Consider the following 117449-nt stretch of genomic DNA (forward strand, 5'->3'; position numbering starts at 1 on the left):
GAATATCTTGAAGCCATCAATGATGGAATCAGTGGATGCAGAATCCATGGATCCATGCCTGTACTGAAGGGTAAGAAATGTCATCTTTCAGAAAAGCAGGCCTAAAGACCCTATTTACCTGAGTCTAAGGCTCACCCTTTTTGCCTAAATTACCTCACCCAAATTAAGTTGCGCATTACATTCACATAATAGGGTCCTCTTAGTGCTGAGCCCAAGCCAAAGGGAAAGCTGCTTCAGGAGCCCCTGGAGCTCCTATTTGAGGGACATCACCTCTAAATTAAAGGGCCCCCTGGTGGTGCAGCGGGTTAAACCACTGAGCTGCTGAACTTGCTGACCAAAAGGTTGGCAGTTTGAATCCAGGGAGTGGGGTGAGCTCCTGCTGTTAGGCCAGCTTCTGCCAACCTAGCAGTTCAAAAACATGCAAATGTGAGTAGATCAATAGGTACCGCTTCTGCAGAAAGGTAACGGCACTCCATGCAATCATGCCAACCACATGACCTTGGAGGTGACTATGGACAACGCTGGTTCTTCACCCTAGAAATGGAGATGAGCAACCCCCCCCCCCCCCCGAGTGAGACACGGACTTAATATCAGGGGAAACCTTTACCTTTATCTATCTCTAAATTATTTGCCCTGGTTCAATGTTATACCATCCTGAGATTTGCAATTTGGAGAGGCATCAGTATCCTTTGGCAGAGAAGGTTCAGAACCTTGTAAAACTACACTCCCATGACTCTATAGCATTGAACTAAGACAATTAAAGTGGATTTGTTCGACAGCACAGATCAGTGGTTCCCAAACTGTGGTCCATGGACCACCAGTGGTCCACAAGAACTAAAATATGGTCTGCGACCTCACCATTACTACACTGTTGCAACAAGAGTGACTGGTCTCGTGAAACTCTTATAGTGCCAAGGCAATGGGGATGTCGGGAGGGAAGAGGCTGACTAGCCACTAAAGATAAGAGGCAATAAGCCTCTTGACTGCTGCTTCTCCTCCTCCTCCCTCCCCCTTAGCGGAGCTATTCCATGTGGCGCCTGGAAGCCTTGGTGTCTTCGTTTTTAGACCTGTTCCTGGAATTATTTGGGATGCTGATTCAGAAAATTGCATTGGATAGGCCACATCAGCTCTAGATTATTAAATATGGTTTTCTATGGGCAAGCAGATGGCAGCTACTCGATGTCATAAGTTCTGTATCAGAAACTAGAGTTGATGTGGTCTATCCAGTGCAATTTTTTTGAATCAGCAACCCAAATAAACAAACCAAATCTAAAGTTAACCAAAAACTGATTCATAACCCTTTTGGTACTAATGTTGGAGAATGGTCCCTGATCAAAGTGGTCCATGGTCAAGTGGCCCCTGGTCAAAAATGGCTGGGAACTACTGGCATAGATGCACCCAAGGTTTTATTTTCTGTTGCTGGAAGCTTTGGTGTTCTCAATTACAAATAGTAGACTTTTGGCCGCTTTTTGCGTATTACATTCGGCAGCGAATCCTTGTGTTTGTTTTAGGTTTCAGGGTTTTGAAAATGGAGGTGTGCCTTAGATTCAATAGTGCATGAGACTCGAATCCATACAGGATCACTAGATAATGGGTCACCTGAGCAAAGTGTCTGGATTCCCAGTTTCCTTGTCTGCCATTGTGGTACCTCAGGAGATTTGCTTCCATGCATCCTCCGTCATATGTGCTGTTCTCCTTCATTTGGGCCAAAGACCTTGTTCCTTTAGTTTAAAAGGGAAGGAAAAAGGAAGAAAAAGGAAGCATGAGATATTCTGTAAGCAGGGGCGGCTCAACCCATTACACAAAGTAAGCATTTGCAGTATAGTTGATTTTGGCCAGGGGCACTCTTGAGGCGCTCTTGGGGAAAAAATAGACCTTGACATATGCGAGTTGTAGTTACTGGGATGTATAGTTCACCTACAGTCAAAGAGCATTCTGAACATCAATGATGGAATTGAACCAAATATGGCACACAGAACTCCCACAACCAACTGAAAATATATATCAGTGATTGGTTGGGAGGGAGGCGCCAAAATACTGTTTGCCTACCGTTGAAAATTACCTAGGGCCACCTCTGTCTGTAAGGGCTACTGACATATTTAAAAAAGAAGGGTTAGGTGATGGGAAAGTCATTATTTTCATTATACTGGCCAACACAGTTTGTTTTAAGTTTTGAAACAACACTTTTATTTAAAAACCAAATAGTTTTAAAACTGGCTGGGTCTTTCATTGCGTCTTTCATTTCAACTGCTAATAAATGATATTGTCTAAGAAGAGATATTTACCCAAATGTTCCCATTTTCTGGTGATATAGGGCCCTTCCACACAGTCATATCCCAGAATATCAAGGCAGAAAATCCACAATGTCTGCTTTGAACTGGGTTGCGTCCACACTGCCATATCATCCAGTTCGATGTGGATTTTATTCAGCCATGTGGAAGGGTCGTTAGTTTTTTTTTTCCTTTTGATAGCTTTTAAATATTTCGTTATGGTTGCATGTGTATCTGTTCAGTTTTCGTGCAAATGTGTGCGTGTGCAACATACACACCCAGTGAAAGACAAAAGAGCCTTTGTGGGGATTGAGAACATCTCCTCAGGGGTGAAATAAGCAAAAAGCGCGCGCGCCTTAACAGCTTGGGAAAAAGTGCACCTGCTCCCCGCGCGCGCTCTCTCTCCAATAAGCTCCGCTCTCTAGTTACCAGAAGCGGAGGCCTTAGTAACGCGGGGGGGGGGGGGGGGCGGAGCGCGCGCGAGGAGAGGGGGCGGAGTCAGAGCCGGCGAGGAGCACAAGAAACCCGCCCGGGTCTCAAAGTCTCGCGAGAGGAGGAGGTGGCGGGTTTTGGCGCCAACAGCAAACGGGTGGTCGCCATGGAGAGTGCCGCCGAGATGGAGGGCCCCTCAGAGCGGACGGTGGCCGCGAGGAGCGCGAACTTGCCTTGGTATAAAGCGGAAGGGACGGGTCTCGTTGGCTAGCATCATGGGGCCTGGTGAATGATTGCCCTCTTGCTTGTTGAAACTACTTCATGGAAGAGGTTTTGTTCTGTTACTCCAGCGCCAAGGGTGTTCTCAACCATGTGCAGAGTGCCCTTCTCACTGCACTTGCCTGTGTGACTCCACGGGGTTGTTCTGGCCACTTGATCCTCTAGGGCAGTGGTTCTCAACCTGGGGTCCCCAGATGTTTTTGGCCTGCAACTCCCAGAAATCCCAGCCAGTTTACCAGCTGTTAGGATTTCTGGGAATTGAAGGCCAAAAACATCTGGGGACCCCAGGTTGAGAACCACTGCTCTAGGGCCTTCCAGACAGCAGAATAAAATCCTGCACTTCTGCTTTGAACTGGAATATATGGCAGTGTGGACTCAGGTAACCCAGTTCAAAGCAGATCTTGTGGGATTTTCTGCCTTAATATTCTGGGGGCCCTTCCACACAGCCCTATATCCCAGAATGTCAAGGCAGGAAATCCCACATTATCTGAGTTTGGATTCAGATAACCCAGTTCAAAGCAGATACTGTGGGATTTTCTGCTTGGGATATAGGGCTGTGTGGAAGGGACCACACAATGGCTGTGTGGTGATTTTTTTGTACTAAAGCAATAACTGGTTGCTACCAAGCTCCCAACCTCTCCTGATCTAGGGAAGGCAAGGTAGTTTCCTAGAATCATAGAATCAAAGAGTTGGAAGATACCTCATGGGCCATCCAGTCCAACCCCCTGCCAAGAAGCAGGAATGTTGCAGGGCCCTTTCACACAGCCCTATATCCCAGAATATCAAGGCAGAAAATCCCACAATATATTCTTTGAACTGGATTATTTGAGTCCACACTCAGATAATGTGGGATTTTCTGCCTTGATATTCTGGGATATAGGGCTTTGTGGAAGGGCTCTCAGAGCCTGACTTTGTGGGTTGCATTTACACTGTAGAATGACGCCACACTTCAATGGCCATGGCTCAATGTTATGCAGTCATTGGGATAGTTGTTTTACAAGCTCTGGGTTATAGGGCAGTGTAGAAGGGCCCCTAGTCTGCTTCCTCAAGGCCCTTCCATACAGTCATATAACCCAGGCCCCTCCTACAACTGAATAATATCCCACATTATCTGTTTTGAATTGGAATATATGGCAGTGTGGACTCAGGCCCCTTCCACACAGTTGAATAAAATTCTACATTTTTCTGTTTTGAACTGGAATATATGGCAGTGTGAACTCATAACCCAGTTCAAAGCAGATCTTGTAGGATTTTATGCCTTGATATTCTGGATTCTGTAGCTGTATGGAAGGGCCCTCAGGTAACCCAGTTCAAAGCAAATCTTGTGAGATTATCAACCTTGATATTCTAGGGGTTTTTTTTTTAGTCTGGAGAGACTTGAGAAATTGCAATTCTGGATTATATGGCTGTATGGAAGGACCCTAGGACAAAATCTGAGGCATGGATACTTTCCTCTGTTCTTTGTGGCAATTACTGCTCAGTATCCTGAGGGAACACCTGTTGTTGTTATTGAATTGTTTTAATGTTAATGATGTTTAATCTTGACATAGTTCATAAAGCAATTGTTTATTAGCAGCTGACATGTCTGTGATGTTAATTGCGATTATTGTCATAGTTGGTCCTGAAAAGGTCTGTTTGTTTGTCACTTCTGGTGTGAGAGAATGAGCTGTCTACAAAGATGTCTGGATATGTTACTATTCTGTGGGGAGGATTTTCTCATGTCCCTCTTGCCATGCCAAGACATCTGCCCTCGTGTTTTGTTGCTCAGTTGCTGAATACCCAATCCCACCACATTAAAACTGGACGTGACTCTTAATGAGACATGTCATATTATCACAAGATGCCTATGCCCAACATCAATGGAGAAATTATAGTATTTGGCTGGTATTGCACCACCTGGTATCCGTTGGAAGTAGCAGCCAGCAATGAAAGGACATCTCTGGCCCACCCATCCTCTGTTTGGATATCAGCCAGCATGCCAACGCCTTAAGTTAAGAAACGGCTTCCTAAGATCTACAGAAGTACTATAATAATAATAATAATACTTTATTTATACCCCGCTACCATCTCCCCAAGGGACTCGGTGCAGCTTACATGAGGCCGAGTCCACAATACATCAAAACAAGCAATACAACCACAATACAAAGCAAAATACAAATACTAATACAAAGCAATTAAAATAAATCTCATACATAAATAGCATAAACATTAGCAGACATTAGAACAATAGCAGAACACACATTTAAAATCTATGGCTGGGCCAAATGTAATTAAAAATAAAAAAATAATGCTGGGCATGAACAAGATAGAGTAGGTGGGGCGATGGTGGAAACGTACAAGCAGTCCTAAATCAGTATAAAGTGCTTTAGAGGACATAATGCTAAGGGTTCATTATTCTGGGAAGGCACACTGGAATAACCACATTTTTAAGCTCCTCCTAAAGACTGCCAGAGTTGGGGCATGCCTGATGTCCTTAGGAAGTGAGTTCCAGAGTTGAGGGGCCACCACCGAGAAGGCCCTCTCTCTCGTCCCCACCAATTGTGCTTGCGATGTAGGTGGGAGCACGAGTAGGGCCTCTCCAGATGATTGAAGAGATTGTGTGGGTTCGTACACAGAAATGCGGTCATGCAGGTAGGCAGGTCCCAAACCGTTCAGAGCTTTGTAGGTAAGAACCTGCACCTTGAATTGGGTCCGGAAAATGAATGGCAGCCAGTGGAGCTCCTTAAACAGGAAGGTTGATCGCTCCCTGTAAGGAGCGCCAGTTAACAACCTGGCCGCTGCCCGTTGGACCAACTGAAATTTCTGAGCCGTTTTCAAGGGTAGCCCCACATAGAGCGCATTACAGTAGTCCAATCTGGAGGTGACTAAGGCATGGACCACCCTGGCCAGATCAGCCTTCATGAGGTATGGTCGCAGTTGGCGCACGAGTCTTAATTGTGCAAAGGCCCTCCCGGCCAACGCCTGAGCCTCAAGTATAAGTGATGAATCCAAGAGGACACCCAAACTGCGAACCTGTGACTTCAGGGGGAGTGCAACCCCATCCAACACAGGTTGCCATCCTATATCCTGATCCGGTTTACGATCAACCAGGAGGACCTCTGTCTTGTCGGGATTTATCTTCAGCTTGTTTGTCCTCATCCAGACAGCCACAACAGCCAGGCACTCGTCCAGCACCCAAGGAGCTTCCTTGGAGTTAGGTGGAAAAGAGTAGTAGAGTTGCGTGTTATCTGTATAGAGATGGCACCCAACTCCAAAACTCTGAATGACCTCTCCCAGTGGTTTCATGTAGATGTTAAAAAGCATGGGAGACAGAATGGAACCTTGCGGGACCCCACAGGTCAAAGGCCAGGGGTCCAAGCAGGTGTCTCCCAGCTTCACCATCTGGGATCGACCCTCCAGGAAGGACCGGAGCCACGACAAGGCCATGCCTCCAAGGCCCATCCCAGAGAGTCGTCCCAGAAGGATACCATGATCAATGGTATCAAAAACCGCTGAGATGTCCAAGAGAACCAACAGGGTCACACTCCCCCTGTCCAGCTCCCTGCGGAGGTCATCCACCAAGGTGACCAAAGCTGTCTCAGTGCCATGGCCAGGTCTGAAGCCAGACTGTGACTGATCCAGATAGTTGATGTCATCCAGGAAACCCTGGAGCTCAGAGACGACCACCTGCTCCAAAACCTTGCCCAAGAAAGGAAGGTTGGAGATTGGTCTATAGTTGTTCAAGACCGTGGAGTCAAGGGAGGTCTTTTTCAAGAGTGGTCTGACCACAGCCTGTTTTAGCCCAGATGGAAAAATCCCTTGCTCCAACGATACATTAATGATCAACACAAACCAATCAATCAAACCACCTTTGGCTGATTTAATTAGCCAAGACGGGCAGGGGTCCAGAGCCGACGTGGTCGCCAGCACAGCCCCAAGGGCCTCCTCCACGTCCTCAGGACGAACAAGTACTTGCAAGAACACCTCAGCAAACAAGAGTGCAAAATAACAGTCTAAAATCCGGAACCTCAATCAGTGGCTGATACAGATGAGAAACTCCCTTCTGGGCACACAGAAGACTGGGCAACTTGGAAGGCTCTGAACAGACTGCGTTCTGGGACCACAAGATACAGAGCTAACTTCAAGAACTGGGGCCACAAAGTGGAGTCCACGATATGAGTGTGGACAAGAGCACGCAACAGACCATTTACTACAATGCGGTCTGAGCCCTGCGACATGCACAACGGAAGACCTTTTACAGCAACACCAGAAACACTTTTAAGTGGCCAGCTTCTGTTCAAAGGAAATATAGTATAATACCAAGTTTTAAACTTTTTGGTTTTGTATACATTATAACTGTATTCTCAATTAGCTTCTGACACGATAAATAAAAATGATGTTTAATACTTTAAAAATAGTTGTATATTGTATATTTTAAGTTGTATTGTAACACTTTAAACTATGAGCCGCTTTGAGTCTCCGTATGGAGAAAGAAGGCGGGATATAAACATCATAATAATAAGAAGAAGAAGAAGAAGAAGAGAAGCAGCAGCAGCTTTGTTTCTACCCTGCCTTTCTCATTGAGACTCAAGGTGGCTAATAATCACACTGCAACACCTGTTTTGTTCCTGCGTAATATAATTTCCTAATTGGTTCTATCATAAAAAAACATGGGAAAAGTTTATTAAACTGTCCAAGCTTTGTTTCTGCAGGAGGGATATCCTGCAGCACATTTTGCATTAGTTTTTCAAGCAATATGTAATCATCGAGTCTCAACCAATTCAACATACTTTGTGGCAGCCACAAAAACAAAGTTTCTGGAGTAGAACAACAACTTTCAAGTAAGGACCTCACACTTTCAAACTAGGAACAGAAATATTTTCAAATTTTGTTACATAGTATAACAACGATACTTTTTGTTTTACCTGCCTAGCAGCAAGGAGTTAAAAGACATATGATAAATCAAATACAGCATGATACTAAAAGTGTTCCTTAAAAAAAGCACACATTAAAATTTATTTCTATTTCTATGGAACAAGAATTGAAAGCACAATCAACATAGAATGTGATTTTAAAATTCATGGTTCTAATAATAATAATAATAATAATAATAATAATAATAATAATAATAATCTTTATTTATACCCTCCACTATCTCCCCAAAGGGGACTTGGGGCGGCTTACATGAGGCCAAGCCCAAAAACTCAATACAATAAATAACATCAAAACGCAAACAATAACAAAATAAATTACATAAGACATTAAACAATATAAAATTAAAATAAAATCATTCGTAACACAGTAACAGTCAGTGGCCCGCATGCACAGAATAAGATACTAAGGCTAAAAACACGGGGTGAGATAGGGGTGGAGCAGATTTGTGTGGGAGAAACTCTTCAGGAATGAGGTTGAGAGGAGTCTTTGTACAGGCAAAGAGGGGGTGTACTCTCAGGACAAACGTTGAGGGGTCATGGCAATATCAGGTTGTGTGGTTAATCACCAAAGGCACAACGAAAGAGCCAGGTTTTAAGATTCGTCTTAAAACTTTCTAGGGTGGGGGCTCCCCTATTCTCGCCAGGTAAAATATTCCACAGTCGGGGGGGGGGGGGGGAGGGCACTGAGGAGAAAGCTCTATTCCTTGTTCCCACCAGGCAGGTCAGCCTGCTGGAAGAGAACCCGCTAACGTTTTAAAACAAGGAAAATTAAAAACATTAAACCAAAAGAGCCCAATTAAATATTTGTGTCATGATGACAAAGTGAAATACAATAAAAATACAATTCAGATGTCATGCAATTGATATTAAATACCACTTGCCTATAGCTTCCCTCATGGTTGGCTTAGGCCCCATGTTTCTAAATCCAGATTGCCTGCTTCAAACTGGATTATTTTGCAGTGTAGACTCATATAATCCAGTTCAAAGCAGATAACATGAAATCAGATACTGCCTGAGGCCGATGAGGCAAGACAGATATACACTAGATCTCTGTCTTGCCTCATCTACTCTGTAGGATCAATGTAGCATCTACACTGTGAATTAATGTAGCCTCACTCCACTTTAGCTGCGAATTCTGTGGAAACCTGGGAGTTGTAATGTGGTGAGGCATCAGTGCTCTTTGGCAGAGAAGGTGAAAGACCATGTCAAACTGCAAGTCATGGCAGTGAAGTCAAACATCATTATTTCTGCAGTGTAGCTGCATCCCTGGTCAGTCAGAAGGCAGATCAATGACTATGGATTCAGCCTTTACTGACACTCATCTGAAATCCTGGGGGTCCTTCCACATAGCCATAGAACCCAGAATATCAAGGCAGAAAATCCCACAATATCTGCTTTCAACTGGGATATCTGAGTCCACACTGCCAGACATTCCAGTTCAAAGCAGATAATGTGGGATATTATTCAGCTGTGTGGCAGGGGCCCAGGATTGCAGCGTGTGTTTTCCAGAATTCAACTCTGAGCCTAAATACCCAGGTTTCGGCTGTGGTCACGAGTGCATTTATACAGCTAAAACTAGGGCACCAGATATACCTCTTCCTTGATACATCAGATCTTGCAGTGGTGACACATGCCTTGGTTTCGTCCTATCTGGACTACTATAACACACTATGTGGAGCTGCCTTTGGAAAATGTTTGGGAGTGCTCTGGTTGGAATGTCAACTAGGGCCAGTCATAGAGTCAACTCTTGTTGAAACAGCTTAACAGGCTACCAGTTTATTTTTGGGCACAATTCAAATAGCTAGCTGTGATCTATAAAGCCCTGTATGGCTCAGGGCCACACTATCTGAAAGAGGGGCCTTCCCCTAGGATTCTGTCTGAACTTTAAGGTCCTCATGGAAAAGATTTATCCTAGTCCCGCATCATGAGAGAGAGTCTTCTCAGGGTCCTTCCACACAGCCATATAACTCAGAGTATCAAGGCAGAAAATCCCACAATATCTGCTTTGAACTGGGTTATCTAAGTCCACACAGCCATAGATACCAGTTCAAAGCAGATAATGTGGGATTTTATTCAGCTGAGTGGAAGGGGGTTTAGTACTCCTCCCAACCTCTGGAGCTCCCTTTTGTGAGAGGCCAGAATGACCCTTTCATGCTTTCCTTTCACTGGCAGGCAAAGTTCTTATTGTTTGAGCATAATAATAGAGGAAGGGAAACTGCTGTGGAAGATAATTGATTATTCCAATTATTTAATGTATGTTACTTTTAATTTCTCTCTCTCTCAGTCTTGTTTGTTAGATTAGGTTGTGACACAGAGGCCCCTTCTACACTGCCATATAATCTAGATAATCAAAGCAAACAATCCAGATTATCTGCTTTGAACTGAATTATATGAGTCCACACTTCCATATAATCCAGTTCAAAGCAGATAATCTGGAATTTTATAGCAGAGTAGAAGGGGCCAGAGTAGCTGGCCGATAGCTATTCATTAAATGTCGAAGCCAGCTGGGGGCACTCAGAGGGAGTACCGGTGTGTTGTGGCTATGGTCTGTTACAGGAGAGTTGTTTTGAGCGGCTAAGCTGTAGATTGCAATGTTCAACTGTAATCTGCTATGAGATAAAAATGTCCCATTATATTACTCTGGCAGTAGGAGTCTGGGCTGGTGATTTTTTTTTATCAGGATTATCCATGCAGAGCCAACATCTCTGCATAAACAGAAATCAGTGAACAGTGAAGGCAGCTCTGTTCATTTAAAGCTTCTTGCAGAACTCTTGAATAAACCCTTCCTGCAAACCCCACAATGCTATGTTCCAAAATTATATTGCCTCTGTCTTCCTCTTTATTCTGCCATATGTGTAGACCTGGACTAAACCACTATAGGAGGGATTCCATAGGAAGCAGCTTTATACTACACTGCGGCATTGGTATATTCAGTTTGCATGTTTTAAAAAATCCCAAATGCATGTGGTTTGCATTTGGGGTAGGAAAATTGCAAGCTACCATGGATTTCAGGGTTTCAAATGGGTCTTTTCTCAGAGTTAGTTGGAGGTGGTAGATATTGAACTGTGGACCGTTATTCCATTCCTGACTGTTGCCCTAAAATTTTTAATAAATACATCCCATATGTATTTATTTTGTGTCAAAAGCATTGCATAACTAAATAAGTTTAAAACTGATAAACCAAGATTATGGCAACCACACTGATTGATAATTGATTGATAACTGGCAAATAGAGAGAGAACACATGGAGGCAGTGACAGACTTTGTTTTTCTAGGTGCAAAGATTAATGCAGGCGCAGACTGCAGCCATGAAATCAGAAGAGGTTTACTTCTTGGGAGGAGAGCAATGACCAATTTCAATAAAATAATGAAGAGTAGAGACATCACACTGGCAACGAAGATCCACATAGTTAAAGCAATGGTATTCCCCATAGTAACCTATAGATGTGAGAGCTGGACCATAGGGAAGGCTGAGCGAAGGAAGATAGATGCTTTTGAACTGTTGTTTAGAGGAAAGTTCTCAGAGTGCCTTGGACCACAAGAAGATCCAACCAGTTCATGCTCCAGGAAATAATGCCTGGCTGCTCAGTGGAGGGAAGGATATTAGAGGCAAAGTTGAAGTCCTTTGGCCACATAATGAGAAGACAGGAAAGCTTGGAGAAGACAATGATGCTAGGGAAAACTGAAGGAAAAAGGAAGAGGGGCTGACCAAGGACAAGATGGATGGAGGTTATCCTTGAAGTGACTAGCTTGACCTTGAAGGAGCTGGGGGTGGTGACGGCTGACAGGGAGCTCTGGCATGAGCTGGTCCATGAGGTGATGAAGAGTCAGAAGTGACTAAATGAATAAACAACAACCAAAATGGATAAAATAAAGGGATCACAAGCAGTTAAATAGTTTTAGACCAAAAACAAACAACAGTGCCTGCATTGTCTGCAGCTTTAAACAGTTCTTCCTCTGTGCATGAGGCAGGGCATGGTGGGCAAGCATACAGATGCTGAGTTGTTTGTTCTTCTCCACAGTTGCACAAGATGGAGGATCCTTCTAGGTCAGTGGTTCCCAACTTTTGGTCCTCCAGTTGTTCTGGACTTCAATTCCCAGCTTACCAGCTGTTAGGAATTGTGGGAGTTGAAGTCCAAAACACCTGGAGTACCAAAGGTTGGGAACCACTGTTCTGTTCTGTGCCATTTTGCCAGGTTGTCTTTTGATCTGCCCACTCCACTTCTGAGTCTGTTCAGGGACTTCCAAGTTGCCCATTCTTGGTTGGCCCATGGAGGAAGACCTTTGTGGGGGGCCATCCAGTTAGAATTACCTGATTTTGTTGCCCACAGAAATATTCTTGCTGTTGTTGGAAGGACATTAAGAGGAGTGGTGGTTCTCATGAAACTTTTCTTTGATTTAAATCTACTGGGAGGAGGCTGATAGCCATGCAGTGGGTGGCTTTCACAGTGTTCAACCTTATTTCTCTCACAGTTGGCAGCAACTTCCCATCACACATTGGGGGTGGGGGGCAATGCCAGCTAGGTTATAGAGTCTATCAACAGGTGTAGGTTTAAGACATCCTGTGATTATTCTACATGTCTCATTCAGATAACATGATGCAAATGCAGGGCTGGACAATCCAGCTTATCTGGTTTTGTTAATACTAATAGGCTGGCTAACAAATATTAAGTCTGTGTATGTTGTTCGCCTAAGAACTGCTGTGAGTGCTTTTGAATATGAAAAGTTTCCAGCACTATGTGACAAGGCTTTTCTCATTAGTTTTGAAATGCATTCCATTGTTTTATCTGTTTAAGTATCTCAAATATAAAAGAGAATATTTGCAAGTACAGAGAGCTGGACTCTTTACTTGCAGAACACATGCCATATTATTTCTTATCCCCAGGGTGGAAAAATACCGGCCTCAGACATTAAATGATCTGATTTCTCATCAGGACATTCTGAGCACCAGTAAGTATTTGAATATTTGCAGCATGTTTTGCTTCATCCTGTTAAAATACTGGCACAGTTGCCTCTTAGAATGTTCCTGATAATGAATATTCCCCAAAGGAAGATGAATGCTGTTTGAGCTTCTCTAAAAGTAGAAAGGACACGAAGAGCTATTTAGCCTATAATACCTGTTGTAATCATAAGATGTGTTTTCAAACAAAGCGAGGGAACAGGACTAAGAGCTATATACAAAGTCAGAGTGACATGGCACAGGAAGCATCCCATTTCCTCTCTGTTATCTGTCAGTACATTATAGTACAGGTGCCCAAAGGGGGTGATTACCTTGGATGTTGTGATAAACCTTTGGCTGTGGTCACAAAACACAATAAATCCAAATTTTTGCTTATTGTGAACAGCTAGGCATGCTGACATATGCTGCTTGATTGCTCCCATTTGGATTGTGTAAGCAAGAGTAGCTAAACAAACCACGGACCTTCTGTCCCTTTCTTGGTTCTTGCAGTGTCTGAATTCAAGCTTCTGTGGGGGAAAACAAGGCAGAACCACAAGCCCTGCTTTGTTTTTGGCTTAGAACTGGCTAGTCTGGGACCTTCTTGCTAGGTATGTCCCAATAAGCAAGTCACAAACAAAAGCAATTAATTGAGCAGCTCTGCTTGCTAGCACATACTAGCACTCTGCCTCATTCATGATCAAGCAGATTTTTATTTCTGTTGGTTTTGACCAATTTCATGTTGACTCATCACCTCTTGGGAGTCTCACCACTTGATCCTTCAGTATCTTTTCTTTGCAACTTTAGCTTGGAAATCCATGCCAAGCAATTAGGCAAGCTGGTGGAGTGATTCTGTGCCAACATAAACCTACAGTCATCCTTCCACATTTGTTACCTGTTCCTCTAGTATTTCTGGAGCAACTAGGGATTTCAAGAAAGAACATGTCTTTGGGAATCTCTATGTACTCCAGTGCGATTCTGTGGCCACCTTCCAGTAGAAGTTGACCATTATGTTGTGCTGGAAGACATCATAAAGAAAAGAGCAATTTCTTTATTTGCGGTTTTTCAGTCTGGCAGGGGCCCTGTGCCCCTAACCCCAGTAACTATAGAGGGTCCTTTTCCCACCCAACATAGAAAAACATTCGGCTACTTTATCCCTCCTTTGCTAGCTCCCACAGGCTAATCGAGCTGTGTGTGTATGTGTGCACACACTGTTGCGGGACTTATTTGTGAAGCTGCCATAAGATATAAGGCTGCCTGCCCTCACTTGGCACCCCCTTGAGCACATCTGGAGGTTGTTGAAATCCGATGTAAGGGTTGATACCTACTTGTTCTCTTCTTCCTTCCTTCTTCATTTTACCTTTTGTATCATGCCTACAGAATTGTAAGCCATTATTTTCAATTGTGAACACTCTTGAGTGCAGAGCCTGGAACATTATTTTCTAAAAGGAGCTCATTTTGTTGTTCATTATAAGCGCTATTGAAAGTAACCTGTTGTTACTGTTGGGAAATTTTTGCTCATTACTTTAAAAAAAGAGGGTGAGGAAAGTCAACTTGCTGCTTTTAAATTGCGTGCCTCTGAATCCTTCCTCCCGCTCTCTCACACACATGTGTGCATGGGCACACATACAGACACGCAATTATAGGGGAATGGCTCCGGCCAGGCCACTTTGAGTGCTCAGGGAACAAGAGCTTCTCCCGCTGCAGGGGTTGGCCAGCCTTGATTGCCAGGCTCCAAACAGCGGGGGTGGGAACAGCATGAACTCGCACCCAAGCACCACAATGGGCTTCTGCTTGGAAGGGAAGAGGCGGAATATGTTATGTGGTCTCTTAGTCAAGGATCCCCCGCCCCCTTATGACTGGTGGAGGAGGGGAAACAAGGGAGCAGGAAAAGTGTGGTGTCAGGCACCACCAGCAGATGATGCTGGCTCAGAGTGGGGTAATTAACCCAGCTAGCTCTTTGCCATTATAAAAGCCGTTCTTTTCCCTATATTACTTACAGCAGTCACCCTCCTGTACCTTGGCTCCACTGATCTGCCAGCACCTGGCATCTCTGTTGTTATCTGTTGCCTTAATCCTGGAGCTCAGCACCTGCATGGGGTGGAGGAAGAAGGCTCATGTGCTTGGCTTTTGGTGTCCCTTAAGCAGACACTTTGATGAGTTCTCGGGCTTCAACTCTTTAGTAACATTAAGGACTTCATCAGATGGAGTGGGGGGGGGGATGGGGGAAAGTGAAGGAACCATCTTACCACGCTCCCTTCTTTCCCTATCTTGTGGGATGGCAAGCCATCTCATGTCTGTATGGCATCGATGCCAGTCTTTCCCTCGCTTTCTCCCAGCTTAGAACTGTTACCCATCTTAAAGCTGTTACCCATCTTAAAGCAGGCAACACTCAACCCCTGAAGATGGGTGTAGGGATCAGTTTTCATTCGCTGGAGAAACAGAACCCCATGGAGTTCCACGGGAAGTTCCCTTACGTCATGTGATAGCTTCTATGGGGTTCCTGTGAGGTTCCATTTCCACAGCACATGGAAATGGAGCTCTACACCCATCTGATGAGGTCCTTAGTAGTGGTCATGACTCAGAGGCTGTACTAGGTAGGGTGGTATAGTGTGGAAGCTACACTGAACCATGTGACATTTCTCCCCCAAGCCATCTCCCCTTAGTGAATAATCAGGAAATCCTCCACTGAGAACCAGTGTGATGTAGTGGTTTGACTGTTGGACTATGACTCTCAAGACCTGGGTTTGAATCCCTATTCAGCTATGAGGTGGCCTTCGGCAAGTCACTCTCTCTCAACCTCAGAGGAAGGCAATGGGAACCCCTGCTCCTGAACTAGTCTTGCACAGAAAAACACATGATGGGTTCCTTTTAAGGCACACAACCTCAGAATCCGCCACTGTTTTGAGAGACAAAACAGTGGCATTTTGTGTTGTTGCTAGAAAAAATATCAAAACTTGCCAATCAACAAGTTGCTTCTGATTTGTTACTTCCAAGCTCTGCTTGTGTTTTCTGGCTAAAATTGTGCAGAAGTGCAATTTCAATTTTCCCACCTTTTCAGTTCAGAAGTTCATCAGCGAAGATCGGTTGCCTCATCTTCTCTTCTATGGGCCTCCAGGGACTGGCAAGACTTCCACCATTTTGGCTTGTGCTAAACAACTTTACAAAGACAAGGAATTCAACTCCATGGTTCTAGAGGTAAATGAAAACATTATTTGCCTTCTCTATACTAGCTTTATTGAATGTATGCCTTGGACTGTAGACATCAACCTCAGCTAGTAAGGTCAGGGCTTTGAGTGGTAGGAATTCTCCTAAAAGGCTGCAAGTTCCCCACCTGAGCTCTGCTCTCTTGCTTATTCTGTACACAGGGAACGTTTTATTGAGCTTATCCTTTATTCCTCATACCCTAATAACCTCTATATCGAACTGCAGTCTTTCTAAACCCGAGGGTTGCATGCTTACTTGCCAGGCTAATGCTTAAATACAAGAGTGATTTAGGGATATCTTTAAATATTTCATTCCTGTTCAACTGCAAATATTTCTTGTATATTTGGTAGAGGAATGCAATAGCCTTTCGGCTTCTGCAGCTGCTCCCCTCATTATTATGTTTATTCTCATATCTGCTCAGAACATATTAATACCACCTGCTTCTCTCTTCAGCTGAATGCTTCAGATGACCGAGGTATCGGCATTGTCAGAGGACCTATCCTGAGCTTTGCCAGCACAAGGACCATTTTTAAGTAAGTGCCCTGAAGAGCCCTCCAGGCTCTTTCCTCCAGAAGATAGTGCAGGTAGAATGTCTCTGTTTTTATTTGTTCTAAACTGTGAAATGCCCAACTGCCTGGCTTCTGATACTAATCTCATGCCTTTAAGGCATCTACGTAGTATGAAGTGGTGGGGCAGAGGGAACAACCCTTTCTCAAGGAAAGCTTGCCTTGGAAGTACCAGTGTATTTTAGGCATTGGAGTTTGTTCCCCGCCCACCTCATTGAATATAGAGCAAGTGGTACGTAGGAATCTAGCTGCAAATCATACCTGGATTTTCAAGTCAGCAGTAAAAACTTTGGACTCCTAATAATTCAACAATAAAATGTTTCTATGCTCTTGCCCACTAGCTTCCACCCCTTAGCCCTCCAGGTGCTGTTGAACTTCACTTCCCAAAAGTCTCAGAGGTAACAATGAATGGAATAAACTAACCTTGTAGGCAGAATAATTATCTGAAAGATGCAGCCAGGTTGATCTATTATTTTCCCCATTGTCACTCAAGTGCCTCAGGGGCCTGTTGCTGGTTTTATTAGGACTGGTCCCAGGTTCAATGCATAGACTTTGTCAGAGGATAGCTTTCCTTGAATTCAGTGATCTCTTTCCTGACTTGGTACCTCTCTTTCTTGCTGCTAGATTGTTTTTGACAATGTTGGGTTTTTAAAGCTCTGTGTGCATTTCAAAGACTTCAGCTCATTTGACTGTTTCTCGTTCTTACTAGGAAAGGCTTTAAACTGGTGATTCTGGATGAAGCAGATGCCATGACACAGGAAGCACAGAATGCCCTCAGGCGGGGTAAGTTTGCCACATGCCACAAGAGCCATGGTGCAGACACACCATAGCTCTGGTGGGCAGCACTTTCCTGGGTTAGTCCTGTTTTGCCACATAATATGGCTGTTTGGTGTCCCAGCTCACCTGTGTTGTTTTGTGGTCCCCGGAGTGTTGGGCATCTTGTTATGTGACACGGCTTTATACCTCCCACAACTTAGCAGCAAGCTTTTTTTTATTATTGTGCTTTAAATTTATTTTTTCAACTGTTTTTAACTTGTGTTTTCTAAACAAAATTGTGGTTTGTTTTAACTTTTATATCAATTATTTTTTTAGTTGTGCTTTGTCTTAAACAGTTGTAAACTGCATGTTCTGTGCTGGGAGAAAGGTGGGATATAAAATATGTGTTCATCCCTTGATTGGAAATGTGGTTCTTTCTACTGTTAGGGTTGAATAAACAAGCCCCTGCTTTGTGAGGAGGCCACAGCTTATTTCCATAGAACGGATCAGTCCTCAGTCCATCTTAGGAAGGGAGAGTGCAGGTTATGAGACTCTAAAGGTTTTTATTTACATGTAATGGGATCTGCTTTGTCATGATGTGTTTTTAGGTCAATGCACTAATCATAATTATGTTTATTTCTAGATAGTTTTATTATTGTTTCTTAAATCTTGATATCTCACCTTATACCCAAGGATCTCAGGGCAGTGTACAGTCAAATGAATGTCGAGTAATCAGGAGCATTTAAGAAAATTAAATCATGCATCTCTTAAAACCAGAATCATTACAACCATTTAAAAAATTACTGACCAGGACACATGAGCAAACTGGATGAAATCATTTAGCCCCCAAATTTAATTTAAAAACCACATTGACCTGGTAGCAGAATTGCATCAATATTGGCATCGGTGGGGCCTCTGAGAAGAGGGCATGTTAGAACTAGGGTGTCCCAGTTGAGAAGACCCATTTTATGTTGTTTGCTGCCTTCCAGATTATATTCAAGGGCTGTCTATCAACTCCTTTAGCACATCTGGTGGTTTTTAAGCAGGGACTGCGTAGCCATTTGTAAGGGGTGCTTGATTGTGCTTTTCCTACATGGCAGAATAGGGTTGGACTAGATGCCCTTGGGGTCTCTTCCAACTTTAGGATTCTAGGTGTGAGCAATTTTGGAGAGAGGTAATTTTTCATAACCCTTTGGGTTGTGTTTTGCTGTATTAAGTAATACCAAATCAGAACATTTATGTGATGCTCTTCACCATATTTCCATGATTGTATTTCATGATTTCCAAAAAGAATAAAGCAATTAAAATGTGAAATGGAAGGAGGAAAGCTAAAATGCACAGAATAATACAAGATGCATGAAACATTTGGAAGACTAAAAGGATGCTTTGAAAGAGAGAAGGTCTATCTCATTGTGAAAAGACAGTTTCCCAAGACTAGGAAATGCACCACCAAGGAAGTTTCGTAGCTGCCCACCTCACTGATGTATCAGTGTGCCCACAGAAAGACCTCTGCTAAAGGTTTTATCTGCATCATGAATGTATTTATCATCACCAGAGAGTGTTCAGTAAGCTGATTCTGCCTTCTGTGTTGCCTTTCCAGTAATAGAAAAATTCACCGAAAATACTCGTTTTTGCCTGATCTGCAACTATCTCTCCAAGATCATCCCGGCCTTACAGTCAAGGTGCACCAGATTCCGCTTCGGTCCTCTGACACCAGAGCTTATGGTTCCCCGATTGAAGCATGTTATTGAGCGTGAGAAGTGAGTAGAAAGACAAAAGAAAGATATTACTGATCTTCTCTTTTCATAGAATCATAGAGTAGGAAGAGACTTCTTGGGCCATCCAGTCCAACCTATTCTGCCAAGAAGCAGGACAATCGCATTCAAAAGACCCCTGACAGATGTCCATCAAGCCTCTGTTTAAAAGCCTCCAAAGAAAGAGCCTCCACCACACGCCGTAGCAGAGAGATTCACTGCTGGACAGCTCTCTCTCACCGTGAGGACGTTCTTCCTCATGTTCAGGTGGAATCTCCTTGCCTGTAGTTTGAAGCCATTTTTCCACGTCCTAGTCTCCAGGGCAGCAGAAAGCAGGCTTGTTCCCTCCTCCGTATGACTTCTCCTCATCCATGGCTCTCATCATGTCTGCTCTCAGCCTTCTCTTCTGCAGGCTAAACAGGCCCAGCTCTAGATGTTGCTCCTCATAGGGATTCATGGTCTCCAAACCTTTAATTATTTTAGTCACCCTCCTCTACACATTCCAGCTTGTCAACATCTTCCTCGAATTGTGGTGCCCAGAATTGGACACAGTGTGATTCCAGTTGTGGTCTGACCAAGGCAGAATAGAGGAATAGCATGACTTCCCTGGATCTAGACACTAGAATCCTATTTATGCAGGCCAAAATCCTATTGGCTTTTTTAGCTGCCGCGTCATATTGTTGGCTCATGTTCACCTTCCTGTCCACAAGGACTCCAAGATCTTTTTCACAGGTACTGCTGTCGAGCCAGGCATTGTCCCCCATTCAGTATCTTTGCATTTCATTTTTTCCATCTAAGTGGAATATCTTGCATTTGTCCCTTGTTGAACTTCATTTTGTTAGTTTTGGCCATTCATCTCTATAATCTGTTAAGATCGTTTTGAATTCTGCTCCTGTCTTCTGTAGTATTGGCTCTCCCTTCCAATTTGGTATCATCTGCAAACTTGATGATCATACTTTCTAATCCTTCATCTAAGTCAGTGGTTCTCAACCTGTGGGTCCCCAGGTGTTTTGGTTTACATTCCCAGAAATTCCAGCCAGTTTACCAGCTGTTAGGATTTCTGGAAGTTGAAGGCCAAAACACCTGAGGACCCCAAATTAAGTCATTAATAAAGATGTGGAACAGGACTGTCCACTCAAGTCAGACATTTTGACTGTCTGGATCCTGTTTCTCATCTCTGTACAAATGCCCTGCCCCCTCTATCCACTTGGTTTGGAGAATTTCAGTCATGCTATGCTTAGTTATAGCCCCACAAGCATATGGTTGGTGGTGCTTTGAGTTTTATGGAATCATTAAGTTTTAAGGAAACTAGACATTACTTGTAGATCAATGGTTCCCAACCTTTGGTCCTCGAGGTGTTTTGGACTTCAACTCCCAGAAATCACCGCCCTCTTACCAGTTGTTAGGAATTGTGGGCACAGAAGTCCAAAACACTTGGAAGACCAAAGGTTGGGAACCACTGCTATAGATGAACCAACTAAAAGATGTTCCAACCGGTCTGGCTTATTTTTTTCATATTCATAATCAAAGTGTATCAATGTGACTCCTCTCCCACCATATGACTGGGATGTCACTGCAAATCTCTCAATTGAAATTTGGTAGAAAACTTGTGGAACGCCTTGAAAAACAAATCCGATGCCATATTCTGGCAGCTGGAAGAGAAGATAGCTTGTGTTGGGTCTAGGGGAGGGATAGCATAGCCCCCAGCGTAGAATAGCTGTATGAAATAATTGTTCCTGGTTGACTATGTAGGCCTGTGTTTTTCTCTTTCAGAGTTGATGTAAGTGATGATGGAATGAAGGCACTGGTGACACTATCAAACGGTGACATGCGCCGGTCTCTGAACATTTTACAGGTGTGTGTATTTTTATTTTTCTACCAGGAATCCTTTCTGTAATACAGGGAACATATGGCTCGCTCAATGTTGTTGGACTGTATCACCCATCATCCCTCACAGTGATCTATGCTTGTTAGGGCTGAAGGGGAGTCGCAGTCTAAGCAGTTGCAAGCCATCTATATAGTCTTCCTCCCTATACTGGCAACTGATTCTAAGTGGGCAAACAATTGACCCAAGGACTGTTCTTCTGTTCCCTTGGCAGAGTACAAACATGGCATTTGGAAAGGTGACCGAGGAGACAGTTTACACCTGTACCGGGCAGCCACTCAAGTCGGACATTGCTAACATCCTTGACTGGATGCTGAACCAAGATTTCACTGCTGCTTATCACAGTATCCTTTGGAGCCCTGTTTTGGAATTAGTCCAGGAAACTGCCAGCATTGGCTCCAAGTAGTTGGCACGTGTTCCTAAGAATCTGTCCTGTGGCTACCTTGTGGCAGCACAGCTTTTAGATTGTTCATAGGTGCATCTAAACTAAAGGAAGCAGCTTCTTGAGATTCATGAGCAGCATTGGTTCACGATGTCAGCAGAGAATGTGGATGAGTTGGACTTGTTGTAGGTTTCACTTCTACATGTCTGTTAGGTGTTCCCTGTCACTGGCACTGTTTGGATATCCTAGTTAGCACTTGGTTACTGGAGAAACAAGTGCATCCAGCAACTTCGTGTTGCAGTTAAATTGCTCCAGCTCTGCCAGTCACCCACTGTCATAGTCCTGTGGCCATTAATGGTATTAAGGCTTGAATCCTATTTAGTCACAGCTAGAGTAAATACATTCACTCAGTAGGGTTTACTTAGCTAATTGAGTCATCACTCAACAATTAATTTAATGGGTGTGCTCTAGGATGGACCAGTAGGCTTCAAAACACAGCTTTAATTGATCAGTTTTCCTTTCAAGTCAGGTGTCACCCATTCTATCTCTGTGCATTTCTTTTTTCCTACCTAAGTGTAGTACTGTGTATTTATTCCTATTGGAATTCATTTGCTTTGGGCCCAGCTCTCTAATCTGTTAAAATCATTTTGGATTATGCTCTAGCATCAGAATTGTCTTTCTCCTTCTCTGCTGTCCTTGATGGCTCTCCTTTATGCCCATTGCCTGAGGCCATTTTGCAGAGGAAGTCTGAGTTTGCGTCCTCAGACAGTAATAGTGATAAGTAGCACTGGTTTAGAAGCATGACCTGTGGTTTCTTGGAATGGGTAGAAAGGTACAGACCATTAGAAACAATACAGAGGTCACCTGTTATTTCCAAGTTGCTATAGCAAGGGGCAGGGAACATATTTTTTATGGGTTTTTGTAGGTTTTTCAGGCTGTGTAGCCATGTTCTAGAAGCATTCTCGCCTGACATTTCGCCTGCATCTGTGGCAGGCATCCTCAGAGGTTGTGAGGTCATATTTTTAATGTGGTATGGAGGCTGAATTCTGACTTGGGAAAGGATCCCAAGCTTTGTTCAGCAGTGGCCGAGGTAAAGGGGAATGGAATAGAGTGAGGATGATCTGATATAATTCTTACTAGTTTAGACTCCTTTTTACCAAAGTGTATAACACTTTTACCAAAGTGTTTTTATTGTGTTATGGTGTAATGTTTTGTTGTTTTTACTGGTATTGCTTTAATGTTTTTGATTTGCTTTGAATTGTATTGTTATGCTATTGTTTTGTTGAGGCCTTGGCCTTTGTAAGCCGCACCGAGTCCTTCGGGAGATGCTAGCGGGGTACAAATAAAGTTAATAATAATAATAAATAATAAACCATAGCTCAATTCTGTGCATTTCTGCTTAAAAGTAAGTCCTGGTGCAACCACTCTCAAATGTGCTGGCATATTGCCGTCTTCTGTAGCTGTACTTTTGAAACAGTGAACACCTCCTTTGTCTTCTGTAACTTGTGTGGTAATTGCCACCAGAACGTTTGCATTCCTCTTTGCCCCTCCTGCCAGCAGTATGAATATGTAAGCTGTTGACAGCCGCTTCTGATGGCAGTTGTTCCTCCTGGTCTCCATGACAGGGAGAGGTGTGGCGGGGAGGTCTGCTCCAGCAGCCCAGCTGGGACTCACTAATACTTGGCTCTTTCTCTCCCAGAACTACCTCTTGCAGTCCTATTATATAATGGCATTATGTAGGACAGTGGTGGTGTCCCTAACACCATCGCTCACCATCCCACTCACTTGCTCACCTGTTTACCCACCCCCTTACTTGCCCATTTGCTTACCGGCTTAGTCACGTTTGCCCACCCCTTGCTCACCATTTGTCTGCTCACCTGCCTGCTCATTTGCTTCCCCCACCCCCCGCTTGCCACCCCCCCCCCCCCGGAGTACCCCCTCCCTCCCCAGTTTGGGCACTCTATTTCTAAGAGTTTCACCATCACTGATGTAAGAGCTTGAAATATATGGTACCTTGAACTTGCTTATATTTTTATCTTTGCTTTGTCCTCCCTTCTATTTTTTATATCTCTCAGATTCTGTTTGGATCATTTCTTTTTGAAATCTATTTTAGACTGCAGATTACCTTGTGTTTTGGCAGAAAGGTGGTCTATAAGTGTTGGAAGAAAGTACATTCTTTGGGGGGGGGGCTTCAGAGCAACTGTTCTCTCTTTCCATCTCTGCCTCTGCAGTTCTTTTCTCCTGCAGATGTGGTGATGGTGGCCTTTGCTTTCAGAACATGCCTTTTCCTTGAAGGCAATACAGGTTACCATGGGCACCCCCTTCCATAAGCTGGGAAAGGCATTCAATTAGTCGCTGTCTGCATTAGCAAGCATCCTGTTGGCGTAGATATCACCTTGATGCTCTGCTCAGATATTATGGAGCTGAAGACATTGAAGGGCTTGGCACTGCATGATATTCTGACAGAAATCCACCTGTTTGTCCACAGAGGTAAACGTGCTTTTGGGTTTGAAGTACACCATTTGCTGTGTTCTGTTGTAGATCATGCCACGTGTTTTGGCTTTTAAGTGTATGAGGAGGGTGCGTGGCTGGAATAGGACCCAAAGTTTTGGTGGTACTGCCGAAATCTACTGCAAAAATACTCGTTGTATTCCAGACATGGAGAGAAACCCATGTCTTGAATTTTGTGGGTAGAGAGGAGAAACAAGAAGTAGTCTTGTTCTATACTATTTAATTCCTTCCCTCTGTGTGCAGTGTTGATTTTCAAGTCACAAAATTCCAAATGGAGGGCTTCGTAGGAGCAAATAAAGGGGGACAGCTCTGATTTGTCAGATAACTTTTAGGAAAGTCTAGTAACCAGGAGAAAGCTTTCTTGAGGTATCACTGCTACAGGGAATAACAGGTAGGAGAACAGGACTAAGGCACAGCTAGGATTTGTGGAATGAAAAAAAATCAGGGCAGGCATGCCTCTCCAGTTAAAAATCAATAGGCGAGGGCTAATTTGTAAAATTACTATATTTATGAAGTTGTTACAGTCCTTTGTCAAGCATTGTTGGTGTTGCCTTTTCTACCCTGCAGTTGACTTTCCACCATCTGTTCGAATCCAGTTGCTGATCAAGATGGCAGATATTGAGTAAGTGTCTTGGGAGATAAGGCTTCTATTTGGAGGCACAGCTTTATCTTCCACCACAGAGCTCTTTTCCCAGACTGAATGTAGCTGCTTCAGAGCTGTGGGACTTTGTATGCATTTTTCTTAGATCTGGAATACCTGATTTTTCATCTTCTTTTAAAATGGAGTATTTAGGGTAATGCAGACATGGTTTGCACCTACTTCCGTTGGTATATTATTTAAGAACTGTCAACTAAAGTTGGAAAAAGGAAAAACGTGGTATTTTTGCTGTAGAGAGTATTGCATTATCTGGAAATAAGTCGAGGCAGGGATGAGTCAAGCAATCAGGGAAGGGATGTACAGAGAATGAGGTTGAACTTCAAGATGTTTTTCTGTGCCACAAAGGCTGCTAAACTGCCTGAAATAAAAAGCAAGATTGGCCTGGCTCTGCAAGTAGGGTCTACATTAGGCATGGGCAAACTCTGGCCCTCCGGGTGTTTTGGACTTCAACTCCCACAATTCCTAACAGCCTCAGGCCCCTTCCTTTTTCCCCTCAGCCGCTAAAAAGGAAAGGGCCTGAGGCTGTTAGAATTGTGGGAGTTGGAGTCCAAAACACTTGGAGGGCTGGAGTTTACCTACGCCTGGTCTACATAGTGAGGTGGCTTGACAAAAATATGTTGCAGAGATACTTTTAGCAGGCTTATCCATCACACCCCTTCCTCCATCCCAGAACTGATTTATCACCTTAGTGGGGTATTCTGGGTATCAGGCAGGGTTTTTTCAATGCAAATATCTCAGCTGTGAGACTCTTCCTCCTCTCTTCTCTTTCAGGCATCGTCTAGCTGCGGGGACAAGTGAGAAGATCCAGCTGGGGGCTCTTGTGGGTGCTTTCCAGGTCACCAGAGATCTCATTGCAGCAGAAGCGTAATCAAGCTCTTTTCAGTGCTTTGCACTTGCCGTAGCAACTGGCGGACTGCAACTCTCAGTACTCTCCTCCACGGGCATTGCTGGTGAGGGCTGTGGCCCGACGGCATCTAGAGGGCTGGAATGCAAGTGCCTGTGGTCTGTGGTGATCGGCAACTTCCCTTTCGGTGCAACTAGTGGACTGAACCGAATGGCAGGCCTGTGTTAACATTGCTTTCCCCAGTCTTCCAGCAGTGATTTGAATGTTTCAGCTCTGTTTGTCAGAATGCAAAATTAAAAACTCTTGCTTCTTTATATATGGCCACTCTCCTACTTCCTTCGTCTCAATTAAGACTTGGATAAGTTGCTTTTTTAGAGCTATAGCTCCTACGCTGTCAGCGTAACATTTTCAACCTCTGCTGTTAGTATTTAGTTAGTAGAAGTCTCTTGATAGTGTGAACAAAACTAAAATGGGTTCCTACCCTGGGGAAAGAGAGCTACTCAGGACTGTCTTTTTAGATTAGACTAGTTTCGGTAGCTAGGAATGCCCACATTAGGGATTATATAAAGAAAAATATTGTCTTTGTTTGGTTTTGAATGTTATGAATGTAAAATGCATAAGGATGTGAGTGAACTATAACTCCCATCATCACCAGTCATTGCCCCCAAACTGCACCAGTATTTCAAAGTTGGCCATGGTGGGTATGTCTGCCAAGCTTGTCGAGATCCATCGCTGGTGGGGTTCACAGTGCTCTATGGATTTGTGTGAACTACAGCTCCCATTACACTGGGTCAGTCCCCACCAAATTCTGCTAGTACTTAAAAGTGGTGGTTTGGAGACCTTACCCAGAGGGAAGTATCTTCCCCTGTGATAACCTAAGATGCAGGAGGCCATGAGATCCATTCTCCAAAGGCCTGTCTTCTTTGCTCAGGCAGAATCCCTCCTATTACCTCATTGGTCATTAGAAAGGAGAACTACAAGTCTCTCAATATTGTCCTCCAAGCCATTAAGTTGGGAGTAGAACACAAAGCCAGATGCCATTTGTGAGCATATACAAAGTGAGGTGTTTTTTTTATCCACTCAACCAAAAAAAGCACATGAATTGTGCTAGCTTTGGCATTTCACAAGCTTCATTGGGTATATATGACTTTTTAACGGAAGCATGAAGAAAACAGTCATGGTCTGCATAGGGCTTTGATATGGAGGGGCAGTGTAAGTAAAAGTAGGCCCTACCCCCAGAGTCCATGACCTAACTGGGTTCAAAGCAGTAAGAAACGAAAGTTGGTTCTTTTGTTGGAAAGTTTGGAGTATTTGTCATGTCTTGGAGGCTGATTGTCAGCCATTGGAGTCTTTCCAGTACTGTACTGTCCCTTTCAAAAACATCTTAATTTTCAAGATCTGGTTGGGAGGGCTCAAAACAATGTGACAATAAAGAGCTGTAGGACAGAGGCTTTGCAATCTATTCCAATATTGGTTTTACTTGACTACAGACTTGTATTGTTCACCAAGTGTTCTTTTTTTTAACTTGATATTTCATTTGAAAATGTGAAATTTGTGTTTCCTCAAAGGCCACTTTTATTGAACTCTACCAGTCCAGAGTGAGAGAAGAGAAAGAACAGCGGAAGTCCAGTCTAAGTACTTCTTTATTACAGAGAGAGACTATTGACGTATATTAAAACAAAACAAACAAAAAAGCAGGGCTGTCACCTCTAAGTCACCTCTAGCTACTATAACCTGAAAAAAAATCAACAGTGAATCATTTGTTTTCAACATAATCAACCAGCACTTTCTGATCCATCTTCAGCAGTGTCATTTCAAAAGTGGCACAAGAGCATCAAGACTAGTTGCACAGCTCACTGAAAGCAAGGACATGGTACAAAGTGAAGAGGTCTGCACTGGGTCACAGTGGTTTTATGCCTGTATTATAAAATAGTAATCAATCATTTCCACCCAATCCCATGGACAGCCAGAGTGGTGTTGGACTAAATGTGCAGGAGACTTGGCATTGAATCCGAACTTGGCCACAGAAACCCTTTGAGTGCCCTTGGTAAGCTCACACTGTCTCAGCCTCAGAGGAAGGCAAGGACAAAAACCCCTTCCAAGAGCATCTGATGATAGGATTGGCATAAATTGGGAACAGCTTGAGGGCATCCTCACACTGCAACCCTCCAGCTGTTTGGGCCCCCAACTCCCAGAAGCTATAACAAGCTTGTTCAATTGTCAGGAATTCTGGGAGTTGAAGACCAAAACAGCTGGGGGGGCACAGTTTGAGGATGCCTGATCTACACCATGTCCATAAAAGTCGGGAATGGAGGCCCAACACCAATGTGGTACCACAAACATGTTTATCTTGGCACCTCAACAGGGAATTACTTTCCGTTTAGGGGTCCTGATGTATGAGGCATATTCAAGTAGGATAGGCTTTCAGTGTTGACTTTCCTGGGTTGTTGGGAGGCATAACACACACAAAATAGTAACACTTCACACCTTCCTGAGACGAGCAGGAAAGCCCTGTGCCTTAAAGCTGACTGATGCTCTAGGGGTGGCCATTTTGCTCAGCCGCTGCTCTTAGAGCCAGGGCACAATGCAAAGTAATCTACATTTTCATCCCTTTTGCCAAGATAGCAAGACCTTGCAAGCTAGTGAAGTAAAATAGTGGGTAAAATAACAAAGGCAGGGATAAGTGGGCAGAAAGAGGGCTTACATTCTAGAAGATGTGACAGAAGACTTTCGGTAAGACAGACACTGTCCCAGTAAAAAGTGGCGATCACTGACAACATTGAAATTCATCTAGCAGAGACCACAAGAATTTGAGAAGGGGACTATTGGCAGACTAGAGGGCAAAAAAAAAAAAAAAAAAGATCCCCTCAAATTTTGTAATGGGAAGGGTGCTCAAAATGGGGTATAGCCCTCTACATGGGCCAATCTTTACTTGAAGGGCATTTTGTTTGGGATCTTCATTGTCTGCCTTTCCTTCCTGCAATACATCACCCTCAAAGCAGATGAGAGAAGTGCTGCAGGGTTAGCTGGCCAACCAGAGCATCTGCAAGTGACGCTGTGACTAACCTGAGAGCCAACTCAAAGATCCTATGCCACACAAAATGGCACAATGCCCTCCAAGCGTGTCGAAATCTGATAAGTTGACACTGATAAGATCAACTTTTCTGGAAGATTGGGGAATGAAAAGCTCAGAGTGGATAGCTTTGTCCACTAGCAAAGGGAGGCCTTCATCTTCTGTGAAAACTACGTGCATAATGTTCAGCTAGAAAGGACAAAGTTTCGTTGAAAGTTTGCTCAAACCAGAAGCCGCTTCTTCCCTCCACACTCATGTACAAGAGTGTGTTAAATGCAGAAAGGTTCTGGAGAAATTTACAACTATGGCAATTCCAAGTGAAATATGCTGAAGAATCCGCTTAGGGCTGGCGAAAATGAGATTTGAGGTTTCCTGTGCCCAACAAGCATAGCTACATCCCTGGGCAAATTAATGTTTCCTTACACACAACTCTCCCACAAAAGAAAATGAGACTTTGGCCCTTACTGTGCTGCAGAGCACAACGTCATTGCACCAGTCTCAAAAAGGCAAGTTGCCATCCTGCTCAAATCAGCCAGTCACCAACAGGATGTCTCCATCAACCCAGTTAGTCTCACAAAGTCCGGTAGGTGAGAAACTCCTTCATTTTCGTTGGAATGGGCAGTGCCGTGACTTGGTGAGTTGTGTAGCATCCCCGGAGCACTTTGCGGCACAGGTGCTTAAGGGAGGACAGGACCTGGGGGGCTGTCCAAAACTGGGTATGGCCATCTCGTGTCCTATAATGAGAAGGAGGGAAAGGGAGAGAAAGAAGCTGAAGGGCTTAGAGCAGAACTAGCCACAGCCATTTGGCTGCCTAAGGTTGGGGTGCTTGGAATCCCTGAAATGGCATTAAAGCGTGGGAAGTACAACTAGTGCAGGCATGGGCAAACTTTCCAACTTGGGGGCCGCATGCTAGGACTCCCTGCTCGGAGGAGTGGCTGCCCGGTGATGGAAGGAAGGAGGAAGGAAAAAGAGAAGGAAGGAAAGAAAAGGGAAGGAAGGAGAAAGGGAGAGAGGTAAGGAAGGACAAAAGGGGGGAAGGGAAGGGAAGAGGGAGGTAGAAAGAGGAAGGCGAGGGAGGGAAGGAGGAAGGAAAGAAAAAAGAAGGAAGGGGGAAGGGAGGTGGGGGGGGAGGAGAAAGAAAAGAAAAGGAAGGAAGGACGGACGAAAGGGTGGAAGGGAAGGGAGGTGAGGGAAGGAGGAAGGAAAGGAAGGGGGGAAGGGAGGGAGGGAGGACAAAAGGGTGGAAGGGAAGAGGGAGGTAAGGAAGGGAGGGAAGGAGGAAGGAAGGAAAGGAAAGGAAAGGAAAGGAAAGGAAAGGAAGGAAGGAAGGAAGGAAGGAAGGAAGGAAGGAAGGGATGGTGAGGAAGAGATGGTGAGGAAGAGATGGTGAAGAAGAGGAGAAAAGAGCCCAAGGGGCTGCATTCGGCCCCCAGGCCTGGGTTTGCCCATACCTGAACTAGAGGGACACAGCCAGGTTCCCCTTCCTCTTCCACCCAATATCTGGGTTGCAGGAAAAAGCCTATTGCTACCAGCAGCACTGGGACAGTGATTCAGAAGGGCTCTCAGGGAGGGAGGCAGGCAGGCAGGGAGGCAGCAGATGCCTTCAGGGCTAAGCACAGGGCTAAAACGCTTTTACCTTGAATTAGTCACTGGGCTGTAGAACATTTTAAAGGCATTCAAAACTCCATGTGTCCTACTCTTTAAGTACCCTTACCCTTTAAATCCAGAGCTTTAGACCTCCTCAGTCCTATACTACAGGGCTTTCAAGTAGTTAAGAGGCAAATCTTTTAGATGATGGATGTTAACTGATGCTGATGGCATGACTAATGTAGTGTTTAACAAAAAGTCACATATGACGAGGATATGGTCTGAGGACATGTGATGTGGCCGCCATCCTTAAAGTGAGCAACACAAGCCAGGGGCCCTTCCCCACAGCCATATAACCAGGAATATCAAAGCAGATAATCCACAGTATCTGCTCTGAACTGGGTTATCTGGGTCCACACTGCCATATAACCCAGTTCAAAGCAGATAATGTGGGATTTTATACAGCTGTGTGGAAGGGGCCTGGGAAGCTAATTGGGAACACTTAAAAGTACCACCTTGGACTCTATAAAATTAGAAAGATGGTATATAGAATCATAGATTTGGAAGAGACCCCATGGGGTCATCCAGTCCAACCTCATTTTGCCATGCAGGAAAAGCACAATCCAAGCATCAGCCTCTGTTTCAAAGCTCCAGAGAAGGAGCTTCTGCCACACTCTGCGGTAGAGAGTTCCACTGCTGAACAGTATTCCTTACAGTCAGGAAGTCCATGCCTTGGTCACCTCTAGATTGGACTACTGTAATGCGCTCTACATGGGGCTGCCCTTGAAAACAGCTCGGAAATTCCAACTGGTCCAACGGTCGGCCAGGCTGTTAACTGGCGCTCCTTACAGAGAGAGGTCAACCTTCCTGTTTAAGGAGTTCCATTGGCTGCCATTCATCTTCCGGTCCCAATTCAAGGTGCAGGTGCTCACCTACAAAGCCCTAAAGGTGGGATGGGGACGAGGGACAGGGCCTTCTCTGTGGTGGCCCCTCGACTCTGGAACTCTCCCCAAGGACATCAGACAAGCCCCAACGTTGGCAATCTTTAGGAAGAGCCTGAAGACCTGGCTGTTCCAGTGTGCCTTTCCAGATTAGGAAACTCCTGGCATCATGTCCCAAATGCACTTTGTTAGAGACTAGGATTGTCTGCACATTGCACCTACCTCCAAAAAACCTCTACATACCTCCTGTCAAGTTCAGCACTTTTAAATTTTGTCCATTACATTTGGCCCACCCTTTTAGATTTTAAATGCATCATGTGTCATTGTTTTTAGTATTTTATTGTCTTTGCTTGATGTTTTATTATTTGCTTATGAGTTTTACTGTTATATTTGTATGTCGTTGTTTGTTGGCGGCCTTGGCCTTTGTAAGCCTCATCGAGTCCTTTGGGAGATTTTGCGGGGTATAAATAAAGTTAATAATAAAAATTTAAATAATTCTTCCTAATGTTCAGATGGGATCTCCTTTCCTGCCATTTGAACCCACAACTCCATTGAGTCCTAGTCTCCAGGGCAGCAGAAAGGAAACCTGCTCCCTCTTCCTTAGGACATCTTTTCACATATTTAAACATGGCAATCATGTCTCCTCTCAAACTTCTCTCCTGCAACTAAGCAGATGCAGCTCTTTAAGTCACTCCGCAGAGGGATTCATGGTTTCCAGACCTTTTAGTCATCCTCCTCTGGACACTTTCCAGCTTGTCAATGTCCCTCTTGAATTGTTTTGCCCAGAACACAGGGTTATTATTCCTGATGAGGTCCGACCAAAGCAGAGTACAGGGGCACCATGACTTCCCTCAATCTAGACACTAGACTTTCATTGTTATTGCCTAAGTGTACTACCCTACATTTCCCCCTGATGAAATTCATTGTTAGTTTGGGCCAATCAGCTCTCTCCTCTGTTAAGGTCATTTTTGGATTCTGATCCTGTGTTCTGTAAAGTTACTCGACTTTCATGTCTTGAAGATTTGCAACAGATCTGTATCCCTAAGGTAACAATAACTGAACTATGGAGACGGATTAAGAAAATCTCTTCCCTTTGGCTAATGAATAACCCTGCTAATAGCCTCCCTCTTCCTAAACACAAGAACTAGACACTGGAAATCTTTTCAAGTGAAAATCCAGCCATCTCAAGCCAGCCCATGCCAGTTTCTTGAATATGTGAGCCCTTCCAGACAGGCCCTATATCTAAGGATCTGAACCTAGGTTTCAGTTTCTTCCAGATTATCTGGCAGTGCGGACTCATAATCCAGTTTAAAGCAGAAAACCTGGGATCAGATCCTGGGAAATAATAATCTATATAAATAAAAATGTAATGTACGTTTGTAGGATTAACATAATTCAAAAACCACTGGACGAACTGACACCAAATGTGGACACTACACCCCTAACAGACCAATGAGTGATCATCACTCATAAACCCCTCCCAAAAAACAGCAGAAAGGACTTAACCCCCCCCCCCCAAAGCCAAATGATGATACAGCACATGCATGAAAATGACAGCTCCCAGCATCCCCTTTAGGAGAGGAGGATGCTCCAAATGCACTGTTTCCAAGCTGCAAGCTTGCTTCTCCTTGGATTTCTTTGAGAACATCCCAATCCGTACATATTTCCTATTTCCTATTCCTGAACTGCAACTCCCAGCAATCCTCCAGATAGATAAGATATATAGATTAGATGGAGATAGATCATAGGTAGATAGGTCAATCAGGAAGACTGCTGGGAGTTACAGTCCAAGAACAGGTAGAGAAGGAAGAACGGAGAGAAAGAAAAAGGGAGGGGAAGAAAGGGAAGAGGTAGAGAAGGAAAGAAGGAAGGAAGGAGAGAAGGAAAGAAAAAAAGGGAAGGAAGGAAAGAGGGAGGAAGGGAAGGATGGAAAGAAAGAAAGAGGGAGGGAAAGTGGCCACAGCAACGCGTGGCAGGTACAGCTAGTAAATAATAAATATTTATATTCCGCCCTATCTCCTCGGAGGGACTCAGGGCGGATTCCAAAAATAAAAGGCAAACATTCAATGCCTGAATACGACAACAATACATCCATGCTAACAAAATTGAACAACCCAACCTATAAACACGAAATATGACTTAACAACTAAAATTAAATTAAAAACGCAGCCTGTTTTAACAGACATATGACAAAACAGAAACATCGAAGAGAAGCAACAATTTCCCAGTTCCTTGGGGCAAATAGATTGATCATTGCTCAAATAGGGCCTGCCTATTTGAGTGGGTGGGGGAGTGAAGGACTGATTCCATGAAGGGAGGGACAAAAAGAGAACCATCTGCAGCACCGCAACGACATGCCCAGAACATACCCAGTGGCAATAATCCCTCCATGTGGATAATAGGTGCAACACAGGCCATTCTTCACCAAGGCAAAGGCAACTGGGCTCCCAAGCTCTAAAGCCCAAATCCTCAGGAGCCTAAAAAAAAGATAAAGAAGGCATTCTTCTTTGGAATGTGAGTTACAGCATTTGGAGAAGTGGCTTTAAAAAAAAACAAAAACCTCATGTTTAGGGATCCCCCAGCCAGCATGAATTACCTGTCATCTGCCACAGTTGCAAGATAGAGGCCTTCGGGGGAGAAACACACAGATCGCAGGGAGTTGGAATGGAAGTCACTGTTGTGGTCGAGAATGGGCTGTAAAGGAAAGTGGCTGGGGAGGGAAAAAGAACCAACAGTGAGATTGGGCCATTCTATTAGGTGTCCTGGCCTTTAAAAAGCCACTTCAGCTAATATATCCAGTCCAATCCAAGCCTTATGCCAGTAGCTAGCAATACCTCTCATGGCAGTGAGCAAAATCCCCAGATCACAAAACACTGGGCAAAATGTCTCACCTAGTCTGTCAATCAGGAAATAACACTGCTCCTCTGCCCCTTTCTTCGCATGTGTCCCCAGTACTTCCAGAAACTGGCCATTGACTATCACTGTTAATGAAAGGGGCAGCAAAACTTGGCTTTTGACCCACTTCCTCCCAAATGTGTATAAATGCAATCATTGTAGCATAAATCTTGTCATCATTTCACTCACCTAATGAGATTTAACAACTTGCTGATTAATCAGAGGACACATGAGTCAATGGGTTTGTTCTAATTGAGACAAAGCAGTAGAATGCTTATCTTTCCTCATGCCCCGCCTTCACTTAACCCAGTGGTTCTCAACTTTTCCAATGCCATGACCCCTTAATACAGTTCCTCATGTTGTGGTGACCCCCAACCATAACATTATTTTCATTGCTACTTCATAACTGTAATTTTGCTACTCTTATGAAGCATCATGTAAATATCTGATATGCAGGTTGTATTTTCATTCACCGGACCAAATTTGGCACAAATACCCAATACGCCCAAATTTGAATACTGGTGGGGTTGGATTGATTTCGTCATTTGGGAGTTGTAGTTGCTGGGATTTATAGTTCACCTACCATCAAAGAGCATTCCGAACCCCACCAGCAATGGAATTGAACCAAACTTGGCACACAGAATTCTCATGACCAATAGAAAATACAGGAATGGTGTGGTGGGCACTGACCTTGAGTTTGGGAGTTGTAGTTCAACTACATCCAGAGAGCACTGTGGACTCAAACAGTAATGGATCTGGACCAAACTTAGCACAAATACTTATTATGCCCAAATGTGAACATTGGTGGAGTTTGGGGGAAATAGACCTTGATATTAGGGAGTTGTAGTTGCTGGGATTTATAATTCACCTACAATCAAATAGCATTCTGAACCCCACCAATGGTAGAATTGAATCAAACTTCCCACACACAACCCTCATGACCAACAGAAAATACTTTTTTTTCTGATGGCCTTTGGCGACCCATCTGACACTCCCCTCACGAACCCCTCGGGGGTCCTGACCCCCCACGCTGAGAAACTCTGCCTTAACCCAAAAGCTCCCAAACACTTTAAGGAATGGGATCATAAAGCGTTCCAGACAGTGTTTGGCTGAGAATCACTATTGGCTATGATGACTAGGACTGCTAGGAATGATTAGTCCAAAAACACCCGAAGGACACTGTGATTCCCACCACGGCTTTAGTCTTTTCTTGAGGGGAAGGTGCACAGACCCATGAGATCTGCCTTCTCTTCCCATTCCTCCCCAGTTTCCTAACTGCAGGAAGGTGAATACCTCTCCTTTCCATTTCGAGCTGTTGGTAAAACTGCTTGTACATCTGAGACATATTCAGTCTTCTCAACAGGAAAGCAAGGCGGGGAGTCAGCTGATATTTCACAAGATGCATGAACAGAACAGGAAGAGGCAATTCAGTCCAAATACAAACAGGGCCAATTGTAGCCCATGGCCTCTCTTACCAGAGGGATCTCAGCTGCTCCCCCGTACAGGGGTCCCAGAGTATCACAAATGTGTCATAGGAGGCCGTTGCAAGAAGTGCGGAGTCTGGGGAGAAGTCACAGGACACAACACAGCCCTGGTGGCCTTCTAGTCTTCGGAGGAGGCTGTACGAGCGCATGCTCCAGAGGAGAGCCTACCAAGAAGAGGAAGGGCAAAGTAGGAGGAGAAGAATCACAACTGATGAGCTTGAGAAGGACAAGGGAGAAGGGGCTACTCCTCATTTGAATTTGCATCATAGAAAAACCTGGACCTCTCATTCATACTGGCTGCTGAAAAGCAGCACAGAATCATTCTGCTCCAGAATTTATCTGGGACTAAGATAGCAGAGAGGGATAACAGAAGAATGTAAAAGCGTGTAAACATGCAAAATTAGGTTACATGGCATTAAAACGGGCATTAAAACCATGCAAAGTTCTCCCCTGCCTATGGGTTGGTTCCAATGCAGGTTCCTGAAGCTCAGTGGTGACTGTTACTCTGGGATCCAATGGCCAGCCCTGCGACATTCCCTTTTCTCCCTTCCCTCTAGAAGACAGACTCACCGACTTCTCTCCAGCAGTAGAGCACAGCATCTGGCCATCAGGAGAGATGCGGCAACAGTAGACCCACTGGACGTGTCCGGACAGCACCTTCAGTTGCTTCCCTGGGGGAAATATTAGCAAGAGAGCATGCATGGCACAGTTTGAGGGACAATGTCATTCCCACAAAGCCAGCATAGAAATCCCACAAAGCAAGACATGATACAGCCCAGCCGCCACAACCTGCAGCTCTCCAGATCTTGTTGAACCTCCATCTCCATCAGCCCAATGTTGAGGCATGATTGGAGGAATGCTTTTGTGCGGCCTATGGAAAGCAACCAGGGACCCTAAGAAGAAAGAAAGGGACTGGGAATCATTCTTTGGAGAAAAGACACCAACAGATGCTTTTTGGGCACTGCAGTTGAAACAAATGGATGGGAACTCTGTAGTGAAGCAGTCGAAGGATCTCATCAAACTGTAAATCTCAAAAGTCATTATTAGGATGCAGCCATGGCACAGTTCAAGGATTCTGGGAGCTGTGGTCAAAACACTATTTACAAGTTCTTGGGGGAAATCTACTTTTCTTATGTATTGTCAAAGGCTTTCATGGCTGGAATCACTGGGTTGTTGTAGGTTTTTTGGGCTGTATGGCCATGTTCTAGAAGCACTCCCTCCTGACATTTCACCTGCATCTATAGCCAGGCATTCTCAGAGATTGTTAGGTCTGTTGGAAACTAGGGAAATTGGGTTTATATATCTGTGGAAAGTCTAGGGTGGGAGGAAGGACTCTTGTCTGTTGGAGGTAGGTATGAATGTTTCAATAGGCCACCTTGATTAGCATTTGATGGCCTGACAGTTTTTAGGTGTGCCTTGTTACTGCCTGGGGGAATCCTTTGTTGAGAGGTGATTAGCTGTTCCTGATTGTTTCTTGTCTGGAGTTCCCCTGTGTTTGAGTTTTGTTTTTTATTTACTGTTATAATATTAGAATTTTTTTTAATACTGGTAGCCAGATTTTGTTCATTTTCATTTTTTCTTCCTTTCTGTTGAAATTGTCCACATGCTTATTGTGGATTTCATTGGCTTCTCTGTGTAGCCTGACATGGTAATTATTAGAGTGGTTTGGGCAATGCTGCATTTGGTGGTCCCTCAGAAGAGCTGCAAGACCGAGAACAAACCACAAGAATAAAGACAAAGATCCACCGAGAGGAAAAGTATTCTTGTCATACATCAAGGGAACCACTGACCGCGTAGGGAAGCTGACGAGGAAACATAACCTACAAACTATCTACAGACCTACCAAGAAAATCGAACAAATGCTACACTCAGCAAAGGACAAGAGAGAACCTCTCACCTTTGCAGGAGTCTACCGTATGCGATGCAGCTGTGGACAAATGCAGCATTGTCCAAACACAAATCAAAGAACATGAAAGATACTGCAGACATCTTCAACCAGAGAAGTCAGCCATAGCAGAGTACCTGATGAACCAACCTGGACATAGAATACTATCTGAGAACACAGAAATGCTGGACCATTCTCACAACCACCATGTCAGATTACACAGAGAAGCCATTGAAATCCACAAGCATGTGGACAATTTCAACAGAAAGGAAGAAACAATGAAAATGAACAAAATCTGGCTACCAGTATTAAAAAAAACTCTAAAATTATAACAGTAAATAAAGAACAAAAAGCAAACACAGGGGAACTCCAGACAAGAAACAATCAGGAACAGCTAATCACATCTCAACAAAGGATTCCCCCAGGTAGGAGCAAGCCACACCTAAAAACTGTCAGGCCATCAAATGCTAATCAAGGTGGCCAATTGAAACATTCACACCTAGCTCCAACAGACAAGAGTTCTTTCTCCCACCCTGGACTTTCCACAGATATATAAACCCCATGTTCCTCGTTTCCAACAGACCTCACAACCTCTGAGGATGCCTGCCACAGATGCAGGCAAAACGTCAGGAGAGAATGCTTCTAGAACATGGCCATACAGCCTGAAAAGGCTACAACAACCCACTACTTTTCTTATGTTAGCTCAGCAATCCTTATATAGTAGCTATGAGTAACACTGGTCTGTTTGCTCTCACTGTAGAGACAGAATCCTAGCATGAGACTAAGCATATGCACCATTACGCAGCTTTTTAAATGCCTCAAGCAGTGTCCCAAACTTTTATCAAATATTTACTCTTGAGAAAACCATACCTCTTGGATACCTGCATGTCTTGCAGCTATTGAAAGGGCAGAAGCTCAGTGAGGAGAAAAGGTTGGGGGAAAAACAGGGCACAGTGGTTGGAAAATACTGTGAGCTGTAGGCTGCACACCTCTGTACTACAGCAAAAAATAATTAAGAAAGCCCACTCTTTTCTTTCTAATCTAACAAGCCTTTGAGTGGGAAATGAGTCGGGGTGTCTGCTGGTCAACACTTTCCTGACCAACCACACAATTTACATAATGAACAAATAATCTGCCAATGTGGCTGTCTGGATTTGGGAAAATGGGAAAACAGCACGAGAGAAATGCACTCCAGGTGCCTGGTAATTGTGGGGTGGGGAGTCAAGAGCGGGGGGAAACTGAATCAGTGGCAGGAAGAGAGAGAAAACCTGGCAAAGGAAAGAAAAGGTTGGGTGAGGGAGAAGAAAGTGCAAGGAAAAGAAGATAAAAAGCACGAGGACGGGCTGTTCGAGAGATTACTAAACACTCAAGCACAGTCCAAAGGCAGCCGCTCTGGAAGCATGATTCATTCCATGAAAACCTGTTATTTGCAAGTTAATTTGTACTGCTGAATGGTTAAGGCAGCTTGTTTCATCAGTCTTCCTAGCCATTACCTGTAAATGTGTTTGCCGGAAGAGGTCACAGCATCCTCGAGCTGGAAGAGACCCCCAGGGCCCTCCAATCCACCCCCCTTCTGCCAGGCAGGAAGAAAAAAAACCAAAGCACTCCTAATAGATGGCCATCTAGCCTCTGCTTAAAAACCTCCAGAGGAGACTCCACCAGACTCCCAGGCATCAGCATATTACACAGCTCTTATCATCAGGAAGCTCTTCCTAAGGTCTAGTCAAAGTATTTCTATTTCCCCCCAGAAAAAGGAACCTGGCCATTAGCCACTTTGAGAAGCTTCGTGTCCATCACAACACAAAGATGTGAAGCTTTTGGCCTCTTGATTGCTTGACTCATCGTAGTTGCTTAGAACAGAAAGTGAGAGTAGACCTCCTCCCTTTGCACCTGCTCTTTGATAATGCTAAAGCTTCCCTTACATTCTATGTAACTAAACCCATTGGCTTAATTTGGTGTTAAGTCTGTTGTTCTCCAGTTGCTGGATGATTAAGCCTGGTCTTGGACATTTCTTCACATGCTGCTCTATCTAGTTTTGTACCTCAGGCTCTGGACCAGTGGATGTAGGTTTGCCCCTTGGTTCTAAGCTGTTCCAAGTCCCCTCGGGGAAATGGGGTGAGATATAAATAAAGATGATGATGATTATGATGATGATGATGATTATTATTATTATTATTTGAAACACAAGATGAGTCGACAGCAAACAAAATCACTCTGCCTTCTGTTGTACTGGATCACACGTCAGACACTTCCCAAGTGTCTAGGACAGTGTGATGTATTGGCAAACAATACGTGCAGATCCCAGTAGGGTGGTCTTTTGCAGCTGGCAGATGGTAAATTTGTCAGCGCCGATTGTGTTTAAGTGCAGGCCAAGGTCTTTAGGCACTGCATCCAGTGTGCCGATAACCACTGGGACCACCTTGTCTGGCTTGTGCCAGAGTCTTTGCAGTTCGATCTTTAAATCCTCATATCATGTCAGCTTTTCTAGTTGTTTCTCTTCAATCTTGTTGTCACCTGGGATTGCAAAATCAACAATCCATACTTGATTTTTTAACACGATTGTGAGGTCAGGAGTATTGTGCTCCAAAACTCTGTCTGTCTGAATTCGGAAGTCCCAGAGTAGTTTGACGTGTTCATTTTCTGTAACTTTTTCCGGCTTGTGATCCCACCAGTTCTTTGTCGCAGGCAGATGGTATTTGTGGCACAAGTTCCAATTAATCATCTGAGCAACGGTGTTATGCCTCTGCTTGCATTCTGTCTGCGTGATCTTCTTGCAGCAGCTGAGGATGTGATCTATTGTTTCATCTGCTTCCTTGCACTTGGGATCTGTCGTCGACTTTTCAATTTTGGCTTTGATGGCATTTGTTCTAATGGCTTGTTCTTGGGATGCCAGAATCAGGCCCTCCGTCTCCTTTTTCAAAGTTTCATTTGTGAGCCACAGCCAAGTTTTTTCTTTGTCTATATTGCTCTCAATGTTTTCCAGAAATTGTCCATGGAGAGCCTTCTTTTGTCAGTTTTATCTTCTGCTCTGCATTGTATTTTTCCGGTATTCGCTCTTTGCCTTTTGCACTTGAAGCAGTTTACTACTACTGACTTCCATCAATGTTTGTTCTTGACTGCCTTTCACATAATCTGCCATGTTGCATTGAAGGAAGAAAGGCAGACTGCTGACATTAAAGACAGTACCAAGAAAACATCTGGCACCTCTCATGAATGATGTGAATGCTGCACTGCAACTGTTCAGATAGCAACAATGGAAGAAACTAACCAGCTTGCATACAGTAAAGCAGTGATTGTAACACAAGAACTGGGGATACAACAACTGAAACCCGCAAGAAAAATGACTGGAAAACCAAAATGGAAAATAACGTTGGAGTTAAAAATCAAGATGCAAGCAATTTAAAGAACATGAAGGAGCAAAAACTGAAGAATGTCAAAACAAAGAATAACCTGATTAAAAATATTGACTGAAGACAAGAAAAATTGAAGTAGTTCTTGAAATTGTGGAACAACAAATCACGGCAACAGCCAGAAAAATTGAGCGATATGAAAACTGAGCCATCCCATACAAACAATATTATTTATTTATTTATTTATTCTAAGACATTTAGTGCCCAGTGTAGGCTTGGATGCTCCCAGGCTTGGTGAATATAAAAATCTTATTGGACTGACGTTGGGCCTGGAAAGCGGTGGGAAGACTCAGTCCAGTGGTGGAACTGAGGACCCCGGCATTGGCCCAAAGTCCCACCCAAAGATACTTGCAACATACAGAGACCCCTTTGCTCGCTCCTACCATTCTGGCTCAGGTCCCAGACGCGCAGGGTTTTGTCGCGGGAGGCAGAGACCAGGACTGAACCGCTCTCACCAGGGACGAAGCTGAGGTCCCTCACCACATCTTGATGCCCCAAGAGGTTGAACAGCAAACAACCTACAAACGGGAATACACAGTAAACCAACCCTTCCCAGACAAAACAAATCTCAACAGGAACTGAATGATGATTCTCCTTTAGGACAAGATCAATTCCTGACTGGTGATGGGGTAGGAGAGGCAACCTAGGAACTCCCTTTCAGTCCATGTAGTTTGGCTGACATTTTGAGGCAGTCAGTTGTGGAAAGTCTAGAACCACTGCCACGTATTGTAAGACCATCAATGGACACACTTGGCCAATTCTGAAAAAGTCTGGTGTCCATTTGAGGGAGGATGGGGTTGGGAACTAATTGGAGAATAACATTTCACTGAGACTTCTACAGGCACATTTGTTTTTGCACAGAATTCCAAAATGGCTAGGGATTGTGTGCTATGGCTGCAGATATCCTTTCTGGTGCATGTGGATGTGGGCTGAGCAATTCTTGTCCCTGGTTCAAACTCTTCTCCTTATTGATTGAGTCACCTTTTGGAATCTCTGTGGGACCTTAAGGCAGGGGCAAACAAAAAGGGAGATCCAAATGGACTGGTAGTTCTCCAAGTGACCTGGAGTAAATCATTAAATTTCTTTCTCTGTGGTCGAAGAATACAAAATCCTCTCTCTGATAAAATAATGAAAGCTGGAGTGGGCAAAGGAGAAAATGAATCCCAGAATGGAGTCAGGGCCCAGCAAAAAGACTTGGTCCCAAAATTCTCCCAGGCATTTGGTCACTGGCCCTGATGCTGGGGGATTCTGGGGCTTGTCATCCCTCAATGTCACGTCCCAGGAGCCCCTGGTGGCACAATGGGTTAAAACCTTGTGCCAGCAGGACTGAAGACTGACAGGTCGGAGGTTCGAATCTGGGGAGAGCATGGATGAGCTCCCTCTGTCAGCTCCAGCTCCCCATGCAGGGACATGAGAGAAACCTCCCACAGGATGGTAAAACATTCGGGTGTCCCCTGGGCAACGTCCTTGCAGACGGCCAATTCTCTCACACCAGAAGCGACTTGCAGTTTCTCAAGTCGCTCCTGACATGAAAAAAAAGCTTCCCAGCTGTGAGCCAGGCATGTGTTGGAGGCACCCTGAGCTTTGATCCTAAGGGTTTGCTTGCACTATTGCTATAGATTTTTGTGCTCCGAGGGAAAACAGGAGATCCTGCTAGCCAGAAATCTGCCTATCCCTGAGCAACGATGAAGAAAAGATCCTTCTGACTCGCAGCAAGATTTGGTAAAGGGCCTTCCTGTTTCGGTTCCCTCCAGAGATCATTGCCAATCCTCCTGGCAAAGGCTGAAGACTTCAAAGAGTCTTTCCGAAGGCTCTGGTGAATGACAGCAGGGGTTACTCCCAGCAGGTGCTTTCCAGAGCTTTCTGCAAAGAAGAGAAGACCAAGCTTCTCCATCAAGGAAGCAGGGAGAGTGGCTTGGATGCAGCGGCACAGCGGGGGGGCCCCCTCCATCCCGGTTGCCATTCTCTAAGCAGCTGTATGAGCGGGCGCCTGCCATAGGCTTTGTGAGTTGCTCCCAGCAGGGCGCCAGAAATGACTGCTTTCGGAGGCGTTAAACTAGCTGCGCTGCCATTATGTTAAGGGAGGGGAACTGGCCTTCGGAAGTCGCCTGGCCAGCCCACTGAGCCGTCTGTCCTTGTCTCTGAACAGAAGTAAGAAGGTATTAAACATAATAGAAGGGTTTTTGCCTCAAACAAGAGCTCTGGTTTGAGGGAAGGATGCGCACAGAGACTGTCTCCTGAGAAAACATATTCAGAATCAAACTGTGCTTAAAGCTCTTGTGCGAGAGCACATTGGTAAGCTTTATCTTCCTTTGGTTCCACACTATGCCTTTGGTTTGATTCAATACAAGAATGCCACCTTAGCCCCTTGAAGACTGGAATTTAGCCCTAGAACAAACAAGGGACTCCACTCCCATATTACTGTTGGAACTCAACCACATTTTGCACAAGTTTATAGTCCTCATCAAGGAAATAGATAAGCAGGCGAATTAGTTGGAAGGGATACTCGGCTCTGGAACGCCCTTCCCATGGAGGTAAGATCAGCCTCCTCGCTGATGGTATTCCGAAAAAGACTAAAAACTTGGATGTTCAAGCAGGCATTTGGTTAATTCGGTGCAATGAATGTGTCGACTACGGATTGGTAATATGGATGATGTAATTGGACCACGATTTTAGTTAGGAGATGTATTGGATTGTGATTTATGTGAAATATTGTGTATTATGTTTTTTACGGTTTTAATTGTATACTGTGTACTGTATATTCTGTTGTAAACCGCGTTGAGTCGTTAGGCTGAGAAACGGCGGTATACAAGGACAGTAAATAAATAAATAAATAAATAAATACCCCTCCCCCTGCCCTCTGTGTCTGCCTCTCTCTCGATTCTCTCCTCCCATTTCTCTGTTTGTTAGACTGAAATTTCTCAGAGACACGCCTCCTTTTCTGAGCCAATGGCAAGTCCCTGAGTATTCCAGTTTGTTCTTCTCCTGTGAGCATGAATATAGAATAATAATAATAATAATAATAATAATAATAATAATAATAATCCTCTATTTGTATACCATTGTCTCCCCGGGGGGACTCAGGGCGGTTTCCAGCATGATAAAGCATTGCAATTCCCAACATAAAAACATGCAAAAAGTCATTCTAAAAAGTATAAACATAGTACTATATAACAATCGTACTTATTTAAAATTTTAAAAGCCAGTTCAGTACTAATTACATCAGGCAGCTCAGCTTCCAATGGCCAAGATTCCTAATAACAACAACAACAACAACTTTATTTTTATACTCCGCCTCCATCTCCCCGAAGGGACTCGGTGCGGCTTACAAAGGGACAAGCCCAGAGAGCACAGAGTTAAAACATAATGCAATAAAATAAAAACAAAACAAAACCAAATAGAAACATATCATAATAATGGTTATAACATCATGAAAAGAGTACCATGGGAGCAATAAAAGTGCTGACTTTAGAAGGCTCTGAGTTTGTGCAAAACACCTAGATAGGGAAAGTGCAAAATTCAATGGTAGGGATGGGAGAGTGGGCCTCGACAACTATGAGAGGGCTGGGCTACTACAACAAAGTAGACTAGGGCCCAGGGAGTGGGTAAAGAGCAAGCAAGGCCTACCTGATGGACAGGGTGGGACCTAGAGCTATTTATTTCCAAGTTCTGCTATGTTTTCCCTGTTTGACAAGGCCCTAACTAATGGCCAGGGTAGTGCCTGGGTCTCTTCATTTCCAGGGCCTGCTGAATACCTATAATAGGGCTGGACCAGGGCTAGTAGCAAAGGGCCGGGGAAGTGTGTAGAGTACAGATCTTTCAATAAAGTCTTTTGTGCCTTTTAAAGCTTGGCTCTGCTCCTGTCATTGCTGAAGCTCCTTCGGTCTACTGCTGTGCTCAAGGAGCCTCTGAGCTGCTGCTGCTATTGCTGTTGGTACTGATTTGACATTTTAAAATGCTTTTTGCTTTATGGAAATGACCCAACAATTGCAAGCGGTCATGCTTTGTCAATAGGTCAACTTTAGTGCCCATCACAAGAACATGTCATGTCCTCAGAGAGCAATTGTTGTTCCTGTCCAATTACACCTCTCTGTCACGGTTTACAGTTTTAAATGGCATTGCAGATGACAACAGAATGGTTTCTGGAGCAATTCTGCCTTTCTAGCAAACGGCAATTGAGTCAATTTACCTGTCTGGACCTCCCAGATTTTAATCTGTCCATCATTCAATCCTGTGGCCAGGACCAAACAGGAAGGACTTGGCCCCTGCAGGCTGTGTTTCCTTGGGTGGCTAGGAATCCAAGCGCTGAAGGCCAGGCCCCAGACGATCTTCCCACATTCCAAGGTCTTCTCGTTGGAGCCGCCCCGGCCCTTGGCCTCTGCTTTTGGGTACTGGCTCTTGCACTCTAAAGTTTTGCAGATCCTGACAGAAGCAAGCAGAGGGAAAGCCACTCAAAAGCACATCATCTAATTAGGTGTCTCCCATTCCTGGTGAAAAAGTGGAGGAACTCAAAACAAACTGCTGTATAAAAGTTTGACAGTCTTACATCAGAATGAAGGAATTGTCTTTTTGGACTCCAGAATCTTTGCTTTAGATCAGAGTTTCTTAACCTGGGGTTCACATGGGGGTTTCAGAGAGGTCACTAAATACCATCAGAAAACACATATGTTTTGATGGTCTTAGGATCCCCTTTAGCAGAGAAGGCTGGAGATCTCTTCTGCCTGTCCTTCTCTTCCTTTTTCGTGTTAGTGAACTACAACTCCCAGAATTCAAAAACAGCCCCCCAACTCCACCAGTATTCAATGTTGGTCATGTAGATAGTATGTCAAGTTTGGTGCAGATACATTGTGGGCAGATACATTGAGTGCTCTTTGATTGTAGGTGAACTATAAATCCCAGCAGCTACAACTCCCAAATGTCAAGGTCTAGTTTCCCAAACTCCACAAGTGTTCACATCTGGGCATATTGAGTATTTGTGCCAAGTTTGGTCCAGATCTGTCATTGTTTGAGTCCACAGTGCTCTTTGGATGTAGGTGAACTACAACTCCAAAACTTAAGGTTAATTCCCACCAAACCCTTCCAGTATTTTCTCTTAGTCATGGGAGTTCTGTGTGCCAAATTTGGTTCAATTTCATCATTGGTGAAGTTCTTTAATTGTAGGTGATCTGTAAATCCCAGCAACTACAACTCCCAAATGACAAAATCAGACTGAGTCTAGCTCATCCCAGTCTACCGTGGTGCTATGGACTGAACTATGGACCTCATGCAACCAAATCAAAGTATGAGCTATATCAATACAACATTAACACCACTACCTTCTCCCCCTGAGATCTGTAAAATGGATGGGCAGGTTTGGGTCTGTCTTGGGACTGTGACAGCTAACAACTGCCCTATCCCACAGGAATCTGCCTAAAATGCAAGCTCTTTGACACAAATTCAGACTGCCCTCAAAGGCTCCCATGTTGGACACAAGATATAGGGTAATCTCAACTGTGGAGTGACCAGGAAAAATCAGGCTGGCAGACAATCAGAACTGTTTTGTTCTATCTGGCCTTGGTTTTTTAATTTGGATTTTAATCCATAAAAATGCTTTACTTTAATAGTGTATTAATGTATAGCACTTTAAGAGCCCCGGTGTGCAAAAAAAAAAAAAAAGGTAGAAGGATTAACACACACTTTAGATCAATTCAACATTAACAGCTGTGAAGTACCAACCAATGTCTTCCAATGCCTATCTAGAAATACAGACAGAGAAGGCCAAGCTTCTCTCATTCAAGAAACAGTTCAAAATGATGGGGGAAATATAGCAAGATATTACATTGGGAAAAGGTTGGGACTACAATGATTAAAATATTAGATTGGGAGGAACATTATAAGAGAAGATGTGATTAATTTAAATTACAAGAAGACATGATTCATTTAAATTAATCAATGAGTCTATGAAAATGGACTAAAATTTGAAGAGATATTATCACTTTATTTTATTATTATTAATGTAAAGATGTATTTGCAAAAATGAATAAAAATTGCAACTTGAGTCAAAACGGATAAATTGTTGATGAAAGGGATGAAAGACTACATGACCAATATCTCTATAGAAATGTGAGTACGAGTCATGCAAGACTTCTGATACAGCTCTATATATATACTCATGGCTATGCACTTAAATGTATGAGTTTATATTTAGCAGAAGCTGAAATGAAAGTACATGTAATACAATGGCCTTTGCTTGAGGAGGGGAAGTCAGCTGTGGTTTTAGTATTTGTTTGTATTTTTCTTATTTTGCTGTTTGGTTTTATTTTAAATAAGGAAGGACAGAAGTTGGTTGTTATCTGTATTGTTAGGGATGGGGGGGGGGGATTATTATGAGGTTCTTGTTTCAGAGTTTAATCTCATTGGGGTTTGAAAATTTTGACTGATTGTGAAAATGGAATATGAAAAAGAGCAGTTTCACAAATGAGGAGCCAGCAGCAGGAAGACCCAGCCACCCATTCTGTCTGGAGTGAGCTGCCAGTTTGTTGATCCCAATCAGCCCCATTACCAGTTCCCTGTGGCTACAAAACCACCGATACTTACGGCTCTATCCCTTCCAATGGCCAGGGAAGCAACCTGACAATACAGTGGCCCTGAGACCAAGCAAACCAGGCACCATCCGGGGAGAAGGCCACACTCCAAGTCTCACAGCTGGATTTCCAGTCATATGGTTGAGGCTGCCCTGGTTTCAGCTCTGCCACGAGGAGGGGCTCTCCTGGGGAAGAACCATAGAATCAGAGTTGGAAAAGACCACATGGGCCATCTAGTCCAACCTCTGCTGCCATGCAGGAAAAACACCATCAAAGCCCCCACCCCCAACATAGGGCCATCCAGCCTCTGTTTAAAAGCTTCCAGAGAAGGAGCTTCCACCAGACTCTGAGGCAGAGAGTTCCACTGTTGAACAGCTCTTCTTATCGTCAGAAAGTTCTTCCTCATGTTCAGGTGGAGTCTCCTTTCCTGTCATTTGAGCCCATTCCTCCATTGAGTCCTGTTCTCCAGGGCAGCTGGAAACAAGTCTGCTTCCTCTTCCTTAGGACACCTTTCACATATGTATCCATGGCTCTCATGTCTCCTCTTAGCCTTCTCTTCTGAGGCTAACCAGACCCAGCTCTTTAAGACGCTCTTCAGAGGGGATTATTCATGGTCTTCAGACCTTTGATCCTTTCATTCGCCCTCTTCCTCTGGACACTTTCCATCTTAGAGTCAACATCCTCTAATGTTAATATCCAATAATATGATGTTATAAGCTATACTTAATATGTTTTATTGGGATTATTTTCTCTATGTATTGTGATTTGCCCTTTTGATCTGTTTGCTTTGATTTTACCTTTTGGATTGTAAGTGTGATTGTTACTCTGTATAGAGGGAGCGAGATATAAAGCATTATTATTATTATTATTATTATTATTATTATTATCCCTTTTAAATTGTATGGCCCAGATTTGGGCCCACAGTTATTCCTTGATCTACACCAGGCACCCTTACACTGTTTCCCTCCAGCTGTTTGGGCCTCCAACTTCCAGGAGCCCTTACCAACTTCTTCAATGATCAGGAATTCTGGGAGTTGGAGGCCCAAAGGCACTGTACTCCGTTTGATGCGGCTCCAAATCCCATTGGCTGTTGGCTCTGGTTCAATCTGTGGTCCCCAAGGTCTCTTTTGTATGGACTGTCTTCAAGCTGGCACCCATCCTGTATCTCTGCATTTTATTCTCTCCACCTCCCATCCCCATGCCCACCTGCCTATATGTGGTATCCTACAAAAAGATGAGCAGGCCTTCATTGTGAAAAGGGAGCAGGGAGCTTTGAGATGGTTGAACAAAAACTGCTCTTACTGCCTATTACAGGGAAAAACAGCTGATTTCTCATCCATCTAAAACACAGACATGTGCTTTTCATCTTAAGAACAGACAAGCATCTCAAGCTCTGAGGATTACCTGGGAAGGAGCCCCACAGAAGCATTGCAGCACACCCACATACCTGGGAGTTACCCTGGACTGTGCTCTGACCTACAAGAAGCACTGCTTAAATATCAAGCAAAAATTGGGTGCTAAGAACAATATCATACAAAAGCTGACTGGCACAACCTGGGGATCACAACCAGACACAGTGAAGACATCTGACCTTGCGCTTGGCTACTCTGCTGTTGAATATGCATGTCCAGTGTGGAACACATCTCATCACACTAAAACAGTGGATATAGCTCTTAATGAGACATGCTGTATTATCACGGGCTGTCTGTGCCCTACACCACTGGAGAAATTACACTGTATAACCAGTATTGCGCCACCTGACATCCACCGGGAAGTATCAGCCAATAATGAAAGGACTAAGGGAATGACATCTCTGGACCATCCCCTGTTTGGATATCAGCCTGCACGTTAATGCCTTAAATCAAGAAATAGTTTTCTAAGATCTACGGAGATACTCACAGGAACACCTCAGCAAGCAAGAGTCCAAAAGTGGCAGGCTAAAACCCAGCACCTCAATCAGTGGCTGATACCAAATGAGAGACTCATTTCTACGCACACAGACGACCGTGCAATTTGGAAGGCACTGAACAGACTGCGCTCTGGCGCCACGAGATGCAGAGCCAACCTTAACAAATGGGGCCACAAAGTGGAGTCCACAACATGCGAGTGTGGAGAAGAGCAAACCACTGACCACCTGCTGCAATGCAACCTGAGCCCTGCCACATGCACAATGGAGGACCTCCTTATAGGCAACACCAGAGGCACTCCAAATGGCCAGTTACTGGTGAAAGGACATTTAGTATAATGCCAAGTTTTTTAAAACTGTGTTTTTTAAATACATTACAGATTTGCTCCTGATACGATAAATAATTGTGAAAGGTGGAGTATCCCTCATGTGGAAATCCAAAACCCCAAATCCCCAATGGGCTTCCTGAGGCCCCATTCACACTGCTGTGTAACACCCACATTGAACTGGATGATATGGCAGTGTGGACACAGATAACCCAGTTCAAAGCAAACCTTGTGGATTATCTGCCTTGATATTCTGGGTTATATATATGGCTGTGTGGAAGGCCACTCAGGTAACCCAGGGCCCTGTCCACACAGTCATATCATCCAGAATATCAAGGCAGATAATCCACAAGATATGCTTTGAACTGGATTATCTGAGTCCACACTGCCATATAGTGCAGTTTAATGTGCATGGATGGGCCCTTCCACACAGCCATATCACCCAGAATATCAAGTCAGATAATCCCACAATTGTTTAAAAAAAGTCACCTGGGAAGGTCAAGAGCTTGAACATTATTTCCATCCTAAATATCTCGGTGTCACCTTAGATCGAACACTAGCATATAGGAAACACTGCTTGAACACCAAGCACAAAGTAGCTGCATGCAATAACATCCTGGGGAAACATACTGGCAGCACATGGGGTGCAGACCCAAAATTAATAAAAACATCAGCCCTGGCCTTTTCCTACTCAACTGCTGAGTATGCCTGCCCTGTTTGGCATAGGTCTGCCCATGCAAAGCAGGTGAACATAGCATTGAACAAAACATGCAGAATAATCACAGGATGTCTTAAACCTATACCTGTTGATAAACTCTACAAGCTAGCTGGCATCCCCCCCCCCCATGTGCAGCGGGAAGTTGCTGCTAAATGTGAGAGAAATAAGGTCGTACACCGTGAAAGCCATTCACTACATGGTTACCAGCCTCCTCCCAGTAGACCAGTGTTTCTCAACCTGGGGGTCGGGACCCCTGAGGGGGTCGCGAAGGGGTGTCAGAGGGGTCGCCAAAGACAATCAGAAAACACAGTATTTTCTGATGGTCATGGGGATTCCATGTGGGAAGTTTGAGCCAATTCTATCGTTGGTGGAGTTCAGAATGTTCTTTGATTGCAATGAACTATAAATTCCAGCAACGACAACTCCCAAAAGTCAAGGTCTATTTTCCCCAAGCTCCACCAGTGTTCACATTTGCACATATTGAGTGTTTGTCCAAGTTTGGTCCAGATCCACCATTGTGTGAGTCCACAGTGCTCTCCGGATATAGGTGAACTACAACTCCCAAACCCACCAAACCCTTCCAGTGTTTTCCGTTGGTCATGGGAGTTCTGTGTGGCAAATAAGGTTCAAATCCATTGCTGGTGGAGTTCAGAATGCTCTTTGATTATAGGTGAACTATAAATCCCAGCAACTACAACTCCCAAATTACAAAAATCAATCCTCCCCCAACCCCACTAGCATTTACATGTGGTTGCATTGGGTATTTGTGCCCAGTTTGGTCCAGTGAATGAAAATACATCTTCCATTTCTGATATTTACATTATGATTTATAACAGTAGTAAAATGACAGTTATGAAGGAGCAACAAAAACAATGTTATGGTTGGGGGTCACCACAACATGAGGAACTGTATTAAGGGGCCGCGGCATTAGGAAGGTTGAGAACCACTGCAGTAGACTCAGATCAAGGAAAAGCTTTATGAGAACTACCACTCCTCTTGGCGTTCCCCCAGCAACAGCAAGGGTATCCCTCTGGGCAGCTAAATCGAAAAATCCCAACCGGATGGCCCTCACGAGGGTCTTCCTCCAGGGGCAAACCAAGAATGAGCAACCTGGAAGTCCCTGCACAGACTGGAGTGGGCAGATCAAAAGACAACCTGGCAACAGGGCACTACCTAAAAGAATCCCACACCTTGTGTGACTGTGGAGCAGAGCAGACATCCCCGCATCTGTATGCTTGCCCACTCTGCCCTGCCTCATGTACTGAGGAAGAATTGTTGGGGGCTACCGACAATGCCGTTGCTGTTGCCCGTTTTATTTAGCCACCTGCGCTCCTTCTATTTTTCTTATCGTTTTTATACTAATTTATGAAATGCTTTTGATACGAAATAAATAAATCCCGCAATCTATCCTTTGGACGGGATTATCTGAGTCCCCACGGCCATATATCGCAGTTCCAAGCAGAGAATGTGGGGCGGTATTGGGCGGTGTGGCAGGGGCCTGGGCCTGAAGGGCAGCTTCCATGGCCAAGGCGCCTGCTAGGGCAGGGTGGGAGCAGCAGTGGGCGGCCTGCTCGGGCAGAGGAGGCGCGAGGCTTGGCAGAACGGCTCACCCTCCGCTTCCTCTCCCTGAGGCGCCGGCCTCCCCTCCATCCGGACCGCATCAGAAAACACAGCAGAGCCGGCGCCGGGGACACTTCCTTTTCCTCTTCTTGGGGGTCACGTGATCCCTCCTCGGCCGGGGAGGGGCTAATTGCCGAGGAGGCTAGGTGGGCGTGGTTTGAGGAGAGGGCGGGGCTGTCAGCATAGGCCGGACAGGGGTTCCAGTGGCACCTTTGTCCTAGGGCAGCGCATGCGCGTTGGGCTCTGGGCGCTTTTCCCGCCTTTTTTCTCTTCCTGGCCTACCTGCCTCCCAGTCCTCTTCGCCCTCTCTTCCCTCTTCTTGCCTTCCTTCTGAGAAACAGAAGGCGCCTTCCCTCTCAGGTGCCCAAACAAATTTGTGAACATCCTCCATGATGACATGATGGCAACAGTCTTGGACAGCAATGGCTCCCAAAGTGACCCATTTAAGGTGGAATCAGGTGTCAAACAGGGATGTGTTACTGCCCCAACCTTATTTCCCATCTTCATCGCAATGATACCTCATCTTGTTGATGGGAAGCGTCCCACCGGAGTGGAAATCATCTATTGGACAGATGGCAAGCTGTTTAACCTCAGCAGACTGAAAGACAAAACCAAGGTCACAACAACATCTGTTGTAGCACTCCAATATGCTGACGACAACATCATCTGTGCGCATTCAGAATAAGACCTACTCGCCAGTCTAAACACCTTTGCAGAAGCATATGAGAAGCTTGGTCTGTCATTGAACATCAAGAAAACCAAAGTGCTCTTCTAGCAGTCACCAGCCAATCCCTCTCCAATGCCAGAAATACAGCTTAATGGTGTAACATTAGAAAATGTTGACCATTTCCGCTACCTTAGCAGCCATCTCTCCACAAAAGCCAACATCGACACCGAAATACAACACTGCTTGAGCTCTGCGACTGCAGCATTTTCCCGAATGAAGCAGAGAGTGATTGAGGACCGGGACATCCATAGGGATACCAACGTTCTTGTTTATAAAGCTATTGTCCTCCCAATCCTGCTATACGCTTGCGAGGCGTGGACAGTCTACAGATGTCACATGCAACTCCAGAAAATGCTGCAAATCTCTTGGGAAGACAAGCGGACAAATGTCAGCGTTCTGGAAGAAGCAAAGATCACCAGCAGTGAAGTGATGGTCCTCCGCCATCAGCTCCGCTGGACTGGCCACCATCTCCCAAATCAGTTGCTCTACTCCGAACTCAAGAATGGAAAACAGAATGTTGGTGGGCAAGAAAACAGATTGAATGATGGGCTCAAAGCCAACCTTAAAAACTGGCAAAGACACTGAGAACTTGGAAGCCCTGGCCCTTGAGTGCTCCAGCTGGAGGTCAGCTGTGACCAGCAGTGCTGTAGAATTTGAAGAGGCTGTTTAAACTCTTGAAAGATGATGCTATCAAGGTGTTGCATGCCATATGCCAGCAAATATGGAAAACACAAGAATGGCCATCGGATTGGGGAAAAAATCAACTTATCTCCCCATATCAAAAAGGGAAACACTGAAGCATGCCCAAACTTTTGTGCAGTGGCACTTATTTCACATGCCAGTAAGGTGATGCTCAAGATCCTGCACGGTAGACTCCATCAATACATGGAGAGAGAGTTGCCAGATGTACAAGCTGGGATTAGGAAAGGCAGAGGAAGGAGAGACCAAATTGCCAATATCCGCTGGATAATTGAGAAAGGCAGGGAGTTCAGAAAAACATCTATTTCTGTTTTATTGACTATTCTAAAGCCTTTGACTGTGTGTATCACAATAAATTGTAGCATGTTCTTGGTGTGTGGGGATACCAAGTCATTTTGTCTGTCTCCTGAGGAATCTGTATAAAGAACAAGTAGCAACGGTAAGAACAGGCAATGGAACAACCGACTGGTTCAGGATTGGGAAAGGAGTATGGCAGGGCTGTATACTTTTACCCAACCTATTCAACTTGTATGCAGAACACATCATGCGATGTGTGTGGCTTGATGAATCCAAGGCTGGAGTTAAAATTGCTGGAAAAAACATTAACAATCTTAGATATGCAGATGATGCCCCTTTGATGGCTGAAAGTGAGGTGGAGCTGAGGAGCCTTCTAACCAAGGTGAAAGAAAAAAGTGCAAAGGCTGGATTGCAGCTAAATATTTAAAAAAAACCAAGATGATGGCAACCAGACTGATTGATAACTGGCAAATAGAGGGAGAAAACGTGGAGGCCGTGAAAGACTGTATTTCTAGGTGCGAAAATTACTGCAAATGTGGAATGCAGCTGGGAAATCAGAAGACATTTCCTTCTTGGGAGTTGTTGTTGTTGTTGTTCATTCATTCAGTCACTTCCGACTCTTCATGACCTCATGGACCAGCCCACGTCAGATCTCCCTGTTGGCCATCACCACCCCCAGCTCCTTCAAGGTCAAGCCAGTCCCTTCAAGGATAACATCCATCCATCTTGCCCTTGGTTGGCCCTCTTCCTTTTTCTTTCCATTTTCCCCAGCATCATTGTCTTCTCTAAGCTTTCCTGTCTTCTCATTATGTAGCCAAAATACTTTATCTTTGCTTCTAATATCCTTCCCTCCAATGAACAGTCAGGCTTTATTTCTTGAAGTATGGACTGGTTTGATCTTCTCGCGGTCCAAGGCACTCTCAGGACTTTCCTCCAACACCACAGTTCAAAAGCATCTCTCTTCCTTTGCTCAGCCTTCCCTATGGTCCAGCTCTCACATCCGTAGGTGACTACAGGGAATACCATTGCTTTAACTATGCGGATCTTTGTTGTCAGTGTGATGTGTCTACTCTTCACTATTTTATCGATTTTGGTCATTGCTTGGAAGGAGAGCAATGACCAATCTCAATAAAAGAGTTAAGAGTAGAGATATCACACTGGCAACGAAGGTCCAGCATAGTTAAAGCAGTGTTATTCCCAGTAGTAATGAGAAGACAGGAAAGCTTGGAGAAGAGAATAATGCTGGGGAAAATGGAAGGAAAAAGGAAGAAGGGCGGATCAAGGGCAAGATGGAGGGATGTCATCCTTGAAGGGATTGACTCGACCTTGAAGGAGCTGGGGCACCCATGGCAGACAGACAGCTCTGGTGTGGGCTGGGCCAGGAGGTCATGAAGAGTTGGAAGCAACTGAACAAATAAACAACAATAGATTTGCACGTTCCCTTCAGCACCTCAGTGTCCTAGCCCATGTTTTCAACAGGAAAACAACAAACCAACCTATACAAGTCTTTTTTTTATTAATTTACAAAAAACTGGTTGAAAAAATACTGCTGGCCTGAGGTAACTTCTTCCAAGTTACTAACCAAAAATACAAACGAGGCCCAAATATATAAATTTGGCAATCTCTGTGCAATTTGACACTCCTTTCCCTGCTTTGGCTCAATGCTTTGGAATGGTGGGAGTTATAGTTTCACAAGGCCTTCACCAAAGGACAGAATCCCAGATTCCATGGCATCCATTCAACAGTGCAGACACACCCAGAGCTCACCAAAGAGAGACTATATTTAGGGATAGTTTCTTGAAGCAGGAAGTCCAAATGCAAATGGGAATGCCAAAGCTCACTGACCAGATCGCACAGTAGACTCTCTGTTGACTGGAACTCAAGCAACCGGCAAAAAATCGATCCAAGAATCCTTTAAATCAAAAGCTGTAAAAGATGGTTGCATTGCATTGAGTTTGTCCTCCTTGGCTTTTAGGGATTGTCTTTCAATATGAACCACAAGTCAATACAGAGTTTATACTAGTATGGCACAGTCTGAGTTAAGCCTATTTTAAAGAGTGACTCTCAAGCATCCAGAAATGCCCGTTCCCCAGCATCTACCACTCAATCTCATGGGAAGCCATGGGTTAACAAAAAGAGAGCCTCCTGTGCAGGTGCTTTTGTCTCCCCACCGCTCTTCCTGTGAGCGTTGTTTGGATGAGTCAGGCTTTGGGAACAAGGTCCTCCATCAAGGCTGCAAAGCGTGGCGTCTGCCCATGGCAACTCGGGTGCTGAATGGCAAGGTGCTACTAAAGCAAGACGCCTTCCTGCACAATGGCCTCGATTGCATAGCAAAGCCAAGGCAGCTCTAAACAGAGATGCTTACGCATCACATACAAATGCCTGTCAATGTCCATGTATGAAAGACCCACAGGACTGGCTTTCATTTTTGTTATTTTCCATTTGTGCTCAATCCCCGAGTACATGGCTGAGAGCAAATAGCAGATGTAGGGAATAATGCTGTTTATAGTTGCAAGTCACTCATATGAGATACATTTGTTAGCTTCCAGTTATTACAGTAGACTCTCAGGTTAACTGGCACCCAAGGGGGATTGGTAGATGCTGGATAAGGAGAGGCGAGTAATCATAACAACACTTTGCAACACAATTTTTGTTTCTGGGTTAGAAATGTCATTTCCTAATTGGCTCTTTCATAGAAACATGGGAAACATTTATTCAACTGCAAAACCTTTGTTTCTGTGGGACATCCTGCTAGAGAACTTGTTGCTATAGTTTTTCAATGAATATCTCATCGAGTCTCAACCAATTCAACATAGTTTGCAGCAGCCACAAAAACGAAGTTTCTGGAGTAGAACAATGACTTTCAAAGTACGGACTGCAATTAAACAGGAATAACACTTTCAAACCAGGAACAGAATATTTCTCAAATTGTGTTACATAGTATTATTATTATTATTATTATTATTATTATTATTATTTGAAACACAACAAGATGATTCCACAGCAAACGAGATCATTCTGCTGGCTGTTGTATTGGATCACATGTCAGACATTTCCCAGATGTCTAGGACTGTGTGAGGTATCTGCGAATAATGCGTGCAGATCCCAGTAAGGTGGCCTTCTGCAGCTGGCAGATGGTAATTTTGTCAGCGTCAATTGTATTTAAGTGCAGGCCAAGGTCTTTAGGCACTGCACCCAATTCCAATGAATCATCTGAGCAACGGTGTTATGTCTCTGCTTGTAGTCTGTCTACGCAATCTTCTTGTAGCACCTGAGGATATGATCTATTGTTTCATCTGCTTCCTTGCAGACTCAGAGTCTACATTTGGGATCTGTTATCGACTTTTCAATTCTGTCTTTGATGGCATTTGTCTAATGGGTTGCCAGAATCAGGCCCGCTGTCTCCTTTTTCAAAGTTCCATTTGTGAGCCACATCCATGTTTTTTCTTTGTCAATTTGGCTCTCAATTTTTCCCAGGAACTGTTCATGGAGAGCCTTCTTCAAATTGTGTTACTTATTATTATTATTATTATTATTATTATTATTATTCAGGGTTACTATTAAAAGTAGGCCTAATACTATACCCCATATTATGCCATACCTTAAACTTTGTATTGATGTGAGTGTTGTATATCAGCCTGAGATTGTGTCTGATATTCATGTTGATATTCATGATAGGAATGGGGATGATGTTCATGTTGATGTTTCATGAAGGGAATGGTGATGTTGATCTGGTTATTGGGCCAGGGTCTGGGGATGAAGGGTTGCTTGGGCCTGAATGGGGTTTGAAAGTGAGGCCAGAGAGATCTGAGTTGCTGCAAGAGGATTCTCAAGTTCCCAGAGTTTGGTAAGGCCTTTCGCCGCAGTTCCCTGGTCAATTATCTGAAAATGAAACTGATTTTGAGGTACCAGATGCAGGAGTTAATGATGGGAGTGAGACCTTGAACAGGAAAAGAAGTTTTAGTAAACAGAGACAGCAATTAAGATGCTCAGCTAGGCTTCAACAGAAGATAGATAGTAAACTGAAACTAATCCATTCCTAGCACTTTTGGAGTCAGGGAAGAGTTTATAAGTGATTTGTGAGGGACGATTGCTTTAGTTGAAGCAACGTCGGAATAACATCAAGTTTCAAGCACCAAGATCTGCCTAGCTCATGTTTTGCCTATGGGATATGCTTCTGTTTTGTTCATGGATTCAAGTGCCCAGGAGGGAGTCTCTCATTTGGTATCAGCCATTGGTTGAGGTGCTGGGTTTGAGCCTGCCACTTTTGGACTCTCGCTTGCTGAGGTGTTCCAGCGAGTGTCCCTGTAGATCTTAGAAAACTATTTCTAGATTTAAGTCGTTGACGTGCTGGCTGATACCCAAACAGGGGATGAGCTGGAGATGTCTCTGCCTTGGTCCTTTCACTATTGGCTGCTACTTCCCGGCGGATGTCAGGTGGTGCAATACCGGCTAAGCAGTGTAATTTCTCCAGTGGTGTAGGGCGCAGACACCCCGTGATAATGCGGCATGTCTCATTAAGAGCCACATCCACTGTTTTAGTGTGGTGAGATGTGTTCCACACTGGGCATGCATACTCAGCAGCAGAGTAGCACAGTGCAAGGGCAGATGTCTTCACTGTATCTGGTTGTGATCCCCAGGTTTATTTATTTATTTATTTCATTCACTTATACCCCGCCCTTCTCACCCCGGGGGGGACTCAGGGTTGTGCCAGTCAGCTTTCGTATGATATTGTTTCTGGCACCCACTTTTTGCTTGATGTTCAGGCAGTGCTTCTTGTAGGTAAGAGCACGGTCCAGAGTGACTCCCAGGTATTTGGGTGCGCTGCAATGCTCCGGTGGGCGAATTGGAAGGCACTGAACAGACTGCGCTCTGGCACCACGAGATGCAGAGCCAACCTTCAGAAATGGGGCTACAAAGTGGAATCCTCGACATGCGAGTGTGGAGAAGAGCAAACCACTGACCACCTGCTGCAATGCAACCTGAGCCCTGCCACATGCACAATGGAGGACCTTCTTGCAGCAACAGCGGAAGCACTCCAAGTGGCCAGATACTGGTGAAAGAACATTTAACCAACTACCAAACTCACAAGTTTTGTATTTTGTCTGTTTGTTTGCTTTGTTCTGTTAGAAATGTAATATAATGGACTGGTTGCTCTGACACGACAAATAAATAAAAATAAATAAAAATGGATTCAAGTGCCTAGTTTCATGGGTTTTTATTGGACTCTTTGTGTTGCATGAAACCCCCCTGGGCAAAATTATTGTTTGTTTCTTTCATGCCTGCAGCAGGGAGTTCCAAAGACTGCAGGCACTTAAAGTGTACTTGTTTGGCTCTGCACATGTTCAGACAATCAGAAAACTAGCTGCAGACTGCCTATGATCCCTTAATAAATTGGTTACCCTGAACTCTGTGCTTCTCTTGTCCTCTCCTTGCTGTAATGTATCTTTTCCAGCTATCATGTACCTCTCCTTGCTGCAATTCAGCCTTTCCTCTTTTCTTCTCTTTCCGGATAGCTGGTTCCCTCATTAGAAAGCCTTTGATAGTTTAACACCTCTCTGCTCTTTGTATTTCTCTCCTGCCATCCTCTCTGTCTCAGAGCACACTCTCTGGTCTGTTTTGGGACCTAACTCAACCCAGGGATTCTGAAGACTATGTTTTCCAAGCCTGAGAAACTACGACGCCCAGGACTGCTGTTAAAAAGAACTCTTTACCTACTGAATAATCATATGTTCTAAAGTTGTTTTCCTTATATGTTCGCATCCTTGCAATGTGTGACCTTCCTGCCTTTCTGTCCCCCAAAAAGCCCAGTCTGCATGTTCCCCTTTCCCCAGTATGGAATTGTATTATTTCTATGAATTTTCCCTTCCTCCTGCCTTGATCTACATACAAGTTAGCCTGGCTAGGATATCTGTACGCACTTGGGAAAACTATGTCTCTCATGTGCATGAAAAATGCCCTAAAAATTCTGCGCCTTTTCCTATGTGTTCCTATGGTATGTTACTAATATATTTTGTGCTTCTGAGATTTCCTGTTCCTTTCCCTGGATGGGAAACTGTATTCCTGACCCCCAAAAGGAAGTCCTGCATCCCATGTGATCATACAGACTGCGAGAAAAGACTCCAAGCTGGGGATTTCTTCAATCAATTCCCAGCCTCACCCATATTATGGACATTATCTAGACATATGTAACACAATAGCCCAATGGACAGGACAAGATGGCCCCATTGCCTTTTCCTGCCCGCCTTGGGGGAAGTAGCTACTCTTCACAATGCGCCTTTGTGTGCGGGACCTCTCGCCTGTTTTGAGCTACCATGATTCAGGGCCACTGCCCTGGGTTGGCCCCCTGATGGGGCTCTGCCATGACCATCCGGCACACAATAAACTTTTCCTGGGTAGGGCTAAGTGCCCTCAATCATTTTTATTATTTTTCCTGTTGAATAAAGGGTAACCCATTCACTGCCACTCAACGCCCTTTGTCTCTTCACAAGCTGACTATTCTGCAAAGACCCCTTTTTGTGATTGGTCAGGATTGGGAGACTTGTCCAATGGACTTTGCTATAGATGATGTTGCTGCAGTGGGAAATTTGAAATTATTGTGTATAAAAGAGGCTGTATTTCTGTATACGGGCTATTCCAGCTTCTTTGTCAGTTTATCACAAGCTAGGATCTTATCTGCAGATAATAAAATCTTCCTTGGCTGAAATTACCTTCTCACCTTGCTGCTGGATGATTTTAATTGGGGCTGATCTGTATGCTTGCCACAGCAGGGACTCACAGAAAAGGGGCAGCTCAGACTTATCACTTGTCTGGGTGTCTGCCAACAGGCTTCTTCCTGGTCTCACTGCCAGAGGTTGCCTCCTAAATTGGGGCCAACATTTGTTCCTGTCTTCCTTTGTATCAATTGGATTACTTTTTACTGTGGATTACTTTTTACTGCTTTAGCTACATATATTCCTAAATAAACTGCTTGCTGATTTTACCCAGCTGGTGTGGTGTTTAAAGTCAGAGGTGATTCTGCTCTGGAGTACGGCAGTGAGATTCATACTGAAAGACAGACACTAAAAGCAAATAAAGGCAAACTTAGGGTCTTTCCACACAGCCTTATATCCCAGGATAGCAAGGCAGAAAATCCCACAATATCTACTTTGAACTGGGTTATCTGAGTCCACACTCAGATAATGTGGGATTTTGCTGCCTTGATATTCTGGAATATAGGGCTGTGTGCCCTGAATGTTAGGTTTCTGCAAAAAATGTACTTTAATTGTATTCAAAGCATTATGCCTTTGATTTTTTATAAAAAAAAAAGTTGCTTGAGAGTTCTGGTTAATTGAGGTTGCATCTTGCTAGTCATTAATATGATAAACATTAATTTACTTCCAGTTATTGCAGTAGATTCACAAATAAACCAGCACCCAATGGGATTGGTAGATGCTGGATAAGGAGAGGTGGAATAATAATAATAATAATAATAATAATAATAATAATAATAATAATAATAATAACAACTTTCTGATTACTTCAGAGCTACTATTGAAAGTGGGCCTAATACTATACCCCATACTATGCCATACCATAAATTTTGCATTCACTTGAGATTCATATTAAAAGACAGTAACTAAAAGCAAATGAAGACATACTTAATGTCACCTTTCTGCTAAAAAATTATTTTAATTGTATTCAAAGCATTATGTATTTGGTTTTTTTTGTTTTTGTTTTTTTGCGGTTGCTTGAAAGTTCTGGTTAACTGAGGCTGCATCTAATGCAGCTTGACACCACTTTAATGCTCTGATTAATCTTAGGGATCATGAGTGGTTGGAGCATTATTTGATAGAGGACACAAGAAACTTTGTCAAGCTACAACTCCGAGGAACCCATAGCACTGAGCCATGGTAAAGTGGTGTCAAACTGTTTTAATTCCACAGTGGAGATGCACCCCAAGAGTCTGCTCTAGTTATATTTCTGTGGGTTGGTTATTATAGAACAGAAGAAGGGGGGCGTTGCACTCATCTCCTGCCAGACTACTGGCTGGCCATATAGTGATACTTGTCACACTCTTTAAGCATAGCAGAAAACTGACCAGAAATAAATTGCATTGAATTTGGAAAGGGATTATACTATATCATGAATAAGTCTAGAGATCAGGTCATAAGAAATAGAATACAAATGTTATACAGTATGTAAATCTAGAAGGATTGTCTCCAAAAGGATTAATATGTGAAAGAAAATAATCCTTGTGGCGGTGGAGGGAATTGTAACGGTTGTGTTCGTGTATGTCCTAAAATAATATATATATATATAGAGAGAGAGAGTTTGGAAAGGGATGCCCACCTCATCTGAAAAATACAAAAGGCAGACATGAACATTGTCATTCAAACACATATTTTTTATTCTTTAAGCAAAAAGTCACAGCCACAGTTACATCATTTCAAGGAAAATCATCTCCATCACTCATTCGCCTGGGGCAAAATGGCTACCCCATGGCAAAAAGCAATCAATTTGTTAAGAGCATTTCCCCCTTTACCATTTTGGCATGTTACAAAATCCACAAATGGAGCAAGCGATTGCATTGCTTGTCATGGCACAGGCGTTTTGTTGTCAAATGCACACATAGCATAGGTTTAGTTCTAGGTGGGTTCTACAACAAAATATATCCCAAGTAAAGCAAGGACTCCCACTTTGCCTTAGCCAGTATAACCGTTAGACACATTACATCCTTGAAGGGGACAGGTCACATTGATTGAGTGATATTTGTGCCTTCTTTTTCCAACTGAGTTACAATTTAAAACCTACTGAGGTAAATCAGGACCTACTGGTCTTTTACAGATTGGCAAAACTTTCTCACTCTGGTCAATAAAATAGCAGCAAATTTCATATTTCAAGAACCCCTTTCACAACCAAAGTTGGCTCAATAGTACCTGCTAGAATTGCAAGGGTAGTGTTGTATAATGTAAGTATAACATGACAGAATTTCGACAAAGGTGCTTGTAAATGAAGTGCATTAAGTTCCCTGACTTACAGACGTTTACAAGGTGAGTCTTCCATTTGTAATCCCCCATGTTTTCTACTAGTTATGGGACAAGGTGAGAGATATGTATGTATGTATGTATGTATGTATGTATGTATGTATTTGTAGTCCTGAACTAAAGCGTACCTAAAAAATTGCTTAGCAGCACCTTCTTGAAGTCTTCCAACAAGGGAAAGCTACCTCACCTTATAAACAAATAGTTCCATTCTCAGTCTGCTCTCACTCTCAAGAGATTTCTCCTAATGTTCAGCCAAAAGCCCTCCTCTCTAATGGCCATTCAATCTAGTTCTGCCATCTTAAACATATCCTTGCTCTCTTTTGAGACACTCCCACAGGTATCAGAAGATGGCCACTGTCTCTCCACTTCCTTTTCCAAGCTAAAAAGCTTTCTCCAACCTTATTTTATTCATTTGTTTCCTTTCTTTCTATCCCACCTTTCTCCCAACATGGCAGCTTGACATGATTTGCTTTCCATGCCCCAATTTGTTCATATATTTCTTAAATTGTGGTACCCAAAATTGCTGCCATGCACCAGCTGAGGATGATTAGGAGGGGAATGGTATTGGTTTAGGTACTTGAAGAGAGCTGTCACTGATCTCTTCTCCAGACTAAACTGTACTCAAATTTCTTCCAAGGATTTGTCTTCCTGCATCACTCTACCATCTTATTATTTGAAGCACTCCCTCATCTTGATATTCATCTAGTGCTGAAGGTCCCAGAAGAGAGAATCTGACTCAAAAGGGAGGATCTTAAGCATCTGTTGCTTGCTTATGGCCACAAGAGAAATAAAGCCCTTCTGGTTGCTTCCATTCACCTGCAAATGCACATGATGATGCAACAGACAAGGAAGCATCCACTACAGTTCCCAAGAAAAATCCCTATGAGACAAATGGGACTGTGGTCAAGATATATAAGCCCACCCCCTTTTTTTCTCCAGCCTTTCCTGGTGCTCAAGGTATTTCTTGCCCACTGAAGCTCATTCCTAAATCATCTTGATTCTATATCATGCTATAAATGAAGAACCCACTGTACTCCTGTCCTCCTCATCTAGACTTGTTTCCCGTATTGTGGGTTTGAAGTTACAAACTCCCTGTCCAGCACAAAGACAGAGGAAAGAATCAAAAGCAGGAGAGCCACAACATGTAGGACAAAACAAGCAAAAGATCGAAACTTGACTTGGAGCACTGCACGAGCTGGCTGCCAAAAGGATTAGTTCCTCCTGGCCTAGGTCTGGATGGAGTCATCTGGCGAGGGCGGCTTGGTTTTTCACATAGAATATGGAGAACTCCCTTTATGCGGTGTGTTCTTCTTCTCTTTTGATCTCATGCAGCGAAATTTCAGCAGACACTCTCACAAGGGAGTCTGAAACAAAAGCACAAAAGGAAAGTCATAGCCAAAGTATGGCCAAGAGATACGCCATGCCAGTGAGGTGACTTGTCCCCCCCCCCCCCCCGCTTTTTAAACTTGGTGGCATCCTATTAGTGAGTTATGATGGCATAAGCCCAGGTTTTACACCATCATAGTCGCCCCCTGGGCTGAGAGTGGCGGTAAATAAGTGCAAGTAATAAATAAATAAATAAATAAATAACCTACTTTTTGTAAAACAATAATTTTTATTGAAAACCAAGCGCATTTTCAAAAAGAATTAAAAGATTTGGGCAAAAGGGAGAGGTAGTCCAAAAGGGAAAGAGTGTAGGGAAAGGAAAGAAAGAAAGTGAAGAAGAAGAAGAAGAAGAAGAAGAAGAAGAAGAAGGGGACTAAAGAATAAGGAATAAAGGATTGTTGAAACTTCCATCTACTTTGAGGAGGTCTGTTCACTGTCCATTTCAAAAAAGAAAGAAAAATAAAAGTTCTCAATTTCCTGCATCCCCCTTTTCTTTAAATATTCTTTATTATGTAATTACATAATACAAAGATAAAATTTAAAAACACAGTGCAAAACACAAACAGAGGCGAGGTAAAGGGAAAGGAGATGAGGATGGAGGAGAAAAAAAAGGGGGGGGGGAGAGAAAAAATAGAAAAGAAAAAGAGCGAAATATTGGTTCCACTTCTGGGATCCTTCCTGGAGGTTTTTTTTCTTCCTTTTCCTTCTTCTTCAACCTTTGTATTTCTTCTTATCTCTTTTTCTCCCTTTCTTTTGTAGAATCTCCTTCTTTGTGTGTGGATGGTTTCTATTATTTTATTTGTCTTACTTAATTTTTCTTACTTAAAAGTATTCAGTGATCAGTGTCCAATCCATCTCTTTTTGTATATTTTCTTTATATTGTGGTATCAAGTAGGTTAGTCTGTCCATATTTCATAATCATATTTCATAATCTTCTTATTCCAATTTTCAATTTTAGGTATTTCACTTTTTCTCCATAATCTCACATAGCATATTCTTGCAGCTGTTGTTAATAAGAAGAGAAGCTTGTCTATGTTACTGTCCAATTTTTGTTCATTAATTCCTAATAAAAATATTTCTGGTTTGAGTGGTAGCTTTATTTTTAATATTTTTGCATATTTTCAAGTATTTTCTTCCAAAATGCTTTTTTACATGACCACCACATGTGGTAGAATGTTCCTTCCACTTCCTCACACTTCCAACATTTCGCGTTTATATTTTTATAATATTTTCCTAGTTTATGTGGCGTCATGTACCACCTGTGGAACATTTTTACCCAATTTTCTTTTAGTTCATATGCGCATGTGTGTTTCAATTTTTAATTCCAAATCGTCTCCCACTCATCTATTCCTATTGGTCTTCCAATGTTTTTCACCCACTTAATCATGCATTCTTTTACTCCTTCTTCTTCTGTGCTCCACTTCTGTGCTTTTACTCCTTCTTCTGTGCTCCACTTCTTCTGTGCTCCACTCCAGGATTTTTTTGTATATTTTAGTTATTGTTTTATTTTCCGTTCTCATTATTTTGTCCCAAATGGTCTCCGTCATTAAGAAGCCTTTTTCTTTGTCTTTGATGAAGTGTTCTTTTAAGAACAATATAAGTTCTCCATTTCCTGCATCCCCTTTTTCTCATATGTCTTGGTCTTTTCTATAATTATATTATTATCTTTAACTTCTCTTGCTTCAAAAATTCTTTAATAGGTTTCCAGCCCATTTGGGACTTTAATTTTCCTTGATATTGTGTCATCAACTGAGTTAACTTGTTCATGTTCATAATTTCAGTTATTTTAACTAGCCATTGTTCAATCGAAGGTCTTTCTTTTATTATCCAATTCTTGGCATATACTATTCTGGCTGCTGTGACCAAATAATTGAAAAGTATCTCTTTATTTCTCTCTTCTTCTATATCCAGCATTCCCAGTAAAAAAAATATTCAGGTTCCAATTTCACTTTTATGCATAACGTTTTCTGTATCTTCTCCTGGACCTCTCTCCAAAATTTTCTCGCAACTCCACACGTCCACCACATATGGAAGAAGGTGCCAATGTGTGACTCACATTTCCAACACTTATTTTGTACAGTTTTGTAACACTTAGACCATTTCTGTGGGGTGATGAACCACTGGTACATCATTTTACACCATTTTTCCTTTAGTTCATATGCATAGGTATATTTTAATTTATGATTCCACATTTTTTCCCAATCTTCCATCTTTATTGTCTGACCTATATTTTTTGCCCATTTTGTCATACATTCTTTAATTTGTTCTATTTCGGTGGCCCATTCTAACAATTTCTTCGAAAGTTTTGTAATTACTTCTGGGACAGAACAATGCAAATAGAAAAGAAAGTAATATCGTACTCTACTTTTTGATGACTACGAAAAGAGACACATTGTGACCTTTACACAATACAACCACAGTGTGCTACATGAACCATCAAAGAGGCACACATTCTTCACTTTTCTGGACTTAGTGATCATCCCGTGAAACTGGTACATCCGGGGACAGATTCATCCAGTCAGCATCCATCCAGCAGGGGCAATATACTGGCAGGTGGTTTGAGTCAGGATCAAGATCTTCGGCATGAATGGACTCTTCTGAGCCAAGCCTTCAAACTTATTACTAGGACATGGGGATGTCCTCAGATAAACCTCTTTGCTATGGCAACTAACAAAAAAAAGTCACATAAATTGTTCCAGAGCAAGAAAAGGTCATGATTCTCTGGGGGATGCATTTTTTCAAATGTACTTTCCCCCCTTTGACAGGAAAAACAGAAGTGAAAATTAGCAGGGCAAGGCAGATGCCATTGTAGTCACAGTCTACTGGCCAAGACAATCTTGGTTTGCCATCAACCTTCACATTTTCGACAATTGGCAATGCAATGGGTCTTTGGTCGCTGAATTGGACTTGGATATGGCAATTTGGTTGATAATAATGTTTTAAATGGATTTTAACCTACTGTTTTTATCTACTCTGCTATGTCATGTTGTGTCGTGTTTTTGTATGTGTTCGCATCGAATTGTTGCCGTTGTAAGCTGCCCTGAGCCCCCCCTCAGGGGTTGAGAAGGATGGGGTACAAATATCTGAAATAATAATAAATAATAATAACTATCTGACTAATAAAGTTATACAATACTAAAGATAATGGACAAAAACACATTATGGAGTAGTGCTGCGTGATTTGGGGTCTTTTAGGGATGTTTTTGTCCTGCTGAAAAGTTAAGGATCCTCCCTTCTCTGCAACATCCCAATCCCCCTTCTTTCTCTGTGGCTCATTTTGACTTCGGTTTTACAGGTACTGACCACCCCTACAGTGGGGGTAAACCCCAAATGCGTAACATATATGCCAAAGCCATAACTTACTTCCAGAAAACCTTGGAGGACTGTCATTTCGCATGCTCCGATAAAAAGCAGGCTCCTCAGTTGCTTCCATTGTTTGATTTTCTTCTGAGTCCATCAGTACAAGGATGCCACTTCCACCTCGATTCCTATAATTAGGAGGACAGCAAGCCCCAAGAATGGTCAAAGGTACCTTTTCCTGCCTCCTTTCACTGGCCCTCCAATAGTTGACTGACTGAAACTTTCATCAGACTTTTGTTTTTCCATAGTTGTACCAAGGCTTTTGGCAGAGGATGCTTTTCTTCAGCAAAGGTGCCTCTAGCACAGTGTTTCTCAACCTTCCTAATGCTGCAACCTCTTAGTGAGTTCCTCATGTTCCAGTGACCCCCAAACATAACATTATTTTCATTGCTACTTCATAACTAATTTTGCTAATGTTATGAATCGTAATTTAAGTATCTGATATGCAGGATGTATTTTCATTCAATGCACCAAATTAGGAACAAATACCCCATACTCCCAAATTTGAATACTGGTAAGGTTGAGGGGGATTGATTTTGTCATTTGAAAGTTGTAGTTGTTGGGATTTATAGTTCACCTACAATCAAATAGCATTCTGAACTCCACCAATGATGGAATTGAACCAAACTTGGTACACAGGACTCCCACAACCAACAGAAAATACTGGAAGGGTTTCGTGGGCATTGACCTTGAGTTTGGGAGTTGTAGTTCATCTACATCCAGACACTCAAACAATGATGGGTCTGGACCAAACTTGGCACACATACACAATATGTCCAAATGTGAACAGTGGTGGAATTTGGAAAAACTAGACCTTAACATTTGAGAGTTGTAGTTGCTGGGATTTACAGTTTACCTACAATCAAAGAGCATTCCTAATTCCATCAATGATGGAATTGAACCAAACTTGGCACAGAGAACTCCCATTCCAACAGAAAATACTGGAAGGGTTTGGTGGGCATTGACTTTGAGTTTTGGAGTTGTCATTCTCCTACATCCAGACAGCACTGTGGACTCAAACAATGATGGATCTGGCCCAAACTTGGCAATGGGCCAAAGTGGTTCCTAAGACCATCAGATATATGTGTTTTTTGATGGTTTTCGGTGACCCCTCTAACACCCCCCTTGCGACCCCCCCCCCCCGGGTCCCAACCCCCAGGCTGAGAAACACTGCTCTAGGATAACAGCACATCTGAGCTCATAAGAAGTTACCTGATACCATTCTAGTATTCATGCATTTAGCCTAGACTTCCAGGAGTTCTCCAAGTTCTCAAGGCAGACAGTTTTACTTACTAGTACATTAAAACATTTATGTAAAACAATTGTTAAAAGTCTGTTAAAATGAGGATAATGATAGATTTTTTTAAAAAAAATCCCCATTCATTCCCATATCCACAAGGATGAGGAATGTAAGGCCTTCCACGTGTCGTTGGACTGCAGATACCATCAACCTTTACCACTGCCCATACTGGCTAAGTCTGATGGATTCTGCAGTCCCCCAAGATCCAGAAGTAATTTGTTCCCCACAGTTGTTGGAACTGGAACTGGCCAGAGTCTGTACTTGGGGACTTCTATGCGCAGATTCCTAATTTATCACTAAACAGCAAGTTCTCTGACTGAAGGAAAACTCTGATCTCAAATGTATATCCTGTCATCAAAACGTTTTCTAAGAATCTAGAAAGAAAGTGGTCTATCTAGTCCAGTAACAGCAGTGGCTCTTTGCGGTTTTGGGCAGAGATTTCCCTCACTGAACCTTTTCGCATGCAAAACATTAGCTCTTTCACCCCTGGATCATGCATGAAGTTGTATCTTTTCCATTCAAGCAAGGTACATACCTGCGCATGTAGGCTGGAAGGGAGAAAAAGAGAAAAGACAATTTAACTAACAATTAAACAATTGTTTATTTGGATACAAAGCCAAATCAAGGCTTATTGCTGCCTGAAGAAATGGATGGGACAGCATTCCCCGTGTTATATGTGCAGAAGCTGACTGGCTGACAACTGACATAAGTGCTGGCTGACTGGGTAGCCTCCTCCGCCATACTTGCAGGTCGGTTAAGGGTGTGCAGGTGAGATTGTGTGGCACACAGCTCTAGCCTCTTAGAGAAGAAGGTAGTGGGGCTCCGGAGGAGAGGCTTGGAAGTTATCATTGCCACCCAACATTGGTCTTTGAAACCAGACTGAAATCAAGCAGGTGATGCAATTTTAAAGGGCACTTGGCCTTTACCGCCTTTTCCGTTATATTTAGGAGACCAGTTTCATGACATTTCAAAATTGGATCTCATGTCAGCCTTTGACAAGCAATGTGAAGAGATCTTGCCATTTGAAAACAGCCCATCAAATGGTCAAAGAGGTCAATCTGTCTTGTCCTCATACCTGTAGTTTTATATTTATTTCAGTGTCTAGGAAGGTGATGATGGAACAGGGGGAAAGGGAGGGGAGATGGTCAACTATCATACTAATGGGCCATGGGAGAGAGAATAGGGAAGGAAAATACGTTCCAACTACTAGGCAATACTACTCATTTTGATCACTGTCCACACTATTCCTTAAACTTAGTGCCTTAAACTAAAGGCACTTCCACACAGCCCTATATCCCAGAATATCAAGGTAGAAAAGCCCACAATATCTGCTTTGAACTGGGGGCCCTTCTACACAGCTCTATATCCCAGGATATCAAGAGATAACCCAGTTCAAATCAGATATTGTGGGATTTCTGTCTTGTTATTCTGGGATATAGGGCTGTGTGGAAGAGACCTTCGTTATCTAAGGGCCCTTCCACACAGCCCTATATTCCAGGATATCAAGGCAGAAAATCCCACATTACCTGAGTGTAGATTCAGATAACCCAGTTCAAAGCAGATATTGTGGAATTTTCTGCCTTGATCTTCTGGGATATAGGGCTGTGTGGAAGGGCCCTAAAACACATTACTTTGCTGGCATAGGAAAGAGAGTTAGAAACTGGAGAACTAGGAGCAGAAACATCTCTCTCTCTCCCCCATCCCACTCTACCAACCCCTTTTCTCCCCCCCCCCTTCTCTTAGGACTAGGGAGGTCAGGTTTTCAAAAAAGGAATAAGGGACATTCAAGACTGCTCAAGACATGAAAGTGGCCTATATACAGCCTGCCTCTTGAGAAGAGGCATCTCTTTAAAGTTCCAGACTCCTGTGGGATCTCAAATCTCATAGGAACCACCAAATCCCCAAAATCTAAAACCCTGGAAAGGGGAGGGACTCTATCGCCTCCAGGCTCAGCACACTGCGCAACCTGGAAGACAAAGACCAGCTGCCAGCCATGCTCAGAACTGATGACACCCACCTACCCACCCACATTTGGCATGCAATTTGAAAATGCAGACTTTGGGGCATTCTCCTTAATGCTCATACGGTAAAAGCTTTCTGGCCCTTATAATAAGGAAGACTCTTGAGACACCACTTAGCACCTACCCTCAAAAAGGATTTCTGTTAAACAAAAGGTCTGCTCCCTATTTTGAGACATTGCTTTGATGTTTGTTTGTTTTTTTGTGACTCCATCCCACTCTCGCTTCTTCTAATAGACCAACATGCGTCCCCGTAATTTGCTTTTCCCAGAATAATTATCTAAGCTCCTCTTACCTTTGGGGCCCAAATGGGGTCCAGCAAATATGATGATTCCAGAAATGACCAGAACGCCCACAAGCAATAGGATGACAATGGCTCCCAAAACGATTGCAACCTTCGTTGGCTCTGGGAAGAAAGCAACCATGATATGATATCTGGAGTCAGGTTAGTTTTTCCCAACCTGGCATCCTCTGGGCATGTGAAACTACAACTCCCATGATGTCCCGTCCCTCCAACTTTTTTTTAATGTGTCAGAAGTGACTTGAGCAACTGCAAGTTACTTCTGGTGTGAGGGAATTGGCCGTCTGCAAGAACGTTGCCCAGATGTTTTGATGTTTTGCTACACTTGTGGGAGGCTTCTCTCATGTCCCTGCATGGGAAGCTGGAGCTGACAGAGGGAGCTCATCCGTGTTCTCCCTGGATTCGAACCTACAACCTGTTGGTCTTCAGTCCTGCCAGCACAAGGGTTTAACCCACTGTGCCACCGGAGGCAACTGGAGAGAATGAAGGTTGTATTCCAACATATCCAGAAGTGGGGTGCCAAATTGGGGAAGTCTGGCATACATGTTTATTTTTAAATCCATGCTGCTATTTAAATTAAACAGCTTATGAATCAAGAACAACTAAAGTGAGATCGCAACACGTTACAATGCATCCTCTTATTGCAATGGGGATGATGCAGTGTGAAATGGTGCCAATGGGTGCCAGCCCACCAGCCATGCCCACTTCCAAGTTATTTTTTCTTTGGGTGAGCCTGCCATAGATTCTTGTGCTCCTTAGATGTGCCTGTTTGCACCAATCGCTCTCTCTCAACCTGACCTGCCTCACAGGGTTGTTGGGAGGATAAGTCAGGAAGAAGAGCTATACATGCACCTCTGAGCTCACTACAGGAAATGCAGGAGAGAAAGGGAACAAATCCATAAACCATGGAAAGCAAGTGTATGGCAAGACATTGTGTAATGGCAGGGTTAGGACCACCCCAAAGGCCTTCTTTCCCCTTATCCACACATGCCTGCTACACACTATGACTGTCCAGGCTTGAACTTCCTATAGTTCACAGACTTTGGGAAATACATTTTACTCTCTTGTGTGCCATAGCCAGGGCATGTAAGTACATTTCAGGTACACACTTGGGCGACATTGTCTAGCAGGAAAATTACAGGTACAGTGAGGCGTGGATTGGCTGAGACACTAGAATTGTCTGCAGACATTGCCACTGTTCATGTCCCTGCTTCTGTATAGAACGTCCCTAAGCGCACTGCAGTTCCAACGTCTGTCTCTTACTGGCCACGATGAGTTGAAGGTACACCTCCTTCATCCCCAGGGGGTTCTCAACCTTGCAGATGTAGTAGCCCTGGTCTGTGGCTTGGGAGCAGTTCTGGATGACAAGGGTGGAGACGTTGCCGTCTTGGTTGACGAGAAACCTCCCGCCAGAATGGATCGTAGCCTTGGGCTGGGATGCATTGCGTAGCCAGGTGATTTGGCCTGGTGGGTTGCCAGCGGTTGACTGGCAGGTCAGAATGGCAGTTCCTCCTGCGAAGCAGGTTCGCAGTGGGTCAGACATGACTGCAGGTCTTTCTAAGCCGGGAAGAAAGCAAATGACAGGTTGAAAACAGGTTGCATGGAGTGTAGGACTGGCTCCTCAGAAGACACAATGAGACAGCTGGGGTTGTAAGAAGCCATTGAAAGCCTCGACTATGTGTGCCATGTGGCCAGTCAAATGCCCGTCCACTACCCATCTTTTTTAAAAAAATGATTTTTATTTCAAGATAGTGACGGGGTTGGGATGGTGGATAAAAAGGAAAAAAAAGGGAGAAAAAGAAAAAAACACACACACATTTGCTGATAATAAAAAGGCATTTGTCTTGGTAAAAAAATGTAGAAGAAAAAAAGAGAAGAGAAAATAAAAATAAAATATTCCCATATTGACTTGAAAGAGATATTATTGTAATGACAAGAAACCTGCACAAGGTTTTGTACTGTATAACTTTTGAATTTGTAAATTACCTTGAATGCCAACTTGGGGGGAAATGCAAGATTATCAACATTGCCAAAAGTGGCAGGAAAGGTGGCCACAGCTGGACGTGAACCAGAGCTGGGCTATGGCTTAGGGCAGCAGTTCTCAACCTGTGGGTCCCCAGGTGTTTTGGCCTACAACTCCCAGAAATCCCAGCCATTTTCCCAGCTGTTAGGATTTCTGGGAGTTGAAGGCCAAAACATCTAGGAACCCACAGGTTGAGAACCACTGGCTTAGGGGCAGAGTGTCTGCTTCATAAGGAAGAAGTGCAAATGAGGGGCTCAAGCAGGAAACCATAATTAATATGAACCATAGCTTTACTGTGACGTGGGAACATACCCCATGGCCAGAGCTTCATAAAGTTACTGTTTGGACTACAACTCTCAAAATCTACATCCTAATTGGCTGGTGAATTCTGGAAACTATAACTAAGGAAAGTAACTTAGTTTTGCCAATAACTCACCCAATTGGATGGTGCAAACTTGGTTCTCCTCATTCAGAATGTGCCTTCCGTGGCACTCAAACGTCTTCCCATGGAGCACTTGTGCATGGTTCAGTGTCACCACAGCAAAGTCTACTCCATCAGTCGTACTAAGAGTCCAGTTCTGGTTCTCTGGGTCTGTCCACTCTACAGTGGAATGAGGGTAGCCCCCAGTCCAGCTGCAGAACAGCTGCACCCCTACATAGTCTTCTGTGAGGGTCTGTGCCCAGCATTGGGGTAATGATGGAGGGGGATCTGAAGGTAGAAGCATACATTATTAGCTGGAAGATGAGGGGGAGCCCTGCAACTTTCAGAGCCCCCTGTAATATCTATCAACAATCAATAAAATTAAACACATATGTGCACAGCTTGATTAGAATGTAGAAACTTAAAAGCAATTTATAACACTTGTAGTTCCAGACCTCAAAGTAGTTATTTACTGTTTTAGTTATGTTTTTTAAGTGGATACTTAGTAGTTGTTTTTTATTTTGCAAACAAAATCCTGAATATTAAGAAGTCCACAGTACAAAACATGCTGTCCTGCCCTCTAGTTCGGGGTCACCTCAAACCCCACAACAGAGCATGAGGCAGCAACAGGAGAAGCCACAAAAGCCAGCACTTGAACCATGCGGTTGTCCTCCTCCCTCATTGAGAAGGCCATGCCTTGAATCTCGTCACTTTTTAAAGTTCCCATTACAGTGCATTAATTATAACATCTAGCAAACCGAGTCCCAGCATCATATGGATTTGAAACAATAGGGTTTTTTTTGGGGGGGGGGGCTTCTAAGGTAAGCCTTCCTTCAGAAAAATCAATTCTGCGCTTTGCTCCTCCAGCAACCCCACCTATTACCAGCCACCCTCTCCAACAACTCCAACCCTTTTTCCCTTGCTGCCTCCATGCTTATTCACCTGATGAGAGCTATAGTTCAAAATATCCAGAGGGTATCAGGTTAGCAGGGGAAGGCTGACTGACAAGCAGTATCAAGCAAAAGACTGCACAGAACTCTTCTATACTGTCATATAAAATCTAGATTATCTGCTTTGAACTGGATTATATGGCAGTATAGGCACATATAATCCAGTTCAAAGAGGATAATGTGGATTATCTGCTTTGATAATCTGGATTATATGGCAGTGTTGAAGGGACCACAGACTCAAGAAAAAGAGGTTGCCCTGACTTTCTGATTTGAGTGGCCAAATGGCAATTTTTATTTACCAATCAAAGCCCTGCCGGCACTCAGGAACCATTCAGTTTTACCTATACATGAATCAAAGCAATGAGGAAGGGAGAAAAAGATGCAAACGGAAGTGCACAGGCACTTCTCCTAGCTTCACTTTTATCAGAAAAAATGAGAAGCTGGACAAATTGGGAGGGAAAAAATGTTCATGACTCATCAGCGAAGGCGATAATGCTGGGTAAAGTGGAAGGCAATAGGAAAAGAGGCTGACTACATTACAGACAGATTGATTCAATCAAGGAAGCCACATCCGCCCTGAGCCCGCAAGACCAGAGTGTTGCGATTGAAGCTCTTTAAGGTCGCTCATTCAAAGGGTTGCCATAAGCCACAGACGACGTGACAGCAAATAACAACAAATGATCTACACTGCTGCTGGGTTCTTGGGGGAGAAAAACAAGGACCAGGCTTTAATGATTTTTTTCTCAGTGCAATTACAGTCTGGGAACTTGAAAATTCTTCAGTGTTTTAAATCTGCCTTTCGATTTATTTAGCCATTGGGTTTAATCGAATTATCTTGCTTTTACCCAAAGGAACTCAGAGCAGCACACAGTTCTTCTCTATATTCTATCCTTACAAAAAACCCTGTGAGGTAGACACACCTGAGAGAGCTACAATCTAATAAGTGGTCCGGCTGAGTGAGGACTGGACTCTCTTTGGTTTAAATCTATCACTGTAAGCAAATCAGAAGTTGGTGGGCTATCATCCCTAACCAGAGCCAGAGCCAAAAAATAAATTTGTGGGCAGGGTTGAAACTTTTTAGCCAATCATGAAGAGTAGTTCCATAACACAAAATAATTCAAATAGTATGGTTCATTCTATATTTTTATCTAGACTTAATGAAATCAATTTTCTATTTCAGTTACAAAGTTTCAAGTCTTAAAATAACCGACAATAACTGAGAATGGCTGTTAACGGGGAATTTATAGTGACAAAAGAATACCACAACGTCTGTTGGAAACACTTGAATACTGTGTCAATACACTGTGATAGAAATCAGGCTCCATTGATAAACTTCAGTGGACACTCAAGAGTGCAAATCCAGTTAGTCTTTCTTGTCAGTATATATGGTATGAAAATTGCTTATAGTTTAAACTGTGTGATTTCAGAAACGCATGGGTTAAAACATAGAGATGTGTAGTATTGGTAGAGTGTCACTTTTGGAGTTTCCTGTGTTTCACTGGATGAAAAAGCTCTGATAAGAGAGGAATGTGTTTCTTGCTGTGTGCCGAGATGTGATCGGACATGATTGAAGATTGTTTTGTATATTTTGTAAATAAATAAAAGATAAAGTGCCACTTTCGGTGAAAGCTGAATTAAGGAGTCCGGTGTCTTTACCAGTTCGTGCCTTCAAGTAGCAACTTGGAAGGTCAAAGCGGCTGAGATAAGGAAGGTGTTTTATCTCAATTTTTCAACATTTCTTGCCTCTTATGTATGTTTTCAAACATTTAAGAGTTGAAAACAACCTATATATAGGTTGTTGTAGATTTTTTGGACTATATGGCCATGTTCTAGAAGCATTCTCTCCTGATGTTTCGTCTGCATCTATGGAAGGCATCCTCAGAGGTTGTGAGGTCTGTTGGAAAGTAGAAAAATTGGGTTTATATATCTGTGGAAAGTCCAGGGTGGGAGAAAGAACTCTTGTCTGTTGGAGCTAGGTGTGAATGTTTCAATTGGCCACCTTGATTAGCATTTGCTGGCCTGACAGTTTTTAGGTGTGGCTTGATCCAGCCTGGGGGAATTCCTTGTTGAGAGTTGATTAGCTGTTCTTGATTGTTTCTTGTCTGGAGTTCCCCTCTGAGTTTTGTTTTTTATTTACTGTTATAATTTTAGAGTTTTTAAATACTGGTAGCCAGATTTTGTTCATTTTCATTGTTTCTTCCTTTCTGTTGAAATTGTCCACATGCTTGTGGATTTCAGTGGCTTCTCTGTGCAGCCTGACATGGTAGTTGTTAGAGTAGTCCAGCATTTCTGTGTTCTCCAATAATATCCTGTGTCCAGGTTGGTTCATCAGGTGCTCTGCTATGGCTAACTTCTCTGGTTGAATTACTCTGCAGTGCCTTTCATGTTCCTTGATTCGTGTTTGGGCATCGCTGCATTTGGTGGTCCCTCTGTAGACTCATCCACAGCTGCATGGTATGCGGTAGACTCCTGCATAGGTGAGAGGATCCCTTTTGTCCTTTGCTGAATGTAGCATTTGTTGGATTTTTAGTGGCTCTGTAGATAGTTTGCAGGTTGTGTTTCCTCATCAGTTTCCCTATGTGGTCAGTGGTTCCCTTGATCTATGGGAAGAACACTTTTCCTCTGGATGGATCTTTGTCTTTACTCTTGTGGCTTGTTCTTGGTCTTGCAGCTCTTCTGACCTATATATAGGCATTACAATGAGAACCCTATTATCTGGAAAAGTGGGGCGAGCAAGGAGGGAAAGGCCTAATTCCCCCTTAGAAACCTGCCTTCTACCTCATGATGAAGCAAAAAGCACAGCAGGGGGCAGAGCAGCCTTAAATAGCCTGCCGCTCTGCCCCTGTCAACCATCCCCACCAAGTCTGATATCCTTCGGGATGACCTTCAAATCTTTCCCCCTACTCCCCCCCCCCCCCCCCCGAGCGCCTTAGGCTTTGCCTGCCAGTTATGGGTGGACCAACTTGGTTGCTTCCACTATATCAGCTATTGCTGCAAGGAATGACAGTGTGAATAAATTGTCAACATTTGCTTGAGATAATGCTTGCAGTTCTGGAGGGACCTGTTTAATTGTTGCTTCTCATAGACTTAACATGGGGATTTAGTCAACCACTTAAAATTCTTGAGTAAACCAGTTTTAACCTGAAAGATGTGGGGAAGGAGGGGTTGAACCCCTATCCCCCCCTTGGCTATAGCCCTGTCCCTAACCAACAGGCATGTGGGCTAATGGGTGTTGTAGTCCAACACTACATGGAAGGCAAGAAGAAATCCAATATGATCTTCCAAGCTTCAAGGCTGAACATCTCTAAAGGTTGCATAACATCCCAACTTTAGACATGGCTTCAAATTGGTTGATTTGGACTTGATCACAATCGGGCCTTTTTCCTCATTTTTATTGCAATGTTTCTGTATCTCTTTTCCTGCTTTTAAACCCCGGAACTGAAGTATTGTCATGAAGGGAGGTATAGAGAACCTGAAATCTCTGCCTTTCAAATTAAAGTCAAACTCAAGAAAATTGAACCGATCGGTATTTGGCTGGGAACTGGTTACATGACTGTTCTTTCTATTTCGAATGCTCAGGTGGCGAGTGCCGTTGCTTAGGCACCCAAAATAATAACACTCTTCTACCAAAGTTTTGGGGGGAGGTTTAAGGATACAAAAACTTCAAGGCAAAAAGACAATTGTTGGTTGGGGAGCTCGAAAGACTAGGCCTACTCAGTGGACACAGCATGCTGACCAACTCTCAGGGGATTTTGGCTTTTGCGTGCCTGGAAGTCTTTTCTGACTTATGGCAACCGTGAGGCAAATCTATCATGGAGCTTTCGTGGCACGATTTGTTCAGAAGGGGGCTGAGAGAGGATGTGTTACCTAAGCTCCCCTGCTGGGTTTCCAGAGTTGAGATGGTATTCAAAGATGTTGGTAATTACATTCAAAGTCTTGAATACTTTGGGACCTCAGTACTTGGAGCAGTGCCTCTTCCTATATATGTCCACCTATGGCCTGAAATCTGTTCAGTGGGAGGGACCTTTTTGTGTCCCAACTAATGTCCAGCAACGCCTCTATGCTATACCTACTGTCTTAATGGCATACTTAGAACAATAGAATCCTGGGGTTAGAAGAGACCACATGGGCCATCCAGTCCAACCCCTTTCTTCCATGCAGGAGAAGCACAATCAAAGTACCCCTGAGATGGCCATCCAGCCTCTGTTTAGGAAGGAGCTTCTGACAGACTCCAAGGCAGAGGGTTCTATTGTTGAACCACTCTTCTTACAATCAGGAAGGTCTTCCTCATGTTCAGTGGAATCTCGTTTCCTGTCATTTGAACCTATTGCTCCATTGAGTCTTAGGCCAGATGTATACTGCCATACAAAATCCAGATTATCTGCTTTGAACTGGATTATATGGCAGCATAGACTCATATAATCCAGTTCAAAGCAGATAATTTCAATCTTCTTTGATAATCTGGATTATATGGCAGTGTAAATCCAGCTATATACTCCAAGATTTATCAGCTGAAACCCAATGCAAAAAAATTATAATCTCAAAACTTTGTACTCAAGGAATTTGGGGCCCAGGTATTTGCTTTCAGTAGGACAGAAAAGAACTCACTACCCTTCCATGCACAAGCCCACTCTTGGCTACCTCTCATTCCCATTTGTAATTTGCTTCAACAGGATCATTTGGGGTCAGAGTAATTTTCTTTTTACTTTTAAATGTCAGAAATCCTTGTTAATGTTCTGCAAACAACCTAAAGATCTATCAGATCCAGATCCCACTTCTATTGACTGGGGATCTAGATAAATGATTCTCAATCTATAGTCCAACAGGTGTTTTGGACTTCAGATCCCATAATTCCTAACAGCTAGTAAACTGGCTGGGATTCTGGGAGCTGCAGCCCAAAACACTTGGAGGACCAAAGGTTGACTAGATTGTTTGCAACAGATCTGTCTCTCGGCTTTTTAATTACCCCAACAGCAAAATGACTTCCCTCCTCCCTCTGCTTCTCTTAATCAAAAACAGCTTTCAGGCAGGAAATCAATACATTTTTCCTAGTACTGAAAACATATTCACTGCTTAGTGACTAACATTTTCAGAAAAAAAAGCTCACAGAGCATCTCCAAGGCCAGAACAGACTAAGGAATTAGAGCAGGAGCAGGCAGCCATCAGAGGCTGGGGGTTGCTTTAGCCTGCTGCTGCTGGACCTTCTCTCATTTCACCCCTCTTGGGCTTGATTTTTATTTTTTACTGAGAACTCTGTCCCACTCCAAGAGGAATACTGTGGACTTCATTTTGAACTCTTTACATAAGGACTCTTCAATCTCCAGATGCTTGTGCCTCCAACTCCCAGTGGCCCTGTCCAGCTTGTTCAATGATCAGGACTTCTGGGAGCTGAAGTCCAAAACACCAGGACAACTGCAGGTTGAAGAGGCCTGCTTTAGAAGAAGGACAGGATATAATAATAACAAAGAATAATGAATTAGCATTGCTCAGGATACGTACAATAGACCAAGAGTTCCCGGGTCCCAGTCTGATGGCGGGAACTGATCCAGTTGATGACCAAACATGAGTAATTCCCTTGGTATCTGGGTGAAATGTTATGGAGGATAAAAGAGCTCCGGGTGCCATTGACCTCTGTGAACACCTCCCGTGGGGAACTGAAATCCCATTCAGTTGTGGGCATAGGCCAGGAGTCGCTGGTGCACGTGAAGTTGAGGACATCATTTCTCTTTGCATACAGTGTGCCATTTGGCAATGCCACAGTGGGGGAGATGCTGATATTCACTTCATTAGGTCCATCTGGAAGGGAGACAGAAGTGGCCCTGTTTACTTAGATGTGGCCTTCTAGTTCCATCCAGGGCCCCAAAGCAGATCATAAATTCCAAAACAAGAAACAAGGGGTACCCCACAACTTTAAGGTTACACCATTTTGGAGCTGTTTGGAGAGAGTGGGAGTAGCTCTCTGCTCAGGACAGGCTTGCTGCATAACTACCAGCCTACCACACCTTCAAAGCAAATAGAAAACTAGACTGGGAACAGAGCCAGAAAGTCAGTGTTGGGAACAAGCGAGGTCATCCGATCAGTAAGAAAACATTTGAGCTCCTATGGACATGGGGAGTTAGTAGTCAGGGGGACTTCACTAGGGAAAAACAACAAGGAGTAACAATCAGTGTGTGTTTTCCCCATGCACACAGCTTCAATTCTTGGTGGCTTCAAGTTAAAACCCCAGAGAGTAGTGTTCTATGTAAGTTTCTCTGCCTGAGAGTCTTGGGCAGCTGCTCTTCATGTGAGACTTGCTTTGACTGGCTTATACGACTCTTGTTTGTTATTGGAAATCAGTGGCTCTAAATTGGCAAAATAGAATTGGATGCAAAATAGTAACTGAGAGAGTAATTGTAGGCTGTGCTGTGACAGAGGAGAGTGCATTCATTTCTCCTCATGGGACATACATTAGGACAACCTGTACATACATGTGTACTTCTGGCCAAAATATATTTCGATATGCCACCCTGCTGTATCTGGTCGGAAAGCTAACTGCTTCTAAGGCATCTTTGGGCTACAGAATGAAACAAGGTAGCTGCCAACTTACCGGTTACGAGCAGCTCGACCCTGTGCAGGCTGCTTATCCCGTTCAGAGTTGTCATGCAGGTGTAGTTGCCTTCATCTTCCCAGCGCAATCCTGAGATGTGCAAGGAGGTGTTTCCCAGTAAAGAGAAGCGATTGTCGGAAGGGAGATCACCCTCTGAGGACAAGAGGATGGGGATGGTGCCCGGTTCTCCCTCAAACCAGGCCACTTGGACCGCTTGCCACGATGGGTTCTGGCACTTCAGGGTCACCTCCCCTCCACGTTCCCCCACCACCCAAACGTCATCTCCTGCAGGAGGGAAAGCGGGGAGTCAACACCCACACAGACTGTCTCAAAGGTTTGCAACACAAAGACATTGGGATGCTCCAGGTTGGAACAATGTCAATCTTGGAAAAGTCACTCTTTGGGCAACAGCACCCAGAGTCTGGTAGGATGGGAACTGCAGTCTTCCTAAGCATGGTGCATCATTGCTTACTGGGGAACAGCAAGCATACCAGACCACAAGTTGAATAGAAAGAGACCCCATAAATACCTACAGCAATGGTTCTCGGCCTGTGGGTCCCCAGGTGTTTTGGCCTACAACTCCAAGAAATCTCAGCCAGCTGTGAGGATTTCTGGGAATTGAAGGTCAAAACATCTGGGGACCCACAAGTTGAGAACCACTGCTCTACAGTCACACTCCAAGTCTTGTCTGCCACCATATTGCTCTCCCTAATACCCACCTGAGTGGAAAGTACTGACAGGATGCTAGCCAACACAGGATCATACAGAAACAAGAGGAATCTTTCATAGAGTGCCCAAATCTACAAGACTTCTCATAATGGACACCTAAGGCACACAAAGCATATTAGCTATCCAGCAAAAAAACAAAAACAACAACAACAACAACAAATTCCAAAATCCATAAAACGGTGCTACCTTTATTTAGTCAATGAAAAAGTACAGAAGCTGAAGCCTTGATACGGCTTCAGCTTCTACTGTGAACGCAATACCAAATCTGGCACTGATAGCCAAGATGTGCAATACCACAGTACCTGCTCAAAACAATGGATTTGCAGCAGGATTTTCTCAAACAGCCCAATGACGTGGATAAAACCCAATTGGGCAAGGAAGTCTGAGACCCAGGAACAATCTACTCTTGGAGTGCCATGTTTGTGAGTTTGACCTTTGACGATTTGATTAAAATGTTTTTTTAACAATCTCCAGATCCTCTTAATGCCATTCTGTGGTCAACAGCCAGAGGAAGAACCCTGAATTCCTCGAGATGTATTCTCTCAAGTTAAAAAGGAGCAATTTCAACACCCAGTTTTCACTTGTACAAGGGTCCTGCACCTCTAACTCCAGCAAATGTGGAGGGCTGACTGTGCTACCATTCTATATAGGAGAAATAGGACAGTATCTACAAAAGAGAATAAACAGACACGAATCAGATGTTAGAAATAGCAATAATCTCAAACCAGTCTGAGTAATTTTTCGGTCTCCCAGGATAATCAGTCTCTGACCTAAGACTAAGTGTTGTGGAACAAAGAAAAATGCAATGGAAGGCTAGACAGGAAAATAGGCTAATTTGGGATGCATTAACAAATTACATTTGATTAGGAGCAGTTTGAACAGAGTTAATGACTTATTAGCAGACTGCAAATACTAATGGGCTCTTTCCTACTATATTTGTGAATATAGCAAAAACATATTTTTCAAAAAAGAAAAAAAAGACTGTCTTCAGCAGAACTAACTTGCCTGAAATGTTCCTTTCCCATTTTGGGATGTTACCAACCAGCTGCATGTGTTAGCATGCAGGAGCCACAGGTGTTCGTGGTAAACTAATTCTTTCAGACTTTTATGAGTGGTGAGAGATCTGTCATTCCCGACATCCCATTTCATGATTGCCCTACACTTTGCAAGTGTGCATTGCACGCCTAACTATTTTCCCCATCAATGTCCCCAAGGAAGTGGGCTCTAATTCATGCAAGATCATACTAAAAAAAAGAACTAGGTAGCCACAAGATTTCCCTTTCCTGCTTTTCAATTTCCTCTCCCTTCCCTGTCAAATGGAAACTAGGAAACCTAACAAAAAACCCCTGAAAACCTCATGGAGCTGGACAATAGAGTATTGCAGACCAAGCGTGATCCCTGGGGAAGGCAATGGCAAACCACTCCAGTATCCTTGCCAAGAAAACTAAATGGACCAGTACAACCAGAGATATGTCGATATGCCATTGGAAGATGGGACTCCCAGGTCGGAAGATGGCCAAAATGCTACTGGGGAGGAGCAGAGGATAAGTTCAACTAGCCCCAGATGTGATGACGCAGCTAGCTCAAAGCCGAAAGGAAGGCTAGCGGCCGACGGTACTGGAGGTGAACGACGAATCCGATGCTCTAAAGATCAACACACCATAGGAACCTGGAATGTAAGATCTATGAGCCAGGGCAAATTGGATGTTGTTATTGGTGAGATGTCAAGACTAAAGATAGACATTCTGGGGGTCAGCGAACTGAAATGGACTGGAATGGGCCACTTCACATCAGATGACCACCAGATCTACTACTGCGGACAAGAGGAACATCGAAGAAATGGAGTAGCCTTCATAATTAATAAGAAATTCGCTAAAGCGGTGCTTGGATACAACCCAAAAAATGACAGAATGATCTCAATTCGAGTGCAAGGAAAGCCTTTCAACATCACAGTGATCCAAATATACGCCCCAACCACAGCTGCTGAAGAAGCAGAAGTAGATCAGTTCTATGAGGATCTGCAGGACCTACTGGATAATACACCAAAAAGAGACATTATTTTCATTACAGGAGACTGGAATGCCAAGGTGGGAAGTCAAATGACAACTGGGATCACAGGCAAGCATGGTCTGGGAGAACAAAATGAAGCGGGACGCAGGCTGATAGAATTTTGCCAGGAAAACTCACTGTGTATAACAAACACTCTCTTCCAACAACCTAAAAGACGGCTTTATACATGGACTTCACCAGATGGTCAGCACCGAAATCAGATTGACTACATCCTTTGCAGCCAAAGGTGGCGGACATCCATCCAGTCTGTGAAAACAAGACCTGGGGCTGACTGTAGCTCAGATCACGAACTTCTTATTGCTCAATTTAAAATAAAACTAAAGAGATCAGAGAAAATACACAGACCAGTTAGATATGATCTCACTAACATTCCTAGCGAATATACAGTGGAAGTGAAGAACAGATTTGAAGGACTAGATTTAGTAAACAGAGTCCCAGAAGAACTATGGACAGAAGTCCGCAACATTGTTCAGGAGACGGCAACAAAGTACGTTCCAAAGAAAAAGAAAACCAAGAAGGCAAAATGGTTGTCTGCTGAGACACTGGAAGTAGCCCAAGAAAGGAGGAAAGCAAAAGGAAACAGTGATAGTAAGGGGAGATATGCCCAGTTAAATGCGCAATTCCAGAGGTTAGCTAGAAGAGATAAGGAACTATTTTTAAATAAGCAATGCATAGAAGTGGAAGAAGACAACAGAATAGGAAGGACAAGAGACCTCTTCCAGAAAATTAGAAACATTGGAGGTAAATTTCAGGCAAAAATTGGTATGATAAGAAACAAAGATGGCAGGGACCTAACAGAAGCTGAAGAGATCAAGAGAAGGTGGCGAGACTATACAGAAGATCTGTATAGGAAGGATAATAATATTGAGGATAGTTATGATGGTGTGGTGAATGAATTAGAACCAGACATCCTGAGGAGTGAGGTTGAATGGGCCTTAAGAAGCATTGCTAACAACAAGGCAGCAGGAGACGACGGGATCCCAGCTGAACTGTTTAAAATCTTAAAAGATGATGCTGTCAAGGTGATGCATGCCATTTGCCAGCAAATATGGAAAACACAAGAATGGCCATCAGACTGGAAAAAATCAACTTATATCCCCATACCAAAAAAGGGAAATGCGAAAGACTGCTCCAACTTCCGTACAGTGGCCCTTATTTCTCATGCCAGTAAGGTAATGCTCAAGATCCTGCAAGGAAGACTCCAGCAATACATGGAGCGAGAGTTGCCAGATGTTCAAGCTGGGTTTAGAAAAGGCAGAGGAACGAGAGACCAGATTGCCAATATCCGCTGGATAATGGAGAAAGGCAGGGAGTTTCAGAAAAACATCTACTTCTGCTTCATTGACTATTCTAAAGCCTTTGACTGTGTGGATCATAATAAATTGTGGCAAGTTCTTGGTGGTATGGGGATACCAAGTCACCTTGTCTCTCTCCTGAGGAATCTGTACAAGGACCAAGTAGCAACAGTCAGAACTGACCACGGAACAACAGACTGGTTCAAGATTGGGAAAGGCGTACGGCAAGGCTGCATCCTCTCACCCAACCTTTTTAACTTGTATGCAGAACACATCATGCGATGTGCGGGGCTGGATGAATGCAAAGCTGGGGTGAAAATTGCTGGAAGAAACATTAACAACCTCAGATATGCAGATGACACCACCCTGATGGCCGAAAGCGAGGAGGAGCTGAGGAGCCTTCTAATCAAGGTGAAAGAAGAAAGCGCAAAAGCCGGGTTGCAGCTAAACGTCAAAAAAACCAAGATTATGGCAACAAGAATGATTGACAACTGGAAAATAGAGGGAGAAACCGTGGAGGCTGTGACAGACTTTGTATTTCTAGGTGCAAAGATTACTGCAGATGCAGACTGTGGCCAGGAAATCAGAAGACGCTTACTTCTTGGGAGGAGAGCAATGTCCAGTCTCAATAAAATAGTGAAGAGTAGAGACATCAGACTGGCAACAAAGATCCGCCTAGTCAAAGCCATGGTATTCCCTGTAGTAACCTACGGATGCGAGAGCTGGACCTTAGGGAAGGCTGAGCGAAGGAAGATCGATGCTTTTGAGCTGTGGTGTTGGAGGAAAGTGCTGAGAGTGCCTTGGACTGCGAGAAGATCCAACCAGTCCATCCTCCAGGAAATAAAGCCTGACTGCTCACTGGAGGGAAAGATACTAGAGACAAAGTTGAAGTACTTTGGCCACATCATGAGGAGACAGGAAAGCCTAGAGAAGACAATTATGCTGGGGAAAGTGGAAGGCAAAAGGAAGAGGGGCCGACCAAGGGCAAGATGGATGGATGGCATCCTTGAAGTGACTGGACTGACCTTGAGGGAGCTGGGGGTGGTAACGGCCGACAGGGAGCTCTGGCGTAGGCTGGTCCATGAGGTCACGAAGAGTCGGAGACGACTGAACGAATGAACAACAACAACAAAGAGGATGACTTGGCTCTTTGAGTAGTACCCTAAACAGGATAAAATAATGCAAGGAGGCATTGCTTTTGCAACTGTTATTAAGCATTGATATGCTCCTCTTCAGAGAACGCAGGGTATGGCTAATGGCTATTAAGTGCCAATATGCTTCCTAGGCTAAGGCTCAGCTCTGCTTAGAAACCTTGCCTTTATTTATTTATGAGGCTTGGGCTGCAATCTTACGTACACTTGCTTGGGAGTAAACCTACCGAACTCAATAAAATTGCTGATGTCGTGTGTCATCAAGTTGGTTTCAACTTGCAATAACTGTATGCATGAGAGACCTCCAAAAGACAACCGAACTCTTTTGAGTAAACTGTCTGCAAACTGGGTTGCTATGGGTTTTTCAGGCTGTCTGGCCATGTTCCAGAAGCATTCTCTCCTGACATTTCACCCACATCTATGTCAGGCATCCTCAGAGGTTATGAGGTCTGTTGGAAACTAGGCAAGTTATATAAAATGCTCTGCTTGTTTGGCCACAAGACACCTACTAACCCAAGGAGTGACCATCATTCAAAAAATATTGATTTTATCATTTGGGAGTTGTAGTTGCTGGGATTTATAGTTAACCTACAATCAAAGAGCATTCTGAACTCCACCAATGATGGAATTGAACCAAACTTAGTACACAGGACTCCCATGACTGATAGAAAACACTAGAAGGGTTTGGTGGGCATTGACCTTGAATTTTGGAGTTGTAATTCACCTACATCCAAAGAGCACTATGGACTCAAATAATGAAGGATCTATACCAAACTTGGCACGAATACTCCATATGCCCAAATATGCACACAGATGAAGTTTGGGGGAAATAGACCTTGACATTTGGGAGTTGTAGTTACTGGGATTTATAGTTCACCTACAATCAAAGAGCATTCTGAACCCCGCCAATGTTAGAATTGGGCCAAACTTCCCACACAGAACCCCCATGACCAACAGAAAATACTGTGTTTTCTGGTGGTCTTTGGTGACCCTTCTGACACCCCCTTGTGACCCCCAGTGGTCCCGACCCCCAGGTTGAGAAATGCTGCCTTAAGGCCATCCAGTCCAACTCCCTTCATTTCTGACAAAGAGCCATCCAGCCATAGATATAGATTGTTATATATGATTCTCTCTCTCTCTCTCTCTCTCTCTCACACACACACACACACACACATGTATATTACAGATATAGTATCATAGATTTGAAAGGGACCCCTAAAGAAGGGCAATTATATGTTGCATGTTCCAGAGTAGGCAAACCAGACAATCTCTACATCAACACTAACAAAGAAACTCTTTGTCTGTTTGAGGCAAATGTGACTTGCAATTGGCCAGCTTGATTAGCACTGAATAGCCTTGCAGCTTCAAAGCCTGGCTGCTTCCTGCTTGGGGGAATCCTTTGTTGTGAGGTATTAGCTGGCCCTGATTGATTCCCTGACTTTTCATGGAATACTCAAAGCACAATTTCACAAAGATCCCTTCCCAAACTAAAATAGGGAAGATCTGAATCCCTGCAGTACAAATAAGCATTCTTCCCATTGCTGTAATCTGCTCAGTGAATATTCAACAGAATTTGAATTGTAATCTTCTTGGATTACAACTCTCCAAATCTCTCAGTCCAAAAAAGGAATTTTTCTAACTGGTGGCAGCTCAGAAAAGCACTCTGAGGGAAGGAATAAACAGGCCCACATCTCAGTTTGGGGAGGACATAAAAGCCGTAAAACAAGTCTTGGTACAATAAGCATCTCAAAAGAGAGCTGTGAAACAAAAGATCTCATTTTTATTCAGGCAGTGAAACATTTTGAAACCCCCTCCTCGGGTGTAAGCAGCATCTCTATTTTACCAGTCCACACAAAAGAAGAAACCAACGTCACATCATAATCTTTGCCTTGAATTTTTTTAGAAGTAAATATCATCTGAAATGCCTCGGCCCAACACACATAATGCCATTATGACTAACAGTGACAGTGAAGAGCAGAGGTGGCAACTGAGGGCCGTCAGTCATTTCTGAATAGCACATTTCATGAGCCTTCACTAAGGGCTAGAAATGATGGGGGCTGCAATACCAAAATATTTGGAAGGCCAGAGTTACCAGAAAGGCATCCAGCTGTCAAAAACAGGATGCTGGATTAGGGGTTTAACTGATTTAGCAGAGTTCCTCTTAATGTTCTTAGCTATGATAGATATACTTATTTATGGAATTCAGTATCTCAGCCTATTCCCAGTAATGGTGCCCAAGGCAGTCTAGAACATTAAAAATGATATAAAAATATCAGTAATAAAACAAAACCAAGTTAGTCTGGAACTATCAATATGCAAAGGGATCTTGGAGCATCTTTAAGACTAACTGAGGCCAGATCTATACTGCCATGTAATCGTGTTATTGAATCCAGATGATCAGCTTTGAACTGGATTATAGGCGTCTACACTGCCATAGAGGCCTATTCAAAGCAGATAATTTGATTTCAGAAACTGGATTATATGGCAGTATAGATGGGGCCTGAGAGAAAGAAATGGTAGTACAAGCTCTCCAAGCATCTGAGGAAGTATACTTAGGCCCCTTCTACACTCACATAAAATCCAGATTATCTGCTTTGAACTTATTTATTTATTTATTTATTTATTTAGAGGTTTTCTATACCGGCCTTCTCAACCTCGACGAGGGACTCAGGTCGGTTTACAGTGCATATCAAATACAATCATATAAAAACAGCAAATACAAATCATTACATATTAAAATAGTACAACTCAGTACAATAAAAACATCATCATTATATCATTACAGTTTCCTACACCAAATCGTCAATCCAGTCATGGTCATAATCATATTCATAGTCACAGTTCATCATAATTCATCACAGGGAAGGTTCTAGGTTCAATCCTCGAATGTCGCATTCCAGAGCCATGTTTTTAGCGATTTCCTGAACGTCAGGAGGGAGGGGGTAGATCTAACCTCTAGTGGGAGGGAGTTCCAAAGCCGGGGAGCCACCACCGAGAAGGCCCTGTCTCTCGTCCCCACCAGCCGTGATTGTGAGGGTGGTAGGACTGAGAGCAGCCCCCCCCCCCCCGGAAGATCTTAGTAGCCTTGATGGTTCATAGGGGAGAATCCGTTCGGACAGGTAAACTGGTTTATATGACAGTGTAGACACATACAATCCAGTTCAAAGCAAATGCAGGCAGTTCCCAAATTACAAACAAGATGAGTTCCGTAGCTTTGTTCTTAAATTGAATTTGTATGTAAGTCCAAACAGGTACATTTTAAAGTGTAACTTTAGCCAAATATATATATTTTAGTTTTGAATAGCATAGAGAAGGGTTAACACCCCTGTGGTGTTTCCCTTGTTGCCTCTTCTCCTGTCCAGGAGATTTCACCTCTCTTTCTGTTCCTGTGATCATTGGATTTGAAAAAAAAATGGCTTGTTGTGGAAAAAAGGATTGCTGAGAAAGCTTCAGTGAAGACCCCTTTTCCCCATGATGATAACTTCCAGGCGTGGATTTCCCTTCCTTCCGAGGGGTAGATTTCTCTCACTTCCTTGAGATTTCTCTCAACTACAACTCCCCTCGTACTTAACTAGGAGTCCTTTGTAAATCACATATTTCTGATGGTCTTAGGAACCACATTGGCCCAGTGCCAAGTTTGGTCCAGATCCATCATTGTTTGGGTCCACAGTGCTGTCTGAATGTAGGTGAACTACAACTCCAAAACTCAAGATCAATGCCCACCCAACCCTTCCAGTATTTTCGGTTGGAATGGGAGTTCTGTGTGCCAAATTTGGCTCAATTCCATCATTGGTGGAGTTCAGAATGCTCTTTGATTGTAGGTGAACTATAAATCCCAACAACTACAACTCCCAAATGTCTTTTTTTAAATAATTTTTATTGTTTTATAGTGTAACAAATGAACAAAAGGGAAAAAATAAACAAAGAAAACATATGCAAATTTTTTTACAAAAGAGTCAATATTCAGTGCTCATTAAATATATGTACAATCAGATTTGGTTGTACAATTATTTATACCTTAACATTACATAACCCTCTATCCCCCACCCGTGAACCCCACCCCCTGACCTCCAAAACCCCTCAAAACAGGATCGCATTACTAAACAACTACCCAAATATCTTCTTTCACTGAATCCCCTTTATGGCAATCTTCAAGTTTACCTTTGTCTTCTTTTCCAAATACCCAAGTGCCAGCCTCCATTTGTTTGCAAATTCTTCATTATTTCCTCCTCTGCTGCTATTTGTCAGCTTGGCCATTTGGATATAGTCTGCTAACTTATCTCTCCAATCTTTAATAGATAACTCTTTTTCCTCTTTCCAAGTTTTGGCTATTATTAGTCTTGCCGCAACAAAGCAATATTGACAAATTTCTTCATCTCCTGCACTGATATGCATTCTAAATAATCCTAAATGGCACATTTCCGGGTTTTTCTTAACTTTTTTGTTAATCATATTGTTTGTTTCCTTCACCGCTTTTTCCCAAAATTCTTTAACTATATTACACATCCACCATACATGGAAAAATGAACCCTTTGCCTTCTTACGTCTCCAGCAAGTTCCTTGTCCTGTTTTCTCTATTTTAGCCAATAATTCTGGAGTTATGTAGGTTCTATAAAACATTTTAAACATATTTTCTCTATTTGAGCTGGCAACTGAAAATTTAAACCCCTTTTCCCACGAATGTTCCCATTCTTCCAAATCAATATTTCGACCTAAATCTTTGGACCACGTAATCATAACAGTTTTTATCTGGTTATGTATTAAATTGTATTCTAAAAAGTAATTATAGAGCCTGGATATTAGGCCTTTGTTGCCCTTCTCAAGGATAAGTTCTAACTCTGACTTTTTAGAGGCAATTCCTACCTTTACGTCCTTCCTAAATCTACCATGCAATTGAAAGAAACAAAACCAATCTTTTTTCCCCAATTCTTCTCTACCTTTAAGTGTCCATTGCCCTTTCTCTTTGACTAAATATTCTTCATAAGTTCTAGATTCAGTATGTGTGGCCGGTCTCTGGGCAGCTTCCAGTGGGCGCAGCCATAAGGGGATTTTTGGCTCTATCCCCTTCTTGTACCTTTTCCACATTGCTAAAAGGCTGGCTCTTATTATATGTCTATTGAATTCTTTATTCACCCTGTCCTTTTCATCCCATAGATAGAATCATAGAATCATAGAATCAAAGAGTTGGAAGAGACCTCATGGGCCATCCAGTCCAACCCCCTGCCAAGAAGCAGGAATATTGCATTCAAATCACCCCTGACAGATAGCCATCCAGCCTCTGTTTAAAAGCTTCCAAAGAAGGAGCCTCCACCACACTCCGGGGCAGAGAGTTCCACTGCTGAACGGCTCTCACAGTCAGGAAGTTCTTCCTCATGTTCAGATGGAATCTCCTCTCTTGTAGTTTGAAGCCATTGTTCCGCGTCCTAGTCTCCAGGGAAGCAGAAAACAAGCTTGCTCCCTCCTCCCTGTGGCTTCCTCTCACATATCCCCTCTCAGCCTTCTCTTCTTCAGGCTAAACATGCCCAGCTCCTTAAGCCGCTCCTCATAGGGCTTGTTCTCCAGACCTTTTATCATTTTAGTCACTCTCCTCTGGACACATTCCAGCTTGTCAATATCTCTCTTGAATTGTGGTGCCCAGAATTGGACACAATATTCCAGGTGTGGTCTAACCAAAGCAGAATAGAGGGGTAGCATGACTTCCCTAGATCTAGACACTATGCTCCTATTGATGCAGGCCAAAATCCCATTGGCTTTTTTTGCCGCCACATCACATTGTTGGCTCATGTTTAACTTCTTGTCCACGAGGACTCCAAGATCTTTTTCACACGTACTGCTCTCGAGCCAGGCATCCCCCATTCTGTATCTTTGCATTTCGTTTTTCCTGCCAAAGTGGAGTATCTTGCATTTGTCACTGTTGAACTTCATTTTGTTAATTTTGGCCCATCTCTCTAATCTGTCAAGATCGTTTTGAATCCTGCTCCTGTCCTCTGGAGTATTGGCTATCCCTCCCAATTTGGTGTCGTCTGCAAACTTGATGATCCTGCCTTCTAACTCTTCATCTAAGTCATTAATAAAGATGTTGAACAGGACCGGGCCCAGGACGGAACCCTGCGGCACTCCGCTCGTCACTTCTTTCCGGGATGAAGAGGAAGCATTGGTGAGCACCCTCTGGGTTCGTCCATTTAACCAATTACAGATCCACCTCACCGTAGTTTTGCCTAGCCCACATTGGACTAGTTTCCTTGCCAGAAGGTCATGGGGGACCTTGTCGAAGGCCTTACTGAAATCCAGGTACGCCACATCCACGGCATTCCCCGCATCTACCCAGCTTGTAGCTCTATCGAAGAACGAGATCAGATTAGTCTGGCATGACTTGTTTTTGATAAATCCATGTTGACTATTAGCAGTGACCGCATTTGTTTCTAAGTGTTTGCAGACCACTTCCTTAACAATCTTTTCCAGAATCTTGCCTGGTATTGACGTGAGGCTGACCGGACGGTAGTTGTTTGGGTCGCCCTTTTTTCCCTTCTTGAAGATTGGGACCACATTGGCCCTCCTCCAATCTGCTGGAACTTCTCCCGTTCTCCAAGAACTCTCAAAGATGGTTGCCAATGGTTCCGAAATGACTTCCGCTAGTTCCTTCAATACTCTTGGTTGTAGTTGATCTGGCCCTGGGGACTTGAACTCATTTAGAGCGGCCAGGTATTCCTGTACGACTTGTTTCTCAATTTGGAGTTGGATGTCCTCAAATCCCTCATCCACTCCGTCTTGCTGAGGTTGAAGATGACTTTCTTTTTGTGAGAAGACCGAGGCAAAGAAGGTATTTAGTAGTTCTGCCTTTTCCCTATCCCCTGTCAGCATTGCCCCATCTTCTCCTCGAAGAGGCCCTATCGCCTCCTTGTTTTTCCTTTTTCTACTGACATAAGAAAAGAATCCCTTTTTATTGTTTTTAATGTCCCTGGCAAGCCTGAGCTCGTTTTGTGCTTTAGCCTTGCGGACCTTTTCCCTAAAGGTGTTGGCTATTTGTTTGAATTCTTCTTTGGTGATTTCTCCCTTTTTCCAGTTCTTGTGCATGTCTCTTTTGTGTCTCAGCACAGTTAGAAGTTCTTTGGACATCCATTCTGGCTTCTTTGCACTTGTCCTATTTTTTCTTTTTGTTGGCACGGTTTGCAACTGCGCCTTGAGTATTTCACTCTTGAGAAACTCCCATCCATCCGTAACTCCCTTGTCTTATAGTATCTGTGTCCACGGAATGCTGCTCAGTGTTTCCTTCATTTTTTGGAAATCAGCTCTCCTAAAGTCCAAAATGCGGGTTTGACTTGTCTTCGTTTCGGCCTTCTTTTGTACCTCAAATTGCAAGAGCACATGGTCACTTGCACTATGGCATGCCATCCATATTTTAGATTATGTCCTTCTAAATTAAGCAGTTCCTTATTTTCCAGTCTGATCCAATCCTTTAGCCAACTAAAGTTGGCTGCTTCATAATAGTATCTGAGGTCTGGCAGAGCCAAGCCCCCTCTGTCTTTCCCATCAATAAGGTTCCTATAAGCAATTCTGGCTTTTTTGCCTTTCCAAATGAAATTGACCAAATCTCTCTTCCATTTTTTGAAAACCTTTACTCTCTTGAAAATCGGTAAGTTTTGAAACAAAAATAACATTTTAGGTAATGCCATCATTTTTATAACCACTACCCTCCCTAACCAGGTAAGTTGAAGTCTTTGCCAATTTACGAGGTCTCTTTTGATCTCCTTCCATGTTTTGTTATAATTATTTTGGTAAAGTTTACTATTTTTGTTGGAGAGCCATATTCCAAAATATTTTACTTTTGGCACTACCTTACAATTAGTTAAAAGGTAAAGGTAGTCCCCTGACATTAAGTCCAGTCATGTCTGACTCTGGGGTGTGGTGCTCATCTCCATTTCTAAGCTGAAGAGCCAGTGTTGTCCGTAGACACCTCCAAGGTCATTTGGCCGGCATGACTGCATGGAGCGCTGTTACCTTCCCACCGGAGCGGTACCTATTGATCTACTCACATTTGCATGTTTTCGAACTGCTAGATTGGCAGAAGCTAGGGCTGACAGCGGAAGCTCACGCCGCTCCCCGGAATCGAACCTGCGACCTTTCGATCAACAAGCTCAGCAGCTCAATGCTTTAACCCACTGCACCACCGGGGGCTCCTGATTACAATTAGTTAGTTTCTCCAATTTAGCAATATTGCTTGTAGATAAGTTCTTAGATTTCTCTTTATTAATTTTAAAACCTGACACAGTGCTAAATTTATTGATAATCTTCAATAAAGTATGCATGCTTCTTAAAGGGTCCATTAAAAAACAAACCACGTCATCTGCATATGCTTTCCTTTAAATTCATACCCTTTTACCTTAACTCCTTTGATTTCACTTGCTTCTCTAATTCTTCCGTTCAAGATTTCTAACATCCAAATAAACAATAGCGGTGATAAGGGACAGCCTTGTCTTGTTCCTTTTTGAATTTCCATATAACTTGACATTTGGTCATTTATTTTTAGTTTAGCCCTTTGTCTTGAGTAAATGGCTCCTATGGCCTTTCTGAAATGTGGACCCACTCCAGAATGGTCCAATACTTTAATCAAGTAGTCCTATTGCACGTTGTCAAATGCTTTCTCCGCATCTAAGAATAATAATGCAATCTCTCTGCTTGGGTCTTGTTCAGCGTACTCTAATATATCTATCACTGTTCTCACATTTTGACTTAGATGTCTGCCTGGAAGAAAGCCTGCTTGATCCCCATGTATTATTTTAGCTAGAATTTGTTTCAACCTGTTTGCTAAGATTTCCGCAAATAATTTATAATCGTTGTTAACCAATGAAATTGGTCTATAGTTCTTTATTTGCTCCAAGTCTCTGCCCTGTTTAGGTAAGAGAACTATTGTAGCTTCCTCCCAGGACCCTGGCATCTCTCCTTTTTGGAGTACTTGATTCATTGTAGAAAACAATAACGGGCCTAATTCTTCTTTATATACCTTATAAAACAGAGCGGAGAATCCATCTGGACCTGGGGCTTTATTTAATTTAGCTTTATCTATGGCCGTATTCAATTCTTCCCATGTTATTTGTCTATCCAGGTCTAATTTCATATCTTCTGTGAACTTGGTGACCTTCATGTCCGCTAGGTATTGGTCTGTTTTTTTAATATCTATTAGATTATTTTTATAGAGATTTCTATAATAATCTTCAAAAACTTTTTGAATTTTTCTTATGTTCGTAATTGTCTCTCCTTTGTGCCTTATTTTGGCAATTAGTGGTCTCTTCCTATAATCTTTCACTTGTCATGCCAGGAGCCTACCAGGTTTATTTGCATTTTCAAAAAAATTATGCCTATTGTACATAATTTTCTTTTCTAATTCATTTGATAAGAATAATTCATATTGCTGCTGAACTTTGACTAACTCTTGTTTTGCTTTTTTCTTGTCCCCCTTAGACGTCTCTAATTCTTTTTCTTTCTCTCTAATTTTAGTGAGCATCTATAATTGCATATTCGTTTTTTACACCAAATAGCATGTTGTTGAATTAATAGACCTCTTACCACCGCTTTTCCTGCGTCCCAAACTGTCTTTACCGCTATGTCCTCCTTGCTATTTTTAAATGTAATTTTGTATTCCTAACCTAATCTTATCCTTAATTTTTTGGTCTTTCAGTATGTAATCCTTTAGTCTCCAGGGATTCCTTTCCCAAACTCTCCCTTTTATTTGTAACAGCATCGGGTTATGGTCTGCAAACACTCTGGGAAGGAATTCCACCTTCTCAGTTTTAACCACCAATTCTTTAGTAGCGAAAATGTAATCTATTCTGGATGATGATCCATGTCTATGAGAATAGTATGAATATTCCCTTCTGTCTGACTTTTGTATCCTCCATAGGTCATATAAATCCCAGTGTTTTAAATCTGCAAATAGGGTGCCCAGGAGTCTCCCTTCCTTAGAGTCTTTTTTTCTTTTAAAATTCCTATCTATCTTTGGATCGATTACCCCATTAAAGTCGCCTAGCCATAACATTTCTTTCTCCCCTACTTCTGCTATGATATTTGATAACTTTGGATAAAATATTTTTTTATTTGTGTTGGGTGCATAGATCCCTACTAGAAGAATATATTTGTGTTACAACTCCCAAATGTCATGTCTATTTCCCCCAAACTCCATCTGTGTTCACCTTTGGGCATACTGAGTATTCGTGCCAGGTTTGGTCCAGATCCATCATTGTTTGAGTCCACAGTGCTGTCTGGATGTAGGTGAACTACAACTCCAAAACTCAAGATCAATGCCCACCCAACCCTTCCAGTATTTTCTGTTGGAATGGGAGTTCTGTGTGCCAAATTTGGCACAATTCCATCATTAGTGGAGTTCGGAATGCTCTTTGATTGTAGGTGAACTATAAATCCCAACAACTACAACTCCCAAATGTCATGGTCTACTTCCCCCAAACTCCATCTGTGTTCACCTTTGGACATACTGAGTATTCGTGCCATGTTTGGTCCAGATCCATCATTGTTTGAGTTCACAATGCTGTCTGGATGTAGGTGAACTACAACTCCAAAACTCACGATCAATGCCCACCCAACCCTTCCAGTATTTTCTCTTGGTTATGGGAGTTCTGTGTGCCAAATTTCGTTCAATTCCATCATTGGTGAAGTTCAGAATGCTCTTTGATTGTAGGTGCACTATAAATCCCAGTAACTACAACTCCCAAATGTAATGGTCTAATTTCCCCAAACTCTACCAGTGTTCACGTTTGGGCATATTGGAGTATTCATGCCGGGTTTGGTCCAGATCCATCATTGTTTGATGGATCTGGATATAGGTGAACTACAACTCCAAAACTCAAGGTCAGTGCCCACCCAACCCTTCCAGTATTTTTTGTTGGTAATGGGAGTTCTGTGTGCCAAATTTGGTTCAAGTCCATCATTGGTGGAGTTTGGAATGATCTTTAATTGTAGGTGAACTATACATCCCAGCAACTGCAACTCCGAAATGCCATGGTCTATTTTCCCCAAACTCCATCTGTGTTCACATTTGGGCATACTGAGTATTCATGCCAAGTTTGATCCAGATCCATCATTGTTTGAGTCCACAGTGCTGTCTGGATGTAGGTGAACATTTGGGCATATTGTCAGTGAACTATAAATCTCAGCAACTACACCTCAAAATGACTAAATCAATCTCCTCAACCCCACCAGTATTCAAATTTGGGCATATTGGGTATTTGTTCCAAATTTAGTCCAGTGATTAAAATACATCCTGCATATCAGATACTTACATTATGATTCATAACAGTAGCAAAATTACAGTTGTGAAGTAGCAACAAATAGAATTTTATGGTTGGGGGTCACCACAACATGAAGAACTCTATCAAGGGGTCGCGGAATTAGAAAGGTTGAGAAACATTGCCTTAGAGAGAGCTTGGGCAGACAACCTGTGACCCTCCAAGATGTTGTCAGGCAGCAATGCCCACTGATGTGGGTTGCAGTCAAACATCTTCAGGGCCACATTTTGCCTCCTGCTGGAATATAAATCAAGAAAAGTGAAGAAAAACAAATTAATTAGAGAAATAAAAGATCAAGACAACTTAATTAGAGATAATGAAGCAATACTGAAGATTCTCCAACAAATTTTATTCCAAATTGTATAAAAGACATCAGATTCTACATGAAATGACTGGTAATTATTTGGAGAGTAATCTTCCTAAATTGACATATGAACAAAAACAAGAGATGAATAATCCAAGTACAACTGGAGGAAGAAAAAAAAAAACCTCCAAAGCAATAGCAAAAGCTACATGAAACAAATCGAAAAGACCAGATGGGTTTTCAGCAATTTATTATAAGAAATAGGAAAACGAATCAATAAGCCTCATGCAGGAGTCGTTGAACTCAATCCTAGAATATAATAAAATCCCAGCACCATGGGAAATGGCCACTGCCACATTTATATCGAAAGAAGGACAAGAATTAACTAACACAAGCAACTGTAGAGAGATATCACTATTAAACAACATTTACAACATCTTCACAGTGGAAAGATCCAAAGAATTTCTCAAAACATGCAAACACCAAGATCAATCAAGCCTTTCCCCAAAAAGACAAATTGGGGAGAATATGAGAGCAAGTTTGGACACAACTGAATTCCTGGATATGCATAATGAAAGGAAAGCAGCATTGGTATCCATAGATGCAGAAAGGGGGTTCAATAATGTAAACTGGGAGTTTGTATTTGCAATCTGAGAAAATAAAGGAATTTGGAACTCATGTATAAGTCGACCTCATGTATAAGTTGAGGCCAGGTTTGGGGGGAGGAGGGGTCAATATTATGGATTTTGATATGACCCCTGGATAAGTCAAGGGTCATTCTGCAGTGAGAGGCATTTAAAAAGGGTTCTCCTAGGTGTTGGGGCTCAGCAGCAAGATGCTGGGGATGCTGGGGATTCTGCTTCAGAGGATGAATGGAATGATGGCTTTTTCACTCTGTATATGATCAGGCTGAAAAACAGACAGAAATGCAAGTGGTAGATCAGAGTGAAGGGCCGACAGTTACACAAGAGATGGGGGATGTTTGAGATTCCGTTTCTCCTGAGAATCAGAAGATGAGTCGCCCTACAATATGAGATATGAGATTAGTCTTTCGCAAGGACAGAGCAAAGGAAAGGTTAATTAGGAGGTCAGAAAGACTCTGTGAGAAACAGTCCTTGAAACACAGATGCCGAAGAGATGATCTCATGGTTACATAGTCAGGTTTGACCTTAAATTAAGAGATAATTCCCTGGACTCGTTAGAGCAGACAACATTGCCTTAAAATCAAGTTCATGTTTAGCTCTCAAGTTGCCTATGTTCCTGGAATTGTTTGTCTTGGAAAAGTTCCTGTATTCATGCTTATGGATTAATGCCTATGTTCCTGTTTCATGCTTCTGGATTTATGCCTATGCTCTTAACTTCATGGATTTCATGTACCTTGCTTTCATGGATTATTTGTACCTTATTATTTTGGACTATTGATCTGTATTTTGGACCACTGCTATTTCATAGCACCTTTTCTAGTGCTTTTTGGGAATTGCCATTTCCAGTTTGTATATACTGTTTGCAAATAAACTGTAGTTAGCTACTTCTGGACTCTGTGTGGTGCTGGGTGGAAAGGTATTCCACAGCTAGAATGCAACACCAGGATGGACCGAGCTCTTGCCTTTTGCCACTCTATTCAGAGAAGGGGGCTGTTCCTTTTTGGATAAGAGTTAAGGTATCGCAGTCACACTGACTCATGGAGAAGTCAGTTTGATTTTTTTGTCACTAAAATGTGTAAATTATACACGAGTACACAGGGTCATAAAATGAATTATAGCAATTTATAAAACGCAAACTTCCCAAATTTAAGTAAACGGAGAACTCTCTAAAGAATGTAAAATCCGAAAGGGCATAAGACTAGAGTGTCCATTATCCCTGCTGTAATTTATCTTGGCATTTGAAGTGTTATTAAGGAAGATAAGAGTGGACAGATAAAATCAAAGGGCTGAAAGTCAGGAAAGAAACATTCAAGCTGTAAGTATCTGTGGATGATTTCATGGTTATAATAACAGACCTGGTATAAAACATACAGAATTCACTTTAATGGTGTTCTGTGACTGGGATATCGGAGAAGCATCTGACTATTATTTATTTACTTACTTACTATATTTGTATGCCGCCCATCTCAGCCCGCAGGCAACTCAGGGCGGTTTACAGAGGCAACAATTCAATGCCCAACAATAGTATAAAACATTTAAAAACACTGACATATAATTTAAACCCATGACAAGATTAATAAAAACATAAATCAGATGTATGTTTTTATAGCATCTTTTGCTGCAATCCAATGTAATCCTTCCAAACTCTCAACAAATGATGTCATCATTCCTTGTCTAGCCACAGGAGCATAGCCAAACACTTCTCTGATTTGCAACTGAGTCCCCTTTCAGGGAGATAAAGCGGGGTATAAATAAATACAGTAATAATAGTAATAATAACTTTCCATCAATCATGGAATGTCTGTTTTGGAGCCATTGCAGCTGCTATTGGACTCCAAGAGGAGGACCTCTGGTTCTTGTGGAAAGTGGGAGAGATTACCATTACCAAAAGAAGACCTCTGCAGGCATAAGATGGGCTCCACCTTTCATTATGCCACTAACAGGATGCCAGCTGATATGAGGCACAGGAGGCTGCAATCTGACTTGCAACAATACATTTCCCTATGGAGGAGACCTATCCTGAGCCAGGCCATAGAAAGGGGGAAACCTTGTTTCAATTCATCCTTGGTAAACTGACAATTTTCTTCCAATCTAGAGTGGAGGAAATGTGGAGGCTTTGAACCCAGAGATTTGTTAGCAGACAGAATTTGGAAATGTCACCTTTGGTGACCAGGTTGTGCTGGCTGAGGAATTCTAGACAGTGTGCCCCCCCCCCCAAGGACTTTTTTTCCAAGTTCCTTCAGAGGAAAGAATAATAATCTATATAAATAAAAATGTGATGTTCGTTTGTGGGATTAACAGAACTCAAAAACCACTGGGGGAATTGACACCAAATTTGGACACAAGACTCCTAACAACCCAATGTATGTCCTTCACTCAAAAAAATATGATTTTGTCATTTGGGAGTTGTAGTTGCTGGGATTTATAGTTCACCTACAATCAAAGAGCATTCTGAACCCCACCAACGATGGAATTGAACCAAACTTGGCTCACAGTTCTCCCATGACCAATAGAAAATACTGGAAGGGTTTGGTGGGCAGTGTCCTTTGGTCTGGGAGCTGTAGTTTATCTACATCCAGAGATCACTGTGGACTCAAACAATGATGGATCTGGACCAAACTCTACATGAATACTCAATATGCCCAAATGTGAACACTGGTGGAGTTTGGGGAAAATAGACTTCGACATTTAGGAGTTGTAGTTGCTGGGATTTATAGTTCACCTAAAATCACAGAGCATTCTGAACCCCACCAACGATAGAATTGGGCCAAACCTCCCACACAGAACCCCCATGAGGGCCACAGCAACGCGTGGCAGGGGACGGCTAGTCTATATAAAGAAAAATGTAATGTTCGTTTGTGGGATTAACAGAACTCAAAAACCACTGGACAAATTCACATCAAATTTGGACACAAGACACCTATCAGGCCAACAAGTGACCATCACTCAAAAAATTGATTTTGTCATTTGGGAGTTGTAGTTGCTGGGATTTATAGTTTACCTACAATCAAAGAGCATTCTGAACCCCACCAACGATGGAATTGAATCAAACTTGCACACAGTTCTCCCATGACCAACAGAAAATACTGGAAGGGTTTGGTGGGCAGTGTCCTTTGGTTTTGGAGTTGTAGTTCACCTATATCCAGAGAGCACTGTGGACTCAAACAATGATGGATCTGGACCAAACTCTACACAAATACTTAATATGCCCAAATGTGAACACTGGTGGAGTTTGGGGAAAATAGAATCTTGACATTTGGGAGTTGTACTTGCTGAGATTTATAGTTCACCTACAATCACAGAGCACTCTGAACCCCACCAATGATAGAATTGGGCCAAACCTCCCACACAGAACCCCCATGACCACCAGAGTGGGCTACAGCAAAGTGTGGCCGGGGACGGCTAGTTCATTAAAAATACAATGGGAAAGCAAGGTTCCACTCCTCTTTCTTCATTTCTTTGCTTAGGAAATGATGTTTGGAGTGCTACAGTTCTAAAGTTTTCTTTCTTTGTTTTTGTTGCTCGCCATCTGAAGAAAGCTCTTTGACTTCAGTAGAAATGTTACTTGCAGGTCCATGTGACCAGTTATCATGGGTTGCTTTGTAATATGGGCTTGTAATCTATATAAATAAAAATGTAATGTTCGTTTGTGGGATTAACAGAACTCCAAAACCACTGGATGAATTGACACCAAATTTGGACACAATACATCTACTAGGCCAATGAGTGACCATCACTAAAAATGATTTTGTCATTTGGGAGTTGTAGTTGTTGGGATTTATATTTAACTTACAATCAAAGAGCATTCTGAACTCCACCAATGATGGAGTGGAACTCAACGCAGCACACAGAACTCCCATGACCAACAGAAAATACAGGAATTGTCTGGTGAGCACTGACTTTGAGTTTGGGAGTTGTAGTTCAAGTACATCCAGAGAGCACTGTGGACTCAAACAGTAATGGATCTGGACCAAACTTGGCACAAATACTCATTATGCCCAAATGTGAACACCGGTGGAGTTTGGGGGAAATAGACTCATGACATTTGAGAGCTGTAGTTACTGGGATTTATAGTTCACCTACAATCAAAGAGCAATCTGAACCCCACCAACGACAGATTTGAGGCAAAATTCCCACACAGAACCCCCATGACCAACAGAAAATACTTAAGGCCATCAGTCCAACTCCCTTCACTAAGGCAAGAAAACGTAATCAAAGCCCTCCTGACAAAGAGCCATCCAGCCATAGATATAGATAGATATATATGATTCACACACAGAGATATATAGTATCATAGATTTGAAAGGGACCCCTAAAGAAGAACAATTTGCATGTTGCATGTTCCAGAGTAGACAAACCAGACAATCTCCACATCAACACTGACAAAAAAACCCAGCAAGAAATACTGCTTACCCACAAGCAGAAAGAAATTACATATATTAGAAACCAACACTTTCTCATTACTTTATTTCCCATATCACCAGACTGGGCCACATCAACGCGTGGAAGGGGACGGCTAGTAAATAATAATAAAACTTTATTTATATACCACTCTATCTCCCCTAGCAGACTCAGGGTGGTTTCCATGTAGGCAAAGTACACAAAAAACCTTACAGAGTAAGACAAAGCAATGGCATAAAATTACGAACTCGCATATACATTGATTGAAAGCCCAATCCCCCAATATTCTTCCATGCAAAATAACCTGTTAGGGCCACAATTTAGGAATGGGCGAGGCAATTTAGGAGGGCTGGGTCGAGGCTAGTAAAAAAGCAAGACATAGGAGGCCAGGGAAATGGGTAAAGAAAATGTTCTGGAGCTGTTCACAAACTCATGAAATCCTAGAGTTGGAAGAGACCTTGTGGGTCATCTAGTCCAAGCCCATTCTGCCAAGAAGCAGAACAATCGCATGCAAAGCACCCCCAACAGATGGCCTTCCAGCCTCTGTTTCAAAGCCTCCAAAGAAGGAGCCTCCACCACACTCTCTGCCCCTGCTGCATCACATTGTTGGGGCAGAGAGTTCCACTGTTGGACAGCTCTCACAGTCATGAAGTTCTTCCTCATGTTCAGGTGGAATCTCCTTTCTTTCCTGTAGTTTGATACCATTGTTCTGAATCCTAGTCTCCAGGGCAGCAGAAAACAAGCTTGCTCTATCCTTCCTATGGCTTCCCCTCACATCTTAATATATGGCCATCATCATGTTTCCTCTCAGCCTTATCTTCTGCAGGCTAAACATGTCCAGCTCTTTCAGCCACTCCTCATAGGGCTTGTTCTCCAGACCCTTGATCATTTGAGTCGCCCTCTTCTGAACACATTCCAGCTTAGAGTCAACCTCTCCCTTCAACTGCGGTGCCCAAAATGGGACACAGTGTGATTCCTGGTAAAGTGGATAAGGACCAAACTTGTAAAGTGGTCTGACCAAGGCAGAAAAGAGAGGGAGCATGACTTCCCTGGATCTAGTTACTAGACTCTATTGATGCAGGCCAAAATCCCATTGGCTTTTTTAGTGTGGTAGAGGCTCCTTCTTTCAATCATACAATCATACAGTTGGAAGAGACCTCATGGGCCATCCAGTCCAACCCCCTTCCAAGAGGCAGGAAAATCAAATTCAAAGCACCCCCAACAGATGGCCATCCAGCCTCTGCTTAAAAGCCTCCAAAGGAGCCTCCACCACACCCTGGGGCAGAGAGTTCCACTGCTGATCAGTTCTCACAGTCAGGAAGTTCTTCCTAATGTTCAGCTGGAATCTCTTTCCGTGTAGTTTGAAGCCATTGTTTCGCATCCTAGTCTCCAGGGCAGCAGAAAACAAGCTTGCTCCCTCCTCCCTATAACTTCCTCTCATATATTTATACATGGCTATCATGTCTCCTCTCAGCCTTCTCTTCTTCAGGCTAAGCATGCCCAGCTCTTTAAGCCGCTCCTCATAGGGCTTGTTCTTCAGACCCTTGATCATTTTAGTCACCCTCCTCTGGACACATTCCAGCTTCTCAATCTCTCTCTTCAATTGTGGTGCCCCGAATTGGACAGTATTCCAGATGTGGTCTAACCGAGGCGGAATAGAGGGGCAGCATGACTTCCCTGTATCTGGACACTAGACTCCTATTGATGCAGGCCAAAATCCCATTGGATTTTTTTTGCTGCTGCATCACATTGTTGGCTCATGTTTAACTTGTTGTCTACGAGGACCCCAAGATCTTTTTCATGTGTACTGCTCTCGAGCCATGCGTCCCCCATTCTGTATCTTTGGAAGCTTTTAAACAGAGGCTGGATGGCTATCTGTCGGGGCTGCTTTGAATGCCATTTTCCTGCTTCTTGGCTGGGGGTTGGACTGGATGGCCCATGAGGTCTCTCCCGACTCTATGATTCTATGATTCATGTAACTATGGAACACAATGGTTGTTCCTGGATTAGAAATGACATTCCCTAATTGGTTCCCTCATTAAAAAAAATAGAAAAGGTGTATCAAACAGTTTTCCAAGGACAATCTCATCTCATCGAGTCTCAACCAATTCCACCTAGTTTGTGGCAGCCACAAAAATGGAGTTTCTGGAATGGGACAACTCCTTTCCAAGTTAGGACAGCACAATGAAACAATTGTGCTGTCCTTTTACATTTCCAAACCAGGAACAGAACATTTTTGGCATTGTGTGAGGGAGCATACTCCAGTTCGAAGAAGACCCTTCGGAACCAGAAACTGGCTTCGAGGGCAGTGGAGATGGGACCTTGATTGGAGAGGGGATTCTGGGAGGTGGAGTTCTCCCAAGTTTGGGGCTTTTCCTGTGCCTCCCAGCCCAGAGAAGTGGCCAACCGCTCTGCCCATGCCGGCCACTTCTCTGTTGCTCTTGGGACCTTTTCCCCAGGCATATTCTGCAGCGGGGAAGGCAGGGAGGCAACAGGAGTTGGAAGCATGGAAACTTGGGAAGCGGCGACGGCGACGGAGGAGGAGAAAGCCAGGCGCGCTCTTTCCTTCCTCCCTTCCCTCCCTTCTTCCTTCCTTCCTTCCTTCCCTCCCTCCCAGGCCCGCCCCCTACCTGCTCCGCCGCCCTGTCCGGTCACGAAAAGGGCCAGGAGGAAGCCCACCAACGCCGGACCCGCTGCGCTCGGCATGGTCGCTCCTGCAGCTGTCCGGACCGAGAGAAAGAGTCCCCGAGGAGGGGGTCCGGAGGCAATGGCAAGCAGAAAGGCAGGCAGAGCGGGAGGAGGCGCCCGAGAGCTGCTCCCGCCCCTCCGTCGCCCCCTGCCGGCCGTGGCGGGTGCTGCTGCCGAGCGCCACTCCGGCCCAAGCCACACGCCGCCGCCGCCGCCTCCTCCTCCTCCTCCTCCTCCTCCTCCTCTTCCTCTTCCTCGCCTTTGGTAAACCAGCCGCGCCTTTGCATTGAACTTCATGGAAAGAAAATATTCTTCGTATTATTATATCTGTTTATCTCTCCAAGCGGCTTCACATAAAAGCATCAGCATACCCTAAAAAACAGGACAGTCAATAAAAAACAACAGGAGAATTCCAGGCAGGAAACAATCAGGGCCAGCTAACACCTCTCAAGCAAGCTAAACCCGGAACCTCAAGTCATTATTTATTTATTACTGGCTTAGGGACCCGGTGATGGCTGGGGGTTTTAATTTTTTTTTTTTTGAGAAAGGCACTGTTTGCCTGTGGTCCAGGTTTAGTCTAGATCCAATGTCAACTGGGTTCAGTGAGTACGGGTGAACTACAACTCCCATATGCAACTCCCATCATAGAGTTGGAAGAGACCTCGTGGGCCATCCGGTCCAGCCCCCTGCCAAGAAGCAGGAAAATTGCATTCAAAGCACCCCTGACAGATGGCCATCCAGCTTCTTTTTAAAGGCTTCCAAACAGGCCCGTAGCCAGGATTTTGATTCGGGGGGGGGGGGGGGGCTGAGTTTTTTTCAGGGGGGGTTCGGGGGGGCTGAGTTTCGGGGGGGGGGGGCTGAGTCTGAGTGAAAGATAGCAAACCTTTTCTATCATTACCCCAATACCCCCATGCATATGGGATATATTGAGTATGGTGATCAGATCATGATATGAATAAACGTAACAGTTTAAATAATGCACCAGTAAGGCCTTTTCGCGAACCACCATGAGAATTTCGGGGGGGGGGGGGGCTGAAGCCCCTCAAGCCCCCCCCCCTCGCCCGGCTACATGCCTGCTTCCAAAGATGGAGCCTCCACCACATTCCGGGGCAGAGAGTTCCACTGCTGAACAGCTCTCACAGTCAGGCTAATGTTCAGATGGAATCTCCTTTCTTGTAGTTTGAAGCCATTGTGCCATGTCCTAGTCTCTGGGGCAGCAGAAAACAAGCTTGCTCCCTCCTCCCTATGACTTCCTCTCACATATTTATACATCGTCCATGGCCCATCCTCCTCCAAATCACACCAGGATGTAGAGTGGGTCATGGGGACTCTGTGTGCCAAATTTGGTCTTGATCAGTCATTGGTGTGGATCACAGTGGTGTCAGGAAGTGAGTGAAGGTACTGCAAGTCCCATCGTCCATGGCCCATCCTCCTCCAAATCACACCAGGATGTAGAGTGGGTAATGGGCGCTCTGTCTGCCAAGTTTGGTCTTGATCAGTCATTGGTGTGGATCACAGTGGTGTCAGGAAGTGAGTGAAGGTACTGCAAGTCCCATCGTCCATGGTCTATTATCCCACAAATCACACCAGGATGTAGAGTGGGTCATGGGGACTCTGTGTGCCAAATTTGGTCTTGATCAGTCATTGGTGTGGGTTACAATTGTCTCAAGAAGTGACTGAAGATACTGCAAGTCCCATCACCCATGGTCCAGCCTCCCCCAAACCGTAAAGTGGGCCATGGGGGGTCTGTGTGCCAAGTTTGGTCCTGATCTGTCATTGTTGGGGGCCGCAGTGGTCTGTGGGAGCCGAAGCGATTGAAAGTACTGCAAATCCCATCATCTGTGGTCCATCCTCCCTCAAACCGCATCAGGACGTAAAGTGGGTTATGGGGGTTATGTATGTCAAGTTTGGTCCAGGTCTGTCATTCGTGGGGGTCGTAGTGGCCTGTGGAAGTGGCAGCCAATCAGAAAGCTGCCACATATCCACAAATTTACATACAAACATACATACATACAAATACTGAATTTTATTAGATAGATAGATAAATAGATAGATTTAAAACATTTTATATTCCGCCCTTCTCCCCCTGCAGGGGACTCAGGGCAGAGCACAGCATGTATATGGCCAACATTCAATGCCAGGACAATTCATTATATGCATACATAAACATTTGTGTCAATATTAAAATACACTGTCATGTCAGATACTGAATGGGAAACTCCCTCCTGGGCACACAGAAGAGTGGGTGACTTGGAAGGCACTGAACAGACTGCGCTCTGGCACCACGAGATGCAGAGCCAACCTTAAGAAATGGGGCCACAAAGTGGAGTCCACAGCATGTGAGTACAGAGAAGAGCAAACCACAGACCGCCTACTACAATGCAGTCTGAGTCCTGCCACATGCACAATGGAGGACCTCCTCATAGCAACACTGGAGGCACTCCAAGTGGCCAGCTTCTGGTCAAAGGACATTTAATAGAATGCCCAGTTTTCAAACTTTGTGTTTTTTAAATACATTTTCAACTGTACCCTTTGTTTGCTTCTGATATGATAAATAAATAAATAAATAACACATCCCAAAAAAGGATCCCCTCAGGCAGGAAGGAGCCAGGCTTTGAAGCTGCTAGGCTATTCAATGCTAACCAAGGTGGCTATTTGCAACATTCCCACTTGCCTCCAACAGACAAGAGTTCTTTCTCCCATCCTGGACATTATTCCACAGGTATAGATATAAATCCCATTTGCCTAGTTTCCAACAGACCTCACAATCTCTGGGGATGCCTGCCATAGATGTGGGTGAATTATCAGGAGAGAATGCTTCTGGAACATGGCCAGACATCCTGGAAAACTCACAGCAACCCAGTGATTCTGGCCATAAAAGTCTTTGACAACAAATCTACACACACCCGTATATATTTTCCCTCCACTAAGAAATTTTCAAGTAAGATGCTCAGTCTTATCACCTGAATTGTGTCCTGGGGTGCCTCTCACATCCCACTGGGAACTGGTGGGACATCTCTTCTTTTAGAGGATGGGGAGATTCAAACCAGTGACCTTTTGGTCAGCAAGTTCAGCAGCTCAGCGGTTTACCCACTGTGCCACTGGGGGGGGGGGGGGAGCGTCAAGGTCATTCAATGCGAATCAAGGTGGCCAATTGCAACATCCCCACTTGCCTCCAACAGACAACAAAACGCGCCGGGGGGGGGGGGGGGGGCTGGGACTTGGAGGCACTGTGCTGCAGTGGTTCTGGTCATACCTCTCAGGAATGACCAAAACCAGATGGTAGCGCTTGGGAATCACTGCTCCTCCAAGAAGGAGCTGTTCTATGGCATCCCACAAGGGGCCATTCTATCCCCAATGGTATTTAACATTTACATGAAACCGCTGGGAGAGATCATCTGGAGGCATTGGGAGGGGTGCTATCAACATGCTGATGACACCTATGCCTTCCAAAACAGCCTCAGCTAAGGATAACCTGTCTCCTCTGAATGAATGCCTGGATGAGGAAAAACAAGACAGAGGGGCTTATGATCAAGGGTCCTAATTTGGGGATGTGTCAACTAGTTCTGGGTGGGGTCTCCCTCCCCCAGAAAGACAGTGTCCGCAGCTTGGGACAAGGGCTCCTGAATCAGTCTCTCCAAATATCAGTTCAGGTAGATGCCATGGTCCAGACTGCTTACTACCAGCTTTGGTTGATACGACAGCTGTGCCCTTTCCTAGATTTGGGGAACTTAGACATGGTGGGACACACTGGTAACCTCAAGGTTGGACTTCTGAATTGTGCTTTACATTGGGCTACCTCTGTACGAGGATCAGAAACTCCAATTAATTCAAAATATGGCAGCCATATTGGTGACAGGGACATCCAGAGTGAGCATATTACACCCATACTAAAGTCACTCCATTGGCTGCCAAAGAGTTTCCAGGCAAAGTACAAAGTGCTGGTTTTAACCTTTAAAGCCCTATATGGTTTGGGCCAAGGTTCCCAACAGGATGGCCTTCTTCTGCACAATCCATGACCCCTTAGGACACTGAGGTCTTCTGGGTGACATGTACTTCAGCCAGCTAGAACTTGAGGACCTTTTCACCAACTGCCCCAAGAAGGAGATAGTAGAAGGACCTGCCAAAGGATGAGATCCCACAGCTAAAGGAGCTGTCAGAATTAAAGACTGAAGACCCATCTCTTCTAGCAAAGGCAGGCCCAATAAACTTTCAGTCATGAATTTTGATTTACATTCTATTGCTCCTATCTTGTCAATTCTGTATCTGTGTTTGGTGCAAGTATTTTTATACTTTGTGCTTTTATCTATGTAATTTACTGTATATATTTTATGTTCATATGTTTTTTACTTTGTTGTATGCCACTTCTAGCCATCAGGAGAGGTGGGTTATTGTTGTTGTTGTTATTGCCCCTGATAGGTAATGTATATCTTGCCTTTGCCTTTGATGGGACTCAAATTCATGAGGAATTCTCCCCATTTAAATGTTCCTCCCTCCCAGAATTTCCACCACTGAAAATGTCAGTTGAGCTTTGAGAAATACAATCTAGGCAATCCAAACCAAAAAACAGGAAAAGTTGCCAAGAAAAGGCAAACTCAGCAAATAGAAGAGTTTGAGGGGGTAAATGATTTTCAGTGTTTCTGCAATGTTAAACATTTGGAGGCTGAAGGAAAACATAATGGCATTTTTCCCTCCACAGCTGTCTGCTGCCCTACTTCATGTTCAAGAGAACACGTGTGTTGTTGTGCTAGGAAAATTTGTATAATGCATAATTTAATATTTTCCCCCTTTATAAAGGTGTACTGTACAGGGAGAGCCAACATGTTGTAGTTGTCTGAATGTTGGATTACAACTGTGAAGAACACAATTGGAATCCCATTTGCCCAGTGACTTTGGGGAAACCACACTCTCTCAGCCTCAGAGGAAGCTTAGGGCAACCCCCCTCTGAACACATATTTCTAAGACAACTCCTCGGTAGTAGGGTCACCACAATTCAGAAACAACAGGAATGCACACAAGAACTACAATGACAACAGCACATTTCAAAAGGACTGGGAAGAACTATACCTCTGAGTATTTCTTGCCTAAGAAAACCCTATGGAATCCATAGAGTTGCTAAAAGTCGACGAAAAACTAGAAGGTGCACACACATTAGGGAAGACCTCTTAGCAATGGTCGCCTCCCCATCACAGGAGCCTTAATTATATTTTTCCAGGACCCAAAAACAGAATAAGTACATATTGTTCTGCACATTAGGAAGACCTTTCTGACCATGACAACCATTCTGCAGTGGAACTCTCTGCCTCAGAGTCCACTGAATGCTCCTTTCTTGGAGGCTTTTAAATACAGGCTGGGTGGCAATCTGTTAGGAGTGCTTTGATTGTGCTTTTCTTGCCTGGCAGAAGGGAATTGGACTAGATAGCCCATGCGGTCTCTTCCACCTGTATGATTCGATAATTCTATGAAATATCTTAGAGAGAGAAAAGAAAACAAACCCCAGTCATCCTGGTAGCCATCGTCTGACAAGCCCATTGGGACAAGGCACCAACCAGGCTGAGAGAGAACAACAAAAGGCAAGGAAACCAAGAGCAATCAACCATGTGAAGCACTTCCAAGGATCTAACCCCAGTGAGCCTATGTTTTGCTTGCAGTAAAACCAGTCAAAAGTCTTGTGGTGCCTTAGAAACATCCGCATCTGATTTCTCATGAGCCCTCAGGGACTAAAGCCAACTTCATCAGACACGTCAAAGGAATCTAAAAGGAGATGGAACTACGAGGGATCCTGTCCCTGGGTGTGAGGTTTGCATTTCTGAAGGCTTTACAACAAAAATAGCAAGCTGCCTGAAGATGCAAACCGGATGGCAAGCAAAAGAAAGGAAATAGGGAAGCTTCGGGAGAAAAGAAGAGAGAAGGATTCTGAATCCTGAGACATGAAGATGAGGGCCCAAGACGAGGGCCCAAGCCCACAGGAAAAGGAGAAAAAAGGTGGTGAAGAAAGGCCCCCAAGTAAAGTCCAACCACAGAAAGGACAGCCAGGAAATTAGTACAAAGCTACAAAAGATAATGCTGACTTCTGGATTTGAGATTTCATGTAAAAATGGTTCTGTGGCATTTTGGGGGGTTCTAAACAAAGGGTTCTTAGTGCTACGAGACATAATATCCTTCCCCGCTGATTTTACCTTTTCCTCCTTAATGGGTTTGATTTCCTGGCATGCCAAAAGATGGAAGAAAAGATGAGAAAACATAAGAGAGTTATAAATGGGAGCTTGCGTTGCTTAGCAACCTCCTCCTCCCCTCCATTCTGAAAATCACCTGGTTATTGCACTGCAAAAGCCGTGCTCTGAAGCCCCCCAGTTTTTTTTAAAAGTTCCTGTGCTAAATGGTAAACCGGAGAAGAGGAAATATGGAGACTGGCTCACTTCTCACATTCCAATTTGGAAATTAACCTTGCCGAGAGGAAAACTTTCATGTAACTTGCAGCCTGTCTGCAGACTGAAAAATACAATACTGACAATTGGAGTCCAGAAAGGAAGCTTTTGCAATCTCTACAGCAGGGCTTCTCAACCTTCCTAATGCAGAGACCCCTTAATACAGTTTCTCATGTTGCAGTGACCCCCCAACCACAACATTATTTTCATTGCTACTTCATAACTCATTTTACTACTGTTATGAATCATAATGTAAATATCTGATATGCAGGATGTATTTTCATTCACTGGACCACATTTGGCACAAACACCTGATACACCCAAATTTGACTACTGGTGGGGTAGGGAGGGGGATTGATTTTGTCATTTGGGAGTTGTAGTTGCTGGGATTTATAGTCCACCTGTAATCAAAGAGCATTCTGAACTCCATCAACAATGGAATTGAACCAAACTTGGTACACAAAATTTCCATGACCAAGAGAAAATACTGCAAGGGTTTGGTGGGCATTGACCTTGAGTTTGGGAGTCGTAGTTCACCTACATCCAGAGAGCACTGTGGACTCAAACAATGAGGGATCTGGACCAAACTTGGCATGAATACTCAGTAGATTCAAATGTGAACACTGGCCGAGTTTGGGGAAAATAGGCTTGACATTTGGGAGTTGTAGTTGCTGGGATTTATAGTTCACTTACAATCAAAGAGCATTTTGAACTCCACCAACAATGGAATTGAACCAAACTTGGCACACAAAACTACCATGACCAAGAGAAAATACTGGAAGGGTTTGGTGGGCATTGATTTTGACTTTTGGAATTGTAGTTCACCTACATCCAGAGAGCATTATGGACTCAAACAATAAGGGATCTGGACCAAACTTTGCACTAATATCCAATATTCCCAAAGGTGAATGCTGGTGGAATTTGGGGAAATAGACGACATTTGGGAATTGTAGTCGCTGGGATTTATAGTTAACCTACAATCAAAGAGCATTCTGAAGTCCACCAACAATGGAATTGATCCAAACTTGGTACACAAACTCCCATGACCAACAGAAAATACTGGAAAGGTTTGGTGGGTATTGACCTATAGTTTTGGAATTGTAGTTCACCTACATCCAGAGAGCACTGTGGACTCAAACAATGATGGATCTAGACCAAACTTGCCACTGATATCCAATATGCCCAAAGGTGAACACTGGTGGAGTTTGGGAAAACAGACTTGACATTTGAGAGTTTTAGTTGCTGGGAAGTATAGTTCACGTGCAATCAAAGACCATTTTGAACCCTACCGATATAATTGGGCCAAACTTCCCACACAGAACCTCCAAGACCAACAGAAAATACTGTGTTGTCTGATGGTCTTTGGTGACCACTCTGACACTCCCTCGTGACCCCCCAAGGTTCCTGACCCCTAGGTTGAGAAATGCTACTCTATAGGTAAGGGGGGGGGGGGAGCAGATGTGCCGTATCTGTCCATAGAGCAATATATTATTAAGGGGGTTACAAGTAACTCTTTGGAAATCTTAATTTACATTATCTCCTCTTGAGGAGCAAGACTTTAGACATTGGAGCCATATAATCCATGCAGGTCTTTTGAGCATACCTTTCTGCCCCCACCCCACCCCGCCATGTACTCTCTTCCCTTTAGCACCTAAACTTCTTAGCTCTTCAAAGGTAAATCATGCAGAGTTTTAATGAAACTTATATCTAGAATGTTTTATACAAGACTAAAGTAACAATTATGCCATGTTAATTGTACTCACACAGCGTGGTAGCACTGAAGAGGTTACTTCTTTTTTTCCCTACATTTTCAAGAATATAGGAAGAGCCTTTCCATAGGCAGAAATTGCAAATCTGCCAACATTTCACAGAGTAAAACCAGGATGTGTGGTCAACCAGCAGTAGAGTGTGGTCAGAGTGGCAAATGTTATTAGTGAAAGCAAATATCAAATTGGGTAGCAGGTTGGCAAAGGATTAACTGGGACTGTCCATAACAAATCACTCCAGTTGGAGGTATGAAATTGGCAACAAATAAAGCACCATTCCTTTAGCATCTTGAAACTTTTTCTCCCATTTCCCCTGAAAATGTGATCAGCTTTTGGGTGCATTGGAAAGTCCCAGGCCCCACTCAATAGCAATTGAGTGCTATTAAACTGTATTAAATGAGTCTATACTGAGTCTATATGAGTCCTCAGAGTTTGTTAATATTCTTTTGTATTTTATACTGGGTGATAGGAAATGTTCTGAGATAAACAAAATGTGTATGGTTCTACAAAACAAAATAAGAAAGAACGGGAACAAAATCTGAACTTTTCTGACCTGTTTAGTCAGTCTGGATGCGCACATAAAGTAGAGCTGACCTCCAGAAATGCTTGAATTTTGTGCAATTATGTGGAGCACATATGTAATGGGATCGAGGAGACAAAAGTTGACCATCACCTCTGCAAGACACTTGCTGTTTTCCTAGAATTTTCCGAGAATTTGGACTCCATGCGGGTGCAAGGCACAGCTTCTAGAATATTTGCTGTTAATGCAGCTTTTAAAGGCTTGGGAGGAGCCTGGCTGAAAAATAAAAAACCCAACCTTTTTATCTTAACATTCACCAGTTGCCTTGCTTCAAGGCACTGTCTCATTACCCTGCAGGATTATTGTGAGGACAAAAGGAGACACTCAGAAACATACATTTCCAGCAGCGACCTTAAGAAAGGAAAGGAGAGTACAACTGTGATAAGTGATAAACTATGAGGGGAATACAATTAATATTGGTACCAGGCATGTAGCGGGGGGGGGGGGGGGGTTGGATCTGAAATTCTCATGGTGGTCCGCGAGAAGGCCTTACTGGTACATTATTTAAACTATTATATTTATTCATATCATGATCTGATCACCATGGTCAATATATCCCATATGCATAGGGGCATTGGGGTAACGATACAAAAGGTTTGCTAGGGTAGACTCCCCCCCCCCCCATCAAACTCAGCTCCCTCCAAATCAAAATCCTGGCTACGGGCCTGATTGGTACTGTTCCTAAAAGGAGCAGAGAGCAATGCACATACTTGCCCCTCTTAAAGTTGTTTCATAACTCAAAACTGCCCGGCAAGGAAGATGAAGATGAGAGAAGGCAACCAGCCTCAGATTGTATAGTGCGCTTCCCTTCTGATGAATGCACTGAACTCTGGTCTTGGAATAGTACTAATTTTAGCAATGTAATGTTTCCCTTTCCTCTTCCAGGCAACTCTAGTCTGCTTCTTCAGGGCCCTTCCACACAGCCATATAACCCAAGCCCCTTCCACACAGCTGAATAATATCCCACATTATCTTCTTTGAACTGGAATATATGAGAGTGTGGACTCAGATACCCCAGTTCAAAGCAGATATTGTGGGATTTTCTGCCTTGATATTCTGGGTTATATGACTGTGTGGAAGGACCCTGAATCAAGCGACTTGATACTGCTCAATGTACAGGGTGCAGATGGGGAAGCATACCTTTCCACTGTCCCAATTCTGCAGGAATGACTCCAGTTCGTCCTTTGTTGTTCCCTTTTTTTTTTTTTTCATTTTCTTTAAAACTGCCCTGGCTCCTATCTCTTCTCACTTTTCCGTTGTCTCCATTACTTCAGTTGTTGCAAATTGAATCCAAAATGCCAAAGTAAAAATAAAGCTGGCCCCATTCTATTCTTCCTGACTCCTCTATCTAGGACAGTGGTTCTTAACCTGTGGGCCAATCCAATCCAATCCAATAGACCTTTATTGGCATATATAACAAGACAGTATAAAATACAGTATAAATTATAAAAAAGGAAACTTCACATTGCTACATGTTCAGTTTAAAGACTTCATTCAGGAACCTTGCCACTGAAAGGCAACTGTTAAAATCTTGGCAGTTTAGCATAATTACTTTTGGTACTAATGTTGGAGAAAGAGTGGTCCCTGGTCAAAGTGGTTCCAGGTCAAAAAAAGGTTGGAAACCACTGGTCTAGGAGGAACCAATCTACAACTCCCAGGATTCCATAGCATTCAGCCATGTGGTATAAAGTGGTATAAAAATAAAGTGGTATAAAAATAGTAGTAGTAGTAGTAGTAGTAATAGCAATAATAATAATTTTCTATTTTATTATTATTATTTTCTACCCACCACTCCTTATGGCTCAAGGCAGGTTACAACACTGTTAAAATGCACAATCAAAACACATATTAAAACATTGATTCTACAGAGTGGATGCACTCTTAGGGCCCTTAGTAAGAAGGAGAGAAGAAGAAAAAAGGGAGGAGATGAGGAAAGAGAAAGAAGGCGGAGGGGAAAGAAGGAGGAGGAGGCACAGGAAGAAGGATAAGAAAAGGAGAGGAAGAAAGGAGAGGAAGAAAAACAAGAAAACGAAGAAGAGGAGGAAGGAAAACAAGAAAGAGAAGAAGTGGAGGAAGAGGAGGAAGAAGAAGGAAGGTGTAAGAACAAATAAAAACAGGAAGAAGAAGAAGAAGAAAGGGAAGAGGAAGGACGAAGAAGAAAGAGAAGTGGAGACTGAGGTGGAGGAAGAAGAGGAGGAGGAAGAGGAAGGAGGAAGAAGAAAGAGAAGAAGTGGAGGAAGAGGAGGAGAAAGAAAAAAGGAAGGAGGAGGAAGAAGAGAATGAAGAGGTGGAGGAAGAAGAGGAGGAGGAAGAAGAGAAAAAGAGGAGGAAAAAGAAAGAGAAGAAGTGGAAGAAGAGGAAGAAAAAGAAAAAGAGGAAGAAGGAAGAAAAAAGAGGAAGAAAAAAGGAAGAGGAAGGAGGAGATAGAATAGGAAAAAGAAGAGGAGGAAGAAGACAATAGTGGAGGAAGAGGAGCAGAAAGAAGAAGAAAAACAAAAAATAAGAGCAGGACAAAAAAGAGAAGTGGAGGAAGAAGAGGAGAAAAAAGAAGGAAGGAGGCATAAGAAGAGGAAGAAAACAGAAAAAAAGAGGAAGAGGAAGGAAAAGAGGAGGAAGAAGAAAAAAGTGGAGAAAGAAGAGGAAAGAGAAAGAGGAAGGAGGCAGAAGAATAACAAAGAGAATAAGTGGAGGAAAAGGAGGAGAAAGAAGGAGAAGAAAAACAAGAAAAATAAGAGCAGGGCAAAGAAAGAGAAGTGGAGGAAGAGAAGGAGAAAGAAGAAGGAAGGTGTAAGAAGAAAAACAGGAAAAAGAGGAGGAGGAAGAGGAGGAAGAAGAAAAAAGTGGAGAAAGAAAAAGAAAGAGGAAGAGGGAGGAGGAAGAAAAAGAAGAGGAAGAAGACGAGGAGGAAGAAGAAGTAAAGGAAGAGAAGAAAAAAGACGAGGAGGAGGAGGAAGGAGAACAAAAAGAAGAGGCGGAGGAAGAAGGAGGAAGAGAAGTGGGGGAAGAGGAGGAGAAAGAAGGCCGGAAGGAGGAGGAAGTAGGAAGAAGAGGAAGAAAAAGAAAAGGAAGAAGAAAGAGAAGTGGAGGAAGAGGAGGAAAAGAAAAAGGAAGGAGATGTAAGAAGACCACGAAAAACAGGAAAAAGAGGAAGAAGGAATTAAAAGAAGAGAAAGAAAAAAGAGAAAGGAGGAGATAGAATAG

At 43.4% G+C, this 117449-nt stretch overlaps 3 protein-coding genes across 4 annotated transcripts; 1 reads left to right on the top strand and 2 right to left on the bottom strand.

The window, feature by feature from the left end:
- Positions 1 to 2773: 2773 nt before the first annotated feature.
- Positions 2774 to 25707, top strand: RFC5 (replication factor C subunit 5). Of its 2 annotated transcripts, XM_060785466.2 has the most exons (11): positions 2799 to 2939; positions 12780 to 12844; positions 15892 to 16028; positions 16491 to 16570; positions 17313 to 17386; positions 18960 to 19119; positions 20887 to 20968; positions 21213 to 21342; positions 23793 to 23870; positions 24459 to 24513; positions 25321 to 25707. In XM_060785466.2, the coding sequence occupies exons 1-11, from the start codon at positions 2869 to 2871 to the stop codon at positions 25415 to 25417; spliced, it is 1029 nt and encodes a 342-aa protein (XP_060641449.1). In that variant the 5' UTR covers positions 2799 to 2868; the 3' UTR covers positions 25418 to 25707. The 2 variants fall into 2 exon arrangements, with proteins under 2 accessions (XP_060641450.1, XP_060641449.1); XM_060785467.2 differs by lacking the exon at positions 12780 to 12844 and having other exon boundaries at positions 2774 to 2939.
- A 1311-nt stretch (positions 25708 to 27018) lies between these two features.
- Positions 27019 to 51919, bottom strand: WSB2 (WD repeat and SOCS box containing 2). The gene is made up of 9 exons (XM_060785465.2): positions 51792 to 51919; positions 47245 to 47416; positions 44858 to 45090; positions 41052 to 41186; positions 35944 to 36044; positions 35365 to 35537; positions 33591 to 33704; positions 33364 to 33471; positions 27019 to 29200 (listed from the first exon to the last, which is right to left on the bottom strand). Exons 1-9 carry the CDS (start codon positions 51829 to 51831, stop codon positions 29038 to 29040), a joined length of 1239 nt encoding a protein of 412 aa, XP_060641448.2. The 5' UTR covers positions 51832 to 51919; the 3' UTR covers positions 27019 to 29037.
- Positions 51920 to 61889: 9970 nt separating this feature from the next.
- Positions 61890 to 105615, bottom strand: VSIG10 (V-set and immunoglobulin domain containing 10). Its single transcript, XM_060785464.2, has 9 exons — positions 105417 to 105615; positions 80896 to 81180; positions 79809 to 80105; positions 73375 to 73647; positions 72179 to 72472; positions 70910 to 71020; positions 69132 to 69144; positions 67300 to 67424; positions 61890 to 63914 (listed from the first exon to the last, which is right to left on the bottom strand). Exons 1-9 carry the CDS (start codon positions 105490 to 105492, stop codon positions 63844 to 63846), a joined length of 1545 nt encoding a protein of 514 aa, XP_060641447.2. The 5' UTR covers positions 105493 to 105615; the 3' UTR covers positions 61890 to 63843.
- Between the last annotated feature and the right edge of the window lie 11834 nt (positions 105616 to 117449).

The sequence above is a fragment of the Anolis sagrei genome, chromosome X (assembly GCF_037176765.1).
Source record: "Anolis sagrei isolate rAnoSag1 chromosome X, rAnoSag1.mat, whole genome shotgun sequence".
In the NCBI taxonomy this organism is placed as follows: Eukaryota; Metazoa; Chordata; class Lepidosauria; order Squamata; family Dactyloidae; genus Anolis; species Anolis sagrei.

Bases quoted from the DNA above. Each gene is read 5' to 3' on its own strand.
- RFC5 (XM_060785466.2), top strand. From the start codon at position 2,869: ATGGAGAGTGCCGCCGAGATGGAGGGCCCCTCAGAGCGGACGGTGGCC. The intron at 20,969-21,212 runs GTGTGTGTATTT...TTCCCTTGGCAG, and splicing joins GGTCTCTGAACATTTTACAG to AGTACAAACATGGCATTTGG. The intron at 24,514-25,320 runs GTAAGTGTCTTG...CTTCTCTTTCAG, and splicing joins ATCAAGATGGCAGATATTGA to GCATCGTCTAGCTGCGGGGA.
- WSB2 (XM_060785465.2), bottom strand. From the start codon at position 51,831: ATGGAGGGGAGGCCGGCGCCTCAGGGAGAGGAAGCGGAGG. The intron at 45,091-47,244 runs GTAAGTATCGGT...TGCTTCTGTCAG, and splicing joins CCATTGGAAGGGATAGAGCC to GATCTGCAAAACTTTAGAGT. The intron at 33,705-35,364 runs GTAAGAGAGGCC...TTCCCTCCCCAG, and splicing joins GAGCAGCTGAGATCCCTCTG to CCACTTTCCTTTACAGCCCA.
- VSIG10 (XM_060785464.2), bottom strand. From the start codon at position 105,492: ATGCCGAGCGCAGCGGGTCCGGCGTTGGTGGGCTTCCTCCTGGCCCTT. The intron at 73,648-79,808 runs GTACGTATCCTG...TTCTACCTTCAG, and splicing joins CCGGGAACTCTTGGTCTATT to ATCCCCCTCCATCATTACCC. The intron at 72,473-73,374 runs GTGAGTTATTGG...TTCCCGGCTTAG, and splicing joins AGTTTGCACCATCCAATTGG to AAAGACCTGCAGTCATGTCT.